The 137074-nt window shown below is 38.6% G+C and overlaps 2 protein-coding genes and 2 pseudogenes across 8 annotated transcripts in view; 2 read left to right on the top strand and 2 right to left on the bottom strand.

The window, feature by feature from the left end:
• Positions 1-6926, top strand: part of PLEKHB1 (pleckstrin homology domain containing B1) — a 15421-nt gene extending 8495 nt beyond the window's left edge. For 4 of the 5 annotated variants that reach the window (XM_006073331.4, XM_044929385.2, XM_006073329.4 and 1 more), the window contains exons 6-7: positions 5038-5137; positions 5675-6926. In XM_006073331.4, coding sequence (XP_006073393.1) covers positions 5038-5137; positions 5675-5811 — 237 coding nt within the window. In that variant the 3' untranslated portion in view covers positions 5812-6926. Of the gene's footprint in view, positions 1-1036; positions 1142-5037; positions 5138-5674 lie in introns of all 5 variants that reach the window. The other variant, XM_006073328.4, reaches the window with a different exon arrangement.
• Positions 6927-21080: 14154 nt separating this feature from the next.
• On the bottom strand, positions 21081-113107 carry RAB6A (RAB6A, member RAS oncogene family). Of its 3 annotated transcripts, none has more exons than XM_025266438.2 (8): positions 112436-113083; positions 70349-70407; positions 57015-57068; positions 55519-55624; positions 53455-53566; positions 44321-44414; positions 24360-24426; positions 21081-23357 (listed from the first exon to the last, which is right to left on the bottom strand). In XM_025266438.2, the coding sequence occupies exons 1-8, from the start codon at positions 112503-112505 to the stop codon at positions 23293-23295; spliced, it is 627 nt and encodes a 208-aa protein (XP_025122223.1). In that variant the 5' UTR covers positions 112506-113083; the 3' UTR covers positions 21081-23292. The 3 variants fall into 3 exon arrangements, with proteins under 3 accessions (XP_025122223.1, XP_006073387.1, XP_044785319.1); XM_006073325.4 differs by lacking the exon at positions 55519-55624 and adding an exon at positions 55347-55452 and having other exon boundaries at positions 112436-113082; XM_044929384.1 differs by lacking the exons at positions 21081-23357; positions 24360-24426; positions 55519-55624 and adding exons at positions 31939-32004; positions 55347-55452 and having other exon boundaries at positions 112436-113107.
• Positions 88311-90903, bottom strand: LOC102402659 (annotated as a pseudogene).
• A 16459-nt stretch (positions 113108-129566) lies between the features above and the next one.
• Positions 129567-129875, top strand: LOC123329749 (annotated as a pseudogene).
• The last annotated feature ends 7199 nt before the right edge of the window (positions 129876-137074 follow it).

Here is a 137074-nt window from a genome sequence, read left to right as displayed (position 1 = left end):
AGGCCAGGAGTCTGGCCTGGCTGGAGGATAAAGCGTGGAGGGAAAGAAATAGGAGACGTGACCTCTGAGGAGCCACATCACAAACGCCTTGAAGTCCAGGAAGGAAGTGAACTTTATCCCGAGGGCTGTGGGGAACTATAAAGGGCATTAAGCAGGGGGGCTGTGGTCAGGCTTTGGGGAGCAGACTCAGGCTCTGGGTAGAGGCTGAATAAGAGGAGGCTGGGGTGGTGGTCAGCTGGGTAGAGTTACCTGGCTCTGAGCTCCAAATCTGGCTGAGGCAGGGCAGACCCGTCGTCCCACCCAAGAGGGTCAGAAAGAAGGAGTTGAGGGCTGGCCGTCTGCACTCTGTGACTCTATGAAGCTGCCTGTCCCTTCTCTGCGCCCACCTTCCTGCTGCTCTGCTTCCTCCATCTCTCTGCTCCGACCTCCACTCCACCTCCCACCGCTCTACACGCACGTACACGCACACCTCCCTCTGGTCCCTAGGCTTGCTCGAACTGGGTGTATTTGTGCCTCTGTGTCTTTGTACCAGCGTCTGCCCACCTCTGAGTGTTCACGCCTGTGTCTGTCTGTCCTGTACCTACATAGGAGTGACCTCTGCTTCGTCCCTCTACATCCTGCAGGTTTATACCCTACACAGGGTGGAGGTTCCTGGAGGAGCCCCTGACTCTGGCTGTTCCAGGGAACACAGGGGTGGGGGGCACAGTCATGGGTGATGGGTGCAGGTGGATGGGTCAGTGATCGGAGCTATCTGTACTCCCTGGAGACTGGGAGCCTCAGCGGCCTGGAACAGGTGAAGGTGGGCCAGTTCTGGAAAGACACTACTGATCCTTCTCTGTGTAACTTTGGCAATTTCACCACCTCTTCTGAGCCCCCCACCATCACCATGGGCTGAAGAAGAAGAGGATAGCCGTTCCCTTGCCCAGCTGGCAGAGGGCTTTGCTAGGGCCTATGAGGAGCTTTGAGTCTCTCCAGATGTAGAGGGCCTCTGACACCCCCCCTTCCTCCCCTTCTTGGGTTTCTGTGGCTTGAGCAGGCCCCAGCTGGAGCCACCGTCCCTCCCAGGAGCCGCCGGGTTTGCCCCAAGGTCAGGTGTGTGACCCGCTCGTGGAGCCCCTGTAAGGTTGAGAGGCGGATCTGGGTAAGTGCTGGTTCAGCCCTCCCTACCACCATTCTGGCCACCAGGATGTGCCTCCCGAAGTGGCCCAGCCACATCCCCTCCCTGCTCACAAACATTCCATGGCTCCCAACCATTCGTAGGACAACCAACCCTGCTTTCAAGGCCCCTGGGATCTAGCTTGGGCCAGACTCGCTCACCTCGTCCCACTCGTCCCCTGTGCTCCAACTGCTCTGCTCTATCCTCTGCTCCCAGCTGTGCCAGACCTTTTTCCTCTCTCCAGCCTTGGTATATGATGCCCTCTCTGCTGCAAAGACCTTTACTTTCCTTACTCACCTGACAAAATCCTCCAAGACACCCCGCAAAGACCGCCAGCTCCTCAGGGAGGACTTCCCAAACCTCCAGGCATTGTCACCTGCTCCCACCGCACTTGTGCTTGGTACTGTCTTCATTCCGCCTGATTTCTAGTTCCTTCACTTCTGTCTCTAGTCTCCCACGAGACCTGGAACTCCCTTCAAGGCAAGAATCGGGTTAGGTCAGCTCTGCCCCTTGGGAGCCTGGCACAGTGCTGGGTATACAGCAGGTGTGCAATGAGTGCTCAGTGATGGGGGCAGTCTATTTTGACTCTCCTACTCCTGGTGCATGAAGGTGGGGCACAAGAAGGCCTCAGGCAGTGTTCGCTTAATGGACAAATGAATGAATGAAGAAAGGGAGAAAGGAAGGAGGAAAAAAAAACCTGTTATGGCCTCACTACTGCATATTATAATTTAGTCCGTGTCTGTTTCCCTGCCACACACCCCAGCCAGTGTTTCCAGAAAGCAGGATTTGGGGACGAATCCTCTCTCTGTCCCCAGTGCTCAGCCTGGCATGAGGTGGGTGCAGCGAGGGGGCTTGGGTTAGAGTACCTGTGGCCAACTGTGAACTTTTCTGACACAGTGACGCTCAATGTAGCTGTGCGTTAGAATCGCTTAAGGACTTAATGCAAATGTTCAGATCCTACCTCTGGATGCTCTGATTTGTGTAGTTCTGGGGTGGCGCCTTGGAAATCTGTGGTTTCAGAAATTTCTCCAGACAATTCTGATGTGCAAAACCACTGAGCCCCGCAGAGCTAGCATCACCTGGCTGCACAGGCGTGGCTCTGCTGGATTCCCACTGTGCCTTGGGAGTGGGCAGTGTAGGAAGGACTGCCCTCATTCATAGACGAGAAGACTGAGGCTCTGAGAGGTTGTCTAACATGACTGGGAGCACTTAATTCATCAGTGATTCCCAGCCCAGAATTCTAAGGCATCTATGGGTACGACATCCTCATACCCAAACTAGGATACAAATTGTTTACAGTGGAGATGCCTAAAAATAGAATTTTAAAAGCTATAAACCTACGTATACACAACAGCTTTTCCTTTTTTCCCCTTTTGTGTGTCCTTTTTCCTAGTCTTCTTGAGCTATAATTGACATATAACATTGTCTTAGTTTCGGGTGTACACCATGATTTGATATATTTGTATACTGTAAAATGATTATTAATGTACAACAGCTTTTCTGAGGGGAGGGGTCTGTTTGTCTGTGACCTGACTGACCCTGTCCCCACCTACAAAAGGGGCTGGACCTGCGGAGAGGGAGAGGATCTGGGGTCAAACCCTTAGGGTCTGTCTGGGAGGTCTCTGGGGAGTCCCCTGCCCTGTTGCCAGGTGACTCACATGAGTTTACCTCTGGGCCTCTTAGGCGTGGAGGATGGAAACAAATGCCCCACAGAGACATGAAGTGGTGTTTTCCACTTTCTTCAGTGCCTGGGAGGCTCACTGGCTCACAGTGCAACTTCAGGGCAGGTGTGGGCTCTGGACCTCAACTTCCCAACCAGTAAAATTGGGGATCTGAGAGCTTAGATCGCTTTAGTCCCTTCTAGGCTTAGAGCTCAGATCCTGGTCACCCCCAGCAGAAACCCCTATTGGGTCACCCTTGGGGAAGGAGCACAGCAGGGAAGTCATTTGAGACTGAGCCTTGTTTGTCTGAGCCTTCTGCATTGCTCTGGGTCTGGTCATTGTCCCTAACTTGAAATTGGACTTAAGAATTGGGTAACTATAGTTCCAATCTGACTCTGTATTTGACTCGAGATAAATTCAATATATTAGACACCTGCCATATTCTAGTCAGGCCTATTTTTAGACCCAGGTGGTGGTGAGAGTGTTTTCCTCAAGTATGATGGGAGAAACACCTCACAGGGATACCAACAATAAAACCACAGAGTGGTTGGTGCTGTGATGAGGGAAGTCTAAGGGCTGTGGGTGCCCCAGATGGGGCCCTAACAAAACCTGAGGTTCAGAGAGAGTGATATGTTGAGTTGAGTATGAAAGACAAGTTAGGTAGTTGAATAGAAAAAGATGAGAAAGTCATCCTTATCAAAGAGAAATGGCATAGATATTTGAAATCACAAGGTGTACTTGGAGGACTCCTCCTTACAACCAAACTTCTTGAAAGAGATGTCATGATATGTTGACTCCATCCCTCACCTCTCAACCATTCTTCAATCCTCCATAGTCTGGCTTCTTCCTCCAACAACTCCTCTGAAAAGTGTTTTCAAGGTCACCCACAATTTCCAAGATGCCAAAACCAATGGCTTATTCTCTTGGTACTGGACAAGAGAATGGACAGAAGAGCATATTTAGAAGATAAAATTTTGAGATCTGGTGATAATGTGATGTGGGAGATGTGTGTGAAGACAAAAGTGCCAACCTGCTGTCTTGGTTTAAGTGTACAGTGGTGGCGTTTACAGAAAAGCATTTACACAAGAGCAGGTTTGGGGGGGATAGAAGGATGATGGAATCACTTTGAGATGCATTAAAGTTTGGAGACCTGAGCTTCCAAGGGACCACCTGGACCATTTAGGTGTAAAGATCAGAAATACAAGATGCAGAGGGGCTAAGAAGAGGGAGCCAGAAGAGACGGGGATGCTGCCCCCTCTTCAGGTCTGTTCCCTTTGGGTAAAATGAGGGTCTTTAGGAACTTAGGAACTTTAGGTCTTTTAGGAAATTAGGAACTTCTGTTTAATTCAGCTTATATTCATTACTCCATGCTATTCACTAGGCCCTGATGGCAATACAAATGAATTAAAGTCCTTGCCTATAGCTCACGTCAGGGGTGCAGGCAGGAGACATCAGGAGGAAGGCCAGGAACACGAGGCACAAGCGTAGGTCACAGAGAACTCAGGAAGAAAGGATTTTTTCTGAGACCAGAAGGTCTTCCTGGAGTGGGTGACCTTTGAGTCAGGCTTTGAGGAATTGATAAAAATCTAATGAGGGAGGGAAGGTGGACTTCTATTTCTCCCTCCCAGAGAGAATGCTGACTGTTCTCTGAGCCTACATCCCTGGCTGTATGGTAGAGTGGAGAACAATGCCTGCTGTAAGGAGGAGAGGAAATAACATATTATTTCCTCCCTCAGGGCCTGGAACGTGATGGATGCTTAATTATACTTTAGTTACTTCTCATCTCTATCCTTCCTTTCCTTTCCTTCCTCCACAACCCTCTTTTATTTCCTCGGCCTTGTCCAGGCCCCCTCTCCATGACTAGGAGAGTAGAGAAATCCATTGGCTTTCTCCAAGTGTGACCACTGGAAAGCTGCTATTTGCTAGCAAATAATAGCAAATCTATCAAAGGAAGTAGGGAGCCAAGGAGAATTTTTGATCAGGGGAGGGCTAGGTAGGAAAACGGGGGCAGGAAAATGGCATCACTGGGAGCTGAAGTTTTAGATAACAGTCTTGTGGGGAGGTGGGGCTTTTCTTCAGGAGATTGCTGGTATCTGGAGATCCATTTCTAAATTTGGCGAGGTGGCGCTGTGGGCCTTGAAGGGTGTGAACCAGGTGTGAGGGGTAGGGGACCAAAGCCTGGCCCAGATCTCTGGCAGCTGACCAGGCAGGGCTTCCCAGGTGCGTGTCTACAGCCCGTACCAGGACTACTATGAGGTGGTGCCCCCCAACGCGCACGAGACCACGTATGTCCGCAGCTACTATGGACCGCCCTACGTGGGTAAGTCTCTGGCCCGCCCTTGCCCCTGCTTATATCCCCACCCACGTCTGTCAGTCGGAACCAGGCCTCACCCTTCCCAACGGGAGCCTCTGCAAGGCCCTCCCCATCCCATAAATCAGCCCTGGGATCAGAGCCCCTCCCCACTCTGGAGCAGACCTCTTCCCTAGGCCGGCCCCTATTCGCTGGCTGCCCAGTAATACCCGTTCCTGAGTTGGTAGCGACCCCTGGTGGCTGATGCTGGAGACGCGGCCTCCCCTCACTCCAGGGTCTAGCGGTTGGGAAGGCCCATCCTCCGGGTGTGGTCCAGAGATTCTTAAGAGACCCCGCGGTTTCTTCGCCGGTCCACCCTAACCCCATGGTCCCAGAACGCCCGTAGCAGATCCAGGGACTAGAAGCCGTGGGAACAGAGCGCGCATCCTTCCTGTTTGAAGGCCTCAGTTTCTCCGACTGGAGAGTGGGCTGGGGACCTAGTGGAAGGAGGCGGATGATCTCTCTGCTCTCTCAAGTCCGCAGCCCTCACAGGTTTTCTCTCCGCAGGGCCTGGAGTGACACACGTAGTGGTGCGGGAGGATCCCTGCTACAGCGCGGGCGCCCCCCTGGCCATGGGCATGCTTGCGGGAGCCGCCACAGGTGCCGCACTTGGCTCGCTCATGTGGTCGCCCTGCTGGTTCTGAGCCCTGGACCCTGCGCATAGACCAAAAAGACCCCCTGTCTCTTTGGTCCCACCTTTCACTAGCCAAGCCCTCTCCCACTTTGGAAGCTATTATCCCAGGCACAAACATAGCTCAAAATCCTTCTATCTACTGCTAGACATTCCAGAAATCCATTATAGACATTTGAATATGTTTCTCCCAAATACACCAGGACACAGAAAACGCAACTCATGGGGCTTCAAGTTCCTCAGTCACTGGAGACACAAGAATCAGGTTCTTTCCTCTGGCAGCTCCAGGCTTGGTGGGGGCAAACAGGAGTAAAGAAACACTTGAGAAAGTGGAATTATCAGTCTTTTGACAGTATGAGGGCAAAGAGTGAGGAAGGTAGGCTAGGACTGCAGTTGTTGGCACGAGTCCAGAGCTGTAAACATAATGGCATGTCCAAAGAATTGGAAGGGAGTCATTTGGGCTAGGGTGTGGGCAGGGGCCAGATCATGATGGTCCTCCAGGCTAAGAAGGTGCTGAGTAAGGGGGAGATGTGAGCCTTTTGGAGGGAAGTTTCATGATTGCACTTATAATGAACATATTGCCTGTTTTAATACCCCAGCACTCCCTGAATTTAGCCCCATTCTTCCCACTACTAGATTTCTGGGTCCCTTGTTCCTTCAATGCTCAGAAAGCCCCTTCCATGTCAGGGTACTTGGGGCAGCAATTGAGCTGAACCTGAGGTCCCCTTGCTAGGGGCCAGGTGAGCTCTATTTGTGACTTGCCCCTAGGTTGGTGCCTCCATCAATGAATGATTTTCTACTCCCCAGGAGGTTGGCCCTCTATCCATAGCTGTGGCTATCACCATCTCAGGCTCTGTCCCTTGCTTCACTCTGGGAGAGATGGCAGTGTTCACCTCTGGGACCTGATCCATCTTTGTCTCAGTCCAGGAGGCCCCACATGTGCCTCCCGGAAGGTGGCCCAGCAGTCTCATTTGGTCCCCTTCTAGTCTCCTCTCCCATCCTGTCCCAGTCACTAGCAGAAATGCTAACATTCCTGCCCAGTAGCCAGAGTAGCGTGCTAAAATTCCCTTTTAGATAGGGGCTCCGGTTGCCCTGCTGTAGAAACTAATAAAGGTGTGGTTGGCTCTAGCCCTGACTCTGGCTTTGTTTGTTCCCCCAAGGTGCCCTGTCTCCCTGGGACATTTCCATGACTCAGCACTGACTAGTGCCTTCTCTGGTATAGTGAGAAGAGTGTGGATTCTGAGGTCAGGTAGAACTGGTGGCAGCATGTTAGCTGCCATGAGGAATTTTGGGGGCAAGTCACTTGACTGTTCTGGACCTTGCTTTCCTACTATAAGCTGGCAGGTTGAAGTTGGCCATCCTTGAGGGCTTGACAGGAGAGGTTGCCTGAGAATCTCTGTCATCTGAGCTGATGCATGATCCAGGCCATGCCCTGCCTATCTGAGCATCCTGTGGTATTGGGTAGGGTCTTTTCCAGTAGGTTCCCATCCTTCTAGAACTGAGACAATGAGTTGTACTCATAGAGACAAGGTGCCTACGGAAGGAAACAACCATCTTAAATCAGGTCTTTTGAGGCTGTTACGTAACAGAAATCCCCTTTCTCAAACTGATTTAAGCCAGAGAAGGGAAAATATAGGGGGCTTCCGTGGTGGCTCAGATGGTAAAGAATCTGCCTGCAATTCAGGAGATCTGGATTCAAAAGATCCCCTGGAGAAGGAAATAGCAACCCACTCCTGTATTCCTGCCTGGAGAATTTCATGGACAGAGGAGCCTGGCAGGTTACAGTCCATGGGGTCGCCAAGAGTTGGACATGACTGAGTGAGTAACATACACACACACAAGGGAAAATACTGGGCCTCAAATCTGAGGACCCAGAAACTGTGTGGTCCAGGGACATGAATATTATCACTTAAACTTTGCTTCGTTTCCATCTTTACAGCAACTGAATCTACTGTGATCTGGAAAAGATGGTCTAAAACAACAGAGCTTAGAGAACAGGTCTGGGGTAGTCTCCCACAGGAAATTTAGGGCACTGTTTCCAGAAGTAGATGAATAAGCGAGAGCTGGGAGGCAAAAATATCAGTTGTCCAACTCAGTTATGTTTCCAGACATGAACTTAAGAGGGATACATAAACAAATAGCAATCATTCCATGAAGTAAGATAGGAACATGGAACAGTGGAAGCTCTGAGGAAGAGGTGTCCAGCTGGGCTGAGGAGACTGGGGAAAGCTTTGGGATAGGAAGTGAAAATTTAAGGTGAGCCTTGAAAGGTGAGTGGCAGTTTGCAAACAGAGAAAGGAAAAACAACATATAGAAGAAACGGCATGCAAAGGCCTAAAATCATTTTTGATTTGAGAGTACTGAGAAATTCAGGCAATGGTCGGATGTCACAGCAAGTTGTGATGAGAAGGGGTAGTAGGTAGGCCAGGTTACTGAGGACTGCCCCCAGACAGGGTGAGAAGATGCAGATGGATGTTCCAGGTGCAGTGGATTCTTCACCATCTGAGCCACTAGGGCTTCCCTTACTTCAAAATCTCCCCATTAATGATTGCAGCATGACTTAATATTCCAGTTGTTCACTAGACAATTATTAAATTATTCACACACATATTAAGACAAACATTCATCCTCACAGCCAACCCAGTTTGATCTGAAGGTGGCTGGCCTAAGGATCACATCTGGCCCACATATTGTTTTATCTGGTCACCACAGTGGTTTTTTAAAGTTTCAAATTAAAGTGTGATATCACTACATACCCAACTAAATGACTAAAGGTGAAAAAGACAACATTAAATACTAACTTGGAACACCCCTGGGAATCTTATATAAGTGTAAACTGGTACAGCTGCTTTGGAAACTGATCAGGTAAGCCAAACATATGCAAATCCCTAAACCCATCAATTCTACTCCTAGGTACTCTCAAACAAATGTATTTATGTATTCACCTAAAAATAGTAGGTACAAACGTGTCATAGAAACACTGGAAGAAAACTCAAATTCTAGAATAGGTGGATTCATTGGTATATTCCACTCACAGAATGGAATACTAGTCAATAAGAATTAATTATCCAAAAGTATACACAAAATCATGAGTGAATCAAAAAAATCAGAGAGGAAAAGGGGGAATGGGGGTAGGAGTGGGAAAACAGTTACACTGTGACAAATTTCCTCTTCCTTATTGAAGTAGTGTAATATCAACTTTAGTATATGTTGATAAATCAAAGATGCACACTAGAATCCCTAGAGCAGCCAGTGAAAATATAATATGAAGAGGTTAAGCTAAAAAAGCCAATAGAGGAGTGTAAAGAGTAGATGCAGCAAAGAAAGTGAAGTGAAATTGCTCAGTTGTGTCTGACTCTGCGACCCCATGGACTGTAGCCTATCAGGCTCCTCCGTCCATGGGATTTTCCAGGCAAGAGTGCTGGAGTGGATTGCCATTTCCTTCTCCAGGGGGTCTTCCTGACTCAGGAATTGAACCCGGGTCTCCTGCATTGTGGGCAGATGGTTTACCGTCTAAGCCACCAGGGAAGCCAAGTGAAGTTGCTCAGTCATGTCCGACTCTTTGCGACCCCATGGACAGTAGCCTATCAGGCAAAGAAAACAAACACCAACACAGCAGACTCATATTCAAACATACTATAATTACATTAATTTTAAGTGGACAAAAAGCATAAATTAAGAGGAAGAGATTATCAGAATAAACAAGCAAGACACAACTATGTAACTTTGTACAAAAGGTACACTTTAAAATACACAAATAGGCTGAAGGTGAAAGGGCAGAAAAAGATACGCCAGGGAATTCCCTCGTGGTCCAGTGGTAAGGACTCAGCGCTTTCACTGCTGGGGCCTGAGTTCAGTCCCTGGTCAGGGAACTGAGATCCCTGAGCTGCGCAGCAAGGCTGCAAAAAAAGATATACCATGCAAAGAGTAGGTAGCAGAAAGTTGGAGTAGCTATTGCAATATTAGACAAAACAGACCATAAGACTAAAATTATCAGAAATAAAGAGGGGCATTTCATAAAGAGTCAATATATCAGGAGGATGATAGCAGTTCTACGAGACAGATTTACACCTATAAATGCATACATTAAAAAAGAAGGAAGACCTCAGTAACCTAACTAGACACCTTAAGGAATCAGAAAAAGAGCAAACTAAACCCAAAACTGGGAGAAGGAAGAAAATAATAAAAATTAAAGCAGAGATAAAAGAAATAGAGAAATTCAGTGAAACCAAAAGTTAGTTCTTTGAAAAGATCAACAAAATTGATAAGCTTTAGCTAAGGGGGAAAAAAGAGAGAAGACTAAAATTACTAAAATCAGAAAATAAGAGTGGAGACATCACTACTGGTTATATAGAAACAGAAGGGACTATAAGAGAATAATATGAACAATATGTATGCCAACCAATTGGATGACAAAGAGGAAATGGAAAAATTCCACACAACCTACCCAAATTGAGTCATAAAGAAATAAGAAATCTGAATAGATCTATAGTAAGGAGATTGAATCAGTAATCAAAAACCTCCCAATAAAGAAAAGTCCAGGACTAGATGACTTCGGTGATGAATGCTACCAAATATTTAAAGAAGAATTAACACTAGCACTTCTTAAACTCTTCCCTGTAAAATGAAGAAGAAACACTTCCTAACATTCCATGAGGGCGGTATTACATGATATCAAAGCCTGAAAAAGACAGTACAAGAAACCTTCAGACCAATATTCCTTATGAATGTTCATGTAAAAATCCTCAGAAAATTACTAGCAAACTGAATTCAGCAGTGTATTAAAAGGACTGTATACAATGATCAAGTGGGATTTATTCCTATAGTGCCAGGAACTTTCAACATATGAAAGTTCATCCATTTAATACACTACATTAATAAAATAAGGGCTTCCCCAGTGGCTCAGTGGGTAAAGAATCTGCCTGCAATGCAGGAAACACAGGAGATGCAGGTTCGATCCCTGGCTTGGGAAGATCCTGTGGAGAAGGAAATGGCAACCCACTCCACTATTCTTGCCTGAAAAATCCCATGGACAGAGGAGCGAGCAGGGCTACAGTCGATGGGGTCACAAAGAGACATGACTGAGCAACTAAGCAGCAACAGCATTATTAATAAAATAAAGGGGGAAAAAACCCATGATCATCTCAACTGAAGCTTAAAAAGCATAAAATTCAATACCTTTTCATGATAAAAACACCCAAGAAACTAGGACTAGGACTTCTTCAACATGATAAATACTATATATACTACCCACAGCAAATATTATATTTGGTGGTGAAAGACTGAAAGGCTTTCCCCTAAGATCAGAAATGAGAGCATGCCTACTTTTGTCACTTCTACTGGGAGTTTTAGCCAGAGCAATTAGGCAAGAAAAAGAAATAAAAGGCATCCAAATTGGAAAGAAAGTAAAATCATCTTGTTCACAGATGACATGTAGAAAATGCTATAATATTCCACAAAATATTGTTCAGTCAGTTCAGTTCAGTCACTCAGTCGTGTCCGACTCTTTGCAACCCCATGAATCGTAGCACGCCAGGCCTCCCTGTCTATCACCAACTCCCGGAGTTCACTCAGACTCACATCCATCAAGTCAGTGATGCCATCCAGCCATCTCATCCTCTGTCGTCCTCTTCTCCTCCTGACCCCAATCCCTCCCAGCATCAGAGTCTTTTCTAATGAGTCAATTCTTCGCATGAGGTGGCCAAAGTACTAGAGTTTCAGCTTTAGCATCATTCCTTCCAAAGAAATCCCAGGGCCGATCTCCTTCAGAATGGACTGGTTGGATCTCCTTGCAGTCCAAGGGACTCTCAAGAGTCTTCTCCAACACCACAGTTCAAAAGCATCAATTCTTCGGCGCTCAGCCTTCACAGTCCAACTCTCACATCCATACATGACCACTGGAAAAACCATAGCCTTGACTAGACAGACCTTTGTTGGCAAAGTAATGTCTCTGCTTTTGAATATGCTATCTAGGTTGGTCATAACTTTTCTTCCAAGGAGTAAGCGTCTTTTAATTTCATGGCTGCAGTCACCATCTGCAGTGATTTTAGAAAAGGCAGAGGAACCAGAGACCAAATTGCCAACATCCGCTGGATCATCGAAAAAGCAAGAGAGTTCCAGAAAAACATCTATTTCTGCTTTATTGACTATGCCAAAGCCTTTGACTGTGTGGATCACAATCAACTGTGGAAAATTCTGAAAGAGATGGGAATACCAGACCACCTCATCTGCCTCTTGAGAAATTTGTATGCAGATCAGGAAGCAACAGTTAGAACTGGACATGGAACAACAGATTGGTTCCAAATAGGAAAAGGAGTACGTCAAGGCTGTATATTGTCACTCTGCTTATTTAACTTATATGCAGAGTACATCATGAGAAACGCTGGGCTGGAGGAAGCACAAGCTGGAATCAAGATTGCAGGGAGAAATATCAATAACCTCAGATATGCAGATGACCCCACCCTTATGGCAGAAAGTGAAGAAGAACTAAAAAGCCTCTTGATGAAGGTGAAAGAGGAGAGTGAAAAAGTTGGCTTAAAGCTCAACATTCAGAAAAATATTGTTAATAAACCAATTTAGCAAAGTTTCAGGATACAAAGTCAACACAAAAATCAGTTGGATTTTATTCACTAGTACGAAACAATCTGAAAAAGACAAGTAAGGCAAAAAATTCCACTTACATTAGTATCAAAAAGAACACAACACTGGACTTCCCTGGCGGTCCAGTGGTTAAAAATCCACATGCCAATGCAGGGGACATGGGTTCGATCCCTGGTTCAGGAAGACTGCACATGCCATAGGGTAACTAAGCCTACTGAGAAGCCTGCACTCTAGAGCCTATGTGCTGCAGCTACTGATGCCCACACACCCTAAGGCCCATGCTCTGCAGTAAGAGAAGTCACCACAGTGAGACGCCTATGCATCACAGTGAAGAGTAGCTCTCACTTGCTGCAACTGGAGAAAGCCTGTGCACAGCAACACAGACGCAATAAAGCAAAACACATTTTTAATTAATTAAAAGAATAAAATATTTAGGAGTAAACCTAACCCAGGAGGTGAAAGACTTGTATGCTGAAAGGTAGAACACTGCTGAAAAGAATTAAGACATAAACAAATGCAAAGTTCTATGGTCTGAATGTTTCTGTACCCCAAAATTCATATATTAAAATCCCACCAGAAACTAATACAACATTGTAAATCAACTATATGTCAATTTTTTAAAAAAAACTATAAATTTTTTTAATTAAAAAAATCCTTACTCTAAAGGTTATGGTATTAGCAGATGGGGCTTTGGGAAGTGCTTTAATCATGAGGGCAGAACCCTTATATTAATGGCATTAGTGCCTTTATAAAAGATGCTCCAGAGAGATCTCTGGCCCCTTTTGCCCTGTGAGGATACTACAAGAAGTCAGTGACACAAAAGAGGGCCCTAATCCAACCAACTATGCTGGCACCCTGATCTTGTCAGATTTTTAGTCTCCAGAACTGTGAACAATAAATTCCTGCTGTTTATAAGCTACCCAATCTGTAGTATCTTTTTATAGTGGCCTTAATGAACTAAGAGAGTAAAAATAATACCAAAGTGTGGAAGTGCTGCTATAACAAATACCTAGAAATACAGAAAAGAGCTTTGGAAGTGGGTATAAGCAGAGGTTGGAAGAATTTGGAAGTATGTGCTAGAAAAAAAGCCTATACTGTTAAGAATGGAAAGAAAGCCTCTCTTTTTCAAGAATACTTAAGTGGTAGCGACCAGAATATTGGTAGAAATACAGATGGAAAAAACCATTGTAATGAAGTCTCAGATGGAAATAAAGAATGTGTTACTGGAAACAGGAGAAAAGGCAATTCTTATTATAAAGTGGCAAATATGGGTTTGATCCCTGGTCTGGGAAGATTCCATATGCCTCGGGGCTGACCCCTCACTCTAGAGGTCAGAGCTGCAACTTCTAGAGCCCTCACTAGGAGGGCCAGAACTAGAACCCAAGAACTGGGCTGCAATTACTGAGCCTTCACCCTAGAACCTGAGAGCTGCAACTCCTGAGCCCAAGCACCACAACTACTAAGCCCTTGCACCCTAGAGCCTGTGCTCTGCAATGAGAAAATGAGAAGCCCATGCACCGCAACTAGAGAGTAGCCCCTGCTCACAGCAACTAGAGAAAGTCTGCGTGCAGCAGTAAAGATCCAGTGCAGTCAAAAATTTAAAATAAATAATAAAAGGCATGTGCAAGGACAAACTGAGAGATTGGGACTGACATATATACACTGCTATATATAAAACAGATGATTAGTAAGAACCTACCATATAGCACAGGGAACTCTACTCTGTAATTACCTCTATGGGAAGCCCTACCTCTATGGAAATAGAATCTAAAAAAAAGAGTGGATAGGGACCTCCTGGTGGTCCAGTGGCTAGCACTCCATGCTCCCAATGCAAGAGGTGGGGGTTTGAACCCTGGTCAGGGAACTAGATCCCACTTGCTGCAATAAGAGCTTGCATACTGCAACTAAAAGATCACACATGCTGCAATGAAGATTGAAGGTCCTGTGTGTTGCAAGCAAGACCCAGTGCAGCCAAAATAAACTTTAAAAATAAATATTAAAAAAAACAAAAACATTAAAAAATAAAAATGCAAAAGAGTGAATATAACTGATACACTGTGCTGTACAGCAGAAACACAACATTGTAAATCAGTTATATGTCAATAAAAATTAATTTAAAAAGAAAAGATGTGCAGCTGAGATGGGAATTGCGTGATGTTTTACAGTGTATTTTTGCATGGAAATTTTCTTCAGGTTGGCAGGTGACCTGTTGTCAACGTAACCTGTTACGTGACCAGCTTATCCTAACAAAGGAGTCTTTGCGTTGGTGGCAAGTGCTCTATCAGCTTTTAAATGCTTAACCCATGCCCAACAATTTTATGGCTGCTCCCAAGATTTCCATTAGCAACAGCCTTTACCTACACAAAACACAATGGACCCAGTCTGGTTTTTAAGTCCGACCCAGTTGAACTGTGGTCAGTAACCACCAATAGTCCCTGATGTGGAATCTGGGGATAGAACCAAATGATGGGGTTTTCCACTCAAAATAGGGAATGGTGGAAAGCCAATTAGATTGGGCGCTCCATGCAAAGAGAGCAGAGCTCAGAAATGAGAACTTGCCCACCATCTTTGGAAATGGTGAGAAAGACAGAGAACTCAAAAGGGTTCATGGGTTTGCCTGTGTTTCTCATCATCCCCAAAGCCATCAGAAGTATCCTTCAGTTCAGCTGCTGCCAGCAAATCTGTTTAAAAAACAAAATTCAGCTGAGTAAATTTGAAGCTCTAATTGGCTTTATTCAATGATCCATTAATAATAACCCATCTACTGGATAGAAAGGAACTCTGAGGACCTGTACAAAACAGAAGGCTTTTATAGGCAACAGAGGGTGGGAAAAAAAAAGTTTCTAGTAAAGAACGGATTGACCTTCCTAGAGGGGACAAATGGGATCTGTTGGGTGGGTTATCTCTCTAGTGCTGACCACGTAATTCCAGGTCAAGTGGTTAAAGGTCACATTCCAAGAAGAAGCTGAATTAGGTTAGGTATTAAGTCCTGTTGACATGTGGCTTAGTGCAAGTGACTCCATTTTGGGTTTGTTTCTTTTTTAACATGTGAGGAGAGAGAAATGATTTAAAAGGTGGAATTCTTAGGACTTCTCTGGCAGTCCCGTGGTTAAGATTCTGTGTTTCCACTGCAGGGAGTGCAGATTTGATCCCTGTGAGTGGAACTAAGACACCTGATGCCATGTGGTGCACTGAAATGAAATGAAAATGAAAATAATAAAAAGGTGAAATTCTTAATCAAAGGGGAAACAGGAACTTGAAATTTGAAAAATTCTCAGCCTATTCATATTGAATAAGAGTTCATTTAAGAGAGAATACAAAGGGTGTGGCAGGATTTGGTAAGATTTATATGGAGCTACCATTTCAACAGAAGCTAGGAGCTATTCTAGACAATGGGGAGATTGGTTGATCATCTAAAGACAGGACCTACTTACTGTCCAAGGCAATAGAAGAATGACCCCAAAGGCATTGCCATCAGAGTCCCAAACTGAAAGGGCATATAAGGACAGATAGGAGAGGCTTCTGCTGCCTGGTACCCTTTCACATTGCAGGCTCTGATCCCCCAAATTCTGGCATCTAGCCCCTCAGCTGCCCTCGGTGTAGTGCAGGCCATGGTGGCAGTTCTTTCAGAGGGCACAGGTGGTAAATCTTGGCAATGTCCACAGTACTAGGTGTAGCTATGTACACCCAGATTCCAAAGAATGGACCCTTCTGGGCCTCTGGTGTGCAACCCCGTCAGAGAACCACTTTAGGGTACAGCAGAGAGCTCCTGTGATAGCAAAGCCCAGCAGAGTTGTGGGGGTGGGACTGCTCTCAAACCCCCAAACTGGTAGAGCCAGTTTAAGAGTGTGAGATTCCACTTCCAGAGCCACAAGCACAAGATTCCAACCCATGAGAGCTGGGGTGTGGCCACTCCAGTTAGTCCGAAGTGCAGGTCCCTGCCCCAGTGTACCTTATGGTTTTGGACTTGCTTAGGACTTGTTACCCTTTCTTCTTTTGTTTAGCCATGCCACGTGGCTTGTGGGATCTGTTTCCTGACCAGGAATTGACCTGGGGCCCTTGGCAGTGAAAGCATGAAGTCCTACCCACTGGACGGCAAGGGAATTCCTTTATTTCTCCTTTTTGAAGTAAGAATGTCTATCCTATGCCTGTCCCACCATTGTATTCTGGAAGCACATAACTTGTTTGACTTAATGGGTTCATAAGTTGAATCAACACTGAATCTCACTCATATAAAAAAAATTAATAAAAGACACGTCAGAGTCAGGAGACCAGAAGAGGGAGCTCTCAGACCCTGCAATGATAGTCTTTCCAAGCAAGGAATCGGCCAATGAAAAGCCATGAACTTTCTTATAGTCCTAACTTCTTTTCCCCACTAAAATAGCATTCTCCTTCCCTTGCCATGCAGTGACTTGCCACAGTTGCAGATCCCAAACTGCAATTCTCTGCTGATTCTGAATAAAGCCTTTTTTTCTCCCCCGGAGAAGTAACTCGCAGTCTGTTTTAGGTCAATACCCATTTCTAATTTGGATGAGATTGGTGGCTTAGACGGTGAAGAATCTGCCTGCAATGCAGGAGACCTGGGTTCAATCCCTGGATCAGGAAGATCCCCTGGAGAAGGGAGTGGGTACCCACTACAGTATTCTTGCCTGGAGAATTCCATGGACAGAGGAGCCTGGCAGGCTACAGTCCGTGGGGTTGCAAAGAGTCAGACACGACTGAGTGACTAACAATTTCACAGATTTAGGCTTTAGAGTCAGTACTTGAACAGGTAGATTTTGGGGTTACTGGGATGGAATGAATGTATTTTTCATGTGAGAAGGATATGAACTTTGGGTGGCCAGGGGCAGAATGCTATGGTCTGAAAGTTTGTGTCCCTCCAAAATTTTATACATTAAATCCTCCAAAAGATAATGGTATTAGTAAGTAGGGCTTTGGCACATGCTTAAGCCATGAGGGTGGAACCTTCATGAGCAGGACTACTTATTAAAAGGGATTCCAGAGAGATCCCTCACGCCTTTCATCCTGTGAGTTCATTGAAAAAAAGATGCTGGCAATGAACTAGCACCTTGCCAGGTGATCACACTGGTGCTTTAATTTTGGACTTCTCAGTCTCCAGAACCATAAGCAGTCAATTTTCTGTTGTTTCTAAACTGCCTAGTCTGTGGTATTTTGTTATAGCAGCCTGAATAGACTAATACAGAAGACATCCTGTGTTCATGGACTGGAAGACTTAAGATGACAAATTACCCAAAGTGATGAGAACAAAGAAGTAAGACTCACACTTTCAGACTTCCAAGTATACCACAAAGCTACAGTAATGAAAACAGTGTGGTAATGCCTAAGGACAGACACACAACAGATAATACAGAAATAACCATCACATATATGGTCACTTTTCAACAAGAGTGTGAAGACCATTTAATGAGGAAAGGACAGTCGTCAACAAATGTTGCTATGCAAACAGTATTTATATGCTAAAAAGAATGAAGTTGGACCCTTATGTTATGCCATTTACAAAAGTAACTCAAATTGATCAAAGATCTAAGCTTTAAGAGCTAAACTATAAAACTGTTAGAATAAAACATAGGAAATAATCTTCATGATATTGGATTTGGCAAGGACATAAGCAAAAAAGGAAAAAAGATAATTGGACTTGATGAAAATTTTAAAACTTGTGCATCAGAGACACTATTTGAGAATGAAAAGGAAACCCATAGAATGGGAGGAAATACTTGTAAATCCATATATCAAATTAATATCTAGACTATATAAAGAATTCCTAACTCAATGGCAACAAAAAATATTAATAAACCACCTAATTTGAAAATGGTTAAAGGACTTCAATAGACATACCTCCAAAATCTGTCAGTAAAATAGCCTGCAAGGAACTTAGAATGTATACAAATGGCAAGTAAGCAACATGTTGAACATCATTAGTCATTAAAGAAAGGTAAATCAAAACCACAATGAGAAAGATACCAATACATGCCTATTAGGATGGCTATCATTTAAAAAATCAGAACATAAAGCTGAGGATGTGGAGAAATTGGAACCCTCATACACTGCTTGAAAATATAAAATTGTGTTGACGTTGTGAAAAGTAGTTTAGCATTTCTTCAAAAAGTTAAATATAGAATTATCACATGATCCAGCAATTCCATTCCTAGGTTATATTCTAGGACAATGTTGTGATTCCACTTACATATGGTACCCAGAATAGGCAAATACACAGATAGCAGAATAGAGGTTACTAGGGACTGAGGAAAGGGAGAAACGGATTGTTATTTAGAATAGTTTGCATTTACTAGAATTTTATATAAATGAAAACATACATATTTTTCTTTTTGAATAATTTTTTCTCACTAAGGATAAGTTTCAGAGATTCATTTATGTTGCGGGTATCAATAGTTCCTTCTGCTTTATTGTATATGATTCCATAGTATGTGCCATGATTTGTTTACATAGCCACTTTTTGATGGACATTTGGGTTATTGCTAGTTCTTGCCTAATACAAGCAAAACTGCTATGAACATTTGTGTTCAAGTCTTTGCATAGAAACAAGCTTTCATTTCTTTTAGGTAAGTACTTAGGTGTGGAATGGCCACTTTATATAAATGTTTATTTAACTTTTAAAGAAATTTCCAAACTGTTTTTCCAAAATCTCAGATAGCTGAGTATGAGAATTCCAGTTGCCCATCTTCACCTACACCTAGTATGACCAATCTTCTTAATTTTAGCCTTTCTGATATGTATGTATTTCACTGTGGTTTTAATTTGCATTTCTCAAATGACTAATGATGTCAAACATTTTTCATGGTTTTTTCCCTATCAACTTATGAGAGTTCTTCATGTATTTTGAATACTGGTCCTTTATCAAGCATGCAATCTACAAATATTTTCTCAATCTGTAGCTTACTTTTTGTTCAGTTCATTTCAGGCTGCCTAATTAAGAACCTCAGTTCCTTATTGACTGAAGAATGCCCTCAACTCATTGCTGGGCCTCTCCACAGGCAGCTCAAATGTGGCAGATTGCTGCACTGAAGCAAATGAGGAGTCAGATTGTGTGGACAAGACAAATGCCACAATCTTTCATAATCTAACCTTCAAAGTGATGAAGCAACCCTTGCTGTATTCTATTCCTTAGATGCAAGTCACCAGGTGCAGACTATATTCTAGGGGAAAGGATAATGAAATGTATGAATATGAATACTAGAGGTAGATATATCATTTCAGAAACTGCTTTCAGAAGATACACAGATGCCTATACAAATATTATCTTCAAAATTCTTTCAGTACTTTATAATTCTTCTTGGTTTTTATCTTCCTGGAATTTCTGAATGTTGCTATGTATACTATTCTATTCCTAATCTTTACTTTTCTATTTATTTGCTGTCTAATGAAATAGTTCCTCAATTTAATTTGCTAATTCAATCAATGCAATCCAGTCTACTACTTACCTGTATTTTTTATTTCAGCTATTATATTTTTCATTTAATAGTTGTACTTTTCACTCTTGCTCCACATATTACCATTATCTTATTTCTTTAATATTTATCATGCCATATTTAAATTATTGGTTGTCTTTTCAAGTATTTCTGCTTCAAATGGTATTCACTTTTTCTTTTGAGGGAGTTTCCAGATATCCAACTACTCTAGCTTATGAGTCCAAATTCTCAGAGGGTTTGGGCTATAACTCTGGGAAGGTACACTGGGCAAGAGCCAAAGACCAGAATGTCAAGTATTAAGGCAGGGAAGGGACAAACCTTGGCACAGCTTTCTAGGAACCACAAGACCACATGTAACTGTTTCCATTCAGTTTAATCCCACCAAACCAAACCTTTAAATCCAGTCTAGGAAGAAGCAACTTTGCAGGAGGCAGTCTCCCTAGATTACAGACCACTAACTGATGTTTTCAAAGGACAGAGTGAGTGAAAGGCCTAAGGTAGATAAGTTATTTGCCACCTAGTTTCATTCTCACTACTCAAGGATTTTTTTTTTTTTTTTTTTTTTTTTGCCATGCCGCACAGCTCGCAGGATTCTCAGTTTCCTGATCAGGGATTAACCTGGGCCATAGCAGGGAAAGCCCAGAATCTTAACCACTAGATCACCAGGGAACTCCCTTTCACAGATTCTGTTCTGCCCTGACTTCACCCCTGTGGATATCTGCACCTGTAATGTACATTGTGGCCTCCATTTCTATAGTAATAGGGCTAGTTGTGGTTTGCCCTAAGGCAGGGATCAGCCCTTTTTTCTGTAAAAGACAATAAATATTTTTGGCTTTGGAGGCCATAAAGTCGGTTACAACTTCTCAACCCAGTTTTTGTAAGTGAGTATGGCTGAGGTCTAACAAAATTTAATTTAAAAACAGGTTGCAGGCTAGATTTGGTGGAAGGGTAGTTTGTCACTCCTGTCTCAAGGCAAAGGTGGAGTTAAGAGTGAGCTGACATAAGCGGTACTTAAACTGCTCTCCTTAAGACATCTTACCATTGCCTCCACCGGTGACCCTATCTTTCAAGTTGCAGCCGCTTTCCCTCACCCTCAACAGTTGAAAAGAGTCTTCTGATTCCCCTGAGGTTTCTCAGTTTTGTTGTTCCTTATTTGGATTCCATGTTCCCTTTACAGTCCTCGGGAGGAAGTAAGTAGCACATGTTTGGCAGGAATGGGCAACCAAGTCAATAATTGTTTTCTTTTGTGTTTATTTATACATTTTTTTGGCAGCAAAACTTTATTAAACAGAAAATCTGCACTATGAACACACTTCACTGCTTCTGTTGAAGAACCCCAAGCCAAATAAAAAGACCAATATTAAAAGCAGCGTAACTGGTTACTGCCTTAAAGATACATCAAATGCTACAGTGTAGGAAGACAATCATCTCCATATCAGAAATCACAACTTCTTCCAAATAAAGAATATGACCGACCCATCTGCCATATTGAATTGATATTTATTTCAGGACATGCCATGTCAAAATAAAACAAAAGAGTCAATCCTTGCCTTTAACAATAATATTGTATTATAAAAGCACTTTACAATTCCATCCCATCTTTGAGTACAAGTTACTGGGGTATGTGGGCTAATGATTATCTGAAAGCATTTCTCTATTCAGACCCATAATCCAAGTGCTCTCTGAATATTATAAGGTGATATAGTAAGTGGGAAGTGGAGGAGGAAGAGGAAAGAGAGGGGAATAAGGTTCTCCCAGTTAAGGGCTTTGTTGCAATGAGGGGATGAGGAAGTATGAAGATATTTTTGCTGTCTTTTCATCCTTATACTGTGTTAAGTAATGTTTACAACATAAATTCAGCAGGCTTTTCCTGAGCTGTAACTCAGAAATTTACTTCCTGCAAACAATGTATTTACAAATGTGTTTATTAACTTACACAGCAATCTCACAATAACTAGTAAAGATTAAAATGGTGCACTCCTAGTATATTTCTTTGCAGTGTTTTAAGGGAAATACATATTGCCATTGTGATGAAGCTCTAAAGACTGAATAAAACATCTAAAAATTCAAAGTAGTTAAAAAAGGCAAAGAAATAAATATCAAAAGAAAAAAGATTAATTGTAGCTTAAATATAAAACCAACTCACTAATTAACCAAACTATACAGATCTAATAAAAAGCAAAACCAGGTTGAGAGAACCAACATAAAAAAAAAATGCTGAAAAATAAGGCATAAATCTGCATAATGTTAAGTTTTATTTTCATTCTCTCTTTTCCCTCTTCTATGTATGCTTGTTCAGATCTGCCTCTAAGGGCTTATGAGAAAACTTTCCATCTTCAATTTGATCTCAAATGTCCTGGGCAAAGTATTTGCTATTCTGCTGAAGAGTCTATAGTTGGTAAGCTTTAGATATCATTGTTTCCACTTGTTACAGTAGTTTTGATCAAGATGCCAAATTTAAATTCTTGCACTGGTTCTTCTTAAAGGAATTTGATTTCTACAGTGACTTGCCTGCATAGCATTTTTTTAAAAAGAAAGAAAGGAAGAAATAAAGAAACTCAAGAGTAATCTATTGCTTAAAAAAGTCTTCTTTTTCAATCTGAACTCTATTTTGACAATTTTAAAATCTTGGGAGAATTAGCTCTTAGAAGAATTAAATATTTAAAACTTGTTCTGAAGCGCTTTTACTTTTCTCTCCTAACATGTGAAAGGATCATTTGTTTTGGTCAGAAATATATTTTATGTTCATTTACTTATAAGTACTTAGTATGGTCATTAGGACTCATTCTGAAGACACATCAGAAACCCTTTCCTTATTCCAGCACTGCCTTCCATGATAGCTGAGTTTTGACCTCAATTAAGGTCTAAGTAATTTATATCAGTGCTCAAGAATAATTTTGGATATCTTGGCTCAAGACCTAGAGCAAGTGGTATCGCTAAAATACAAGGTAATTCCAGTGGGCTTGGTCTGACTTTGCCTCCTCTTGTTAGTTTTGAGGGAGGGTGGGGAGGAATAAGAGATGGGGTAAAGGAGAAGTTGAGTACAGCAGGGAGAGATCAAGTAAGTCGGCATAGGCAAGTACTCCTATGAATAACTGTTCTGTAACCAAGCCACATACTATTGAGAGTTCCATCATTTTGAAGTACATTCTCGTAACATTAAAAATGAAAAACAATGTTAAGAAAATGTATCTAATTTTTAAAGTTATCACTGGAATATGCTGGAATCATTTGGCTTTTCGTAAAATATAAATAATGAAGACACTGACTTTTTTGTGCTTGTGAAGCTAATAGATCATCTCCACGATACAGGCAGCAATGATGAATTGCAATACGTTATTACTGAAGGGAAAAGGTTCAAGCCAATATTCACACTGCAGTCAATGAAAGAGTAAGGGGGCCAAAGCAGTGAGCTTCTGGAGGCAAGTTGAAGATGCCATGGGGGATTAGCAGGAACAGCCTCCTTCGCTGACTGGCTGCTCCTGAGGCTTTTCCAGTTTTATGTCAATCACTGAAACAAAAGTTAAGGAACCATAAACAGAGAAGTACAAATCCAATTCTCCTGGACACCAACGATTCTCCCATTCCTATCTGGCTTCAGAGCCTACTCATCCATTATTTCCTATATAGCTAGCCCACCACATGAGGTACTCATATGAAATAAATGTGCTTTTATCTCCTATATGCCGCAAGTTTCCGAACAAGGTTAATTCCTATTCATCAGAATCTAGCCTAAGGTAATTATTCTACAGGAATAAGAAACCATACAAAGATGATGTTCCTTGAGGAATTATCTGTAACAAAAATCTGAAAATAGCCTACGAGAGTTCCAACAATAGGGATAGAATTTAACAAACAACTGGGCTTCAACTCGATAGAACACATCATACTACTAATAAAGGCTTAGAAAACACATAACATTAAGAAGTGGGACGAGCTGACTATAAAGTGCTATGAATTCCATGGCTTTTAATAAAAATGTCTGCATATAGAAAAACACTAGAAGATAAAATATGTGACAAATAAGGAAAATATAAAAACTTTTAAATAATAATTTACATGTGCTTTGTTCTATCCCCATTTCTGAAAGCAGAGGCCGTGATAAAGCTTCAGACTGAGTTATCTCCTGCCTATTCCAAGTAGAAAGCTCAAATGTTAGAAAACACAGGGGAAGAAAGTAAGATATATACTGTGGTGAAAAAGCCCAGAGTCAAGAAGAGTCAAAATTAAGCAGCAGCAGGGTGGGATGCTAAGAGTTTCATGCTCATTAAAAACCAAGCAGGCAAAACAAACACAAACCCTGTCACTGATTAACTGTAGTGAGCAGCAGGCTCTAAAGAGTGCACTTGGATAACCAGATTGCATTTACTATAGAAAAACTCAGAGCTTTTTTGCTCCCAAACCATCAATTCTTAGCTCTAAAAGGCAATGGCATAATATTCCTAAGTCAACCAAGTTGGGTTTTAAAGGCCTATGTTAACAACAAAATTTTCTTATGAAACAAAAAGGATACTGTCTTCTCTGCTTCTGTCCTGTGTGCTTTCCATTCCAGGTAGAGCTGCTGCAACACGTCGGAAGAGCTATGGGGAAAAAAAAGACATGATAATTGGGAGGGGAAATTTAGCAAACGACATCAAGTAAAGACCACTGGATGGCTGAGTTAAAGGATATGGCTTCTGGGTTATTCCTTAGACCTTAGCACAATTAAAACATATTAAAATGTCTATTTATTCTATAAACGAATGCTATATGAAAACTAATATGCCAAACACAAAGAGGAATAAAGATATGATCCTTGCTTTCCAACAAGTGAGATTAGACATGAACAAACAGCTAAGAACTAAGTAGTAAAAATATAATTTGAGTCATATAAACAAAGTACTATAGGAATTCAGATTAAGGACAGAATATTAATTTAGTTAAACTGTATAGTGGCATTCCTATCTTATTTATAATGAGTTAGGTTCTAAAGTTAGTGTACAGAACTATGGAATGAGGTTTGTGACCTTATACAGGAGACAGGGATCAAGACCATTCCCATAGAAAAGAAATGCAGAAAAGCAAAATGGCTGTCTGGGGAGGCCATACAAACAGCTGTGAAAAGAAGAGAAGTGAAAAGCAAAGGAGAAAAGGAAAGATATAAACATCTGAATGCAGAGTTCCAAAGAATAGCAAGAAGAGGTAAGAAAGCCTTCTTCAGCAATCAATGCAAAGAAATAGAGGAAAACAACAGAATGGGAAAGACTAGGGATCTCTTCAAGAAAATCAGAGATACCAAAGGAACATTTCATGCAAAGATGAGCTCGATAAAGGACAGAAATGGTATGGACCTAACAGAAGCAGAAGATATTAAGAAGAGATGGCAAGAATACACAGAAGAACTGTACAAAAAAGATCTTCACGACCCAGATAATCATGATGGTGTAATCACTGACCTAGAGCCAGACATCCTGGAATGTGAAGTCAAGTGGGCCTTAGAAAGCATCACTACGAACAAAGCTAGTGGAGGTGATGGAATTCCAGTTGAGCTATTCCAAATCCTGAAAGATGATGCTGTGAAAGTGCTGCACTCAATATGCCAGCAAATTTGGAAAACTCAGCAGTGGCCACAGGACTGGAAAAGGTCAGTTTGCATTCCAATCCCAAAGAAAGGCAATGCCAAAGAATGCGCAAACTACCGCACAATTGCACTCATCTCACACACTAGTAAAGTAATGCTCAAAATTTTCCAAGCAAGGCTTCAGCAATATGTGAACCTTGAACTTCCTGATGTTCAAGCTGGTTTTAGAAAAGGCAGAGGAACCAGAGATCAAATTGCCAACATCCGCTGGATCATCGAAAAAGCAAGAGAGTTCCAGAAAAACATCTATTTCTGCTTTATTGACTATGCCAAAGCCTTTGACTGTGTAGATCACAATAAACTGTGGAAAATTCTGAAAGAGATGGGAATACCAGACCACCTCATCTGCCTCTTGAGAAATTTGTATGCAGGTCAGGAAGCAACAGTTAGAACTGGACATGAAACAACAGACGGGTTCCAAATAGGAAAAGGAGTTCGTCAAGGCTGTATATTGTCACCCTGTTTATTTAACTTCTATGCAGAGTACATCATGAGAAACGCTAGACTGGAAGAAACACAAACTGGAATCAAGATTGCCGGGAGAAATATCAATAACCTCAGATATGCAGATGACACCACCGTTATGGCAGAAAGTGAAGAGGAACTCAAAAGCCTCTTGAAAGTCAAAGTGGAGAGTGAAAAAGTTGGCTTAAAGCTCAACATTCAGAAAACGAAGATCATGGCATCCGGTCCCATCACTTCATGGGAAATAGATGGGGAAACAGTGGAAACAGTGTCAGACTTTATTTTTCTGGGCTCCAAAATCACTACAGATGGTGACTGCAGCCATGAAATTAAAAGACGCTTACTCCTTGGAAGGAAAGTTATGACCAACCTAGATAGCATATTCAAAAGCAGAGACATAACTTTGCCAACAAAGGTTTGTCTAGTCAAGGCTATGGTTTTTCCAGTAGTCATGTATGGATGTGAGAGTTGGACTGTGAAGAAGGCTGAGCGCCGAAGAGTTGATGCTTTTGAACTGTGGTGTTGGAGAAGACTCTTGAGAGTCCCTTGGACTGCAAGGAGATCCAACCAGTCCCTTCTGAAGGAGATCAGCCCTGGGATTTCTTTGGAAGGAATGATGCTAAAGCTGAAACTCCAGTACTCTGGCCACCTCATGCGAAGAGTTGACTCATTGGAAAAGATTCTGATGCTGGGAGGGATTGGGGGCAGCAGGAGAAGGGGATGACAGAGGATGAGATGGCTGGATGGCATCACTGACTTGATGGACGTAAGTCTGAGTGAACTCTGGGAGTTGGTGATGGACAGGGAGGCCTGGCATGCTGCGATTCATGGGGTCGCGAAGAGTCGGACACGACTGAGCGACTGATGTGATCTGATGAGAAGGTCAGTCTAGTCGGAAATCACTATCTTAGAAAGCACCACACCACACTCAAGTTGGGTGAGATGTTCACTTTGAGAGGCATGTGGGAACAGAAACTGACTGAAGGAACAAAAGACTTACACCTTTTACTTTGTGCCCAGACCTATCTATCCACTTACTGGGTAGAATGGCAGGTGAAACTGCCACATTATTTCCATCATTTCTCTTTTTTGTTAGGCATTCAGTGCAAAATTCCTATAAAATGCACATATGATGTAATTATCTTGTACTAAATAAATAAGTACTTGCTTAACTTGAGGCACTGTCTAAAGCTCTCCAGAGACACAGAAATGAACAACATGTGGTTTTTAGATGTAAGGAGCTCAAAATTTGGCAAAGGATATAGACTCAAACCATTCCTTGTGATACAATGTTATGAGTGCTATAAATTAAGGAAGTAGAAAATGACAGGTGAACACAGCTGTAAGAAGGCCCTGTTCAAGCAGATGAGAAAAATTCTTAGGCAATGACATTTGAGTTGGGATTTAAAGATTTCACTCAGTTGAAAACCATACCATGGAAAGCACTTTAAGAGTTTAAAAGCACTTTAAAAGCATGGAAAGAGTTTAAGTGTTCAATAAATGTTGCTGTATTAAAATGAGAAGTTAACAGAAAGAAGGCCAGAGATGAAAGAATGGAACTATAAATAATCTGTTTAGGGAAAGAAGTATAGAAAAGGAGCAAATCTTTATCTGTAGGCAATAGCTTGATGGGGTAGGATTAAGGAAGATATGAATAAAAGTATAACTGTCTTGGTTCTATAACATTTAATAGCATTTTAAAGATGTGCCAAAGTTAGGCATTAGCCTCAATATTCAACCAAAATCAGTTATTAGACTTAAAACTGCAGAATGCTTACCTTAACATCATTTCTGCTACTCAAGAAATTGTGCATGACCAAAGATCATGCATAATTGTATAAATTACTATCAATCAAATCAACGCAACATTAATTGTATAGTGAAGTGAAAGTGAAAGTCACTCAGTCGTGTCCGACTCTGCAACCCCGTGGACTGTCCATGGAATTCTCTAGGCCAGAATACTGGAGTGGGTAGCCTTTCTCTTCTCCAGGGGATCTTCCCAACCCAGGGATCAAACCCAGGTCTCCTGCATTGCAGGCGGACTTTTTACCAGCTGAGCCACAAGGGAAGCCTAAGAATATTGGAGTGGGTAGCCTCTCCCTTCTCCAGAGGATCTTCCCAACCCAGGAATCGAACTGGGGTCTCCTGCATTGCAGGCAGATTCTTTACCAACTGAGCTATCAGGAAAGCCCATTCATTATTAATTAATTATATAATTAATTAAGCCAGTAGTTAACTATGTAAGGTGGGTCCATATGGATTAATATATGAATACTCAGTTTCAAATAAAGATCAGCATTCTCTAGATCTAGATACAAGAATAAATATTGCAACAATTAATGTCTGTGAAAGCTGTTATATGTTATGAACAAAAATAACAAAATTTACAAAAGCAAATGAACAGAGAAATACACTGATATAGTACTTTAGATAAATGTAGGAAAAGTATTATGCCCTTTCAAAACTAGCAAGTGTTTATAATTAATGCATGCAAAGTTGGACAATAATTCTTATCTTTTTGAAGTTTTTACATATTAGTATTAGATAAAACATTAAAAGCAGAACGCCAACTTTGTCAGCTCAAAATTTTATGCATCAGGAAAGTCTGACACCCATTAAAAATCACTTTTCATCCAGAGGTGAAGAATATAGAGTATGAAGGAAAACATTTTATAGACAATAAGAAAGACTGAAAAAAAAAAAAAAAAAAAAAAGTGTTCCCCTGCCAAAATCAACGGAAAATGATCATCTATTTAGGGCTGCAAACCAGTATACTGTATAGTGATTACTGGAATGATCTAGCAGCTGACAACATGGCACTAAATCTTGTATCCCAGAAATTCATTCTATAATGATGATACTCAGTTTTGGCTGCAATGATTTTCAAGAATGGATAGGTAGTCCAGACTAGCTGGAACACACAATATGTAAAAGAATTAGAATGAAGCTATATATATTGAAGGGCAGACTAAGAAAGACCTGCAAAGAATGTGGACTTCATCCTAGCAAAGGAAGGTGCTAAAAAAAAAGCATGCATTAAGACTTCTTTCTATAATTCCAGCATCTTACTATAACTATAAAGTCATATAAATCACATATTGAAAATAAAAGATACTAAGGTAGATGGCTAAAAACTAAAAGGTGAAGTTTTTACATTCTGGGTAGGTCACTTGACAGGCCATCTTTCTGTTCCTCAATTTTCTTATCTGTAAAATGGACTTAAGATAATAGTACACATAACCAACTAGATTACTATGAAAATTAAGTGAAATCATCATGTAAACTGCTTAAAGATGATCTGTTATATAGTAAGTCTTTCATATACAGTAGCTCTATTTCTATTAGAATAGAATATCATTCACAACCATCCATGGACTACGGAAACAGAATGTTTTTCCAAATGTTATGAAATTCTGCAAGAATTCGAGGACTACAGCAAAACACCAACAGATACAAAATTCTGCTTTAGGAAACAATATAAAACTGACAGGAAAAGTGTGGGGGCTGGGAGAAACCATCTGAAAATATTTAAGTGGAACTGAAATGTCCTTACTTAGGGAAATCTAGAAATTACCCCCAAGATCTCATAGCTTGGTTGAACATGAAATGTTTATTTAATTAACTGCCTACCTGTTTATAATCTACATAATCTTTTTGGCTCCAAAGGATATTTTATTACGTTCTAGCTTAGAAATTGAATTTTTTTTTTATGGTGGAGGCACAGAGGTCTGTTTACCTTCCATGAAAATGGAATGAAGTTTACAAGTTTTGAGACTTAAAAAAAAAATTAAAATAAGTTCTAATTAGTGAAAAGCAGATAACTAATGAGGTCTTTCAAGGAGGATATTGTTAGAATTACAGTCAACTACCTATTCTCATAATACACCATACCACAGTGTTTAATGTGTTTACAGTCTTTAATGTGTTTATAGAAAGACACAGAATTTGAGCCAAGAAACTCTGGTACTAACTACCCCATTATTACAAGTTTTGTGACCTCAAGGATATGAATTCCTCTAATCCTTAGATTCCTTCTAATAAAAAGGGGGACGTAGTTGTGCAGTTCAAAGGTCATAATGATGCTGCTTTTCCTTGGAACATCCTCCCCTACTCTCAGCCCAATCAGTCTAGTTGACAGATCCTTGAGGATCCATTTCCTGATAATTCCTGAGAAAAACGTTCCTAACCCACTACCAGAATTCTTCAATCCCACCATCTTGCAATCAATTAAATACTTCTATATATGCTGATCGGAGAAGGCAATGGCACCTCACTCCAGTACTTTTGCCTAGAAAATCCCATAGACGGAGGAGCCTGGTAGGCTGCAGTCCATGGGGTCGCTAAGAGTCGGACACGACTGAGCAACTTCACTTTCACTTTTCACTTTCATGCATTGGAGAAAGAAATGGCAACCCACTCCAGTGTTCTTGCCTGGAGAATCCCAGGGACGGGAAGCCTGGTGGGCTGCCGTCTATGGGGTCGCACAGAGTCGGACACGACTGAAGCGACTTAGCAGCAGCAGCAGCATATATTCCGATAGCACCCTGTATTTCTTCTTTCAGAACTTTTAATACACTGATTGCAATGGCCTATTTACCTGTCTATCCCTCTAGACTTTAACCACTGGAGGACAAGGCTCATATTTCATTTCTGCTATCCTAGTACATGACATGCAATAGATTTTTTTTTTAAATGTTAACTCAAAGAATGGTTAATACATGTGAAAACACATTAGAAAACATAGAGTACAGTACAAATGGTTGTTAGTGCCTTTAACCACTGACTTTTTTGAGTTCACTTGCATCTGAATTCTCAGCTAATTCTTTAGGCATGACTATCCATAATACTATTTAGCACATGACCACAGATCTGATAAAGCCTCTTTTTTCAATCAAGTGAAATAAAAATTAGCAATACTTATGCCCATCAAATTCTCCCAACTCCCAAAAAAGGCAACAACAAAAAAATTAATGTATTCAGTTTCTTGTAGAAAAAGGAAATATAAAAGGAATATGCAGAGTGACAGTGAAGGAAAACACTGATAAACTTCAACTTGATGAAAAACAAACACCTGTAAGTATCTCCAATCAAATATGAAAAAGAATTTTTTTTTAAAAGTTAGGATTGGACTAACACAAGAAAATGTAATGGGAGAAAATGACAAGAGGAACCAGAATAACAACTGGTAGATCAGAGAAATATGGGCTTCCCCATTGGCTCAATGGTAAAGAAGCCTCCTACCATGAAGGAGACATGGGTTTGATCCCTAGGTCGGGATGATCTCATGGAGGAGGAAATGGCAACCCACTCTAGTATTCTTGCCTAGAAAATCCCATGGACAGAGGAACCTGGTGGGTTACAGTCCATAGGGTCGCAAAGAGTTGGACATGACTGAGTGAGCACACACGCACACAGATAAATATACACTTAAAAAAGGCAACAACCCTCCATTATCTATAAAATTAAATATATTACACACAGAAGGGTAAATAGGTTAACATGATCCCATAGGTTCTTCCCACTGTTTTATTTAACTTTGAGAGTAATTAGAACTAAATACTTCAGGAAAGCTTTATTGAAAGGTTATGTGTGAAGTCCTTTGCTCTAGAGCAGTAGTTCTCAACACCTATAGTGCATCTGAATTACCCAGGAAACTTAAAAACAAACAAAACACCAGAAGCTTGGGTTCCATCCCCAAAGACAGAGTAAGCTAGTCTGGGGTGGGGCTGGATATTCAGTGTTTCATTCAAAAATCTCCAGATGATTCGAATGTACTGCGAAAGTTAAAGGCCAATGCTATAAAAATAACCTGTAAGGACTGTGAAGTAATCAAATCAAGTAAGGCAAGAAAGAAGCTAATACTGAGTGTTTAACTTCACATATTTTCTCATTTTTATCCTTGCAGTAATTTGTAAGGAAGGTATTAATATCCCCATTTTACAGAAATCTAAGGCTAAAGAGAGTATCTGCCATTCACCAAATGAATAGCAGAGCCAAGATTCTGAAGTTCATATTTTTCCTATTATCTTATGTTGCCTAGTATAAATAGAAGTTGTTTCTTCTGTGGGAAGAGCTGTGTTAAGAAATAGCTAACAATCGATTCTGGGTATAGGAATTTGCTTTGTGAAACACTGATTATATACAAATTACAGACATAAAAATTTAATCCATTTTCTGTAACTTAAAACTTTTGCCTATAGCTTTAATCAATGTATTTGAAAAATTCAGTTCTCCTCCAAAATACTTCAGTTAAAAGGGTCAATTAAAAAGGTCAAGCATCACTAACTTATACTAAAGACATCCGAAAATGGGCTAAGAAAATGCTTTACAAAAAAACAAGTTCAACCCTTACATAAATATATGTAAGAGACAAGAAGGAGAAAATTCCGGAGGTTTAAGCTGTTTTAAATTATTAAAGGAAAATCTATTTCTTAAATGCCAACAATATGCTAACAGAGGCTTCTGCTAAATTAGAAATGACAGTTGACTAAATATGGGGTCGGTACTGTTGGTAATATTTTTAAAAAATCCTCTCACTTGTATTTACTGAGTATCCACTTTCTTTCTTTCTTTAAGTTTTTTTTCTTTCTTTTTTTTTTTTGGCTGCACCATGTGGCATGTTGGGCCTTAGTTCCTCGACCAGAGATCGAACCCACACCCCCTGCATTAGAAGCATGGCGTCTTAACCACTGCACCACCAGGTAAGTTCCAAGAATCCACTTTCTACAGACATTTTGGGGCATCCTTGCCAGGACGCTTATTAGGACATTTTCTTTTCCTGGAAAAATGGTATCAATTCCACTTGGACCTCCAGGTGTATGGTATTTTACTTGTAATTTCTAGGGGGAAATAGACATTTTAAATTGCAGTGACAGCTACAGGAATTAGCTTTGGGGATGATGACAAGCTGAGTATTGGCTCTCCACAGAAACTTTATTTATTTTTTTTCCACAGAAACTTTAAAGTTGAATACTTTGGGCTATAATTTAAGATATTTCATTTAAAGGGGTAAATTGGAGATCTCAAAGTAAAATCACTGTTGCTACCAGTTCTTACCTTTATTATAAAAGTAACTAAGTATTTTATAAGCAAGAAGAAATTCCATTCCACAAGCCATCCTAATCAGCTCCGTTAACATACAAAAATTTTTCCATTATGAATATAATCTTTGTAAGAGCACAGAGTGTATTATACATCGCTATAATTTGTACACGAGTGCTCAGTATTTGTTAACTTTGATTTTTTTTTTGCTAGATTTCTATTTTAATTTTAGTAGCCAAGCATTTCTTAAACAAAGTATTACCTGGGTTTTTGGTTGTTTTTTTTTTCAATAACTCTGAATAATCTTTTTGCTTCTACCCTTACCTTTCTACAGTCTACTTTTACAGAGTAGCCAGTGACTTCTTTTAAATCCTAAACCACAGCATGTCAAATCTCTGATTAAAACTTTCCAACAGCTTCCTATACTACTCAGATTTTTCAGCCAGCCAGGCTCCTCCATCCATGGAGATTCACCAGGCAAGAATACTGAAATGGGTTGCCATTTCCTCCTCCAGGGGATCTTCCACACCCAGGGACTGAATCTGTGTCTCCTGCACTGGCAGGTGGATTTTTTTTTTAACCACTGAGCCACCTAGGAATCCCATATTACTCAGAATAAAAGCCTAAATCCTTGTTACAGCCTGCACGGACATGGACCTCTGTCCCCTAGTACTATCCCTCTGTAAGTTTATTTCCTATCACTTGCCTCCTCCTTCACTTCACTCTAACTGAAGCAGCCTTACTATTCCTTAAACATGTCAACGACCTTTGAACTTCTCATTGCACTTAATGCTTAGAATGTTCTTCCCCAAATACATAAACAACATACTCCCTTAATTCCTTTAGATATCTGTTCAAATATCCTTATCAGAAAGGCTTTTCTTGATTATCTTTCATAAAACATCAATATCCTAACACTTTAACTACTACTCTTTATTTCCCTGACCTTACTTTTACTTTTTTCCACGGCACTTATAGCCTCATGAAGTACTGTATTCTCATTTATTGCCTAACTTTTCATACTAGAATGCAAACTTCATAATGGTATGGAATTATGATATTTTGCTAACTATTGTATCTCCAGTGCCTGTAACACAACAGAACTAAGCATGTAGGAGGGGATCAATAAATATCTGCTGAGTGAATTAATAAGAACATGGTCAATATAATAATTTCTCATTTAACCAGTTCATATCCACTTGTATATGGATTCCTGACCATTCAATGATATTAAAGTCCTACTGTGTTAGGGATATAAAGCACAAAAGGATAAATTAGGGGTAAGGTTAAATATGAAAGAAGCAGAATGGTGTAGGGTTAAGAGCACAGATAATAGACCTGGGTTCAAATTCTAGCTTCAGCTATAATCTTAAGCAAGTCACTTACCCGCTAAAACTTTGGTTTCCTCTCAGTGAGATGGATATACCTATCTACTTCACAGGTATACTGTGAGAATAAGTAAGATCAACACTTGGTATATTAAGTGGTTCTAACACATAGTAGCTGGGTAATTTGGATAAAACTGTATAAGTTCTGTGTCTCAGATCTTCTAAAATCAGGACAACAATAGCAGCAGACTTAGAGGACTGTTACGTGGATTCATTCTTGTATTCAACAAAAATCTAAGCATTTATATACTGTATGTAAAGTACTTGGTAAGAAGACAACAAAGAAATGTTTTAAACTTAATATTTATGATTTATGACAAGTATTTATACAATGTGTACTAGGCAGTCTTGTACTGTATGTTAATTGCTCTTCTTTATTGGAGTATCATCTGTCTTTTATGTATCTAAATCAAATATACTCCTTTTTTTTTTGGGGGCTGAGCCATACAGCATGTGGGATCTTAGTTCCCTGACCAGGGACTGAACCCATGCCCCCTGCACTGCAAGTGCAGAGTCTTAATCACTGGACCATCAGGAAGTTCTCAAATATACTTCTCAAGGATTTAACTTTTTTCACAGCATTAAAATAAGTATTTATTTATTTGGCTGCACCAGGTCTTAGTTGTGGCACACGGGATCTAGTCCCCAGACAGGGATCGAACTTGGGACCCCTGTGTTGGGAGCATGGAGTCTTAGCTACTGGACCACCAAGGAAGTCCCTTTTGCGGCATTTATAAACAAAGTCTTCCTTGATCATCCTATCTGAACATGATCTCATTCATTTCTGCAACATATATATGTCCTTGTGTCACTATTCATTTTACATCTCAATAATATCTTACTATCATGTAGCATTTGCATCTTTTATCATATACTACCTACCTTTCACTACACCGATTTCATGAGAAAGTGATTCTTTTCCTCAGCTATAAATGTTTTGAAGTCGAGAACCGTATTTTATAACACTTTATATTCTCTGAAGAACCAACAGTGGTAATACACTGTAGGCACTTGATGCTTGTGGAGTAAGGTATGTGATAACTTACAAGATTAAGATCTGCTATGAGTCAAGAACTATGGTTGACATGGGATATGGTGGTGTGGCAGAGACACCATCCCTACCAATGCTTAAAGTAAGTATGTCTTCTCAGCACATATAAAACAATTTTTTTCATATACACATGCAACTCCACTATGAACAGCACACAAGTTTTCACTGAGTTGTTAGTGCTGATGCCCATCCGTTATCATTAATTTCCCAAAAAGTCCTCCTCTCTCTTTCAAACAAATCTTTTTCTTCTGATAAGTATTGATGATTTTAGAAGAGAAAGATCAAGGAGTGTTTCAGTTCTATTTTATTTTCCAGTAATGCAAAATCACATAATATAGCAAGAAGGGTAACACCCACACACTGAATACTTTACTAAAATAACGAATTAATTATCAGATGAAAAATGAGGTAGAACCTTAAATATTACCTTATCATTACCATTTCCTTCAGCAATTTAAATATGAGACCACTTTCACAAAGAAAACAATATTACTGTTTTTTAAGAACAAATTTAGAAAAATAAAGGATAAATTTTTCTTACGTTGTGTTTCCATGACGATTTTAGAGTTAAGTGCTTAAACCAGACTAAAGAGTAAAAGGTTTTAAGCCAAGATCATTTTTAAATAAGAAGAATAAGTAGCAATAATGAGTAGGAATAAATTTATTTTATTTTAAGCCAAAGCTCTCAGGCACTAAGATCCAATTACTTGAACCATGGTTAGACATTAAATGATGCATTAGTGAAATCTCTCCTAGAATGGTTTAAAAAGGAAAACAAGCAATAGAGAAAGCCCATTTTAAGCTTTTATTATATGTATTATAAGCCAGTACATGAGGGAGTGGGGAGGAGGAATCCAATTAGCAGAAAAAACTAAAAAGACATCTCTGTATATGTAAAGTACAACTAGATGGTACCTTTAGTACTGATAAACATTTCTTATATACAGAATGACTTCTGTCTACCTTCGGTGAAAAGGCATGATTTTGTCAAATAAAATGAGTACAATGCACAATCATCAAAAGGAACTCTGTTTTGCAAACACATGGCTGAATAAAACACACACAATGGTTACTGAACAGCTCACAAGAGTGTGATTCCCAATGTGTTCCATGGTAGTGACTGGACTGTAAAATTTACCTAGTAAATTTTTGAATACCAGCACCATTTCTAAATTGTTACTGACCTACAACAAAAACTCCGAAGGAATTTGACCTTATTTCTTCAAAATCACTTCTTTTAATATGTTACTCACTGACCAAATAATTTACTTCAAAGATCTACTGATATTGATCTTAGATAAGCAACAACATACAGAATCCAGGAGTAAACTAACCTTCAATATTAAATAAAACTAAGTACGTACATGCTAAATAGTCTCAGCTATTTCATTTATCAGATATTTTAATTTTTACCCCAGTTCAAGATAGACTCCACTTTTGGTAACAGCACAGCAGCTTGTATAGGACTAATACTCTTGCAGATAGCAATTATTAACTCTGAACAACTATTTGAAGACTTTCAAGAGTAACAAGAGGACAAGAGGACATACAAACTAGGAGTAATTCAATCCTGGGAAAAACGGAACCCACACTCAATGGGTGAGAGTCATGCTTATTAACAGGTTTTCCCAAGAGCCAATCCTAGCTTGTACAATAAAGGGTGGTTAGAACTCAAGCAAAAACTAGAGTTTTACATGTTTGAGGTGTCAACTGACTACCAGGATGGCCATACTGATGAAGGAAATAACAAAAAGGAGGGAGCCAAGAGGAGGGGCCCTAAAATCAACACATAAAATTCCTACAAACCCTCAGTTAACTCCTTAATGGTACATATGTAGGAAAAGCTCTAAGGAGTCACCATGTGGGTGACTTCAAGGAACTACTTGAAAGCAAAAGCTAGAAAGAATGCTGAAAGAAATGAGCAGAGATTTCAGCTACCACCTGCATCAGGGATATAGTTTAGAGTTTGAATCTCACCAAAATAGAAAAGCTTGCTAAACATCTCAGGCTTTCTACAGGTCCACCCAAACAATGCATAATATCAAACTATACAAATTCATGATCATCAGCCAGCAATATAACAACCTGCCATAATACAATCCCAAATTTTAGAGAAAAATAACAGAATACTATGCCAAGCATACAATAAAAAATTACTACATACATGAAACAGAAAAGAAAAATCTACCTAGAGTCAAGAGAAAAAATAAACAGCCAACAGAAATAGGCTCTTAGCTGACCCAAACGTTGGAATTTGTTGCTGTTTAGTCACTTAGTCGTGTCCAACTCTTTTGAGACGCCACAGACTGCAGCCCGCCAGAATCTTCTGTCCACAGGATTTCCCAGGCAAGAATACTGGAGTGGGTTGCCATTTCCTTCTCCAGGGGATCTTTCTGACCCATGGATTGAACTTGCATCTCCTGCACTGCAGGTAGATGCTTTACTGCTGAGCCATCAGATACTTCCCATGGTGGAATTAGCAGACAAGAATTTCAAAGCAATTACTCAAATATGTTTAAGAACTTGAAGGTAACAATGGCCATAATGATTGAACAGATGGGGAATTCTGACAAAGAAATGGGAATTTTAAGAAATAAAAAAAATTTAGGACTGAATTAAAATATCTGAAATAATAAATTCACTGGATGGATTTCCTAACAGTTTAGATATGGCAGAAAAAGGATCAGTAAACTTGAAGACACATCAATAATAATATATAATCTGAAAAGAAAGGAAAATAAGATAATAAAAACAATGAGCAGAAGCCTTAATGACTAGCAGGCATGGGATAATATCAAGTGATTTAATAGATGTGCCACTGGAGAAAATAAGAAAATAGGACAGGAAAAATACTTTAAAACAACACATTACAAACAGAGAATGATATAAATTAGAGTTCCCTTCTCATTAAAAACAATGGAAGCCAGAAGACAATAGAAAGGCAACTTTGAAGTAATGGAAGAGAAAAATCTCTTTCCAAAACAAAATTTAAAAACTCGCAAAAACATTCTTCAAAATCATTCTTCAAATGGCCTTTTGGCATATGTGAAAGCAGCGAGAATTTATCACTAGGAGACCCCTGAAACAAACAGTAAAGAAAGTTATTTAGGCTAAAGAAAAATATCAGGTGAAACAGATCTATAAGAAGGAATGAAGAGCACTGGAAATGGTAAATATATAGGTAAATAGGATTATCTTTTTTCTTCTTTTAATTACTGTTTAAAGCAAAAATTAAAATATTTATTTGGCTTCCCGGGTGATCTAGTAGTTAGGAATCTGCCTTGCAATGCAAGGGACACTAGTTAGATCCCTGTGCTGGAAGATCCACAAGCTGCAGAGCAACTAAGCCTGTATGCCACAACTACTGAGCCTGCGCTCTATAGCCCATGAGCCGCAACTACTGAGCCCATGCACCTAGAGCCAGTTCTTCACAAGAGAAGCCACTGCGATGAGAAGCCCACGCACCACAACTAGAGAGTAGCCCCCCATGAGCTGCAACTAAAGAAAGCCCACATGCAGTAGTAAAGATCCACCACAGTCAAAAAATAAAAGTAAATCTAAAAACAAAACAAAACAAAAAAAAACCTTTAATATGGAGGTTTATAATATATGTAAATACAAAATATGTGACAACAAGAATACAAAGGACAGGGTGCATAATCTCATACGAAATGGCATAATACTAACTCTAATTTAACCCCTAGAGCAACCACTAAAAAGGTTATGAACAAAAGCTAAGGATCAAAAGAGGAATTAAAACACAACATAAAAATATTTGATTAAAACAAAAATGACAGAGGGACAGATAGAAAGCAAAGAGCAAATGGTAGAAATAAACCTAACTACAATTAAATCTAAATAAACCAAACACTCAAATTAAAAGACTGTCACACCAGAGGGAAAAAAAAAGATCCAACTGTATAACATCTACAAGAGACCCACTTTACAAAGAAAAAGAGATACCAAGTAAACAATAAGTAGAGAGCTGCTGTGGCCATATTAAGATCAGATAATGGAAAGGAGTATTATTAGAGCTAAAGAGCAATATTTCTCATTATTTAAAAAAGTAACACATTAGGAGGATAACAATGTTAACATGTATGCATCTAATAACAAAACTTCAACACACATGAAGTAAAAGCTGACAGAAGGAATTCCCTGGTGCTCCAGTAGTTAGGACTCCATGCTTTCACTGCTGAGGGCTCAGGTTCAATCCCTGGTTGGGGAACTAAGTTCCCATGAATACAAATATTGTTATAGAAAAATTTAATACCCCATTCTCAGTAATTGACTGAACTACCTACCTCCCAAAATTACTAAGGCTAAGATTTGAACAATACTATCAATTGTTTTGAGCTAATTGATATTATTTATAGAACACTGTACCTGACAACTACAGACAAGTTTTTCTTTTCCAGGGCACATGGAACATTCATCAACATAGGCCACGTGCCAGGCCATAAAACAAGTTTCAGTGAATTATAAACAACTAAAATGTTATAGAGGATATTCTCTGATCACAGCAGAATTAAATTAGAAGCCATAACAATATCCAGAAATGCCTCAAATATTTGGAAATCAAACAACCTATTTCTGTATCTTCCTTAATGTGGTCATTGTGAAAAGTGAACCCGATCAGTCATTACATTTATCAAAATTCATCTAATTATAAACTCAAGATGTGTACATATCACTATAAATACTTATCTTAATAAACGAATGGAAAAAAGTTCAATATAAGTTTAGCTAAATTAAAACAAATTCAAGAGAAGGCAATGGCAACCCACTCCAGTCCTCTTGCCTGGAAAATCCCATGGATGGAGGCGCTTGAGATGATGCGCACTAAAGCACTATTAGAGTAGTGCCTCACACATAATAAGGATGATTGTATTAACCATTGTTGGCATAATCTGATCTTTTGAAATTGTGATAGATGATACTTTATCATTCTGCCAAAGGCTAAGCTATGTCTAGAATAGATTTTTGCTACTTGTAATACAAAGCAGTTCTTTTAAACTTAAAAAAAAAAAAAAAAAAAAACAAATTCAATGTATCTTTATCTAAGTTGCAGTCAAGGTACTGAATGAAGGAAAATTCCCCATGTAACCTAGATTTTTTTAAGCTTAAGACACAGTCAAGCACAGTCAATAAATTATTAATCAAGCTCAGTATATTATTCTTTCATTCAATGAACATTTATTGAGTTCAGTCTAATGGGAGGCAGAGCTGACAAAAAACTTCAATATTAAAAGTGCTACTACAACAAACAGGAAAGGCACTTAATCTACATTTGATTATGTTTAAACTGGGCTTTTAATTACAGATAGCAAATAGGGAGGAAGGAGTGTGTTAGAAAGGACAATCACATACAATGAAAATGTGAGAACACAATAAACTTCAGGCACTTTAAGATGTATTGTATTGGGATGACCTGGAGGGATGGTACAGGGAGGGAAGTAGGAGGGGGGTTCAGGATGGGGAACACACGAACGAAGGATTCATGTTGATGTGTGGCAGAACCAATACAATACTGTAAAGTAAAAAAAAAAAAAAAAAAAAAGATGTATTGTATGGGTATGTGGTGGCCAAAGATTAGAATTGTGATATACGGAGGGGCCAGATCACATATTCTGAACAGGAGAGCATAGCATACTAAGGAGTTTGCTTAAAATTCAGGATAAAATTCACAGATGTAACCTGAGCAGATCTGTATTGTAAAACAATCACTCTGGCAGCAGAATGGAGAGTAAACTAAAGCTGGGCAACGTTGGAGCACCTATCAGTTAATAAGTTATGGGAGCAAACAAGGCAATAAATAGACAAGTACCTTAATACACAAACAGAAAGAGGAGAATCAACAAGATTCGGTATCTAAATGATGGTCCTAAAGTGTGGACACAACCAAATCAAGAGAGCTTCTGGGTTTCACTACATTTGTCCTCTTACTTTATGAAGACACATTTGACACTTGGGACACATGACATTAATTCCTCATTTTGAATTTGGCTTCTACAAAAGATTGAGGGGTTTGAGTGTAGGAGGCCTGTCTTCTGTATCTAAGAGGGATTAGGGAATTAATACTTGTTCAAACAATTATCACACTGAATATATTTGATATAATTGACAAACCATCTCTATGGCTTTCTGTGTCTTTTTACAAAGTATGGTTTGCATGAGAAATCCCTTGGTATTCTTATTAAAAATGTAGATTTTAGGATATTAACCTAGACTTACTGAATCAATATCTGTAAGTCATGCCTCAGAAACTAGTAGTTTATATAAACTTTCAGGTAACTGATGCACATTAAGATTGAGACCCATTAATCTCTAATCCTAGGAAAATAAGCACTGAACTCCAACCACAGAAGGTGCACTGTCCAGTCAAGAATTGGGCAATGGTTACTGGGCAGATTTGATAAAGATTTTACTTAGGAAAATTTGAATTTTTCTATACAGCGAACTAGTATCAAAGACTATTTTGTAAAAAAAAACATTGGGGTGACTTGTGCAACTAAAAAGATAAACACTTCCATTTAAAAACCACTGGTCATTTAAAAAATTAAGTTTTTAAAAGTGATACTCTAGCTGATTAGTTTTAAGTTCCTTTATAAAACCTAACTCAAGCAACAGATAATCCATAAAAAATAATTAAAAAAAATGGATTATGATTTATTTCTTATCTAAAAGTTAAAATCAGTCAGTAATTTCCACACATGGCAGAAATGCATTCTATATGATGAACTATCTACAGTTGGGGGGAAGATTTTAAACCTATTATTGAAATGTGCTTATTAACATAAGATTTTAGTTGTTTTTTCATTTTTCATTATTTCATGGGCATGTGAGAACCCCAGGATTTCTTTCTTCCGCAACTTAATTATATAAGCTAACAAGGCATAGGTCTTTAAATATTGAAATAAAATTCTAACACACCAGGGTACTCTCTATAAAATAAAACGTAATGGTTTTTATGAGTTAAGAAGCTACAAAAACATTAAAAGGCAGTTCTGTTCCAAAGTTTGAAAATGGAAATTTTAGTCACATTTATATTTAAAAAAACAACAAAATCAGGTCCTAAAAGAATAGGGACTTTAGCAAAACCACACATTCAGACATATCATCTAAATAAGGAGAAATAATAAAGTAGCAAATGGGTTTCAAATTCAGGATAAGATTGTTCTGTAAAAAGTCTCTCTTCATTATCAATGGCTACCAATATCTGTCTGTACGGGTCAGGCTTCTAGAAAAAATTGCATGGCAAGTGATGAAAATGTTCTAAAGCTGAATTATGGTGATGGTTGCACAATGATGTAAATTCACTGAAAATAACTGAATCCTACACTTAAAACAAGTGAATTTTGTGGTACATAAATTATACCTCAAGAAAGCTGTTACTAAACCTATGGGATTACTTAAGGTTGGGACTAGGGGACCACAGCAACCCCTTCTTTAGACATTAACCCAGATCCAAAAATGTCTTGGAGAAGTCCATATTCTAACATATAAGCAACTATTTCACATCCTTATCAAAACATCATAATAGAGAAAGGTAGATGAGCTACCCACTTCTTTGTCTTAATACAGTAACATATGATAATATTACAGCAACTTTTATTACTCAAACTGTTTAATAAATTCCTTATATACTTGCAGGCTCTGAGAATATATAATTTTGATGGGAAAGCAATTTCAATACAATGTGGTAAGTTCTATTACAGGGGTTTCACAGGGGTCAAGGATCTGTGAAAGCACACAAGAGAGTCATTTATCATTAAGTGATAATACCTGGAGGTATGGTGGATAATGGGCTTCCTGGTGGCTCAGATGGTAAAGAATCCACCTGAAAAGGGGGACCTGGGTTCGATCCCTGGGTTGGGAAGATCCCCTGGAGGAGGAGATGGCACCCACTCCAGGATTCTTGCCTGGAGAATCCCCATAGACAGAGGAACCTGGTAAGCTACAGTCCATTGGGTCACATAGAGTCAGACACAATCAAGCAACTAAGCACAGAACAGCACGGTGGAGAATGTATGAGAAAATACCTCTAAATAGCTGACATCTAAATTGAAACTTAAAAGTATGGGTAGGTATCAGTCAGGAAAGAAGAAAATGAGTATTCTACATAAAGAGAACACAGCATGAATGCAGATATGGAGCCATGAAACAGTATACTATGAGGACAAAATTAGTGACAATTCAGTATGACTTACAATGAGAATTTTTCATAAAGCTCTACTTACTCAGTTTCAAGGATTTAATTTTACCCCTTTACTGATAACATACAATTTAAAAAATAATTTATTGAGAGGTAAAGCCTATAAATCTGGGACCAGTACTCTATATGATATGTAGATGTGAAGAATTAAGCAGGTAAGTTTTTGGTTACCCCATCTTTAAGGTAACAACTTGATAAAGTGAGGTCTCCCTAAATTTTCCTGTTCTCCAAAACAGGAATAAACACTGTTATAAACACTGATTAATACCAGCAGTTATTAAGGATAAAATAATCAGAATGTATTTTTATAACAAGCAAAATACCAACCCTAAAAGCAAATGCTTGTTTTATCATAATCTTCTCATCAAACACTAAAATGAAGAAAATTCACCCTAAAAGTAGGGATGCAGTTAGAGTATGGCAGGTTTACAACCCAGCAATCATTTTCTAATCATAATGAAATACTCATTCTATGAACAATCCAAAAAGTTTGACAAGTCTCTTCTCTCTTTTTCCCAAACTACACCACATTTAGATTTTTCACTGTTCACTGTAGTATGTTGCTAATTCATGAGGCCTGCTACTGTCAACTGGAAGAAAATCTTACACTAGAGAATAGAAAACCAATACAATTATTTTAAAATATATTTTTTCAATTTGATAACTTTAACCCACCCATTCTCAAATAACTTACCTGCTTTACATTGTATCCTGCTTTTGCACTAGTTTCAATAAACATAACATTCAGCTCTTTGGCTTTCCTCTCTCCTTCCTCGATTGACACTTGTCTGTAGAAAAAAAAAAAAAAAACAAATTCACCTTTTTGAAAGATGATGATATGAAGATTATAAACAAGGTTCTGAACTTTTCTTAATACGGTGCTGGTTATACAGGTAAGACTAGTTTGATTAAAAAAACTGCAATATACTTAAAATTTGTGCACTTAAGTCAGAAAGACAAATACCATATGATATCACTTATATATAGGATCTAAAATATGATATAAATGAAACAGACTCACAAACATAAAGAACAAACCTGTGGCTGCTGAGGAAGGGAGGGATGGAGTGAAGTTTGGGGTTAGCAGATTCAAAGTACACAGAGTGGATAAACAACAAGAACCAGAGGTGTATAGCATAGGGACTTATATTTAATATTTTATGATAAACCATAATGGAAAAGAATATATAAAAAAGAATGCATACATAACTGAATCACTTTGTTATACAGCAGAAATTAGTACATTATAAATCAACTACACTTAAAATCTGTGCACTTCTGTATTTTCACCCAACTGAACATTTTTTAAGGGCATTTTTTTAAATGATTTGCTTTTACCTGCTGAGCTCACTTTTATTTTTAAAATTTTAAAAATTTTAATAGCTTAATGGGTTGGCCAAAAAGTTCATTTGGGTCTCCTGTAACAGTCTACAGAAAAACCCAAACAAACTTTTTGGCCAACCCAATATTTTAATATCAGATTATAAAAATTTAGTTTTGTGATTAAAATTTTTTAATGTAAAACAATTTTTAATGGCTAGACATTTATCTATTTTAACCAGTCTCAAAGTATTAAAAATGTATGTTGCTTTCAAATTTTACACTACTGTGAAAAATGTTGCTATGGACATCTTTGTGCTTTGAGCACTTTGGATCATTTCTTTAGGTTGGATTTTGTGGATTTCTGTAACTGGAACAAGTGAGTTAAAGTCACATATGTTAAAGTTTCTTGATACACAGTATTAATGCTTCTTTTACAGGGAACCTTCTCAAGATGTCAGCTCTTCAAGAGCAGTATTCTCTCATTTATCTTGGTGTTCCTTGTGCCCAGCAATCATATAGGTGTTTAATGAATAAGCAACTATTCTAATTAAATGGATCTAAGATGACACCACCCTTATGGCAGAAAGTGAAGAGGAACTAAAAAGCCTCTTGATGAAAGTAAAAGAGGAGAGTGAAAAAGTTGGCTTAAAGCTCAACATTCAGAAAACGAAGATCATGGCATCCGGTAGCACCACTTCATAGGAAATAGATGGGGAAACAGTGGAAACAGTGTCATACTATTTTTTGGGGCTTCAAAATCACTGCAGATGGTGATTGCAGCCATGAAATTAAAAGATGCTTACTCCTTGGAAGGAAAGTTATGACCAACCTAGATAGCATATTCAAAAGCAGAGCTATTACTTTGCCAACAAAGGTTCGTCTAGTCAAGGCTATGGTTTTTCCAGAGGTCATATATGGATGTGAGAGTTGGACCTTGAAGAAAGCTGAGCACCGAAGAATTGATGCTTTTGAACTGTGGTGTTGGAGAAGACTCTGGAGAGTCCCTTGGACTGCAAGGAGATCTAACCAGTCCATTCTAAAGGAGATCAGTCCTGGGTGTTCATTGGAAGGACTGATGCTAAAGCTGAAACTCCAATACTTTGGCCACCTCATGCAAAATGCTGACTCATTGGAAAAGACCGTGATGCTGGGAGGGATTGGGGGCAGGAGCAGGAGGGGACGACAGAGGATGAGATGGCTGGATGGCATCACCGACTCAACAGATATGAGTTTGAGTGAACTCCGGGAGGTGGTGATGGATAGGGAGGCCTGGTGCGCTGTGACTCATGGGGTGGCAAAGAGTCAGACACGACTGAGCGACTGAACTGAACTGAACTGAAACTATCAGCTGATAAATCTTACTTCTTACAAAAAAGAAAACCAAAGCAATGTAAGAGAATTTCTACAAGTTTGCACCACATCTATCCTACAATCTACTTGTGTGTGTGCCTCATAGTCTACCTCTAGACCCACGACTGTGGAAGAACTGTCCTTATTCCTCAAACTTATACCAATGTACTAGATTCCGCTCTCTTCTTGTCTACAAGAAGATATTATTCTACAATTTCTCCACCTTCTAAGAGCAAAATCATTCTTTATATATAATACTTCAACTACTAATACTTTATTCTATCTGCTTGTTATATCCACTCATTCTCTATGTATTCAAGTATAAATTTTTTAAAATATGTTTTTTTAACCATTTGAAAGTAAGCTGACAGACAATCAGCAGCAGAACTTTAAACACTTCAGCAGTATGGATTTCTGAAAAACAATGATTTCAGATGCCCTAAAACTTACTCATTGGACCTTTTCTCTATCTACAATTACTGCCTTGGAGATCCTATGCAGTCTCATGGCTTTAAATATCATCTATATGCTGATGACTCTCAACTTATATATCTAGCATGGACTGCTGCTATGAACTGCATGCTCATAGCCAACTGCCTACCTGAACTCTAATTATTAGGATAGCTAATAGCCTTTCTACACTTAAAATGACCAAAAGCTGAAGTCATGATATTCCCTCCGAAACTGTTTCTTTATGCAGTTTCTCCTGTCTCAGTTAATGACGGTTTCTCATGCCAAAAATCTAGGGGTCATTCTTGACGACTCCTTCCCCAACATCATATATTCCATCCATCAGTATATATTCTATCGCATCAGTATATCCTGTCAGTTCTATCTTCAAATATCTAAATTTGACCACTGATCACCACACAAGTTACCACTATCCTGGGCCAAGTCATCATTATTTCTTGCTTGGAATAAAGTCTAGTTTATCCTCCTCTCTTCTCCCCTTACGCATTTTCAACAGAGCAAACAGTGACCTATGAGAAGCTACTCCTCTGCTTAAACCCTCCAATCTCATCCAGAAAGTTTTTACTTTGTGCTACATGATCTGGCCTTCTTTATCTTTCATTTTATTTTAATTTCATTTCATTTCCATATTGCTCTTTCCATCATTCTCTTTATCAGTTATATAGGATTCCTTGCTGTCTCTCAAATAAGTGTATTCCCGACTCAGTAATTTTGTATTTTCTGAGTCATCTGCCTAGGACCTTTTCTTCCTCAACATACTTGTATAGTTAACTCCCTCACTTCCTTAGCTTCTTTACTCAAAAGTCACCAGTCATCTTCTCAGGGAGGTTTTCCACTGCTATCCCATCTAATACTACAAACTTGTCCTTAACATTTCATATTCCTTTTCCCTGCTTTATTTTCAACCTTAGCATATATCACTATAAAACATGCTGTTTTTTTATTTACTTATTGCCTGGTTTATTCACTGGAATAAAATCTCCTTGAAGATTTTAGTTCACTATCCTAAGAGTAGCATCCTCTGAAATATACATGATACTCAATAAACATCTCCTGAATCAATGATTATTTGTCCATAAACCCTACATGTGAAGGATTCCAGGTAGCAATTCTAACTAGTTGTAGAACTATAAGTCACCTCAATAAAATGGTTCAAAGTTAGCTATACCAAGGTTCACAACAGTGGTTTGGATTTGTCAGAAGCACCTAGAAAGACTGGGACTTCCTAGGTTGCATGAGTGGTAAAGAACCTGCCTGCTAATGCAGGAGACACAAGAGACACAGGTTTGATCCCTGGGTGAGGAAGATCCCCTGCAGGAGGCCATCCATGGCAACCCACTCCAGTGTTCTTGCCTCGAGAATCCCCATGGACAGAGGAGCCTGGCAGGTTACAGTCCATTGGGTCCCACAGAGTCAGACATGACTGAAACAACTTAGCATGCACATACCTAGAAAGATTAATTAAAACATAGATTCAAGGGACCTACTCTGGATTAACTGAATCTGGAAGGAGGCTCAAAAACATCAAAAAATTTAAAGTTGACCACAATCCTCTATAGCCAGAATCTTAAAAGAGGGTCTAATATACCATGTTTACCAAGTGATTCTCAGGTTTGAAACATTTGTGAAGCACTGGGCTACACAGGACAAAAAGAATACTGAGCATCTAGGTGCTAAGACACTATAACAGATATATTCTGGTCTTTCCTCTAAGTTTTCATGAAAAAACTAATTGTCAAAGAAAGTGGAAAAGCATTTAACTTTAAATTGCTGTTATTAAAACTTTTTTATCTGATTACAACAGTAATTTTTAAAAGACCAATACAATAAACTCCTATATAATCCCACTCTCTTCCCAAAAATACTAGTTAAATTTCATTTATTCTTATACAGATTTGTTCCAGGCCACAGAACCATCTTATTTATTTACTTTTTAAAGACAAAGGATTCAGGTATATGCAATGATCAAGGGTTTTTAAGCTTCATGTGTAAGCCAGCAATAAATTCCTCTTTTTTTTTCTTTTTTACTGACTAGAAGAATTTCACTTATATTAATAAAATACTACTACTACTACCAGTCATTTAGACTGATTTTAATTCTTTAATATTACAAATAATGGTGCAATAATAACTCCTCTATGTTCATCTTTTCACATTTCTGTGGGTATATGGAATAAGTTATTGGAGGTAGATTTCAGTCAAAAAGTATTTTAAATACTGATGTTAAACTGTTTCTGATACAAGCAACTCCTACAGCTCAACTCCAGAAAAATAAATGACCCAATCAAAAAATGGGCCAAAGAACTAAATAGACATTTCTCCAAAGAAGACATACAGATGGCTAACAAATACATGAAAAGATGCTCAACATCACTCATTATCAGAGAAATGCAAATCAAAACCACTATGAGGTACCGTTTCACACCAGTCAGAATGGCTGTGATCCAAAAGTCTACAAGTAATAAATGCTGGAGAGGGTGTGGAGAAAAGGGAACCCTCTTACACTGTTGGTGGGAATGCAAACTAGTACAGCCACTATGGAGAACAGTGTGGAGATTCCTTAAAAAACTGGAAATAGACCTGCCTTATGATCCAGCAATCCCACTGCTGGGCATACACACTGAGGAAACCAGAAGGGAAAGAGACACGTGTACCCCAATGTTCATCGCAGCACTGTTTATAATAGCCAGGACATGGAAGCAACCTAGATGTCCATCAGCAGATGAATGGATAAGAAAGCTGTGGTACATATACACAATGGAGTATTACTCAGCCATTAAAAAGAATACATTTGAATCAGTTCTAATGAGGTGGATGAAACAGGAGCCTATTATACAGAGTGAAGTAAGCCAGAAAGAAAAACACCGATACAGTATACTAACGCATATATATGGAATTTAGAAAGATGGTAACAATAACCCTGTGTACGAGACAGCAAAAGAGACACTGATGTATAGAACAGTCTTATGGACTCTGTGAGAGAGGGAGAGGGTGGGAAGATTTGGGAGAATGGCATTGAAACATGTAAAATATCATGTATGAAACGAGTTGCCAGTCCAGGTTCGATGCACGATACTGGATGCTTGGGGCTGGTGCACTGGGACGACCCAGAGGGATGGAATGGGGAGGGAGGAGGGAGGAGGGTTCAGGATGGGGAACACATGTATACCTGTGGCAGATTCATTTTGATATTTGGCAAAACTAATACAATCATGTAAAGTTTAAAAATAAAATAAAATTAAAAAAAAAGAAAAAAAAATAAACTGTTTCTGCTAAAAATTGTATTAGTTACATTTTCAGTGTATGAGAGTTCTTATCTATTCAGACGATTGATGATACAGTGCATTATCAATCTTTTGAATAATGGCCAATCTAAAAGCATCACTACGAACAAAGCTAGTGGAGGTGATGGAATTCCAGCTGAGCTATTTCAAATCCTGAAAGATGATCCTGTGAAAGTGCTGCACTCAATATGCCAGCAAATTTGGAAAACTCAGCAGTGGCCACAGGACTGGAAAAGGTCCGTTTTCATTCCAATCCCAAAGAAAGGCAATGCCAAAGAATGCTCAAACTACTGCACAATTGCACTCATCTCACATGCTAGTAAAGTCATGCTCAAAATTCTCCAAGCCAGGCTTCAGTAATACGTGAACCGTGAACATTCAGATGTCCAAGCTGGTTTTAGAAAAGGCAGAGGAACCAGAGATCAAATTGCCAACATCTGCTGGATCATGGAAAAAGCAAGAGAGTTCCAGAAAAACATCTATTTCTGCTTTATTGACTATGCCAAAGCCTTTGACTGTGTGGATCACAATAAACTGTGGAAAATTCTGAAAGAAATGGGAATACCAGACCACCTGACCTGCCTCCTGAGAAACCTTTATGCAGGTCAGGAAGCAACAGTTAGAACTGGACATGGAACAACAGACTGGTTCCAAATAGGAAAAGGAGTATGTCAAGGCTGTATATTGTCACCCTGCTTATTAACCTATATGCAGGGTACATCGTAAGAAACGCTTATGGCAGAAAGTGAAGAGGAACTAAAGAGCCTCTTGATGAAAGTGAAAGTGGAGAGTGAAAAAGTTGGCTTAAAGCTCAACATTCAGAAAACGAAGATCATGGCATCTGGTCCCATCACTCCATGGGAAATAGATGGGGAAACAGTGGAAACAGTGTCAGATTTTATTTTCTGGGGCTCCAAAATCACTGCAGATGGTGACTGCAGCCATGAAATTAAAAGACGCTTACTCCTTGGAAGGAAAGTTATGACCAACCTAGATAGCATATTGAAAAGCAGAGACATTCTTTGCCAGCAAAGGTCTGTCTAGTCAAGACTATGGTTTTTCCAGAGGTCAGGTATGGATGTGAGAGCTGGACTGTGAAGAAAGCTGAACGCCGAAGAATTGATGCTTTTGAACTGTGGTGTTGGAAAAGACTCTTGAGAGTCCCTTGGACTGCAAGGAGATCCAACCAGTCCATCCTAAAGGAGATCAGTCCTGGGTGTTCATTGGAAGGACTGATGCTGAAGCTGAAACTCCAGTACTTTGGCCGCCTCATGCGAAGAGTTGACTCGTTGGAAAAGACTCTAATGCTGGGAGGGATTGGGGGCAGGAGAAGGGGATGACAGAGGATGAGATGGCTGGATGGTATCACTGACTCGATGGACGTGAGTCTGAGTGAACTCTGGGAGTTGGTGATGGACAGGGAGGCCTGGCATGCTGCGATTCATGGGGTCGCAAAGAGTCAGACACAACTGAGCGACTGAACTGAGCTGACTGAATAGGTGAATACAATTTTTATATTTATGTATTCAAACTTATCAATCTTTCCCTTTAAGGCATTAGGATTCCATGTTATGCTTATGAAAAGCCACCTACTACCAAAGATTTTCTTTTAATGCTGTAAAAAAATTTTTTTAATTTTTTCCTCATTTAAAAATTATTTTATTGGGAATTTCAGATTAACAGATACACACTGTATGTAAAACAGATAAACACCAAGGACCTACTGTATGGCACAGGGAACTATATTCAGTATCTTATAATAACCTATAATGGAAAAGAATCTAAAAAAGGATAAATACATATATATGTATTAATATAACTGAACCATTTTTTTTCCTGAATCATTTTGCTATATACTTGAAACACTATAAATCAACTATACTTCAATTAGAAAAACAAGGCAACTGTTACATTAATAAAATAAAACAGATGAAGTAATAAATAATAAAAATAGATGAAAAAACAAAATTATTTTAATGGAATGAATAAGACTCCGATTCTTTTGTTTTTTTTTAATTAAATTTTTTTTAAGACTCTAATTCTTTTAAATGTGAAAGCTAATAGGCAATAGTCTGGCAAAAATTACTGAGAAAGAAGTTCTAAAGCAATGGACAAATATTATCTTAAAGAAAAGTTACTATAAACATAATTTAGATAACTTTCTATATCTGTATACTCAACTATTATGCAGTAAAAGAACAGACTCTTGTATGCATCCTTTTAGATAACTCTAGCTATAAAGAGAAACAAATATATATATTATCTTTCTTTTAATAGTGAAGGTATCCTGGGACTCTCCACTACAAGAATATATATATATAAGATCTTCAAATTCTCATAGTGAAGATAAATAACGAAAATTTATATAATAGCATCGAAGTCCAAAAAAATGATTTTCATAAAGAAAAGATGAAGTCATATGCTGAATTTACTTTTAAATAAAGAAAGACTTTCTTGCCAATTCCAAATGAGGTACTGTGAGCAGAAAGAGGCTTTACATTTCGTAAGTCTTTGAACATACTGTATTTCTTAATAACTTTTAAATTAACAGCAAAAGTTCATTACTGGAATTTCAATATTCAACTAATGAATAAACAGTAAAAACCTCAAATATTAAATTGTGAAGATTACTTAAAGCAGAAAGACTATCTAGTAGATCACTGAGGAATGCTAAAGGCAGATATTCAAGCCATGGGTTCTACAGTGAATGTTAATACATTTTGCATCCTGTGACTTGAATATGTCTTTGCTCATTTGACTAAGGTATCACAATCAAGCTATTCAGTTCAACCTCACAGTTTGGCTCAATCATACAATTAAAAAAAGAAAAGAAAAAAACTACACTACTGAATTATAATGAATATTTATAAGGCTAGCAAAAGAGTGTGCATTTAATCATTATGAATACTTTTTTAAAGATAGGATTTTGATTTTAAAAATATTTTGTTCTCTAACAGAATACTGCTTTTATTTATTAATATGAGGCCTAAAAAATACAAAATAGCTATCAGCTTCATGTGTAAACAATCTTGCACGAGTTATTTATATATGGGCTTACACACAAAAATAATTATTTTAAGGACTGAGTTTAATGTGTGTGGTTTTTTTTTGGCCACACTGCGGGGGGTTTGTGGGATCTTAATTTCCCAATGAGAGATTGAACCCATGTCCCTTGGCAGTGAAAGCGCAGAATTCTAATCACTGGACTATTAGGAAGTTTCCAGGACTGAGTTTACCTATTTCAGGTTCTTACATTAAAGAAAAGGGATGGGGGCATAAGATTAAGGATTAAACAAGTCTCCTTTTAAACTAACAAAAATAATAGGATTCACTAACAAAAATAATAGGCTGCTTAACTAAGAAATCAAACATTCCATATACATATGAAATCATTCCATACCTCTTGTCAGCAAGATCTGTTTTATTTCCTACTAGCATGATGATAACATCACTTCCTCTTTCTGTTCTGACATCATCAATCCATTTTGTAGTTTGCTGGAAGGAGTTAACATCTGGTATATAGGAAGGTGGACAGAGATTAGTGTTATTGCAAGTAACTTCCCAAGTGAAGGACCAAAAAAGGAAAAAAAAAAAAAAAAAAAAAGCACTGGAAGTTGGAAGGAGGTTGGCACATTAGAACCCACCTTTAATGTGCCTGCAACATAACTCCATTTTATCTGAGTACAAGTATCAGTGATCTAAACAAATCACAAGAATAAAATCCACAAGGTAACTTTTATAATAGTTTAAAATTTTTGTACATGACCAGATGAGTATACTATATGTAACTGAAAAAAAATATTTAAATGATGAAAGGATAGCTATGGCAGATAATATGGTGTCATGTTGCCACAATGCTCTTTTGATTACTTACACATACCAAACGTGACAAAGAAAGCATCTCCAAAAGTTCGTCAGCCAGTAAGTCCCAACACATCCACAAAATTTGTAAAGCCTTTCAATAGCTTTCAACACCACTCTGTTTGCATTGCTTATTCAGTTTGTGATCACTTTAACTTGGAGTTTATTAGTTTAATGTACCAGAATCACTTAAAACAAAACCCATCTTTTCCAGCCTTGGATTCTGAGTACTTCAAAAATTCTTACAGCAGCTAAAGAAAACAATTTGCTAATATTTTAACCACATGTGTACAAATTTCAAAGAATACACCTGGTTTTACTTGATTTGGTTAAAGTAAGCACAAACATTTTAAAGCTGCAAAACTTGTGACAGAACAATAATGAACATACATTTTTAAAACAGGTAGCAACCCAAAGAAAAGCTTCAAGAAAAGAAGGACTGCATTTGGCACCTAACCAAAATAAAAAGTTTCTGAATGCAAACCTCTAACTTATAGTTCTGCCACTGTAATTATTCTTAAGTAAATATGATTTCTGTTTGAGCAAATTTGTAAAAATGTATGCTAATATTATAGTTTATGTTTTTAAAGAAGTCCAAGATGTGCTACTATCCTGGTTTTCCTATAAATTATGGAGCACTATATGGAATGATACTTAATATTGCCTAATATATCATAAACCAATTTACAAAGACAATTTTCATCAGATAGCATTTCCCTGGCAGTCATCAAGGCTCTATTCAAAATTTACAGTCACTTAAAATGCCAAAGGCATTATTATTCAGTCTTGAGGGAAAAGAAAAAGGAAGACCATCACTTGTTTTAGTCTCCCATTTAAATGTTTTTCTTGGAGAGAAATGAAAAGTGTCACTTGTTAGCAACAAAGTAAATGAACTAGTCAGAGAATCCAGATTTCACTCAAATGAAAATGATTAACAAAAATTAAGTTTTCTCTTCTCTTCCTCTATATAGAGGATGGCTAGAAGGTAAAAGCAGAAAAAAGCTGGTTATCAGAAGCTTTTAACAGCCTCAGTAGAAGCCTTGAAGGATTTGGAAAACTTGGCAAGAGACATATATGCAGATTATTTTAAAGAAATCTGAAATCAAATTAAATAAAAAAGGAAATACTCTTCCAACCATAATTATGGTGTAGCTTAGGGATAACAGGATACTAAGAAAGCCTTGGAGAGGGTTCATAATTAAACCCAAATGAAAATTTCTGGGGCAAAAAACCCTGGCATAGTAGAAATAAGATATATTGGTACAAACAATGAAGCAAATACTCTGACCTAGATGGTGTGTGATAAGGTTTGGTATGATAAAACTCAATTTTACATGCCGGTATAGAAAACAAGCACAAAACAAGAACATGCATGCAACTAAGCTAAAGGTTGAAAGAAGATTAGAAATGCATAATTCCCCCCCCACTCACTTGTGATATCATAAACAACAACTGCCACAGTGGAGTCACGAATGTAGCTAGGAATCAAGCTCCTGAACCGCTCTTGACCTGCTGTGTCCCATAATTGCAATCGTACCTAACAATAAAATCAGTCAAACAAGCAAGAAAAATAAGAAAGGTCAACCCGTTGCAAAATACCTACTTGTGATATCGTAAACTACTACAGCTGCAGCAGAATCACGGATGTAACTGGGAATGAGGCTACGGAAACGTTCCTGACCCGCAGTATCCCACAGCTGCAGCCTGATCTGTGGGATGGGAAAAAATAAATAAAAAAAAAAAAAAACAAAAAAAAAAACAAACTCATACTAAAAAGAAAAAAGAAATAGTTTTTAAAGGGAGGAGGGTGGCAAGGAGGTAAAAAGGAAACTCATGCAAAAGGTGGCAGGGATGTGAGGAATGAAAACAACATAAAATTCCTTTCCTTTTTCAAAAGGGAATAATATTTAAAATTTGCTTGCTCTGAAGGTACATAACTCAAAAAAATACAAAAATAAAAAACAGCAATAGCAAAGATTTCACAGGATGAGAAGTACAGCTTCCTTTTTATCCGCCCTCTCTACAACCTCTCTTTGAATCCTATACCTTCCGGACAGCACAAGCAGACTGCTCATGTTCAAATAGTGAAAATAAAAGAGAAAAACAAAGGTAAATGTCAATGATTAGCCCCTCTGAAATGAAAATAAAATGTCTCTTTTCTCTATTGGATACAGAACACTTTGAAATTGGATCTCTGACAATTGTGCTTGTTCTCCCACACATTTATTTCTAGAACATTATATATTATCTAGCAAAAAGGAGAAATATCTTTTTACAACCCTACTTAAACGTGTCTTTACTTTCTTATTCACATCTACATTCCAGGAAGAAAAGCCTGAAAACAAGCATTAAGTTCTTTTACCATCATAAAGCAGTTTCTGTTTTCAAATTTTAAGAAATGGAATGCTATATATTAAAACATAAAGGAGAACATCCAAAAGAAAAAGACTTACAAACTTAAAGAAATGTCATTAGAGATAATGCTTTTTGGGTACAGGTCCCAAAATAATGCATTTAAGAGAGTTACTGTTTAGGTGACAAGAATCTCTTCAAAGGACAGCAGGCTAGAATACAGAATTTATATCGCACTTAAAGGGAGCAGTCCAAAAGATGGAAGACAAAAATCTAACAAGGAGATACACATTACTTTTGTCTATTCACAGTCATTTTTGTATATACCATATTCCAACAAAGCCTGGAAGTTCACAAACTGTGTGATATTCAAATGAAATGTTTGAATGGTTCAGAGTGGTACACAAAAGGTCTTTAGCAGCTCTAATTTCTTCATGAAAATATTCTTATCTCAATGCTATTTGTTATAATATTCCAAGTCAAGACAACATACTTTGTTTAACAAGCCTAGGGCTATCAGAGTATTACAAATAATGACTTTCTCTCCCCTTTGGAGTCTACTTGAGGATAAAAAATTCAAATTGCTAAGCACTATTCATTCTATAATAACAGTTTTTCTCAAGGCCTGTACACCAACTTTGGCAACTTTGCTAAGTACTCTTATGGCAACAATCACTGATTATATTTTAAGCATAATATTCTGTCCTGCAGTGTTGCAGAAAATTGCACACTGAAAACATTACTCACTGTTCGATCCTCCAAGTACATCGTTTTTGATAAAAAGTCAATACCAATTGTTGCCTATAAAACAAAACAAAGAAGTTAAAAATAGTAATAATTTAATGACAGCAGTTTAGAGTTCAAGTGGGCATTATGATTGTAGAAAAAATAATGAATATATAAATTATCATAGCCAAATAATAAATGAACAAAATTTTCAGTGATAATGGCTTTTACCTATTGAGCACTTGCTGTACATTAGAGATTCTTTTAGGCCCTTTACATGATCATCTGTAATCCTAATACATCCCTACAAAGTAGCTACCAGCATCATTATTTTTCTCTTTTTATACAAAACAATATTAGGGTTTGGAGAAGTTATGTAACTTGTCTAAGAACACACAACTTCTGCTGTGGAGTTGGGAGTAAAATTGTATCTCTAATACATAATTCTATATTCACTTGATATATATATACTTTAAAAAATCTATCTTTATATACATAATTTATAATTTCATGTATCATATATAGTTCATGTTATACATTTTATATACACTTTATACATATACTTGTGGTAAAATACACAACTGCTCTTTTAAAAAGTCTTTCAAAAAATGGTTAAGAGGGTTAAACAGTGGTTTTTGGTTCACAGCAAAACTGAGCGAAGGTTCAGAGATTCCCTTTTGTCCCTGCCCTCACATACGCAGAGCATCCCTATTATCAACATCCCCCAGCAGAGTGGTACTACATTTGTTACGAATGATGAACTTAACACTGACAGCGATGTAATTCTTTAAAGACAAGCTTTGTTTTCAAACTGTGGTAAAACAAATACAGGCTTGCCTGGAGGATCAGCAGTAAAGAATCTGCCTACCAATGCAGGAGATGAGGGTTTGATTCCTGGGTCAGAACCTGGGTCAGCAAGGTTCCCTGGAGAAGGAAAACTCACTCCAATATTTCCCAGTATGGGACTGGGAAATCCCATAGACAGGGGGGATCTTGTGGCCTATCGTCCATGGGTTTGCAAAGAGTTGGACACTATTTAGCAACTAAGCAACAATAAAAATATACACACCATAAAATATGATATTTTAACTATTTTAAGTATATAAGCAATGGCATTAATTACATTCACAACTGTATAACTGTAATATTTACAAAACTGTAATATTTACAAAAGTTTTTCACCCAAACAGAAATTTTGTACCCATTCAGTTCAGTTCAGTCGCTCAGTTGTGTCCGACTCTTTGCGACCCCATGAATCACAGCAGGCCAGGACTCCCTGTCCATCACCATCTCCTGGAGTTCACTCAAACTCATGTCCATCGAGTTGGTGATGCCATCCAGCCATCTCATCCTCTGTCATCCCCTTTTCCTCCTGCTTCCAATCCCTCCCAGCATCAGAATCTTTTCCAACAAGTCAACTCTTCTCATGAGGTGGCCAAAGTATTGGAGTTTCAGCTTTAGCATCATTCCTTCCAAAGAACACCCAGGAATGATCTCCTTTAGAATGGACTGGTTGGATCTCCTTGTAGTCCAAGAGACTCTCAAGAGTCTTCTCCAACACCACAGTTCAAAAGCATCAATTCTTCGGCACTCAGCTTTCTTCACAGTCCAACTCTCGCATCCATACATGACCACTGGAAAAACCACAGCCCTGACTAAACGGACCTTTGTTGGCAAAGTAATGTCTCTGCTTTTCAATATGCTATCTAGGTTGGTCATAACTTTCCTTCCAAGGAGTAAGCGTCTTTTAATTTCATGGCTGCAGTCACCATCTGCAGTGATTTTGGAGCCCAAAAAGATAAAGTCTAACACTGTTTCCATTGTTTCCCCATCTATTGTAAGCAATACCAAATTACAGTGTATGGATATACCATTTCATTCATCCACTGATGGACATTTTGGCTATTAAGAGTTCCTGTTTTCAACTCTTTTTGGTATAAAATTAGGAATAAAACTGCTGGGCCATACGGTAATTCTTTTTAACCTTGTGAGAAAAATTTCTACAGCAGTGGCACTATTTTATTTTAATTAATTAATTAATCAGTTAATTTTTCTTTATGGTCATGCTGCATGGCATGTGGGATCTTAGTTCTTAGACCAGGGTTTGAACCCGCATCTCCTGCAATGAAAGTGCAGAGTCTTAACCACTAGATCATCAAGGAAGTTCCCAGCTGCACTATTTTAAATTCTCACTAGCGATATATGGAACAACAGACTGGTTCCAAATCGGAAAAGGAGTACGTCAAGGCTGTATATTGTCACCCTGCTTATTTAACTTATATGCAGAGTACATCATGAGAAACGCTGGGCTGGAAGAAGCACAAGCTGGAATCAAGATTGCCAGGAGAAATATCAATAACCTCAGATATGCATATGACACCACCCTTATGGCAGAAAGTGAAGAGGAACTAAAAAGCCTCTTGATGAAAGTGAAAGAGGAGAGTGAAAAAGTTGGCTTAAAGCTCAACATTCAGAAAACTAAGATCATGGCATCCAGTACCATCACTTTATGGCAAATAGATGGGGAAACAGTGGAAATGGTGGCTGACTTTATTTTTGGGGGCTCCAAAATCACCACAGATGGTGACTGCAGCCATGAAATTAAAAGACGCTTACTCCTTGGAAGGAAAGTTATGACCAACCTAGATAGCATATTCAAAAGCAGAGACATTACTTTGCCAACAAAGGTCTGTCTAGTCAAGGCTATGGTTTTTCCTGTGGTCATGTATGGATGTGAGAGTTGGACTGTGAATAAAGCTGAGCACCGAAGGATTGATGCTTTTGAACTGTGGTGTTGGGGAAGACGCTTCGGAGTCCCCTGGACTGCAAGGAGGTCCAACCAGTCCATCCTAAAGGAGATCAGTCCTGGGTGTTCATTGGAAGGACTGATGTTGAAGCTGAAACTCCAATATTATGGCCACCTGATGCAAAGAGCTGACTCACTGGAAAAGATCCTGATGTTGGGAAAGATTGAAGGCAGGAGGAAAAGGGGATGACAGAGGATGAGATGGTTAGATGGCATCACCGTCTCAATGGACATGAGTTTGGGTAAACTCCGGGAGTTGGTGATGGACAGGGAGGCCTGGCATGCTGTGGTTCATAGGGTCGCAAAGAGTCGGACACGACTGAACGACTGAACTGAACTGGGTTAGATCCTGGGTCCAGGAAGATTTCACATGTTGCAGAGCAGCTAAGCCTGTGCACCACAACTACTGAGCCTGTGTGCCACAACTACTGAAGCCTGTGTGTCCTAGAGCCTGCACTCCACAAGAGAAGCCACTGTGTTGAGAAGTCTGTGCACAACACCTCAATGAAGAGCAGCCCCCTTTCTCCGCAACTAGAGAAGGCCTGCGCAAAGCAATGAAGACCCAGTGCAGCCAAAAATTTTTTTTTGTCATTTTGTTATTGGTTTGTACAAGTTTCTACATATTCTTGGTATTAAACCCTTATCAGATATATAACTTTCAAATATTTCTCCCTATTCTGTAGGTTGGGCCTGGTGTCTCTGCTGAAAATCAATTGTGTGTGTGCTTACATACATACATACATACATATATGGATATATATATATGGATATATATATATATGTGGATTCTGTATCCTATTCCATGGGGCTTTCCAGGTGATGCTAGTAGTAAAGACTCTGCCTACCAATGCAGGATACATAAGAGACACAGGTTTGATCCCTGGGTCAGGAACATCCCCTGGAGAAGGAAATGGCAAGCCACTCCAGTATGCTTGCCAGGAGAATCCCATGGACAGAGGAGCCTGGTGGGCTACAGTCCATGGGGTTGCAAAGAATCAGACATGACTGATCCTACTCCATTGTGTCTATATGCCATTACCACCTTGTTTTAACTACTGTAGCTTTGTAGGAAATTCCCAAATTGGGAACTGTGAGTCCTCCAACTTTTTCATATTTTTCAGTAATGTCTTGGCTATTGCAAATTATGATTAATCTCTTCATGTCTACAAAAAAAGGCATGGGGATTTTGAAAAGGATTGCAATGAATTTGCAGCTTGCTTTGAGTAGTTAGTATTGACATCTTTTTTTCCAAAGAGATTCATTTTATTTTATATTTATTTATTTTTTGGCTGTGCTGGGTCTTCACTGCTGCACAGTCTTTTCTCTAGTTGCAGACAGTGGGGGCTACTCTCTGTTGTGGTGCATGGGCTTCTCATTTTGTGGTAGCTTCTCTTGTTGAGGAGCTCAAGCTCTAGGTCATTCGGGCTTCAGTAGTTGCGGTGTGTGGGCTCAGCACTTGTGGTTCCTGGGCTCTAGAGCACAGGCTCAACAGTTGTGGCTCACCTCCATGGCACGAGGGATCTTCCCAGACCAGGAATCAAACCCGTGTCTCCTATATTGGCAGGTGGATTCTTAACCACCTGGGATGTCTCTTCATTTAATTAGGTCTTCTTTTATTTTTTTGAGTAGTTTTGTAGGTTTCAATTTCCCACAGACTTATATTTTAAACAACAAAAGCAGCTTCCTCCTTTATCCCAAACTATGTGACTAACATATAACCTAGTACTAATTCTACCTTATGACATTCAACTTGAGAATTATATCCCACTCTTTCATATGGGGATGGGCTTATAAACTTGAATTACTATGCAAGAGAATCTAATTGACAAACCCCAGGAAAGTACAGGAGTGGCATGGCTGCATTTAAGAAATCTGACTAGTAGAACCTCATTTACTCAGACAGTGTGGCAGAGGTAGTTAACTACCTACACAAATATCCATCTACTCCTTCTTCCTTACTAACACAATCAAACATTTATTTAAATCCATACTTTTCCCATTTGAAAAACTACATTTTCCAGCCTTCTTTGAACTTTAAATAAATGGGGTTAACTCAGTTGGGAGATAGATTCTTATTTTTTCCCCCTTTCATCCTTCTTCCTTCTTGAAGTAGATACCAAGGTTGGAATCCAGGAATCATTCAGTAACCATGAGGCAAAATTCAATATGGAAATCATAAATTAGATTAGGCTAGACAGAAAATAGAAGTTTTGGTCCTGGATGACCATGGAGTTGCCGCACTAGCTCTGAAACACACTACCTTTACACATCTTTTACATGAAAAGAAAAAAATTTCTCATGTCACTTATCAATGTTATTTTGTGTTTGTTATAAACAGCTGAAAGTAATTTTTTTTGAAAGTAATTTTTAATGGCTATAAATAGAAACAAGTATTTTCACATCTCACAGTCAAGATATAAATGTTTTTACAATTAGTACAAAGTCAGACTTTACAACAGTCCCCCCCTTCCACTATACTATCCAAGTTTTGGGGCATCATTTATACCACTGAACTCATAAAGATCAAAACTAATTTGAAAAATAGCCTGCTGTTGCTCTTTTTTTTTAGTTAATTTTATTTCAAGCTGAGCTACTACAGAAAAGAAGTTGATCAGTTATGAGAATTAAGCCAACAGTAGGAAGAACAGAAATGAGATGGCTGGGAAACTAAGCATTATCAACTATTTCAGCATCTTCAATGCTACTGATGTGGAACTAATTCAAACTTTCATAAAGCACAGATGAGACCTTAGTGCAGTCTTTTGCTCACCTCTTTAGAGAAATGCAAAAAGCAATCATTACAGAAGAAATTAGAAGAGAGAATTCTTTCATGTACCTTAATTTACATTTACATATTATTTTAAATGTTAACTAATTCATGGATATTGGGGGAGTGTCTACTCTGCAAAAAAAAAAAAGAGAGAAAAAAATTAAACTACTTTTATAGGAGCTTACAAATCAAGACCGAACAACAGCTTATCCAAATATATCGGTGTCAAGGTGATAACTTCCATTTGTTTATTTTATTTGGATGCTCTTCACTCAGAAAGGTGCTTATTTATCCCAACAGCTAATTTATGAAACATTGCGGATATAAGTTACAATTCTGTCTGACTTTGTATATAGTGGTTTGTCCCCTGTCCGATGCCAGAGAAGCTAGAAACCCATAAACATGATTTTCAAACGGGGAATGTATTTTACCCAGTTACAAAAGTAACTTGGTGAAGAAAACAAGTTTTGTTCTGTACAAAGCAATGATAATCAGCTTCCTTCTGTGGTTCAAACACACATAAAGTTCTGTTGCCTGGTTGCTGCCTTCTCAAGCAAGAGAAAATAGAGAAGGAGTTGAAAGATGCAATGACTAAAGAAAGAAAAGAGTAGATAAGTTAAAGAATCTAAAATTAACAGAAATAATTTTAAAAATGAAGAAAGGACCCCAGAAAGAAGACAGTGATACATAATCTGATTTAGAAAAGAATCCCATTTAAAAATATCCTTACATATATGTACATATATGGGGGGAAAATATATATATATATATATATATATACACACACACACACACACACACATTTTTCCCCTCAATATCTTTCTGCCATATTACATTTCTGTCCATTAGGACAGAAACTAGGTAGAGTCTGTGGATTTTAAAAATGAGTCATTATAATGAGCATAAGATTTTACTTATAAGGTGAACAAGTTCAAGAAATCTGCTGCAGAACATTGAATATACATGTAGATAACAATACTATATTGTATACACTTTAAAGTATAATAAAAAGTTAGAATCTCATATAAGTATTCTTACCACAATAAAAAAAAAGAACCCCACCCCAAATAAAATGACAACACCTCTGGAAAAGGCAAAAGTCCCGAAAAAAGTCATTAAAAAATTAAATGAAAATAAAAAGACAAATCAAACACTGAGTCAGAAAAACAGTCCACTGGGACTTCGCTGGCAGTCCAATGATTAAGACTCTGTGATTTCACTGCAAAGAGGCACGGGTCCTATCCCCGTTGGGAAACAAAGATCCTGCATACTTCGAGGGCAAAAACTAAAAATAACAATGATAATTTAAAAAAGAAAAACAGTCCATCTAGTTAAGGATTTTGGTTCTATTGATAACTAGAATTTTGAATAGAACAACCTAGAGCTTCAACTTATACAGGTTAAGGATATACTTAATCACCACCATCATCTTTCTGGACAAGTTCATTAGTGTCTAAAACCCACTGTTTTAATCTATGCTATCTTGAACTTAATTGTTGATTTGTAACAGTCCTTGGAATAAGAAATCCTTTAAATTCAAAGAAATCTCAAAGGTTACCCTGAGTAATGTAATATTCCTCAAAAGAATCTACTCCGATTGTGGGAATCTTTCTTGAGCTTATTTATATTAAGTTGAACCATATAATATAAAACTGCCAATATTCTATTATTTTTGAATGATAAAGGTAGCAATTATGTAATATGGTTCAAACTGATACATTTAAAACTACTGGAAAAATTTACAACTGGAAAAAGAAAACAAAACCAAAAACCTGGTGAAAAACTAGAGCAACTTACGAGAATCACTTACAGCCTCTAGCTACAAATGTTTACCAGATTTCTCAGGTTTTTTGGCTTTACTTGGAAATAACTGACTAAATATGGTCAATAGAGCATTCTTCTGGCCAACCAGTTTAGTCTTTTTCAAATAAAATTAATTCAGTGCAAAGGAATCATAAATAGCATGAATCATGAATTATATATAAAGTTTATCTTTTTTGTGAAATAAAATTTCATTTAAACTAAGTTTCAGATATACATTACATATAGCTCAATAATAAATTTCTAGCTGTGAGACTAGCTCTTCAATTATTTCAGAAGTCTTTCTGTTGTGTGTATGGTCAGGGCATAAGATAGGGAATCTTAAAAAATAATCCACTGAAGAATTCTTCACCTGATAACTAAGTTGGCAGCTAACTACATATGGTCAATTCTTCATATTCCAAAGTAATACTTAATACACTGTCAAGATAATTTCCCTAGTTAAGGATGTGGGGTTAAGTATGTAGGGTACATTATCCTAATTCCCCTGTTAAAGTAAGATAATATCTAGGACTGTGCCTAACTCTTATAAAAACTTGTAGCTTACAGGGTTAATCAGTGTCTCCTATTAATGACCAAGTACAGTGGTATTTTGGCTTCAACAACTTTTTAGAATCAAAATCTTTGCTTATCTGTCAAATGTAACCTCACCCCATCAACATTACCTCCCTTAAAAAATGTCTGCATGAACAAGAGCAATAGTCTTAATGAATAAGTAGCAAAAGCACTTTAGACACCTAAAGATCTCTTTAATTTCAGAGAACTTGGGTATAATGAAATACTTCAGAAAGTGAAAGTACCTGGTTTGAACATTACTGATTTATTCTTTTTAACTTATTCTTTGGTTTTTGTTTTACAATTAAGCTGTTTAAAAGATACATATATATAACTTAGACATACACACACACACACATATATATATATGGTTATATTTATATACATATATATGGTTATATACACAGGGTTAGGGTTATATATATTGGAGAAGGCAATGGCACCCCACTCCAGTACTCTTGCCTGGAGAATCCCATGGATGGAGGAGCCTGGTGGCCTACAGTCCTTGGGGTCGCTGAGGGTTGAACATGGCTGAGCAACTTCACTTTCACTTTTCACTTTCATGCATTGGAGAAGAAAATGGCAACCCAATCCAGTGTTCTTGCCTGGGGAACCCCATGGACGGGGGAGCCTGGTGGGCTGCCGTCTATGGGGTCGCACAGAGTCGGACACGACTGAAGTGACTTAGCAGTAGCAGCAGTAGGGTTATATATATATATCAGATCAGATCAGTCGCTCAGTCGTGTCCAACTGTTTGCGACCCCATGAATCGCCAGGCCTCCCTGTCCATCACCAACTCCCAAAGTTCACTCAGATTCACGTCCATTGAGTCGGTGATGCCATCCAGCCATCTCATCCTCTGTTGTCTCCTTCTCCTCCTGCCCCCAATCCCTCCCAGCATCAGAGTCTTTTCCAATGAGTCAACTCTTCGCATCAGGTGGACAAAGTACTGGAGTTTCAGCTTCAGCATCATTCCTTCCAAAGAAATCCCAGGGCTGATCTCCTTTAGAATGGACCCGTTGGACCTCCTTGCAATCCAAGGGACTCTCAAGAGTCTTCTCCAACACCACAGTTCAAAAGCATCAATTCTTCGGCGCTCAGCCTTCTTCACAGTCCAACTCTCACATCCATACATGACCACAGGAAAAACCATAGCCTTGACTAGACAAACCTTTGTTGGCAAAGTAATGTCTCTGCTTTTGAATATGCTATCTAGGTTGGTCATAACTTTCCTTCCAAGGAATAAGCGTTTTTTAATTTCATGGCTGCAGTCACCATCTGTGGTGATTTTGGAGCCCCCAAAAATAAAGTCTGACACTGTTTCCCCATCTATTTCCCATGAAGTGGTGGGACTGGATGCCATGATCTTAGTTTTCTGAATGTTGAGCTTTAAGCCAACTTTTTCACTCTCCTCTTTCACTTTCATCAAGAGGCTTTTTAGTTCCTCTTCACTTTCTGCCATAAGGGTGGTGTCATCTGCATATCTGAGGTTATTGAGATTTCTCCCAGCAATCTTGATTCCAGCTTGTGTTTCTTCCAGTCCAGTGTTTCTCATGATGTACTCTGCATAGAAGTTAAATAAACAGGGTGACAATATACAGCCTTGACGAACTCCTTTTCCTGTTTGGAACCAGTCTGTTGTTTCATGTCCAGTTCTAACTGTTGCTTCCTGACCTGCATACAAATTTCTCAAGAGGCAGGTCAGGTGGTCTGGTATGCCCATCTCTTTCAGAATTTTCCACAGTTTATTGTGATCCACACAGTCAAAGGCTTTGGCATAGTCAATAAAGCAGAAATAGATGTTTTTCTGGAACTCTCTTGCTTTTTCCATGATCCAGCGGATGTTGGCAATTTGATCTCTGGTTCCTCTGCCTTTTCTAAAACCAGCTTCACATCTGGAAGTTCACGGTTCACATATTGCTGAAGCCTGGCTTGGAGAATTTTGAGCATGACTTTACTAGCATGTGAGATGAGTGCAATTGTGCGGTAGTTTGAGCATTCTTTGGCATTGCCTTTCTTTGGAATTGGAATGAAAACTGCCCTTTTCCAGTCCTGTGGACACTGCTGTTTTCCAAATTTGCTGGCATATTGAGTGCAGCACTTTCACAGCATCATCTTTCAGGATTTGGAATAGCTCAGCTGGAATTCCATCACCTCCACTAGCTTTGCTCATAGTGATGCTTCCTAAGGCCCACTTGACTTCACATTCCAGGATGTCTGGCTCTAGGTGAGTGATCACACCATCGTGATTATCTGGGTCATGAAGATCTTTTTTGTACAGTTATATCTTGTTCCTGATCTTAGAGAATACATTCAGCCTTCAAACATTAAGTCTGATATTAGCTGTGTGTTTTTCATAGAGATGTTCTTTATCATGTTTGGACCCTTCCCTTGTATTTGTAGCTTGCTGAGTGTTTATTACTGAGAAGGTAACAGGCAGGAAGGCCAGGGGTCTCCAAACGGAGGAAATAGGCTGCAAGTGTCAGACATTTTTTATATCTCCCTTAAGCGGCAGGAGGAAACAAACTACAAGTGTCAGATTTTTTTTCTTTCTCCATACAAAATTAAAAGCAGGTTTCTCTATGGAAATGTTTTTCTTAAGCTATGTTAATGAAACTATGTATTTGCTTTGGAATTTGCCTTTCTTCAAAATGGTTCCACCTAAGATTAACATTTTTTCTTTTCTCAAACCTTGGACTGATAATAGCTCAACAAACCAGGAGTCCTATCAATTGTTTTATGGCTGGGGGATGACACACCTCATGCCATTGATCTCAAAAATGCATTTTGTGGGAGAGGGGCCTGGTGAAACTCCATCAGCCTTGAGGTGTCTCTCTTACCTGATTAATAGCTTTCTAATAGACATAAAACACCTTGCTAAAGACTAGCAGGGGGCACTCTCCGTCCTCCTTCTGATGTCTATGTCAGAAGCTTTTCTCAAAAGCTCTTGAGTGATCAAGCCTGGTCTCTGGTTCCGAAGCTAAATCTTCTTCTTCAGAGATCACGAATCCGACATAGTTCACCATAAGCTATCATGATCATCAAAGGCTACTGGATTGTGTCAAATGCTTTTTCTGTGTCCACTGAAATGATCATGTGATTTGTGTCCTTTTTTTTTTTTTGGCAACAACGCACGGTTTGTGGCGTGTTAGTTCCTCAATCAGAGATCAAACCTGGGCCCTCAGGAGTGAGTGTGCAGAGTCCTAACCACTGAACCACCGGAGGATTTCCCTGATTGTGTCCTTTAGACTTTTCATATAGCATATTTCATTACTTTTTGTATGTTAAATCAACCTTGCAACTTGGTACTAATCTACCAATCCCACCCGGTAAATGGCATAGATCCTTTTTACAAGTCAGCAAATTCAGTTTGGTAGTTTTGCTAAGGTCTGTTGTGTTTATATTCATAAAAGATATACCCTGTAGTTTTATTTTTGATGTCTTTGCCTGGTTTGGGTATCCTCATAGGATAAGTTGGAAAATGTTTCTTCCTCTTCTATTTTTGAAAATTTATGAAGTATTAGTGTTGTTCTTCATGTATTTCACGGAAGTGATCAGTGAAGGCATCTAGTCCTACAATTTTCTTTGCGAGTTTAAAAAAGAAAAAAATTATTTATGGCCATCCTGGGTCTTTGTTGCTACACATGGGGCTTTCTCTAGTTGCAATGAGCAGGGGCTACTCTCCAGTTGCAGTGCATGGGCTTCTCATTGCAGTGGTTTCTCTTGCTGTGGAGCACAGACTCTAGAGCACAGGATTAGTAGTTGTGGCGCACAGGCTTAACTGCCCTGTGGCATGTGGAATCTCCCCGGAGCAGGGATCAAATCTGTGGCCCCTGCATTGGCAGGCAAATTCTTAACTACTGGACCACAAGTTAAGTCCTGTGACAAGTTTTTTGATTGCTAATTTTATCTACTTATTCACAGGTATGTTCAAATTTTCTATTTCTTCTTGTGTTAGTTTTGGTAGTGTATCTTTCTTTGACTTTGTCCATTTCATCTAGGTTATCTCATATGTTGGCATATAACCATTTTACGCTATTCTCTTATAATATTCTCTCATAGTAATCTCTATTTCCATATGGTTGGTTATAAGATTTTCTCCTACACTCCTGACTTTAATAATTTGAGTCTCTCTCTCTCTTTTTTTTATTAGTTAGCTAAAGTCTTGTCAATTTTGTGGATCTTTCCTAAGAACCACTTTTGGTTTCATTGAATTTCTTATTTTTCTGTTCTCTCGTCCATATATTTTTGTTCTAACCTTTATTAGTTTCTGAATTAAGCATGTCTTTATTTTCTGTATTTTTGTTGTCCTGGTATCTGGGAGCTTCCTAACACTAGAGGGACTGGCCCTCCCAGAGTTTGCCAGTTCCTAGAGATGTAAACTTCCCCATGAGAGGGACTTTCATATGAAAACCAACAAATCCAGACCCATACCCCAACCATCTCCTCGATCACACTCAGAGCCACTATGCCCCTGCCCTAATCACCCCAAGGCCAAGTACCAGAAAACCAAGAACAGCCCCCACAGCCCAGGGAGCACTGAAATTATTAAAACTAGGCTGGTCTTACCCATCCTTCTCACAAAAATCACAATTAAAAAAAAAAAAACCACAATAAAGGCTAGCACCCTAGTACCTACATTTCCTGTCCCCTACCCCATCTCCTGATCAATATCAGTACTTCTTTCATCTGCCCTCCTACTATGGCCTGGAGTGTCCCTCCCTTTTGGAATCTGTGAGTATAACAGCCTTTTCAGTAGCAATCATCTCCTGATCTGTTAGCTTCATCATACCTGAATAATAACAATAAAACCTACATTTTAAAGCAGTTTCTTACTTCTGCTTAAGTTTACTTTTCTTTTTCTAGTTTCTTAGGATAGAAGATTAAATTACTGAGTTAATATACCTCTTGTTTTCCTTACAGAACTGCTTTAAGCTGTATCCCATTAGTTTCGAATGTTGTGTTTTCTTTTTCATTTTTCAAAATACTTCCTAATTTCCCTTGTGACTGTCTTTGACCCATCCCCAAATCTCCTTTTATTAATGATTTCTAATTACAGTACTTATTCTTGACTTCAAGTATAGACCAAAATGTCATAGAACCCTAGACTTGGAAGAAATCTCTCCAAAAGAATATCTATTGATATAATCACTCTACTTCTATTCTAGATGTTATTACCAATAACTTTTCAATAGATTCTACAAGAGAAGCTAAAGAAATCAAATGAAAAAGTTGAGGACTATGAGCATAATCAGTTATACTTTGTATTTATACAGCATTTTACAGGTTACAGAAAGTGCTTTTATATCCATGACAATGTAAAAAAGTGAATTTTTAAAAGCACCTTGAACATTACTTGCAAACAAAATAAAGACAACTAGTAGGTTGGAAAAAACAAAATACCTGGTAGGTATTGTCGAAACTGTCATACATGAATCTGGTAATCAGTGATGTCTTTCCAACTGAAATGAAAAGAAAAAAAAAAGATTCACTCAGTTAGCACATTAAATTGGGTTCTCAAGTAATTTTTCTACAGAGAACTGCAATTCAATTCACTGAGAAATATCTGAAATGGTTCTACTAATGATAATTTAAAAACACAGAGCCCTGAGTTTTTTGAAATGTCTTTCTTTAATAACAGATAATATCTCAAATTGAGAGCACAAATAAAGTATATTCTTTTAGTTAAAAGTTGAGGAAAATAAAGAGAAAACATGAAGGAAAACAATTATGTTGACATCTCTAATTCACAAAAGGCAAGCAAATATTTACATGGGTCCTAACAAAAAGAACTAGGATTATACTAGGAAGAAATTATAGTAACTTCCTGGACAGTAACCTGGGGAAAACAAAGGTCAGATCCACTTCATTCAGTGAATCAAAGCTTAATCTCTGGAAGTATGAAGACTAAAGATGAAGAGTTCCAGGAAGGGTATGAGGGCTGTAAAAACTAGACTGCATAATGAAGTGACCTGGAAAATTGTTTTGAAATTCATCTCAGGATTAGAGCTGTATACTTCTTTGACAGGGTAGTCCCAAAGATTCATAACACTATCTTGTATTTGTATTTTTAGGTTAATCCACAAGGAAGTGCCACTAGGAAAAAATAGTGGTATACTGCCAATATCCTTATCCACAGGCACACTGTTCAAGGGCAAGAACCATACCTAATTTTCCTATTTCTCCAGTAGCTTGGCCAACACTCAATAAATACTAAATAAATACAATAAATTTTATCAATTAGAAAACAACTGGGCAAATAAAATATTTCAAATGCTCCCCAAAATGTAAATACTTTGGGAAGAAGAAACAATACCTGATCATTCATATTTTTGTATGGATTTAAGTAACTTTTGATTTCAACTTCTGATTTTTAAGAGCCCTGATTTGGGCCTCTTTATTGCATCCTCCATCCATGTTTCATATGAAAACATGAGGAAAAAACTGAGCCAAAGAGATAAGAATCTCATAAAATCACCTACTCCCAAATGTCTTATTTCAAAGAATCTAAAGTAGTAGGTAGAAGAGCTAAAGCTACTTTCCCTAGATCATAGTCAAAAACAAATTAATATTTGAGAAGAAGTCTCTATCTGGAGCAATGAGTAGACCAATGCACTTCTTCATTAACAGATCAGTTCACTTCAGTCACTCAGTTGTGTCCGATTCTTTGCAACCCCACAGACTGCAGCACGCCAGGCCTCCCTATCCATCACCAATAGTAGATAGTATAGTTTTTATTTTGTTTTGAAAAATGTCCCTCCTTCTTTATAAAAAGAGCAAAATGCATGCTACAAAGCAGGCAATACAGAAAAGACCAAGAATAAAGTGAAAATTACATATATCCTACCACCTATATGTAACTAATGTTAAAACTTTAGAATATATTTTTCTAAAATGCTTTTATATATAAAAATATATATGTACTTAAAGGCAAAACCCACCATTCATAGTAAAGTCAGGAACAATACATATACTACTATTAATATTATTTAACACCAATCAGAATCTATAAGAAGTAAATCTAAAAATCTGAAGAGATAAAAGGCAAAATAGTGATGGGGGAAAGAAAAGTAGAGAAAAGCCAAGGAACATATAAAATATACAGTGAAGAAATACAAAGTACGTTGTTAAAACAGTTTTTATTCAAAAGATTAAAATTTCATTACTAAGCATTTTAAATATGATTCTTCAATATAGGATCTTTGTAAATAAATTATTCTTGTTCACCCTAAAACCTTCTGTAAAATGGTATGTAAACTTATAATGATTTGCTTAATGTTTGCTTTCCTTGATAAAATGTAAGGCCCATATTTGTCTTATTTAGTCCACATCATCAGAGTCTGACACACCTTTGCTGAACTGATAATAATTTTCCAGAAGGTAAACAATACATATCTAGGGTTCTTCTAAATAAATATTATTTTTAATTAAACAATTTATTTTATTATAAATACTTCTACTACAAAACACAACAAAGTGATAATATACTTTATATTTTTAAAGATGCCTAATGAGAATAATTTTTGTTCAGTACAAGGACTACATATTACATATTATAGCACTACAATAAAGTGAGTATTGCAATAAAGCCAGTTATATGAAAAAAACAACAACAACAAACCCTATAGTTTGTAAATCCAAGGCAATGGGTTTGCTTCTATGTATAATAATGACAAAAAAATTTAAACAACCAGCTTCCCCCACTACCTGAAAGTAGAGTGTTTGTATGAAACCTTTCCTAAGCCAAAATGGCATAAAGCAAAGCAGCAATTACCTTAGGACACATCTTGCTAAGTGGATGCACAAAATAAAATCAAGTTAAAGCACAGATGCTCACCCACACAGTTCAAAGCTATAACGGCTTGATGCTAAGTATAGTTCCCAGGGAAGGAGCTTGGAGGTTCCACTCCTGCTGCCTGGGGTACATGTTGCCTCAACAATACCTCTCTACGTAAAAAACACTGAATGCTATTTTCACTTTTTGGTAAAAGCAAAATTCCTCTTCAGATTTCTTTTGGGTAGTGAAAACAAGTAGTGATGGGTCTTACACAAAGGGAAAGTGGCATAAAGCAGACTTGTGAAAAGTAGGGAATACTGTATCTTTTTCTCCCTCAGATCTTATACTGGGTATTTTATAGGACAGTGCTAACCTTGACATTAATTTGCAAGAAGTGAAATTTTATTTCCATCTTTCAAGAAATGGTAACATGCTCAGGAGTTTAGAAAATTGCCCAAGGTAATACAACATGATGCCATTCCATTTCTAACCAAAGGTCATGTTCTTCTCAATATACTACTTCCTTTTGCTATTTAAAACAAGCCCCCTCCCCCCTCCCCCCAAAAAACCCATGGTCACCACAGCAGAAAAGCTACTGTTACTACCTACCTAGCCTCCAGGTTTTAAAGAACCTGAACTTAGACCATAAGAAATAGAAAATGAAAGGGAGTATATCCTTGAAAGAAAAAACAGCAAAGAATGAGATTTTTCAGGCAGTAACTTTTTTCCTGAAGCACTAGGAAACATAAGGGCTTCCACAGTGGCTCAGTGGTAAAGGACCTGCCTACCAATGCAGGAGACACAGGTTCAGTCCCCAGATTGGGACAATACCCTGGAGAAGAAAATGGCAACTCACTCCAGCACTCTAGTATTCTCACCTGGGAAATCCATTATACAGAGAGGAGCCCAGCAGGCAACAGTCCAAAGGGTCACAAAAGAGCTGGGCATGACTTAGTGACTAAACAACAAACGATGAAACACAACCCAGTGGGCATGTTTCTGGTAGCAGACCCAATTCCTAAAAGGTTTGAGGAGTCACAGGACAAAGTTCAGGGCTCAAAGAACACTTAGAAAGACTGGGAAAGTAGACTTCTGCAAGAAAGAGAGCTGCAAATAGAGAGATTTGTATTTAAAACGTGTCCAAATTCTTGGCTGATGTCCTCAATGATCTATGAGGACTTGATGGGGAGACCTCAGGGTTCCCAGCAGCAGATGGATGTTAAGAGTTCAGAATTTGAATCCAGCCAAAGTAACTGCCTTCTAGGACAAAACAACTCTTTGGAGCAACAATAAAATCTAGAGTCTGTATATATGTATTCTTCATCGTCCTGTATCCAATTAAAAAAGTGATAAAAAGAAATAAAAATGTATAATTCATACCCAAGAAAAATAGTAGTAAAAAAACAGACCCCAACCTGGATGGAGGGGAGTTTGGGGGGATAATGGATACATGTATATGTACGGCTGCATTCCTTCTGCTATTCATCTGATACTATCACAACATTGTTAATCGGCTATACCCCAATACAAAATAAAAAGTAAAAAAAAAAAAAGAAAAAAAAAACGAAACCAAAAGACTCCAAGATGAGTCAGATTTTGTAGTCAGCAGACAAGGATTTAAAGCAGCTATCAGAGACATATTCTAGACCTTGGAAGAAGATATGTACAAGAAATAAATAAAAGGAAAATTTCCACAGAGAAACAAAAATGAGAAAAAAGAATCAAATGTAAATTGCAAGTACTTACAATAAGTAATCAGAAAAGTAATTGTATGGATTTAACAGCTGATAGAAATGGCAGAAGAAAGAAGTGAAGCTGACTATAGATCAAACAGTTTAACATATATATAAAAGAAGTTCCCACTGGATAAGATAGAAGAAATTAGGGGAAAATATTTGTAGAAATAATAGCTGAAAACTTTTCAAATATAGTGAAAGGTTAAGAACTTACAGATCCAAGAAATTCAATGAACAGGACAAATACAAAGAAAATCATACTTTGACAAACTATTAAAATCCAAGGATAAAGGAAGAAAACCCTTGAAAACATCCAGAGAAAATGTACTACACATAGGAGGTGGACAGGGGAAGAGGCAGGAGGAGAGTGAACATACATTTTTATGAACTCCTCCACAGAGAAAGTGAGAACACAAGACAATGGAATTACATCTTTAAATTTCTTAACAAAAATATATTTTTTTCAACACTTAAATACTATATCTCATAAAACTACCTTTCAAAAATGAAGATTAAGTGAAGATTATAAAGTAAGGTCATAAAGTGAAGTCGCTCAGTCGTATTCGACTCTTTGCAACCCCATGAACTGTAGCCTATCACGCTCCTCCGTCCATTGGATTTTCCAGGCAAGAGTACTGGAGTGGTTTGCCATTTCCTTCTCCAGAAGATCTTCCCGACCAAGGGATGGAACCTGGGTCTCCTGCATTGTAGGCAGATGTAATTAGTGTCTGAGCCACCAGAGAAGTCCACAGACAAGTTAAGATTACAGACAAACAAAAGTGAGAGAATTCCTTGTCAGATCTGTAATACAAAAAAGCTTCGGAATTACCTGGTGGTCCATCAGTTAAGAATCTGTCTGCCAATACAGGGAACACACATTCAATCCCTGGTCCAGGAAGATCCCACACACCACGGAACAACAAAGGCTGTGTACCACAACTACCGAGCCCACGCTTGGCAAGAAGAGAAGCCACTGCAATGAGAAGCCCGAGCACCACAACAAAGTGTAGCCCCCACTCACCGCAACTAGAGAAAGCTCGTGCAGAGCAACAAAGACCCAGCAAAGCCAGAAACAAATAAATAAATAATTTTAAAAAGAGAGAGACAGACAATTAAGAGAGTGAAAAGGAAAACCCAGATTGTGAGATATGTGAAAGGGAAACCAGTTTCAGCATGACACTGTAAGGAGCTGCATACACCAACTTCCCAGTGGAACTGGTAAGAATTTTAACAAAACAAAAAGCATTTAAAATCTCTGGAAACAGTCCTAAAGGCATAAAGCAAATGAACATTTACTCAAGAAAATATACTAAAATTCAGTAATAAAAGAATGTCTGTGGTATTTGAATAACAACAAAAAAGCCATGTACAAGTATGTTAAAAACAGCTTTATTCATAATAGCCAACAACCAGAAGTAATCTAAATCTTTATCAATAAGGGAATGGATTAAGAATTCCCTGGACGTCCAGTGGTTAGTGCTCTGTGCTTCCATTCTGGGGGATACGGATTTAATTTTAGACTGGGAACTAAAACTGCACACGCCCTGGGACTAAAAAGAAGGGGGGGGGGGGATGGATAAATTATGGCATAGTAATAACAAAATATTACACAAGCAAAAGTAACATCTTATATACACAACATGGACAAATTTCACAGACAATACATGGGGTGAAAGGGGTCAGATATAAAAAATACATATGTTGTATGATTCCACTTATATATAGTTCAAAACTGGCACAATTAATCAGTGGAGATAGAAGTCAAAATAGTAGTAACTTCTGGCGTTTCTACCTGGAATACAGAGTCAGGGAAACGTCTGACTGCTAGAAAGACCTATATTTTTATCTGAGGAGTAGTTACAAGAATGTATTAATATGCAAAATTTTCAACAAGCCATACATTTAAAATTTGTCTACTTTATGGACTTCCTTGGTGGCCCAGACGGTAAAGCGTCTGCCTACAATGTGGGAGACCCGGGTTTGATCCCTGGGTCAGGAAGATCCTCTGGAGAAGGAAATGGCAACCCACTCCAGTACTCTTGCCTGGAAAATCCCATGGACGGAGGAGCGTGATAGGCTACAGTTCATGGGGTTGCAAAGAGTCAGATACGACTGAACGACTTCACTTTATGACCTTACCAGATATTACACTTTAACAAAAAGAATTTTTTTTAAAAAAGTAAAATACTTAATTATATATATGTGATTCCCAATAAAAACTGCATATATTTATGTGGATATCATGTAATCCTGATCTATTGCATGAAGAAGGGTCTTTACTTCTGTTGCGGTCTACCCTACACCTGAGAAAAACAACAGATAAACCCAAACTGGGGGCACTCTAAAGCAGGGGTCCCCAACCTCTAGGATCTAATGCCTGATGATCTGAGGTGGAGGTGATATAGTAATAAGAGAAATAAAGTGCATAATAAATGTAATGCTCTTGAATCATCCTGAAACACTCCACTCCACTCCACTCCTGTCTGTGGAAAAAGTATCTTCCATGAAACTCGTCCCTGATGCCAACAACGTTGGGGACTGCTGCTTTAAAGGATACCTTGCCTCAAGATGGATCATGAAAAACAAACAAAGGCTGAATGAGACACTGTAACAAACCAAAGGAATCTATGGAGACATGAAAACTAAATGCAATGTGGCACTCTGGACTGCATCCTGGAACAGAAAAAAGGTATTAGTGAAAAAAAAAAAACTAGTAACATTCAAATAAATGTCTGGAGAGTTTGGTTATATATAGTAATATACTAATGCCAGTTTCTTAGACAAATGTACCATAGTAATTTTAGATGTTAACATGAGGTAAACTGCTGCTGCTGCTAAGTCATTTCAGTCATGTCCGACTGTGTGTGACCCCACAGATGGCAGCCCACCAGGCTCCCCCATCCCTGGGACTCTCCAGGCAAGAACACTGGAGTGAGTTGCCATTTCCTTCTCCAGTGCATGAAAGTGAAAAGTGAAAAGGAAGGCGCTCAGTCGTGTCCGACTCTTCGCGACCCCATGGATTGCAGCCCACCAGGCTCCTCCGTCCATGGGATTCTCCAGGCAAGAGTACTGGAGTTGGATGCCACTGCCTTCTCCTAGGAGAGGGTTAAATGGGAATTCAGTACTGTTTTTAATATTTCTACATATTTAAAATTATTTTAAAATAAAAAGTTCATTAACAAAGGTAAAACATACACACAAAATCCCTGAATTCAAAGTTTAAAAGACTTGTACGCTTTACTGTATATATATTATGTCTAATCTAAAAAAAAAAAAGAAATCTAACAAGCCTCAGAGCCTGTACATGCTTGATCCCTAAAAAGGGGGATCAGAGGAGACCTATAATGGGTCAGAGGATTCTGGTTAACTGGCACTAAACAGTAAAAGTAACAGTATCCTGGAACTGAGTATACTATATCCACTTGAGTAAACCTTTCATTTAAGTTGGATGGAATCATCAAAAAGATCAGAAAACAGGGCCACTTCATCAAGTTTACATAGACTGTATGAAGAATTCTATGTCTGCCTGCTAGTAAATGGTTAATAAAAATCTACAGGTTTGACAGAAAGAGGGACAAAGACAGAAAGGACCACAGGGAGGGAAGCTTGATTGCTACTCTTTCAGGGTAGCAGAGAAGGAGCATAGGAGAGAAATAAAACAAGAAATGGCAAAACATTAGTAACATAAGCTCTTTGATGGTACTTGGGGACTGAAAATCAAAAACAATTACAATCACACAGCTTACTATCTACATAAACATCACTTACCATTCTAGTGTTATCAACCTGACTTTACTGCCCTGCATGTGTGCAGGCAGGTCACTTCAGTCATGTCCGACTCTTTGTGACCGTATGCACTGTAACTAGCCAGGTTCCTCTGTCCATGGGATTTTCCAGGCAAGAACTGGAGTCGGTTGCCATGCCCTACTCCAGAGGATTTTCCCAACCCAGGGATTGTACCCATGACTCCCATGTCTCCTGCACTTGGAGGTGGGTTCTTCATTACTAGCGCCACCTGGAAATTCTTATCTAGGGAAACAGAGTTGCAAATAACTACTGTTCCTTCAGGAAATTCCCCAAAGTCCATCAAATTAACATAAAATTGTCCATCTAGTCATAAGATAGCATAAAATGATTGTTTACTCTCACAGATTTTTTAAAAAATGTTTGCTTGTTTGTCTGTGCCAGGTCTTAGTTGTGGCGTGCAAGATCTTTAGTTGCAGCATGTGAACTCTTAGTTGCAGCATATATGGGATCTAATTCCCTGACCAGAGATTGAACCTAGGGCCCCCTGCAATGGGAGTTTGGAGTCTTAGCCATTAGACCACCAGGGAAGTCTCTCACAGATTCTTTGAACTTTGTCTCAAAATGCTCACACTTTGTCATGTCTACAAATTTTAAATGATTGCAACAGTCTTTACCCAATTCTAATCAAGCCTTCATATTAACACAGCCTTCTTAAATCAAATCTCCCAAACCATAAACATCCCAACTTTGCTCTCCTCCTTCCCAAAAGGCTACAGTGTTGGTTTGAATGGTGTACCCCCAAAGCTCCTGTTCACTGGCAAACTGACAAGTGACCTTCTTTGGAAATAGGGCTCTTCACAGATACAATCAAGTTAAATTCTAGTCATGCTGGATTAGAATGGGTTCTAGCAATAATCAGAAGCTAAGAGAAACAGATACGATGGTTTCTATTACAGAGCCTTCAGAAGGAGAATGACCTCCCTGACAACTTGATGTGGGACTTCTAGCCTCCAAGAACTGTGAGATAATAAACTTCTGTAGTTTAAAGCCACTAATTTGTGGTACTTGCTATGGCAGTCCTAAGAAATTAATAAAGCTCCTAAAACTAAGCATTATCTTCCTTAAAGTGGTAAGCAATAAACTCAGATTTACCTTAACAACAGGTTGTGTTAGTGCTATTTTCAGGGAGTAAGCACTGAACAGAGTTCATTAAACTATCTGAACTATATGACATACATTTGAAAAAGTCCATAATAAAAAGTATTTGAAAATATTTTCATAATCTAACATATCATGGCCCCAATGTGAAAATCAGCATGTTACAATTAAATTATTATAAAGATCAAAGGATGCTCTGTCATTAGTTCAAATATCATTTCACATGAAGTCTTTATCCAAGTCTTTACAGCTTCATCCTCTATGCTCTCCTGACACATAAATACAGCCTTAATGACAACCCTTTTCCTTAGGTAAATTGGATCCTTCTATGGAAAGACAAATAAACGAATGGTCCTGACAGTAACATTACAAAGGCTATAAATCCTAAATAGTATGGGGTAGTGAACCAAGAACTTCTAGATGTACAAGTTAGTTTAGATAAAGCAGAGGAACCAGAGATCAAATTGCCAACATTCACTGGTTCATAAAGAATGCAAAGGAATTCCAGAAAAACATCTCCTTCTGCATCACTGAGTACGCTAAAGCCTTTGACTATGTGGATCACAACAAACTGTGGAAAATTCTTAAAAGAGATGGGAGTACCAGATCACCTTATGATGTTTCCTGAGAAACCTGTATGCGAATCAAAAAGCAACAATTAGAACCAGACATGGCAAATGACTGATTCAAAATTGGGAAAGGAGTGCAATAGGGCTATATACTGTCACCTTGCTTATTTAACTTATATGCAGAGTACACCATGCAAAATGTCAAGCTGAATTACAAGCTGGAATCAAGATTTCTGGGAGAAATATCAACAACCTCAGATATGCAGATGATCCCACTCTTAGGGTTAGGGTTAGGTTACAGCATAGAGCAAAGAGAAACTGAAAAGCCCTGTGATGAGTGTGAAAGAGGAGAGTGAAAAAGCTGACTTGAAACTCAACAGTCAAAAAACTAAGATCATGGCATCCAGTTCCATCACTTTATGGCAAATAGAGAAAAAGTGGAAGTAGTGACAGATTTTCTTTTCTTAGGCTCCAAAATCATTGAGAATGGTGACTGCAGCCATGAAATTAAGACACTCTGTCCCTGGAAGGCAAGCTATGACAAAGCTAGACAGTATTAAAAAGCAGAGACATCACTTTGTTGACAAAGCTCTGTATAATCAAAACTATAGTTTTTCCAGTGGTCATGTATGGATGTGAGAGTTGGACCATAAAGAAGGCTGAGCACCAAAGAATTGATGCTTTTGAATTGTGGAGCTGGAGAAAGACACTTGAGAGTCCCTTGGACAGCAAAGAGATCAAACCAGCCAATCCTAAAGGAAATCAATCCTGAATATTCATTGGAAAGACTGATGCTGAAGTTCCCATACTCTGGCCACCTGATATCAACAGCCAACTCATTGGAAAAGACCTTGATGCTGGGAAAGACTGAAGGCAAAAGGAGAAGGGGGCAGCAGAGGATGAGATGGTTAGATAGCATCACTGACTCAATGGACATGAATCTGAACAAACTCCTGGCGATAGTGGAGAACAGAGGAGTCTGGTGTGTTGCAGTCCATGGGGTCACAAAGAGTTGGACACGACTGAGTAACTGAACAACAGTGTTAGGTCACCTAAGTACATTCATTTAAAATGGGAGAAGCATCTGGGGTATTTTATTTCAAATTCCAGTATTAGCAAAGCTAACAAAATGTTGCACAGTTGGGAATATAAGGACAACCTTTCCTATAGAGCCACTTTGCTGTATTTATCAAATATGCAGCTCAGACTTCCCTGGTGGTCCAGTGGTTAAGAATCCTACTGCCAATGAAGGGGACACGAATTTGATCCCTGTTCCAGGAAGATTCCACATGTTGCAGGGCAACTAAGCTCCTGAGCCACTACTGAAGCCCTCACACTCTTTAAAGCATATGCTCTGCAACAAGAGAAGCCACTGAAATGAGAAGCCCACCCACCACAACTAGAAAGAAGCTTCTGCTCACCTCAACAAGAGAAAGCCTGAGCGCAGTAATGAAGATCCAGCACAGCCAAATATTTTAATTAAAAAACAAAACGTGTAGTTCAATCCAGCATGCAGTTTGATCTAAACAAGTAAGAAAATAACCAGACATATACAAAAAGATTTAGGTATAAGACTGTGCCTAAAATAGTATAGGTACCACTATTTTTAAGAGTAAAGTTTAGAAAGAGCCTGCTATTACAACAGGGCTATCCATGGTTATATCAATTATAACATCTTCCTAAGGTCCACAGTGCTATGTATCTAATTCAAATTTCTGCTATAGAAATCTTAGTGACAGAGGAAATGGGTAAAATAAAGTTGTAAAAGAAAAATCTGTATAATTTTATTACCCTAATTTTGGTAAAGCAAACATATGTATTAATTATTCACAAACAAAAAAGATTACATCTACAATAATTAAAACTTATAAAAGCAAAACAATTTCTAATAGTAAAAATCTAAGTTAGAGGAGAATAAACAACTAAAGGAGAGAAGCCCTCTCAGAGTAAAATTAAATGGCAATAAGACAACTATAAAATACTGGAGGTCAAGGTAGTTAAATACACTAATTTTTTCTCAAGTAGCAAATATCAGCGTTTTAAGAAACTAAAATTGGTACTGTTATGCAATTAAGACTGAAATGCAATCAGAGACCCCCAGGAAGAAACAAAAACTTTTTTTCTAACCATGGGACAACTGCACTCATCTCCCATGCTAGTAAGGTCATGCCTAAAATCTTGCATGCTAGGCTTCAGTATTATGCGAACCAAGAACTTCCAGATGTCCAAGCTCAGTTTAGAAAAGGAAGAGGAACCAGAGATCAAATTGCAACATTCGTTGGATCACAGAGAAAGCTAGAGAATTCCAGAAAAACACCTACCTCTGTTTCACTGACTACATCAAACCCTTTGACTGTGTGGATCATAATAAACTGTGGAAAGCTCTTAAAGAGATGGGAATACCAGACCATCTTACCTGTCTCCTAAGAAACCTGTAGGCGGGTCAAGAAGCAACAGTTAGAACCCTGTATGGAACAACTGACTGGTTCAAGATCAAAAAAGGAGTACAACAGGGCTGACTGCTGTCACCCTGTTTGTTTAATCTACATGCTGAGGACATTATGAGAAATGCCAGGCTGGGTGAGATACAAGCTGGAATCAAGATAGGTGGGAGAAACATGAACAACCTCAGATATGTGGATGATACCACTCTTATGGCAGAAAGTGAAGAGGAACTAAACAGCCTCTTGTCGAGGGTGAAGGAGGAAGAGTGAAAGAGCCAGCTTAAAACTAAATATGAAAAAAAACACGGTCCCATTACTTCATGGCAAATAGAGGGGAAAAGGTGGAAGTAGTGACAGATTTCCTCTTCTTGGGCTCTAAAATCACTGCAGATGGTGACTGCAGCCATTAAATTGGAAGACGTTTGTTTCTTGGCAGGAAAGCTATGACAAACCTAGATAGTGTGTTGAAAAGCAGAGACATTACTCTGCCGATAAAGGTCCGTATGGTCAAGGCTATGGTCTTCCCAGTGGTCACATATAGTTGTGAGAGCTGGACCGTAGAGAAGGCCAAGCACTGAAGAACTGATGCCTTTGAACTGCGGTGATGGAGAAGACTTCTGAAAGTCCCTTGGACGGCAAGACCAAACCTGTCAATCTTAAGGGAAATCAACCCTGCATACTCGATGAAAGGATTAATGCTGAAGCTGAAACTCCCAGTATTTTGGTCATCTGATGCAAACACCTGACTAAATGGAAAAGTCCCTGATGCTGGCAAAGATTGAGGGCAGAAGAAGAGGTCGTCAGAGGATGAGATGGCTGGATGCCATCACCGATGCAATGGACATGAACTTGGCAAACTTTGGGAGATGGTGAGGGATACAGAGAGACCTGGCATGCTGCAGTCCATGGGGTTGCAAAGAGTCAGAAATGACCGGGAGACTGAACAACAAAAAATGTAATATTCAAATGTCCCATTCTGATACATGTATTTTCAAGTAATCTCTAAAAAGACTACAATGGCATTCAAAATGCTGCCTCAATGCCACCTCCAGAAACAGAAATTCTAGCCCAATTCCAACATTTATAACAATGTGTCTGAAATCAAACCATTGGCAAAGCATTATTTATACTCTCTTGTAGTTCACCAAAGACTAGGCATTGATAAGTTCTTACTGGGATTCCTATTTTATTTTACTGTAACAATCACTGAAGAACAATTTAGGTATGAAATCTAATTCAAATGGTGTCCCTGTTCAAATTAAGTAGGGAAGACAGAAAAAACTATTGCAGTGTGATTAAAAAGTAGAAGTATGTACAGAATGTTGTGGGTGGGAGTAGTCTTACACAATGAGGCTGAAAGACCAGGAAAAACCTCTGAGAGAAAACCTTTAAAGCCAAGGTGGAAAACAGATTAGCTAGGAGAGAGAGAAGATGGCATCTCATGACCTTAACAAGCATTATGAACTACCCTATACTAGAGAGCTTACTTGTGGAGCTTCATTTAATTTTCCAATCTTATCTGGAATGCATCTAAAAAGAATTAAATATGCAACTCCATTTCTATAGAAGTACCTGAATTCTTCAAAAACAAATCAGAAAAGAGCATTTGCAATAAGCCATATATAGGATATAACTCTTAAATTACAGGCTGATGAGATTTTACTTCTAATATTGAACCTATGGCAACCTCAAAAGTCTGAGTGAGTGAATAAGCAGTTTAGGGGAAATAATTTCTGAGTTGGAATTCCAGTTCTGTCTTTTTAAAAGAAATTGAAATACAATTCACATATCATAAAATTCACCCCTCTAAAGTACAAACTTCAATAGTTTTTAATATATTCGCAAAGTTGTACAACCATCACCACTAATTCCAGAACATTTTCATCACTCCAAAAGAGAAATTCCATACCCATTAGCAGTCACTCCACAAAACCCTAGTCCTAGCAACCGTTAATCTACTTTCTATCTCTATGGATTTGCCTATTCTCTAGCCCACTTTTTTACCAGCTACGTAACCTACACAGTTTACTTAATCTTTCTGTGCCCCAGTTTCATTTGTAAAATAAGTATAATAACAACTCCTATATCACAGGGTGGTTATTAATATGGACAAAAAGTATGCTCAGTGAGTATAAACAATTATTAGGAAGCATTTTAGAAGACAGTTTTCTTCATAATGATTTAAGATTTCAACACAAGGATGAGGATAATTCTAGATGAATCCAGAATCCAGTTATCCTCTAACTGAAAATAAATACTGGTCTATCAGGCCTCTAACTGAAAATAAATACTGGTCTATCAGGCAACCCTGAACAAATGTCAGTGATTTGAAACACAAAATATATTTTCTACCCTCAGTGAAGCTGAAAAAGAGATTTATAAACAAGATATCTAGAAAGACACAAAATGTTTGGAAATAAACTAATACACTAATAACTAATTTCCATGAAGAAATCACAAGGGAATTTTAAAATAATCTCAACTAAATGATAATGAAAATGCTATATGTTATGCACGATTCATAAAAGTCAAATGTTTATAACCTCATGAATGAATAAACAAAGTGTGATATATCCATATAATAGAGTATTATTCAATCATAAAAAGGAAAGAAGTCCTCATACATGCCACAAAGAAGATCAATCTACAAAGCACTATGCTAAGTGAAAGAAGCCAGTCACAAAAGACCACATATGACTCCATTTATATCAACAAGAATAGGCAAATACATAGAGACAGGAAGTGGTTGCTTAAGGATTGGAGAAGGTAGGGGAATTGGGTGATGATAGTCAATGGATGCAAAGATTCTTCTGGAGGTGATGGAAATGTTCTAAAACTGTTTATGGTGGGACTTCCCTGGTGGTCCAGTGGTCAAGAATCTTCGTGCCAATGAAGGGGATATGGGTTTGATCCCTGATTGGAGAATTAAGATTCCACATGCCATGGCGTAAGTAAGCCCATGTGCCACAGCTACTGAGGCCACAGTGCAACTACTGAAGCCCTAAAGCCCATACAACTGCAACTAGAGGAGCTACTGCAACGAAATGCTCTCACATCGCAACTAGAGAGTAGCCCCACTCGTCAAAACAGAAACCCCACATGCAGCAAGGAAGATCCTGTGGGCCACAATGAAAACCCACCATAGCCAATATAAATTTTAAAAAGTGCTTATGGTGATGGCTGCACAACTTTGTGAATATACTAAAAACTATACAAACTGTACACTTCAAATGCATGAATTCTGCTTTCATAAATTTCCAGTAGAATTTATTGCAGAATTTATTTCCAGTAGAATTTATTATCATGTTTTCCTTTTAATTTTATATTGGACTGCAGCCATGAAATTAAAAGACGCTTACTCCTTGGAAGGAAAGTTATGACCAACCTAGATAGCATATTCAAAAGCAGAGACATTACTTTGCCAACAAAGGTCCGTCTAGTCAAGGCTATGGTTTTTCCTGTGGTCATGTATGGATGTGAGAGTTGGACTGTGAAGAAGGCTGAGCTCCGAAGAATTGATGCTTTTGAACTGTGGTGTTGGAGAAGACTCTTGAGAGTCCCTTGGACTGCAAGGAGATCCAACCAGTCCATTCTGAAGGAGATCAGCCCTGGGATTTCTTTGGAAGGAATGATGCTAAAGCTGAAACTCCAGTACTTTGGCCACCTCATGGGAAGAGTTGACTCATTGGAAAAGACTCATGCTGGGAGGGATTGGGGGCAAGAGGAGAAGGAGACGACAGAGGATGAGATGGCTGGATGGCATCACTGACTCGATGGACGTGAGTCTGAGTGAACTCCAGGAGTTGGTGATGGACAGGGAGGCCTGGCATGCTGCGATTCATGGGGTCGCAAAGAGTTGGACACGACTAAGTGACTGATCTGATCTGATCTGATAGTTAATTGACACTGTTGAGTTAGTTTCAGGTGTACAGCAGAGTGATTCAGTTATACATATACTTGTACCTATTCTTTTTCAAATTCTTTTCCCATTTAGGTTATTACAGACTATTGAGCAGAGTTCCTTGTGCTATACATAGTACATCCTTGTTATTGGTGGTGGTTGTTCAGTCACTAAGTCATGTCCAATTTTTTTGACCCCGTGAACTTCAGCACACCAGGCTTCTCTGTTCTTAGCTATCTCCCAGAGTTGGCTCAAACTCATGTCCATTGAGTTGGTGATGCCATCCAACCATCTCATCCTCTCCTCCTGCCTTCAATCATTCCCAGCATCAGGGTCCTTTCCAATGTGTTGGCTCTTTGGATCAGATGGCCAAAGTATTGGAGCTTCAGCATCAGTCCCTCCAATGAATTTTCAGGGTTGATTTCCTTTAGGATTGACTGGTTTGATCTCCTTGCAGTTTAAGGGACTGTCAAGAGTCTTCTCCAGCACCACAGTTCGAAAGCATCAGTTCTTCGGTGTTCAGTCTTCTTCATGGTCCAACTCTCATATCAGTACATAACGACTGGAAAAGCCATAGTTTTGACTGTATGGACCTTTGTCCGCAAAGTGGTGTCTCTTTTGTAAAACGCTGTCAAGCTTTGTCATAGCTTTCCTTCCAAGGAACAAGTGTCTTTTAATTTGATGGCCATAGTCACCATCCTCAATGATTTTGGAGCCCAAGAAAATAAAATCTGCCACTGTGTCTGTCTTTCCCATCTATTTGCCATGAAGTGACAGGACCAGATGCCATGATCTTAGTTTTTTGGATGTTGAGTTTTAAGTCAGCTTTTTTACTCTCCTCTTTTACCTTCATCAAGAGGTTCTTTAGTTCCTTTAGAGATTCTTTAGTTCCTCTTCACTTTCTGCCATTAGGGTGATAACATCTGCATATCTGAGGTTGGTTATCTATTTTAAATACAGTAGTATGTACATGTCCATTCTAAACTCCTAATTTATCCACTCACCCACCCTTCCCTCCTCCCCCCTTCACCGCCCCCCCAACCCTGTAACCTTAAGTTCCTTCTCAAGTCTGTGAGTCTCTTTCTGTTTTGATTAAGTTGACTTGTATCATTATGGAGACTAATTCCTTGTTGGTCACATCATTTGCAAATATTTTCTTCCATTCTGTGGGTTGTCTTTTCGTTTTATGTTCTCTTTTTCTGTGCAAAAGTTTTTGAGTTTAATTAGATCCTTTTTGTTTATTTTTATTTCAATTACTCTAGGAGAAAAACTGAAAAAGATATTTCTGCAATTTAAGGAGTGTTGTGCATATATTTTCTTCAAGGGTTTTATAGTATCTGGTTTTACACTTAGGCCTTTACTCCACTTTATTTTTGCTTATGGTATTAAAGAATGTCTTTTTTTTTTTGTTTTTAAACATGTAGCAGTACAGAGTGTTTCTTCAATTTGTCCTTCTGATCTTTTATTGTTAGTGTATAGAAATCCAATGGAGGTCTTCCCCGGTAGCCAATGTAGGAGACAGGGGTGCCCTGGTCTGGGAAGATTCCACATGCTGCAGAGCAACTAAGCCCATGTGCCACAACTACTGAAGCCCATGTGTCCTAGAGCCAGTGCTCTGCAATGAGAAGCCATCACAATGAGAAGACCAAGCACAACTAGAGAGTAACCCCTGCTCCATCGAAACTAGAGAAATCTGTCCCACACGCAGCAACAAAGACCCAGCACAGCTGAAAATAAATTAGTTTAAAAAAATGCAACAGATTTCTGTGTGTTTATTCACTTCACCAAATTCACTGATGAGCTCTTGCAGTTTTCTGTAGCATCTTTAGGATCTTCTGTGTATAGTATTTCATCTGCAAACAGTGACAGTTTCACTTCTTTTCCAAATTGGATTCCCTTTCTTTTTCTTCTCTGATTGCCGAAGCTAGGACTTCCAAACCTATGTTGAATAGAAGAGATGAGAGTGGACATCCTTGTCTTGTTTCTGATCTTAGAGGAACCGTTTTTCAGCTTTTCACTGTTGACTATAATGTTAGCTGTGGGTTTGTCATATATGGCCTTTATTATATGAGATATGTTCCCTCTATACCCCACCCTGTAGAGTTGTTATCATAAATGGGTGTTGAATTTGTCAAAAGCTTTTTCTGTAACTACTGAGATAACCATATGGTTTTTTCTTCAATTTGTTGATGTGGTATATTACACTGGTTGATTTGCTGATACTGAAAAGGCCTTGCATCCCTGAGAGAAATCCCACTTGATCACGATGTATGATCCTTTCAATGTATTGCTGGATTTGGTTTGCTAGTATTTTGTTGAAGTTTTGCATCTATGTTCATTAGTGATATTGGTGATGGTTGCAAAACTCTCGAATATACTAAAAACTATGGAATTGTACACTTTAAATGAGTGAACTGTATGGTATATGATTTAAAAAAATTTTTTTAATTTCCTCTAGAATTTATTACAGCTACCATGTTATGAAAACAAAAGCAGATCATTCTCAATGTGCCGAATTCATTAATGAAGTAAAAGTATTTAATCCCAATCACATAAAAAGATAATTCTAACTCTACCTTTAAATTGAATCAATGAATAATTATCTCTTTGGAAACTACATACCTAGTATCATATTATACCAAAGATAAGGCTGCTGTCCTCACAGAATATACGGATCATTGGTAATCAACCATTAAACTAGTGAATGTCACAATGTATTGGGAAATATTGGAAAATTAACAAATTTATCTGGATACTGTTTATCTTGCCCTTCTGACAGACTTATAGATCTAGATGAGATTAGTTTCGAAAGGGGGTCTTGTTTAGTCCAAAAAATTCATCAGAGACTAAGGGCTTCCCAGGTGGCTCAGTGATAAAGAATCTGCCTGCCAATGCAGGAGACAGGGATTCTATCCCCTGGGTTGGGAAGATTCCCTGGAGGAGGGAACAGCAACTCACTCCAGTATTCCTGCCTGAAAAATTCCATGGACAGAGGAACCTGGTGGGCTGCAGTTCATGGGGTCACAAAGAGTCAGACACAACTGAGTGACTGAACATGCATGCAGAGGCTAAAGAACCTTAATCCGAAGAAGTAGGCTTGGAAATCGAGCAGTCCTATTTTGATGTTTTAGTCGAAATTATGGAATTACTGATCAAGTATCAAGAATTTCCTACTATGATGGTACTTTGATGAGAGACAGAGAGCATAAAGAATACTGCCAGTATTAAATAAACTGCACTCCAATGCCTATAATCTCTAAAGATAAATCTTTTTAACATTAGAAAACTCACTGAGTCAAATGAATGATAATTAAAGAAAATGTAGTGTACATAAAACTGAAGTAAGAAACCTCTAATTACATAGGAAATCTATGAAAGGATCAATCATTTTAAGAGAATTATTTTTCCACTAGCCCCACTGCTATGAATATCATCTTCATGAGGCTAGGCCACTTTTTCCAATGGATACTGAGGACCCATTACTGATCTTAACTAATCAGTTTCCATTTTGGCTTGAAGGACTGCTGCAAAATGCTGAAATTCCTCCTTGGTAGATGAATACAGAGCAACTCCTATTACGCTAGATTCCTTTGCCATGATGTCCCATGGGTTTACTTCAAAGGACCTCTGCTGCCAACAACTATTACTTGTCTTCCATGTGACAAAAGATTCAAATCATTGCTAAGATTTACATTAGCTAACATTTCAATAATCACATCAACTTCTTTTCAGATTTCCTAATTTTATCAACTTAATTAGCTTTTTTGTGATTAAATACTTCATGGGGTCCATTTTGCTAAACAATGTTTTGTCCTTCAGAATCAGCTGTGCACAAAACCTTTAAGCCATAAGCTCTAGCAATGTGGTACACTGCCTACCCAACTTCTCCACCAGCCCCATAACCTGAATACTTCCTCCAGCTTTCACATGGGTACTGTGGAGCAGAGCTCAGTAAGCAGTAAAATACAGGAGCTCCTTGTTTAAAGTCTAGTTTTTCTGGCAGTGTGTAAACAAGTTTGACTGCCTGCCAGACCATACTTTGCCTAGCCCCCCGAAATGTGCTGGTAGTGAAAACTCTTGTCAGCTTTCTTGAAAGCAAATACATGTCCTCCAACAGCTTCTATTATCCCAACTAAAACTAAACCAGGAGTATAAGATAGAAGTGGTTTTCTACTTTAAGCACCAAAGTAAATGTGTTCACCAGGTTTACATCACATGCTTGGACTTTGATTAGAACCTGATGGTCTTGCAGAATGATCTTGCTGAATCTGACTGGAGTTACAGCACTTTTGATCCACCAAATTTAAAAACTAACAGCTCTCATCAACCTCTCTCCAGTCAACATGATGACCTAACCTAGGTATCAGTTCTAGAGGGGGAAAATCTGAGAGAGTTCCTTCAGATTCCACGGGAAAGCAGGGCTGTGTGGTATACAATTTTATCTCAATAAAGCTGTGCTTAAAAATCTATGATGGTGATTACTGTACAAGGTGAATATACTGGATGTGAGAGTTGGACCACAAAGAAGTCTGAGCACCGAAGAATTGATGCTTTTGAACTGTGGTGTTGGAGAAGTGAGAGTCCCTTGGATTGCAAGGAGATCCAATCAGTCAATCCTAAAGAAAATCAGCCCTCAATACTCCTTGGAAAGACTGTTGCAGAAGTTAAAGTTCCAATACTTTGGCCACCTGATCCGAAGAGCTGACAGGCTGGAAAAGATCCTGATACTGGGCAAGACTGAAGGCAAAAAGAGAAGGGGGTGGCAGAGGATGAGATCATTATATAGTAGCACCAACTCAATGGACATGAATCTGAGCAACCTCTGGGGGATAGTAACAGTCAAGGACAACTTGTATAAATAGAAATAAGTTAAAATGGTAAATTTTGCTATGTATAATAATTTTAATATTGGAACACCAAAGATAACTAAAAAAAAGGCACTGATTAGTTATCAGTGCTAAAGATTACTAAAGATTAGAGAACTAATTATTGGGCCTCCAGAAAACCAAAGGATACTAACTTAAGAGAGAACTTCTGTAAGTTAACTTCTATAAAGTAATTCTTTACATAATACATTCTTCGAGAATACTTAGGATTCAAAGAATATAAGACTAATGTTTGCATAAAAAGAGAAGTCTCAGTTATTCTACAACATATATAAATGAACATTTATCAACTGCTTCAAACCTTGTCAGTTATATTGGCCGGTAACACTGAAAGAGACAAGATATTTAAATTTTCTAACTTTTCCCCACAAAAATAAACCACTATAAAAGATTAATGTGCTATGATAATACAAGTTTAAATCAGATGCTATGATTTTAGTAACAGAGTTAAGCATAAAAATACAACAAACCACAACACTATCTGTAGTCCATCATGGTAACAAAGACACCTGAAAAAGGTACCTAGGGACCACAGCAAAAAAGCTCAGCTGAAAGCAAAACTCACTGCAATATCATACCCAGGATGTCTCACCTAGGTGATGCAATTTTACAGCAAAACAGAAAATCAATTAAACCAAGCCAATACTACACCCATGTAGCAAACCTAATCAACAACACTGAAGTTCAATAAAGCTAGTAACCTTTCTCTAAGGACCAAAATTGAATAAAGATATTGTTTCCCCTAAAGTTTTTAAAAGAAGAAAACTACAACTACACTTGTACAATCACATTAAAAAAAACAGGGAGAATGAATTTAGTAGTATAAATTAATTGCTAAAATAAGTAATTTCACAATATGGCTCAAAAGTTGTTTTTAATAAAGATTTTTTATTTCTTTACAATAATATTTATGTTAAAGGCATTATATCTATGATATGAATTTCCAGGCTGATGAAATGGAGATATCCTAAGTAAAAACAAAAAATAGTTAATTACACAAGAAGACGGAAAAGATATTCATATACAGGTAAAGACTCACTGATGAATAAAACATAAACAAATATATTAATTCTTGGATGGCTACTATTTCTCACTTCATTCCAAAACTACCAACTGCTAGGAAACAAGGAGGCTGGAGAATGAGATTGAAAACCAAATAAGAGTAAGGCCTTGAAGACATGAGAAGTTTACGATGCACTGAGACACACATATGCACCCATACAAGAGTCAACAAGAAAGCACTGTGCAAAGTAAGTGTCCATTCTCTACGCTGCCAGAGTTTGTTGTTATGTTGTGCTCAGTCACTCAATCATGTCCGACTCTCTGTGACCCCATGGACTGTAGCCCACCAGGCTCCTGTGTCCATGGAATTTTCCATGCAAGAATACTGGATTAAGTTTGCTTTTCCCCCTCCAGGGGATCTTCCTGACGCAGGGATAAAACCCACGTCTCCTGCACTGGCAAGTGGATTCTTTACCACTGCGCCACCTTGGAGGCCCACTGCCAGAGGTATCATTCATCAATTTATAAACATTCTAATGCTCCCCAGTATCCATAAGCTAAAGATCCTTAGCAGGCACTCAAACTGGAGATTAGCCTTTCTACTGTCATCTCCTACCCCTGCCAAACATAAAAAACACCTGACAGTGATGGAAGGCTATTAGTTAGTCTTCTTGCATAACATGTTCCTTTGAGCCTCTGAGATTTTGCTCATGTAACCTAATTTTGTGGAACTTTTCTTTCTGGTTACATTATGAACTTATGAATTCAATATCAGATACAGTTCTGCCTGGAGGAGAGAAAAACTAAATTACCTCTCAAGATTACTCTCAGCTGAATCCGGTGGCCAAATGGCTAGGATTTTGGGCTTTCACTGCTGTGGTCCAGGTTCAATCCCTGGTCACGGAACTGAGACTGTGCAAGTTGCGTGGTGCAGTGGAAAAAAAAAAAATTACTTTCAGCCTAAGATTGTATTTCAAAAAGTATTTTAGATGGCAGCAAGGCTTTTAACTTATTCTCACAACAGAGTCAACATCCATCTATGAATGTATCTTAAGGATAAAATGAGCTGAATTAATTTTAAAAGATACATGCATCCCAATGTTCATACCAGACTATTTACAACAGTCAAGACATGGAAGCAAGCTAAATGTCCATCAACAGAGGAATAGATAAAGAAGATGCGGTGTATATATACAATGAAATACTACTCAGTCATCAAAAAGAATGAAAAATGCCATTTGTAGCAACATGGAAGGACCTAGAGATTATCATTCTAAGTGAAATAAGTCACAAAGAGGAAGACAAATACCAAATGATATCACCTATACATAGAATCTAAAATATGATACAAATGAACCTATTTACAAAACAGAGACTTACAGACTTAGAAAACAAACATGGCTATCAAAGGGAAAAGAAGGTGGGGGAGGGATAAATTAGGAGTCTGAGATTAGCAGATACAAACTACTATATAGAAAATAAAGAGGCTCTATTTATAGCACAGGGAACTATATTCAATATCCTATAATAAATTATAGTGGAAAAGAATATGAAAAAGAATATATGTATATATACACACTTACATATACATATATATCTAAAACTGATTCACTTTGCTGTATACCAGAAACTAACACAAATCAATTATACTTCAATAAAAAAAATTATTTTAAAAAGATGAGCTAGAAAAAAATCTGCATCCTCAAAGAACAGTTGAGTGGAAAGTTCAAAATTCTAGCGTAAGTTTTACATTAGCTTTACTTGAGAACTTTTAAAGTCTAATTGTAGAAATTTAAGGTAGTTCAGACGGTAAAGCGTCTGCCTACAATGCGGGAGACCTGGGTTCAATCCCTGGGTCGGGAAGATCCCCTGGAGAAGGAAATGACAACCCACTCCAGTATTTTTGCCTGGAAAATCCCGTGGATTGAGGAGCCTGGTAGTATACAGTCCATGGAGTTGCAAACAGTTGGACACGACTGAGCAACTTCACTAAAGGTAAGCAAGGGCTTCCCTGGTGACTCAGACTGTAAAGAATCCACCTGCAACGCGGGAGACCTGGGTTCGATCCCTGAGTTGTGAAGATCCCCTGGGAGGAGGGCATGGCAACCCACACTAGTATTCTTGCCTGGAGAATACCCATGGACAGAGGAGCCTGGAGGCTCCAGTCCACGGGGTCACAAACAGTCGGGACACAACTGAGTGACCACGCACCCACACACAAGGTAAGGAAAAGCAAGATCCACTTTTTATAGTGGGAGAAAACTAGAAAAAATGGCAATATAAGAAACATCTCAAATTACCTTATTTATGCATTGTTTACCATTTTACTTTTCCCAATTTATAAATGATAAGCTGCAGAATAGGGACCTTGTCTATCTTGATCACAGCTACACTCATAGTTTTGGTACCTGCCTGTATGAAATGAAATAATGAAAGAAACCACCAAGTAGGCAGCATTCACTAAGGTTGTCAAGAGTCTGCATTTTTGGCAAGTTAAAATAGATATAGCTCACAGGGACACACATCATAAAACTGAATAAACAGGTTTTAGAACCAGAAGGCCAAATTTACTAATCAATGTAATAAACAGCTTTCATAAGGATGGGAATATTCAGGTCAATATGACTAGCAAATTTTCTCATTCAAGCTGACACTTATGATTTATATGCTTTTCTACATGTTGCACTTCAATAAAAAGGTTTCCTTGTAAAATAAAAATCTAATCGTTGCCTGAAATGGTAACATGGGGTTTTATACACACACACACTTAAAGTACACATTGTAAGTCAAGTCAGAAGGAAGAATGGTAAGTAGAGTTAGAGTGCCAAGGTCCTTGAATTGTCCAGAAGGGTAAAGGAATCACTTACCTGTAGACTTGCAAGTCATGGCTGTGTGCCACAACTTCTAGGGTAATCACTTAATAGCAAGAAAAAAAAAAAAAAAAAAACGTATAACATCCCAACTAATAAAGAATATGGAACAATTTTTTTAAAGACTAAAAATCCAAATAATACAAGAGAAAACAGAAAAACTCAGGACAAAAAAAAGCACATTAAAATGATGGTAGATTTATTTTTAATCCAAATATATAATTATATTAAATGTAAATGTACTAGATTTCCCTGGTGGCTCAATGGTAAAGAATCTGCCTGCCAGTGCAGGAGACACAGGTTCGATCCCTGATCCAGGGAAGATCCCACATGCTGCAGAGCAACTAAGCCCATGTACCACAACTATTGGGTCTGTGCTCTAGAGGTCAGGAACCTCAACTACTGATCCCATGTGCCACAAACACTGAAGCCCAAGCTCCTTGTAGCCTGTGCTCTGCAACAAGAGAAACCACTGCAATGAGAAACCCCCACCCTGCAACTAGAGATTAATCCCCGCTTGCATCAACTACAGAAAAGCCCATGCAGCAATGAAGACCTAGCACAGCCAAAAATACATAAATAAATATTTTTTAAAAATGTAAATGTACTAATGTTCCAATTTTAAAAACAATTACCAGACTAGACAAACACAAAACCTAACTAGATGACTACTAAGACACATCTGAAACATAAGAATACAAAAATGATGAATGTAAAAAGACAGAGGGACATTCCTGACAGTCCCACAGTTAAGACTCTGCATCCACATATGGATGGCTAACAGACACATGAAAAGATGCTCAATGTTAGGAAAATGCAAATCAAAGCTACAATGAGGCATCATCTCACACCAGTCAGAATGGGCATCATCAAAAAGTCTACAAACGGTAAATGCTAGACAGGGTGTGGAGAAAAGGGAACCCTCCTGCACTGTTGGTGGGAATGCAACAGCCATTATAGGGAACAGTATGGAGATTCTTTAAAAAACTAGGGGAAAAAAAAAAAAAAAAAAAAAAACTACCATATGACCCAGCAATTGCACTGCTGGGTATATACCCTCAGGAAACCATAACTGAAAAGACACATGTACTCCAATGTTCACTGCAGCACTATTTACAATAGCTAGGACACAGAAGCAACCTAGATGTCCACTGGCAGATGAATGGATAAAGAAGTTGTGGTACATATACAAAGGACTATTAGTCAGCTATAAAAAGGAATGCATTTGAGTCTGTTTTAATAAAGTGGATGAACCTAGAGTCTGTTACACAGAATGAGTAAGTCAGAAAGAAACAAGCATCATGTATTAACATATATACATGGAATCCAGAAAGGTGGAACTGATGATCCTATTTGCAGGGCAGCTTCCCAGGTGATGCTGCTGGTAAAGAACCCACCTGCCAATGCAGGAAATATGAGGCAGGTTCGATCCTGGTTGGTGAAGATCCCCTGGAGTAGGAAATGGCAACCACTCCAGTATTCCTGCCTGGAGAATCCCATGGACAGAGGTGCCTTGTGGGCTATAGTCCATAGGGTAGCAAAGAGTAGCACATGACTGAAGCGACTTAGCACACAAAGGAGATGCAGATATGAAGAACAGACTTTTGTAAGAATGGGGGAGGGAGAGGGCAGGATGACTTGAGTAGTATTAAAACATATACATTGTTGTTGTTCAGTTGCTAGGTCATCTCCCGTTCCGACTCTTTGTGATCCCATGGACTATAGCGTGTCAGGCTTCCCTGTTCTTCACTATCTCCTGGAGTTGGCTCAAACTCCTGTCCACTGAATCACTGACGCTATCCAACCATCTCATCCTCGGCTGCCCCCTTCTCCTCCTACTCTCAATTTTTCCCAGCATCAGGGTCTTTCCCAATGAGTTGACTCTTCACATCAGGTGGCCAAAGTATTGGAGCTTCAGTTTCAGCATCAGTCCTTCCAATGAATCAGGGTTGATTTCCTTTAGGACTGACTAGTTTGAGCTCCTTGCTGTCCAAGGGACTCAAGAGTCTTCTCCAGCACCATGGTTAGAAAGCATCAATTTCACACTCAGCCTTCTTGATGGTCCAACTCTCACATCCACAAATGACCACTGGAGAAACCATAGCTTTGACTACACGGACCTCTGTCGGCAAAGTGGTGTCTCTGCTTTTGAATAGGCTGTCTAGCTTTGTCATAGCTTTCCTTCCAAGGAGCAAGCACCTTTTCATTTCATGGCTGCAGACACTGTCCGTAGTGATTTTGGAGCCCAAGAAAATAAAATCTGCCTCAGTTTCCACTTTTTCTCCTTCTGTTTGCCATGAAGTGATGGGACCAGATGCCATGATCTTAGTTTTTGAATGCTGAGTTTTAAGCCAGCTTTTTCACTCTCCTCTTTCACCATCAAGAGGCTCTTTAGTTCCTCTTCACTTTCTGCCATAAGGGTGGTATCATCTGCATATCTAAAGTTGCTAATATTTCTCCACGCAATCTTTGATTACAGCTTGTGACACATATATATTACCATATGTAAAACAGCCAGTGGGAATTTGCTGTATGATGCAGGGAACCCAAAGCCAGTGTTATGTTACAACCTAGAGGGGTGGAATGGGGAGGGAGGTGGGAGAGAGATTTAAGAGGGAGTGTGTGTGCTAAGCCACTTCAATTGTGTTCAACTCTTTGCAACTCTATGGACATAGATCACCAGGCTCCTCTTCCACGGAATTCTCTAGTCAAGAATAGTGGAGTGGGTTGTCATGCTCGTCTCCAGAAATCTTCCCAATGCAGGGATTGAACCCATATCTTTTGCATCTCCTATACTGGCAGGCAGGTTCTTCACCACTAGTGCCACCTGGGGAAGCCCTTAAGAGGGAGGGAACATGGGTACACCCATGGCTGATTCATGCTGATGTATGGCAAAAAGCATCACAATATTGTAAAGTAATTATCCTCCAATCAAACCTATACTAACATCAGAGTTAAGTATATTAGTATGTGCTCATTCACTCAGTCATGTCCGACTTTTGCAACACCATGGACTGTACCCCACTAGGCTCCTATGTCCATGGGATGTCCCAGGAAGAATACTGGAGTGGGTTGCAATTTCCTCCTCCAGGGGATATTCCCAATACAGGGATCAAACCCACATCTCCTGCAATGGCAGGTGGATAACATCAAAGTAAACTTAAGGGCAAAAAGCATTACTAGAAATAGTGGAACACCTGATGATGATAAAAGGTTCAAGTCACCAAGACTATAACAACAATTCCAAATTTGTGCACACCTAATATCAAAGGCTCAAAAACACAAGTTAAAAATGGAAAAACTACAAGGATAAATATAGAGAGACACAATCATGAGAAATTTTAACATATCTCTCTCAATAACAGAACAGACAAAAACTGAATAAAGACACAGAATATTTGAACCACTTGATTAACAAAACTGATCCAGTGATCATATATTGAATTCTGCACCTAATATATACACATTCTCTTCAATCACACAGGGAATACTTATTAAAACTGACATAACATATGGACCATAAATAAAGTCTCAAGAAAATTAAAAACACTGAAAATATATCTCTGACCACAGTACAATTAGATATCAAAAATATAAAGAAAATTATAAAAAATAATTCCCCAAGTGTTTGAAAATAGCAACCTCTAAATAACCAATGAGTCAAAAGAGAAATCAGAAATTAGAAAGCATTTTGTACTGAATAACAAAAATGCTGCATAACAAATCTCCAAAACAGTACTACAATAGTATCTAAAGGGAATTTTATACAATTATACACACACACTTATATACAGCATATATTAGGAAAACAATGACAACAAAAAAAACCCAGAGCTATATATTTCTCTCTTAGGAAGATGGAAAACATCAGCAAATAAACCAAAGAAACCATAAGAAAGGAAATAAAAAGCAGAAATAAGACAGAAAACACATGACTAAGAATCAGCAAGGCTGGTCAATAGTTTTCTGGAGAAAAAAAAAACAACATTAAATTTATATGTGCTCAGTTGCATCCAACTCTGTGACCCCATGAACTGTAGCCCGCTGGGCTCCTCTGTCCATGGGATTTTTCCCAAGCAAGAATTCTGGAGTGAGTTGCCATTTCCTTCTCCAGAATTAAACTTATAAACCTTTAGTAAACCTTACCAAGGAATGAAAGGTACAGATAGTGAGTATTAGAAATAATGAAGCATGACTACAGACAGATCCTGCAGACATTAGAACATGAATAACTTGTGCTAATAAGTTTGAAACATTAGATGAAATGTACACAGTCCTAGAAAAATAAGAAAAAATAAGAAAGAAAAGAAAATCTTAAATCTTACTAAAAAATTGAAGCTCTACTTAAAAAAATTTTCCCATGGTTGCAAAAGTCCAGAATTGCCAAGCCACTCTTAAGTAAAAAGAATAAGGTGGGAGGATTTGCTCTCTGGTAAATCAATAATTTTTATATTAAGTTATGAGTAGGTTTTGTATTATTGCAATGTAGACAAAGCAATGATCAGAACAGAAATTCCAGAAACAGACTGTTTGTAAAATGAATTTACAGACAGACATTCATTAAAAAATTGACATGGCAGAGCACTGAGGAAATGTTTTAAAATATATGATGTTGGGATAATTACACATCCATATTGAAAAAAATTAAACCTGACATCTATGTGATAGTACACATAAATATCAATTTCAAGTGGATTATAAACCTAAATGTGAAAGGCAAAACAAAACACAAAAAGCAAAGCAAAATTTATAAAGTATTATATGGGAAGCTATCTCCATTACTCACACTACGGAAAAACTACTTAAAATGGGACACAAAACTCATATTTTTATAGACTGATACATCTATCTAATTAAAGCTAACATTTTCTATGAAAAAGTTGTCATTAAGAGTGAAAAACGCAAGCAAGCGTAAGTTGGTCTATTTAGAAGAAAAAATTACACGTTTTGTTTTTCTTTATGGAGAATAAAGGACACATGTTTTGAAGGAGAATGAAGCAACAGTTTAAGACTATCACAGTGTCTCTGTCACTGACTTAAAGTTTTTCTTTAAACTGTGAGTATAGTCTCTTTGATGTACACCTTAACTTTTCTGTCCATGGCAGAATTTAACCAAATAGTTTTGATTTGGAAAAATACTTCTGATAATACAATAAAGTAATCAAAACTAAAAACCCAAAGAAAAAAGCAAAGCTCAAAACTACCCTCCTTACAACTCTATTAAAACACATTTCCAGCATACTAATTTTTTTTTAAGTTACAAGAAATAAGAAAACTAAAGGCTCTGCTCTCATGGGGTTTAAAACTGCCAATAAACATACCTTACAATATAGGTATATATTATTTAGGTGTGGAGGATAAATTCTTTAGTATTTTAGTTCAACTAGTTTTTGTTTTGTTTTAAAGACAGAATCTCCAAATAGTAGATCAGGATCTGGTCAAGCACTGAAGTTGTTATGTCTTCCTCATACAGACAGCACCCCAAAATTTCAGAGAAAGAGTATAGTCTACTTAGGTGGCTCTTTTACATTGTCTAAAGACATATTTTAGTCCTCTTTGAAATATTCCTACCCACTAATGATCACAAGATTTCCAGAAACTAGAATAGCTCCTTTAAAAAAAAAAATAGCTCCTTTTCACATAAGTATTAAACATATCTAATTTTAAAACAGCATTTCTTCTGTATTTGCATTTCTTCTGTATTCATTCAGAGCTCTTCGGCTAAGCTTACTTCTCCAAAACAGTTTTCAAAATCCCTACTGGTACATTTATTACATGCCTTCCCTGGTGGCTCAGCAGTAAAGAAACCGCCTGCAATGCAGGAGATGTGGGTTTGATCCCTGGGTCAGGAAGATCCTCTGGAGAAGGAAATGGCGACTGCTCCAGTAGTCTTGCCTGGGAAATCCCATGGACAGAGGAGCCTGGAGGGCTACAGTCCATGCGGTCGAAACAGAGTCGGACACAACTTAGTGACTACACAACATTCATTATATCCTCCCATATAAAAACAATTTAAATGATCATTTCAAACACTAACCAATCTCATACTGAACACTGTGGCTATTCATTTTTTGTTCAACAGTATTTTTAGCATTTGTACCTAACACTCCTGTGCAACCATACATACAAAACTTCATATAGCATTATACTCTAATACCTTTTTTTCTATCCCACTCCCAACCCATGTCATGTAATTTATTTTATATTATATAAATAAATTTATCCAGTCCATCACCAGAAGGTCTGATAAAATGAAGCTTATATTGAGGTAAGACCAACTAAAACTAACAAATAAGAACATTTAATTATCAACAAATATGGTTCTGCAGAACACAAAATAGAATGTTAAGCATTGTAGTTATACTTCTGGTTCTGTCTGAGCACGCCTAACTCTCCCAAGAAATCATTTCTCTGTTCAAAAAAGCAAGTATCTTCAGGTGATTTCATAACCCACTCTTCATGCTTCTACAACCTTTTCAGTCAGGAAATTCTTCCATATATATGACTTAAATTCACATGTTTTAGCTTAAGCCTTTCTCCTATTGTTCAGATCTTAGAACTGAAAATTAATAAGCCATTATCTTTTCTGTAAGATATTACAAATTCAAAGACTTTTTTTCAGTTGTACTTTTGCTTCTTGAGGTGACTAAACAATTCTCATTTGAATATCACATTTTAACTCCATGATTAAATAAACCTATAATGTTCCTTGAGTATAAGCAACATTTTGAAGTGATTTTGATAATTCAGTATTAGCCAGTAACAATCAACAAAGCAAATTTTATCAAAGCCACTGAATTTTAAAACTAATTTGTTTATCTTACTATCTACTTAACAGTTTAAGTGACATGTATTAAAAATTGTCATATAAATTACAAAATTCCAGTACAGCAAAATACCTGAGAAACACTTAAATTTATGTAACAGACTTAGTTCATATAGTTCAGCTTTCCACAGATGATTACAGTTTTTTCACTCTTATTGTTTCCGGAACACCAAAGTATCCTGTACTTTCTGCACAAATTTCACCTACACAAAATTTATCAAGGAAGGGTAGTACAGATTTGTGTTTCAGTACTAGTAGAGCTCCAGAACCAGACTGCTGAGCGGAAACCCAAGTGTGGCCAGTTACTAAATTGTATACATTTGTATATATTGGGGTTAGCCAAGTAAAAGGTTCATTCTTTTTTCCCCATTAAGATGGCTCTAGTAGCACTCAGATATCTTTAACTTCATTCAAAACAAAATTAGATTCTATTGTGACAGATGTCATATCAGTGTACATTTTTTTAAAAAAATTATCAAAATTCATGAATTCTTGTGTAGTCATTTTGAAGATGGAAGAAAAAAGGATCATTTTCAGCATATTAAGCTTTATTATTTCAATCAAGGTAGAAACCAACTAAAACGCAAAAAAGACGCACAGTATATGAAGAAGGTACTGTGACTGATGGAACATGTCAAAAGTGGTCTGCAAAGCTTCATGCTGGAGATTTCTCAATAGATGATGCTCCACAGTTGGGTAGACCAATTGAAGTTGATAGCAATCAAAGCAAAGACATTAAATGAGAACAATCAATGTTATGCCATGTGGAATATAGCTGATATACTCAAAATATCTAAATCAAGCACTGAAAACCATGGGCTGAAAATCAGCTTGGTTTTGTTAATCACTTTGATGTTTGGGTTCCATATAAGTTCACTGTATTTCTGCATGCAAATCTCTATGAAAATGTTCTGTTTTTAAAACAAACTGTGACAGGCAATGAAAACTAGATACTGCGCAATCATGTGGAATGGAAGAGGTCGTGGAACAAGCAAAATGAACCACCACCAACCACACCAAAGGCTGGTCTTCATTCAAAGATGATGATGTTGTATGCTGCTGCTGCTGCTGCTAAGTCGCTTCAGTCGTGTCTGACTGCGCGACCCCATAGACGGCAGCCCACCAAGCTCCCGTCCCTGGGATTCTTCAGGCAAGAACACTGGAGTGGGTTGCCATTTCCTTCTCCAATGCGTGAAAGTGAAGTCGCTCAGTCGTGTCTGACTCTTAGCGACCCCATGGACTGCAGCCTGCTAGGTTCCTCTGTCCATGGGATTTTTCAGGCAAGAGTACTGGAGTGGGTTGCCAGTGCCTTCTCCGGATGATGTTGTATACACGGTGGTATTAGAAGGGAGTCCTCTATTACGAACTCCTGGAAAACCAAATGATTAATTCCAAGAACTGCTCCCAATTAGACCAAGTGAAAGCAGTACTTAAGGAAAAGCATCCAGAACTGGTCAACAGAAAACACACAATCTTCCATCAGGATAATGCAAGACTGCATGTTTCTCTGATGATACATGCTACAGCTTGGCTGGGAAGTTCTGATTCATCTGCCATATTCACCAGACACTGTACCTTCAGATGTCCATTTATTTCAGTCTTTATAAAGTTCTCTTAATGGAAAAACTCTCAACTCCCTGGAAGACTGTAAAAGGCACCTGGAACAGTTCTTTGCTCAAAAAAATAAAAAGTTTTGGGAAGATGGAATTATGAAGTTACCTTAAAAATGGTAGAAGGTAGTGGAACAAAACAGCAAATAGGCTGTTCAATAAAGTTCTTGGTGAAAATAAAAAATGTGTCTTTTATTTTTTAACTTAAAAGAAGGAAAGCAACTTCTTGGCCAACTCAACACTACTGAGAAAAGTTATTTGAACCTATCTGTGCCTCAATTTCCTCATGGTAAAATGAGAATAAATAGTGGTTAAGAATCCGCCTTGCAGTGCAGAGGAGGCAAGTTCAATCCCTCATGGGGGAACTAAGATCCCACATGCTGCAGAGCAACTAAGCCCAAGCACTCCAGAGGCCATGCCTTGCAACTAGAGGGCCCGCATGCTGCAACGATGGAACCTGCACGTCACAACTAGAGAGTCCACGCGCCACAACAAAAGATCCTGCATGATGCAACTAAGACCCGACACAGTCAAATAAACAAACATATAGAGAAAGAATATCAATCAGACTGAGACTGAAATAACCACTTAGATTGTTTTTACATAAAAGACTAAATACTACAGTAAATACATTGAAAACAAATGTACAATATTTTGGAGAGGAAAGTTTTAAGAATTTTGGAAGTACAAAAAGAATCCTCTATTTAAAACTAAACATACTCAGTCTTTCTGTGGAGAGGAACAAATTATTTTCAATTTCTGGAGGCTTTGTGAGGATTAAATCGGTAGGAATACGAAAGGGTGCTGACAGTAAATCCCTGCATGGAGCCTACAGAGAATCATCTATGCAGTCCACATTATATGGGTAGATTCTTTTCATTTTACATAGAGATTAAAATAAACTCTAAGAGCACATAATATATAAGGTGGTAGAGCAAAGATCATAGTTCAGTATCCCTAACTCTTGCCCTTCAACTTTTCCCCCACATCACATTAACTATAAAAATTTCATGGACCAAAGGAAATAAACATTCCATATTAAACAACTTGATAAACAAACATAAGAGGTTTGCAAATTAATAACTGCAATAGCCATCCAGTTTTGTTCTATTTACTTAATGTCAATATGCTGGTGCTTATGTCATCTTCTTAAAGAAAGAAAGACCTATTTACTCAGTTTCCTAATGACTGGCCAGATTCAATATTTTATGGTTGCCTATATGAAGGACATTATGCTAGACACCAAGTACAGAAATTTAAAAGATCTAAGATGGATTTTGTGCAGCCTTAAGAACTATCAGATTTAGAATGAAGTAACCATTTAGATTGTGTTTACATAAAAGACAGAATATTACAGTAAAAACTTTGAAAACAAATGCACAATATTCTAGAGAGGAAAGTTTTAAGAATTTTGGAAGTACAAAAGGAATGCTTTATCTAAAACTAAACGAACTCAGTCTTTTTGTGAAATGGAACTATAGATCAAAATATCTTTAGTCCAGAGGTGGCCTAAAATCTGTCTAAATCACATTCTCTATTTCCCTATTATAAACAACTTAACTCACCTTCTAATTTAAAGTACACATCTCCATTCAGCTCCAAGAAAGCTGGCAACCAAACTTATCCTCTCCAGCAGAACACTGGACAACTCTTCTTTAAGAAATGGGACTGGCAAAAAGACTTAAAAGAGCTAACATCAGAGACTTTCCCCCAAAAGATCAGGCAAACTGTCCTACAGAGATGCCCAATAAACCCACATAAGAGCTTAAAAGCAAATTTTGTGCTCAACTCTTAAAAATAGGCAGACAGTTAAGAATTACTAGTTCTCTGAGGACCACATCAAACAAGAAATTAAAAAACTAGAATAAAAAGTAAAAAGCAATTTACAAAAAACTGAGTAATGAGAAAGTCATATCCTTTTAATGTTCTCAAAATGACGAGATACAGCAGAAATTAACAAATGCTGAAAATCAATTACACTTCAATAAAAAAAAATTTAGTGACAAGAGAAGATGCTAGACTCAAAGATTCTACAGACAGAAACAATCAGAAAACAAAGAGCTCTTTGAAATTAAAATGATAGCACAAATAAAATGTAATAGAAGTTGAGAAAATCTTTTGAGAACTAAAACAGAAACAAATGAAAAAGGGACAAGATAAGATACAATTAGAGGATCAATCCACAAGGTCTAATAAGAATTCCAGAGTAAAAATGGAGAACAGAATATCACATTAGATAAGTCAAGAAATTTTCCTGAAACTAAACTTCTGTTTCCAATTTGAAAGGATTTATACCTATTACTCAGCACATAAAATGAAAACAAACACATTATCATGAACGATCAAAAGACTAAGAGTTATAATGGCAACACTAGACACTACAAGACAATATATTAATGTCTTCAAATTTCTGAAGAAAAAACACATCCAACCTAAAATTCTAACACCACCAAACTTCAGTGTAAGGGCTGTACAAACACATTTTCAGATACACAAGGTCTAAAAAAACTTTCTCCCATGTTCCTTTTTGGGATTTTCTCCAAGATGGCAGAGTAGAAGGACGTGTGCTCATCTTCTCCTGAGAGAACTTCTAAGAATCTGTATGCAGGTCAAGAAGCAACAATTAGAACTGGACATGGAACAACAGACTGGTGCCAAATTGGGAAAGGAGTACGTCAAAGTTGTATATTGTCACCCTGCTTATTTAACTTATATGCAGAGTACATCATGAGAAACACTGGGCTGGATGAAGCACAAGCTGGAATCAAGACTGCCGGGAGAAATATCAATAACCTCAGATATGCAGATGACACCACCCTTATGGCAGAAAGTGAAGAACTAAAGAGCCTCTTGATGAAAGTGAAAGTGGAGAGTGAAAAAGCTGGCCAAAGTATTGGAGTTTCAGCTTCAGCATCAGTCCTTCCAAAGAACACCCAGGACCGATCTCCTTTAGAATGGACTGGTTGGATCTCCTTGCAGTCCCAGGGACTCTCAAGAGTTCCATCTTCACCATTACCATTATTCAGTTCAGTTTAGTTCAGTCACTCAGTTGTGTCCGACTCTTTGCAACCCCATGGACTGGTTGGATTTCCTTGCAGTCCAAGGGACTCTCAAGAGTCTTCTCCAACACCACAGTTCAAAAGCATCAATTCTTCAGCCCTCAGCTTTCTTCACAGTCCAACTCTCACATCCATACATGACCACTGGAAAAACCATAGCCTTGACTAGACGGACCTTTGTTGGCAAAGTAATGTCTCTGCTTTTGAATATGCTATCTAGGTTGGTCATAACTTTCCTTCCAAGGAGTAAGCATCTTTTAATTTCATGGCTGCAGTCACCATCTGCAGTGATTTTGGAGCCCAGAAAAATAAAGTCTGACACTGTTTCCCCATCTATTTCCCATGAAGTGATGGGACCGGATGCCATGATCTTCGTTTTCTGAATTTTGAGCTTTAAGCCAACTTTTTCACTCTCCACTTTCACTTTCATCAAGAGGCTTTTGAGTTCCTCTTCACTTTCCGCCATAAGGGTGGTGTCATCTGCATATCTGAGGTTATTGCTGGTCCCATCAGTTCATGGCAAATAGATGGGAAAACAGTAACAGTGACAGTCATATTTACAACGTACCTTTCCCGAAACACCATACTCCTCTGTCACTTCTCTGTACCTTTTACTTATACCTTTCAAAGTAACTGCACTCATCACACTATACTGTGTGTGCATGTGTGTGTACTCAGTCATGTCTGACTCTTTGCGACCCCAAGAACTGTAGCCCACCACACTTCTCTATCCATGGGATTTTCCCAGCAAGAATACTAGAGCTGGTTACCGTTTCCTCCTCCAGGGGATCTTCCTGACCTAGGGAATCAAACCTGAATCTCCTGTGTCTCCTGCATGGCAAGTGGATTCTTTACCACTGAGCCATCTGGGAATCCCATTATATATTTCTTCCATGATGAAACGTTTATTTCTTAAGCGTAGGCTCATATTAAACTATTTGACCGCATAGCAGTTTTCAGTGCCAGGCACTCTTCTAAATACTTTACCTTTTATTAACTAACTTAATCTCCACAATAATTGTGTATGATAGGTCCTATTATTTTTATTTTATAAAGAAGTCAATAATTTGCCCAACATCAGTGATTAGAGTTAAAATATGAAACCCAGACACTGTGCTCATAATTACTAGCTCTACTGATTAGCTTTACCATTTCAAAACAAGATATGGAAAAAATTCCTTCCGTTCTAAATACAATATGAAGCTATAAGATACAACTGGTTTAATATTATCTAGAACCTAGTAGTTCTCAAAATATGGTCCACCAACTCCCAGGATCTCTAGGTCCCTTTGGCTGGGCCCACTACTCTCTTGAGAGTCAAAACCATTTTCATAAAATCAAGATGTTATTTGGCTTTTTATCACTTTCGTTCTCTCATGAGTGTATAGTGGCGTTTCTCAGAGCCTATATGATGTGTGATGTTATAAGAGACTGAATGCAGAAGTAGTTATTAGAACCAGATGATGTTTAATACATCAGACATTACAGAGATTTGCAAATATGCAAAACGATGCCACTCTTTCACTAAATTTTTGTTTGGAAAATAGTTCTCTTTCATTAAAATGATTATGTCAACATGTAACAGATTTAATACTATTATTTTTAGATGAAATAAATATTTTAAAATTTTCTCAATTAACTTTTGATGCAGTAAACAGGGATATAAAAAGCTCTTTAGAAGCCTCAACAATTTGTGAAACCGTAACAGGATTTTGAGAAGAAACAAAGAGCACTGACCTAGCCAGTCAAAACTGTTCAGTATTTCTTGTCTCTGATATTAAGAATTTTTTTTCCAACACTGCATACTACAATTCAAAAGAACTAATGTAAAAAAGGTAATAAAAAGTAAAAAAATAAGCAGTACTAAGCCAGGTATGTGCTTCTTTTTGAGATTACATTTCATAATTTGTAACTGATAACATTTGTTTGTATTATTTTCTACTCTAAACTATCATGACATTCTTAGAAGTGCCTCTGCATTTCAAGACAATGATTGAAAGTAGTAACAAAAGAGGTTCCTCAAATAAAATTTAAATACACAGATTTAAGATGTGTATTTCAACATTTCTTTATTAAATCATCTATACTACTGTAATACAAAGAAACCATAAAAGTTTACTACAGTAAGATTACCAAGACTGATGTCATTAATTCAATATGAGACTTCGTAATACTGAACAATTCATCTTCACTATACAGCACAGATCCTTAATTTTTTGAAAAGCTAAATAAAACAGTCTGCTGTGGCTGCTGCTGCTAAGTCGTTTCAGTCGTGTCTGACTCTTTGCGACCCCATGGACTGCAGCCTACCAGGCTTCTCCATTCATGGGATTTTCCAGGCAAGAGAACTGCAGTGGGCCCTAACTTCAAATCTGTTCAATGAATCTGTCTTTAAATAATCATTTGACACATTTTAGGTACTATAATTGGAGAAGGCAATGGCACCCCACTCCAGTACTCTTGCCTGGAAAATCCCATGGATGGAGGAGCCTGGTGGGCTGCATGCAGTCCATGGGGTCGCTAAGAGTCGGACATGACTGAGCGACTTCACTTTCACTTTTCACTTTCATGCATTGGAGAAGGAAATGGCAACCCACTCCAGTATTCTTGCCTGGAGAATCCCAGGGACGGGGGAGCCTGGTAGGCTGCCGTCTATGGGGTCACACAGAGTCGGACACAACTGAAGCGACTTAGCAGCAGCAGCAGCAGGCACTATAATAAAAAAAAATAATTTAAAATAACTTTAACATTACAAAACTAATTTTGTTCAACTAAAAAAAAAAAGGTATAAAATTATAGTCACTTTTTTTATGCGCCATGATTAAGGCTGTATGTAAATTATTGGAATCCATGCCCCCTGAGCATATGGACTATCCCTATATACAATCAAATAATGTAAGTACAAAATGTTATTGTTGGGAATTCACTGGCAGTCCAGTGGTTAGGACTCTGCACTTTCACTGGCTGGCCTGGGTTCAACCCCGGGTTGGGTCCAGAAACCATGCAGTGCAGCCTCCCCCTCCCAAGAGAGTTACTGTTACTATTAATTGCATAAGGAAAAAATGTAGACCACCATAATAAAGATGACTCTGGCTTTGGTTACTATTAGATTCAATCATCATTCATTCTGAGTACCTGCTATAAGCCTGGCACTCTTCTGGGCACTGGGGATACAATGAACAAAAAAAATAATTTTTAATCTTCATGGGACTTGCATTTTGTTGTGGGAAATAGATGAAAATAAACACAAGTAAGAATTAGAAATATGGTAAATGCTATTAAGGAGACAAGGCTTTGCTACAGATTAGTCTTTGAAAGATGAATTGTGGAATTCTAAAACCTAAAAGTAAAAAATTCATGAGTTAAATCAAGATGACATGGACTCTAGACTTCTGCTAATGCATAAGAAAACTACAGACAATGCTTGTGAAAACAGAGATCAACCTTTCCAAAGCCAATGGATGGTATTACTGAGCAATACAGTGGCCTCAAAAGATAATTAATCTCACAGTTCTACAGAGTTAAAAAGCATGTAAACACAATGCTAAAAGAAAAAAATCTAAGATGAGCCTAAGGAGACAGGACAACCAAATGTAATGTGGCATCCTGAATTGAATGTTTAAAGACAAAGAGATAAAAATTAAGAAGACCTGAATAAACTATATATTTTAGTTAATAATGCATCAAAATTGGTTCATTAACAGTAACAAATGCACCATAGAGATATAAGATGTTAATAATAGACGAAACCGGGTGGGGTTAGATGGGATCTCTGCACGATCTTAATTTTTCTGTAAATATAAAACTGTTCTAAAAAATCAAGTCTAGTTACAAAAAATTTAAGACGGTGGAAGGAAGCGTAGTTAAGACTTAAGAAATTAAATGAGAAGCCATAAAACTCTGCAATGTGAATCAGAATATAAATATTCAAGAAATTCAAAGGAAACTCGCAGATTCTTAAATTATGGTCTCTATTCACACTAAAATCTTCTTAAGACAGAGATTAATGTATTTTTCATGCAAACTAAATAGCTGTGCATCACAATGTAAGGCAGGCAATAAAATCCCTAGAGTGCACCATAAGCACTTTGTGGGTGTATGTGTGTCCTATTTATCAATAATGACCAATAGTTGTATTTTATGTATGGTACTGTCTTGAAACTGTCATAAAATACATAGACAGGGATCAATCTCAGAGGTTTCACTAAGTTACTTAAAGGAACAAGTTTATATTTACTTCAGGAAAAATATGCAAAGAGGAGACTTGGTAAGAGGTCAGGGAGAAAAGATTATTTATGAAAGGAGAAAAACGACTCCTCAAGTCCAACTGGAAGCAATTTTGCAACTATTATTAACCTACTTTAATGCCATTCCAATTAGTATAAATAGTTCAAAGTAGTAATAAGAGTTACGAATTTATTTGCTGTCTATCAGTTATCTTCTTTCCCATCAAAAGAAATAAATGTTTTCTATAGCCTAACCTAAAATATCTAGCAGGTAACTCAATTGATGACTCGGGAGAAACTAATTAATCTCTCAATGACTCGATTTTAAAGACAAGAAAAATGTGAGAAAAACAACAGAGCATGATAATCGCTAAACTACAGAGTTTGAAGTTTGCATAATATAGCATAAAATTGGAATTACCATAAGAAGTAATTTTAGAGGTGGTCATCACAAAATTAGAACCTTATATCTAATACAAAGTACAATGACAGCACAAGTTTCACCAGGTAAATGACATAACAATTTCACTCACCAGATACTAAATAATATTAACTATACAAGAATCATTTAGTCAAAATGATATTACATATTCAAATCTAATTTAGATAACAAGTGGATGAATCGACTCCTTCTCTACTCCCAAAGCCCAAATGAAATCCTACATAACAAAGATGTTCGTTATTCTAAACCCGTCTCTCAAAGGAATCCTAAATACTGATATATATTTGGAAAATACTAACGAAAATGGAATAATTAACACCTCCCCAGTAATTCCTGTCTGCACCACCGTGAGGAGAATCAGATACTGCTTCCTTCGCCTTGAAGCAAAAAAAGGAGAGGTGAGATGTGAAAAATTCCAAGTAAAACGATCATGACATAGCATCTGGCAGAGATTGGAAAGGCATGAACACTGCCGAAAGGATCGTCAGGGATGAAAGTCAAGAGAAGAAAACGAGGTTTTCCAACGGGCCACAGCCTAACCCGAGGGGCAAAAATCGCCACTGCCGCCGCCACTCCTTCACTCACCAACCACTCCATCCTCAAGTCCCCTCCAATTCAGATATATATCCTCCAAAACCCCGGCCAATTCCCCACCCAGGTGAAAACAATCCAATAATTTCCTAGGACCCCCCCCCCCTACTTCCCACCTTCGGTAAGACCCGCACGTCTCGCGGCTAAATCCCTGGGGAAAACAACGCCCAGATCCCACCCTCCTAGCGCAAGGCTGAGAGGGCCGGTTACCCACCATGGGGCTTCCCGGGTGGGCCTCACAGTGCAGACCAACTGGGATAAGAGCAAGGAACAAGGGTGGGGCTCAAGGGAGGGAGCTGGGGTAGGCGAGACAACGGAGAACGGAGGAAGAAAGGGATGGACAGGAGGCTGGGGCTGGGCGGGGTGAGGAGTGGGGAGGGCAGATCGACCGGAGAGGGCCGGGCTGCGGGGAACGGAGCCAGTGGAGTCGGGGACTGAAGGGTCAAAATCCGAGCGACGGATCATGGGAAGAGGAACGGGTGGCGAAGAGGGGTCGACGAACCGAATACGGGCAGGGGCTGCGGGGGGTAGAACCGAGCGCGAACGCGAGGCCCGCAGGGAGCCTTCACGGACTGAAGGGCCGCATTGGGGGGCGGTGCGGGGAAGCCACGGCCAGCCGCCAGGAGTGGGGGAGCCGCGCACTCACCGCTCTGCTCCCCCAGGAACACCAGCTTGAATTTCCTCAGCGGATTCCCGAAGTCTCCGCCCGCGGACATGATGGAGCCGGAGAAGCTGCCGCCGCCTCAGCCCAGAGACCTCCCGGACCGACGCTGCTCCAACCGGTTGACGAAGAGTGTAGAGGAAGGGCCGGCGCCGAGCTCTCTCGGCCCCTGCAGGGCCCGGCGGCGGAGCAAGGCTGGAGAGCAGGGCTCCTCTACACAGACAGGCAGCCGTCGCCGTCGCCTCCCCTCGGAGTCGCCTAGCACCTAGCGAGGCCCGCAGCTAGAAAGGGAATGAAGGCGGTGTCGGAAGCAGCCAGGGGCGTGCTAGGGGTGGGGGGATCCCAAGGCTAGAGCCTTTCCCCTTTCAGCACCCGGCACCGAAACTGAGGTGTGGGTGGCGGAGTGGGAGCCGCAGAAGCGTTTGGGACCTCTCACACGCAGCGCTTCAGCTCCACAGCTGCCGCCGCCGCAGCCCAACCTGCTGAGTGCGCGAGCCTGTGGCGCGGCGCGGGGCGAGCCCGGGCGCGAGCCTGCCGCCCCGCCAGCCCCGGCGTGCATGCGTGCGCGTGCGCGCCACAGACTGCGCCTTCCTGGTTCAGCCTGCTTTCCCGGCTCCGCCCGCTCAGCGGAGATCAGGGGTGGTTAGGTTTCCACTGGCTTGGGGAGATGCAGGGAGGTGCTGGGGCGGAGGCTGGAGGAACTGTTGGAGGTGGAATAGGGAGCACTTACGTCAGTTACTGGATGAACCAATCGAAAGAGGTCAAGGGCAGGCAGAGATAGGAGTGAGGTGGCGGCCCCAGAGCGAGCGCGCTACCTTCGCGTGGTGGAAAGCGGCTGAGCGTGGCGGCCATGCGAAGTGTGGCCAGTCGCAGCCTTAGGGGAGGGGAGGGAATTGGGGTGGAGTCGGGGCCGGAAAGGAGATGGAATTGACCCAGACAAGTGTAGGTGAAGTCGGAAGGCCTTAGGTGTGCAGATGGTTCCACTTTCCTGAGCCCTCAACCTTGCTTCTCATTCCTCACATCCGCCTTTCACCCACTTTCTCCATTTTCTCTTATAATTCCTCGCATGATACCCTTCTTGGTACATTCTCCGCTATTGCTCCAAGGAGTTTCATAACTACCAGAAGCATGGCTTTCATATTTTTTGCAGATGAAGAAACAGAAGCTCATGGGAAGGAAATGACTTACAAAATCCACAGTCATAAAGTGGAACCCAGGTTTTGTCTTTTCCCCCATTGAACCTCCACAACTCCTTGTTGATAGGCCTATTCACTTTCTTTGCGTGACCTGTTATGGTCTTCTGTTACCAATCTTTGTTGCTCAGATGTGGACAGCTCTAGGTGACCCCACCTTCTACTGTGATAGAAAAGGATTTAGATATCAGGTAAACCAAATCCCCCATTTCACAGCTGGTGTAACTGAGGCTCATGTAGGAAATGGGTTTGCAGAAAGGTCACACAGCAAATTGCAGGTAGAGCATGGCCCTGATGTGGGGAAGTGGATATTCTAAGGATCGTCCGTTTCTTCTAAAGCAGGGTTTCCGAATCTGCTGTGGGTAGACCTCCCTTAAATTAGCCATCTACAGCTTGCTTATTTTTCTGTGAAAAGAGTCCATAACTTTCAACCCAGTTCATGACCCCCAAAATGAAGATGACCCCCCAAAACTAATGTCACACTCAAGAGGAGCTCAAGAAGATGTGACAACTAAGTGTAATGTGCATACAACTAACATTATAACTAAACTGTTAAGGCTGAATGGGATCCTGGAACAGAGAAAGGACATTGGGCAAAAACTAAGGAAATCTGAATATATATGGATTTTAGTTAATTACAGTGTAACAATATTCATGTGTTAATTATAACAAACATACTAATGCAGGGTAATAGAGGAAACTGGGGGTGAGGAGAGGCATATGGGGATTTCCTGTACTTTCTACTCAATTTTTCTGTAAACCTAAAACTTTAAAAAAATAAAATCTATTAATAAAAGATAAATGTTAAGAATTATCAAATAAACGACTTGTCAAATTAGAGAATTTGGCATCAACCCCTTACCATACTTCAGTCACAACTCACCATACTATAGGACAGCATATTAAAAAGTAATCCTTGCCCTTGAAAGAGACACTTGAAAACTGGTATCAAAAATACTTCCAAGTTAATAATAAAAAATAAGTTATTAAATTTGTGTATAGAGCCATACCATTCACAAAACACATTTATGTACATTTTCTCATTATTTGAGGGTTATTTACTTAGCTATAGAAATGACAGGATCAAACAATTGCCTTCTCAAACCCAGGGATGAATTGCTGAATGAACTAGGATAAATTGAGGGGAGGAAAAGAGATTCTTACGTCTTCATCTATTCTGGCCTATCAAGACAACAGATATATCCTCGAATCTCCTTCTCCATCAAAATTTACTTCTGTCTAGTTCCTGTCAACCAAGCAGCAGAAAGATTTTAGAACACACATCTAAAATGAAATGGTAAAAACCTCAGTTGTGACATGGATATAACTTTGATTTTTCTTTTTTAATATTTGATTTTAAAAGTAATTTGTCAGGTCTGCTAAGGCCCTCCCCACCAGTAACCCAGAACTTTAGTACACAAAAAGAGTAGCTAATACCAAGTAGAAAAACTCTGCAAACAAAAATGAGTGGCAATTTTTTCTTTCTGATGTGTACCAGGTCTTCATTATGTTTCCTAAAATAACCTTTAAAGGAACATCTGAGGATTGGAACTGTAATTATTTTGTGCTTCCTCCAGAACTTTATGAATCAATTCTTCCCTGCTACTTTGATCTCTGTAATCACCTGGGTGGGTGTGACTATTCCTACCATTCTAAAGAGCGATATTACATAGGCATCTCTTACCTCAAATGTTTTTAATGTTTTAACTTGGCATTTTGCATTGACACGTATACAGCCTCAATCTCTTCTGAAGCTAAATTCATATATATCAAGTGCTCTGTGTAAGTAATATGTTTTATCTTTAGAGATCTTATGGCCTAAAAGTTGTGTATTGTGTACTATGCAACTCCATTCATCAAATGGAGAAATTACTTGGGAGAAGAAGGAATTAAAGGGGCCTTTTTCAAGGGTGCTTTCCCCAACACTTTCACCTCTATGATTTCTCTTTATCTTGAATACCTTCCTTTCTCTTCCCAATTCTTCTCATTCTTTAAAATTACCTTTAAAAAGTTCTAAAAAACCTTCTCAGTCTGCCCCCGTTCCCACCAAGAATAAATATCCTTCCTGAACTCCCACTGTATCCTGCGTGCATGCTAAGTTGCTTCAGTTGGGTCTGACTCTTTGCCACCCTATACACTGTAGCCTGCCAGGCTCCTCTGTCCATGGGGGTTCTCCAGGTGAGAATACTGGAGTGGGTTGCTTTTACCTCCTGCAGGGGATCTTCCCAACCCAGGGATCAACCCCTGGTTTCTTACATCTCCTTCATTGGCAGGTGGGTTCTTTACCACTAGCTCCACCTGGGAAGCCCTCCGTTGTATCCTATTCTTCCCCATCACTTAATTGTATTTGTTAATTGTCAGTCTTCCCCACCTGACTACAAGCTTAATGAGATAAAAGCTCATGTTTTGTATTCCCAACACTTGCAGAGTGCTTGCTCTACGGTAAGCATGTAACAAATTTTTGTGAAATAAATGAGAGATTATTTTTAGTTTTCTTCAAAAGGTGAATGTGATTTGGGCATATGGAGATAGAAGGGCAAGAGCATCTTGGAGAAAGAGAACATCACTTAAAATCATGTGATGTAAATGGATACTGCATTCCTTTAACACACTTATGGCAAAGATGCCCAGATCAGAATTTCATAACTAAAAATTGGGGACAGTGGGAGAGGACAGCCTTGGCAGCTCCATTGGGAAAGTACCAGAGCAGCGTTCTTTCATTAGTTCAAAAAGGATTGCTAATTTAAAGCCCATGAGTGTGACCAGGAATCTAACACACAGAAATCGTAGTACAATTGCAGCTTGTCTTTCTGCCCCCAGAGAAAAAACCTCCTGAGGGAGGACCATTTCCTGTGACAGACACTATTTGTTGCCTATCCAAACCAACACACACACACACTTCCACAATATATACTGGAAATGATGAATACTTTTCCAGCTTCCCTTCAGCTAAGCTATATGGGCACCTGACTTTATCTGAGCCGATGGGATAAAAAGGAAATGTGCCAGAGACTTCTAAGATAAATTTTCTTCCTTGATGAGGAGAGATAGATGAGGAAAAACTGCCATCTTTCTGCCACTGAGTATGGTTATATAAGGACGTGATATCTAGAGCAAACACATTATGTGAACATTAATATATAATCCTGAAGAAAAAGGTCAACTCACTGATGATGGCTAAGCAAAAAGCTGAAAGGCATCATCGTATCACTGAACTTCCTCTGGGTTTCTTTTTAGCAAAATAATAAATGTCTTTATATGTATTAATGTCTTCACAATATGTCTTTGTCATTGTTACTTGTGGCTGAAAGCATCTGATAGTCTCATCTTTAGATCCCTTAAAATACCTCATACAACTCCTTAAATATTAGGCACTCAATACTGTGTGCGTGGGTATGTATATATAATACAGTAATAGTTACCAGACTGGAATGCCTTTTTCTGCTTACTACTCCCTAAAAAGAATTTATTACTCTTGGAGAGGCAGGAAATCAATAAAAGGAGAAAAACTACCCAGGTAAAAGAACTGTACTCATATTGCTCATATTTGAAACAAATAATAACTCTGGCAGGAATTCAAATTCCATCAAATGTGAAGCCCTTCTAACCTATTCTGAAAGTTATTAAAACCATTGCTACTAAAAATAATAGTGGATCAATATTACAAAGCCTAAAAAATGACAAATGCCCAATAATTCAAGGTGACCAATTAAATGACCACAATTAACACAAGATACATTTAAGCAAGTCCTATTTCAGAAGGAGTACAATTAAAAAAAAAAAAAGAAGTGGGAGGCCTCATATCAAAACCTGTTTTCCAAATAACTTATGTGCTGTGGGAGTAGTATAAAGGTTATTCAGTCAAGGTGGAGGAGAAGGCAGGTAGACCCTCAATGGAATGGTTCTTCCTATGATTATGGCCAATTCATAAGCTGAGTCAGAAGATATTTTTGCTACAGAATGATCTACACAATCTATTTTTGATAGTTCCATTTTGTTCTGTTCATGTGAATCATGGTCCCTGTTATGAATAATGAGGTTTCTCAGAGCCTTAGATGTAAGATGTTACTTCTAGGCTTTGAAATGCAGTGGGGGAAGAGGTTGCTTCTTTTAAAACTAGTCCAGAATGTGTAATACCTGACACATGGCTGGAGCTCTTGACTCTCCACACTCTATCCCCCACAAATAATAGTCTCCTCTAAGATGTGCAGGAGAATGAATCATCCCACCTGCTACTAAGAGATTATCACTCTCACAGAAGAAGAGAACAACTGCTTCTATTGCTGTTTATGTAAAGAACAGAGTATCTTAGGACAGAAAAATGAGACCAATACTGTTTGCACTTAAATGCCAACAGACTGTACAGCCAAATTTTAACTTGCCTAAAACGCCAAGAGAAACCATCTTTTGGGGGACATTTTTCTGGATTTTTGAATTTATACAAAAATCAAAAGGTATAAAAATCTTTATTTTGTAGCTGAAAGTATCCAGTGAGATGATAAGCTACAATATCATTTGGAAAAACTGAACAAACTTTCAGTTTTAGCATAGTAGATTAAAGTTGTTTCTGCTTTCTTCCTTCTCTGAAACTGTTCCAAAACAAGAACAACAAAAATAAAATGCAAATTCTGGCTTTAACATCTCTAACCCAGTTCCATAATATTTTAAGTTAGGAGACAAAGAACAATGGTAGCTGACTGAACAGAGGATAGAAACTGCTTACTGAAGGGGAAAGTAACAAGAAGCAAGTCAATCAGCCAAGCAGAATACTAGAAAGGCTCAGGAATGTGAAGTTCTAGGTACCACGTAAGTTAGGGAGGAGAAAAGGGACACAAGGGAACTGTATCAAAGATCATATAAACAGTAGTTAAAAACCTATCCCTAGAAATGGAAGAATTGAACATAAGAGGCTCTAGGCATAGTATCTCTAGGCATATACGTATCAGGCATAGTAGAGTACTAGGGTGAGGTGCTGTCAGAAGATATGGGGCTTGATAGCCAATGGTCTCTCTCCAAGCACCTTTCATAACACGGGCAGCAACTTATAAGTCTGAAAAAGAGATGGGAAGATCCTTCTTTATATAAGCTGAAACATCTCAGAGAAAGGGCCAGTGAATTCTGAATATAGAGGTAAGTTCAGCCAGTTCACCATCAAATCATCCTATATTGAACCCTTCTAATCACTAAATACTGGGAGAAGGCAATGGCACCCCACTCCAGTACTCTTGCCTGGAAAATCCCATGGACAGAGGAGCCTGGTAGCCTGCAGTCCACGGGGTCGCTAAGAGTCGGACACGACTGAGTGACTTCACTTTCACTTTTCACTTTCATGCATTGAAGAAAGAAATGGCAACCCACTCCAGTGTTCTTGCCTGGAGAATCCCAGGGACGAGGGAGCCTGCTGGGCTGCCGTCTATGGGGTCACACAGAGTCGGACACGACTGAAGCGACTTAGCAGCAGCAGCAATCAGTAAATGCAACCCCCTCACACTGAGTTTCCGATTATTTTGATGCTTCTCTTAAATCTGAACAAGCTGTAAAGGTTTGCTATATATTTGATAACATCTCCAATATTAAATAGAGAATATAAATAAACCAGGAAAAAAAGGAAAATGTATGACAAAAGCTATTGCATTTTTGAAGGAATAGCAAGATCCTATTTTTTAAAAAGGGACACTTTGAAAACAGGCTTTCTTGGAAATTAAAATTATGATAGCCAAAGTTTAAAAATAGAATATTTGGAAAACAACATTAAGGAAATGTTCCAGAAAGCATAGCAAAAAGCTAAGAAATGGACACTAGATAATTTGAGGAGTATCTAGGACAGAAGACGCAGCATACAAATAATAGAAATTCTATAGAGAGAGAATAAAGAAAACTTTAATGCAGAGATTATTATAAAATAAATCATATAAAATAAGTTCTCACATCTGGGAAACATGAGTTTCCAAATTGGAAGGGTATGTCAGACATCCAGCAAAAAGAAAAGAAGAATATTTCAGGTTACATCATTTTGAAATTCCATATCAAAGACAAAAGAAGATCTTAAAAGTTTCCAGAAATTTTTCCTGTGGTCATGTATGGATGTGAGAGTTGGACTGTGAAGAAGGCTGAGCGCCAAAGAGTTGATGCTTTTGAACTGTGGTGTTGGAGAAGACTCTTGAGAGTCCCTTGGACTGCAAGGAGATCCAACCAGTCCATTCTGAAGGAGATCAGCCCTGGGATTTCTTTGGAAGGAATGATGCTAAAGCTGAAACTCCAGTACTTTGGCCACCTCATGTGAAGAGTTGACTCATTGGAAAAGACTCTGATGCTGGGAGGGATTGGGGGCAGGAGGAGAAGGGGACGACAGAGGATGAGATGGCTGGATGGCATCACTGACTCAATGGATGTGAGTCTGAGTGAACTCCGGGAGTTGGTGATGGACAGGGAGGCCTGGCGTGCTGTGATTCATGGAGTTGCAAAGAGTCGGACACGACTGAGCAACTGATCTGATCTGATCTGATGTTGAAGAGATTAAAAACCAGAATGGCATCAATATTCTCAATAATAACATTGGAAATTGGGGGGGGAGGTGTAGGGAGAATGAAGGAACTTCTAAGTGAAAAGATTTTCAACCTAGAATTCTATTCCCAACCAAACTATCATTTAAATGTGCAGGTAGAGTAAAATACTTCCAGATATACAAAGTCTCAAAAATTCATTCTTTTCAAAAAGCCATTGAAGAAGCTAAATAACGAGTTAAACCAAAGAAAAGGAAGTTATAGATCTAGATATAGTAGATCTTCATACGAAAGATTCCCTGGTGGTTCAGACAGTAAAGTGTCTGCCTGCAATGTGGGAGATCTGGGTTCGATCCCTGGATTAGGAAGATCCCCTGGAGAAGGAAATGGCAACCCACTCCAGTATTCTCGCCTAGAAAATTCCATGGATGGAGGAGCCTGGTGGGCTGCAGTCCATGGGGTCACAAAGAGTCAGACACGACTGAGTGACTTCACGACGACACATGAAAGAAGTAAAAGGTATTCCTAGGAAAAGCCAAAAAAATAAAATCTAGAGAGTAATCAACCCAGACAGAAAAGAGTGAAGTTAATTTTATTTTTATTTTTTGGCTGCACCACACAGCCTGTGAGATTTTAGTTTCCTTACTAGGGATCGAACTTGCATCCCCTGCATTGGAAGTGCAGAGTCTTAACCACTGGACTGCTAGAGAAGTCCTGAGAATGATAAAATTAAATTTGACCATATGGAAAATGGAGTTGAAGGAAAACTTACCAATAAGTGCAAAAAAAAAAAAAAAAAACTAGACAAATGAGAGAATTATAGCACCATTAGACTTTTTAAAACTATACATATACACATTTTGATTAAATGTAATTGAATTCTATAAATGGTGCTGGAAAAACTGGACAGTCACATGCAAAAAAATGAAACTAGACCACTATCTCACACCATATACAAAAATCAACTCAAAACAAATTAAAGAATTGAATGTAAGACTTGAAACAATAAAACTCCTAGAAGAAAACATAGACAGTGCTTTCTTTGACATTTATCTTAGTAATATCTTTCTAGGTGTGTCTACTCAGGCAAGAGAAACAAAACCAAAAATAAACAAATGGGACAACATCAAACTAAAAAGCTTCCAAACAGCAAAAAAAACTATCAACAACAACAACAAAAAACAACCTATTAAGTGCAAATGAAACATTCAATAAGGGGTTTATATCCAAAATAATAAAGAACTCATACAACTCAACAACAAAAAGCAAACAACTCAATTGAAAAATGGGCAGAGGAGTTGAATACACATTTTTCCAAAGAAGACCTACAGATAGCCAACTGGCACAGAAAAAGATGCTCAACAGCACTAAATATTAGGGAAATGCAAAGGAAAACTATAATGAGATACCACCTCACAACTGTTGTTTGTTGCTGTTTTAGTTTCTAAGTCATGTCTGACTCTTTTGCAGCCCCGTGGACTAGTCTGCCATACTCCTCTGTCCATGGGATTTCCCAGGCAAGAACACTGGAGTTGTCATTTCCTTCTCCAGGGGATCAAACCTGCATCTCCTGCATTGGCAGGCAGATCCTTCATCACTAAGCCACCAGGGAAGCCAATCATAACTGTTAAAATGGCTATTACTAAAAAGGCAGGATATAGCACATGCTGGTAAGGATATGGAAAAATGGAAACGTTTGTGCTGCATAATTGTTAGTAAAATGGTGCAACTACTATGGAAAACAGTATGGAGATTCCTCAAAAAAGTAAAATTAGAACTAAGGTGATCCAACCATCCCATTCTGGGTATTTATCCAAATAAGAAACAATTAACATGAAGATACTAATTCAAAAAGATATATGCACCCCTATATTCACTGTATCATTATCTATAATAGCCAAGATATATAATCAAACTAAGTGCCCATCAATGGATGAATGGATAAAGAAGATGTGAGATATATATATATATAATCAAATACTATTCAGCCATAAAAAGATGAAACCTTGCCATTTGTGACAACATGGATGGACCTTGAGGGTAATATTCTAAGTGAAATAACTCAGATGGAGAAAGACAAAAACTGTATGATTACACTCATTTGTAGAATGTAAAAAAACAAGACTAAATAAATGAGCAAACTAAATCAGACAAAAATAAAGCCATAGATACAGAAAATAGAGTAGTGGTTACCAAGAAGGAAGTGGCAGAGGGGAGAGAGAAATGGATAAAGGGAATCACCTTCTATGGTGACAGAAGGAAGTGATGTAAGGTATATAGAAATAGAATGTTTTACACATGAAATTTATATAATGTTATAAACCAGTGCTCCCTCAATAAAAAAATAAATCAAAATTTTAAAATGTAAGTGATTCTTTTAAAGTACTGAGATGGTTTATGCCAGGCCACACTGATCTTTTCTACTCCACATCCATTTTCATTCTTAAAATTTGTGCCAGTCCTTCATTAAGCATTAACCATATGTTACCATCTATTGTTATTAAATTTCTTTCAGAAAACTAAATATTTGAGTGTCTATTAAGCACCCTAATTTAGTTGTTGTACTTTACAATAATGCTATGCTGCTGCTGCTAAGTCGCTTCAGTCGTGTCAGACCCTGTGCGACCCCATAGACGGCAGCCCACCAGGCTTCCCTGTCCCTGGGATTCCCCAGGCAAGAACACTGGAGTGGGTTGCCATTTCCTTCTCCAATGCATGAAAGTGAAAAGTGAAAGTGAAGTCGCTCAGTCGTGTCTGACTCTAGCGACCCCATGGACTGCAGCCTACGAGGCTCCTCCGTCCATGGGATTTTCCAGGCAAAAGTACTGGAGTGGGGTGCCATTGCCTTCTCCAAATAATGCTATGAGGTAGATATTATCTTCATTTAAAGATGAGGAAATAAGAGAATCAGTCATAGAGCTAACAAGAGTTGGGAATTACTTAAATCAGATATTTACTGTCATCCTTGACCTTTTCTTCTTCCTTATCATTTATATTTAATTAGTCACCAAACCCTGTGATAGCTATCTCTTCAACATCCCTCTGTTACAATTAGTTCCATCTTCACCATTACCATTATTCAGTTCAGTTTAGTTCAGTCGCTCAGTCATGTCCAAGTCTTTGCGACCCCATGGACTGCAGCATGCCAAGCCTCCCTGTCCATCACCAACTCCCGGAGTTTACTCAAACTCATGTCCATCGAGTTGGTGATGCCATCCAACCATCTCATCCTCTGTCATCCCCTTCTCCTGCCTTCAATCTTTCCCAGCATCAGAGTCTTTTCCAATGAGTCAGCTCTTCGCATCAGGTGGCCGAAGTATTGGAGTTTCAGTTTCAGCATCAGTCCTTCCAATGAATATTCAGTACTGATTTCCTTTAGGATGGACTGGTTGGATTTCCTTGCAGTCCAAGGAACTCTCAAGAATCTTCTCCAACACCACAGTTCAAAAGCATCAATTCTTCAGCACCCAGCTTTCTTCATAGTCCAACTCTCACATCCATACATGACTACTGGAAAAACCATAGCTTTGACTAGACGGACCTTTTTTGGCAAAGTAATGTCTCTGCTTTTTAATATGCTGTCTATGTTGGTCATCGGAGAAGGCAATGGCACCCCATTCCAGTACTCTTGCCTGGAAAATCCCACGGATGGAGGAGCCTGGTAGGCTGTAGTCCATGGGGTCGCTAAGAGTTGGACACAACTGAGCGACTTCCCTTTCACTTTTCACTTTCATGCATTGGAGAAGGAAATGGCAACCCACTCCAGTGTTCTTGCCTGGAGAATCCCAGGGACGGGGGAGCCTGGTGGGCTTCCGTCAATGGGGTCACACAAAGTTGGACACGACTGAATCGACTTAGCAGCAGCATGTTGGTCATAGCTTTTCTTCCAAGGAGCAAGTGTCTTTTAATTTCATGGCTACAGTCACCATCTGCAGTGAGTTTGGAGCCCCAAAAAATAAAGTCTGACACTGTTGCCACTGTTTCCCCATTTATTTACCATGATGGGACTGGATGCCATGTTACCACTATTAAGATAATATGAATGAATCTAGGCCTTTATAATTATACTCCTACCACAGGCCCATTTCAGCATGGTACCACAGTCCAAAGAAACAAAAAATATCACTCTCTCACTCCACTGTGTTCTCAAATAGAAAGTCTCATTACACCTACAATCAAAATCAGTCTAAGGAATCTCAAAAATAAAGATTAGGGAGCCCCAAGCTGAAACTAGTGACTCAAAAGTCTCTAAAGGTATGGCCTAGAAAATCCATTTTTAACAGGTTTATTAAATGGATTTTTATGCACCCTAAGTTTGAGAATCAATATGCTATTCCATACTTTCTTTGTGTCCTAGTTTTCCAATTAGATCATAAGTTATTCAAGGTAGGGTTGTACCTTGTGTATATAATGTACTTATAGTGTCTTACAGTGTTTGGTGTTCAGAAATACAGGTATTTTGGTGCATTAGAGTTAACATCATGAGTCACTGCATTTCTGACAAGGGTGAAATCTCAGTTGCATTTTGGCATACTGGCAGAATTTGAATAGATGAAAAGGGAGGAGAAAAAAGTAAAAGTACTGAAATTTGTATAAATAATATTGTAATAACTGCAAAGAACTGGTGTCAATATTTATCTTTAAGTCTCCTGAATATAATTACCATTAGAATTCTGCCCGTAGGTTAGAAAATTCCAGCACTGAGTGGTAGAATAAGGCTGAATATCCTCATTATTTTCATCAGTAAAAGCAAGAAGTCTCCATATCACTAATCCTAAAATACATCTTCCTAGCTTCACTTGACGGAGAAGGCAATGGCACCCAACTCCAGTACTCTTGCCTGGAAAATCACATGGACAGAGGACCCTGGTAGGCTGCAGTCCATAGGGTCGCCAAGAGTTGGACACGACTGAGCGACTTCACTTCCACTTTTCACTTTCATGCATTGGAGAAGGAAATGGCAACCCACTCCAGTGTTCTTGCCTGGAGAATCCCAGGGACGGGAGATCCTGGTGGGCTGCCGTCTATGGGGTCGCACAGAGTTGGACACGACTGAAGCGACTTAGCAGCAGCAGCAGCAGCTTCACTTGACATGTAAATTATTGTTTTTGTTGTCTAGATCTGAGACTGTCAAGGTTAATATGCAAACAGTCTTTTCAGAGGAGGTTTGCAAGAACATCTACATTACAGCTTGAGTCCAACACAGACCACAGAGTCAACGTGTGCTCTTTGTCCAGAGTCTACGTAGTCTAACGAGGAAAAGAAAAGGCATAGGTTATTTACTATGTTATCCTTTTACTAAAATTATCAGTTAGGAGTCGTTCAGCTGGAAGAAATAGAAAATTCAACTCTAAATAGTTTAAACAGTGGGGCAATTCACATAAAGAAGTCCCAAGTTAGGGCAGCTTCAGACTTGGTTAATTTCTATCCAACAATGTCTGTAAAAACTACTTTCTTCTGTCTTTCTGTTCTGCCTTCCTCAGTATATTGACTTTGCCCCTAGATACTAGCTTACCAAATAATCATAACATGGCTGTGGTAGTTCTAGATAGTATAAAGTCCCAAGAAGGAAGATACTTCCGTGTATCTTCTTTTTTTTTTTTTTTTGGCTCCACATGTGATTTGTGGGATCTTAGTTTCCCAACGAAGGATTGAACTTGGACTCTGGGCCGTGAGAGTATGGAGTCCTAACCACTGGGCAGCCAGGGAATTCCCCAATGTATCTCTTTATAAGTGAGAAACTTTCCCCAGAATCTCCCCAGCAGACACCTCATTACATCTCACTGGCCAGAATTTCTTTATATACCCATCCTAAATCAGTCCCCAGCAAGAGAAAGAAATAGGATTACTCTGATATATACATGTGTATGGCTGTGTGGAGGGAGATGGGTTATTATAATAAAATTACAATTTTCTAATATGGAAGAAAAGATGGAAAATGACATTTGGCAGTCCACCACCAATGTGCACTACATTAACACACCATTTCAGTGTCAAGTATGTTCTGCCCTGACATATTCATTTATTCATTCTACAAATACTTTTACCTACTTTATACCAAGCACTGTGCTTTCTTACTGGAAAGATAAAGCAGAAATAGATTTGGTCCCTGCTCTTGAGTTTATATCAATCGACTGGTGAGACACATATGTAAAAGTGTTAACTAGAATGAAATACTAGAGTTGCAGGTACATTAAAATTCTATTTAAAATACACAATCAGCTAAGAAGAGTATATTATGGTCTTACATATAGTCTTAGAGACTTCAGAGATCATACATATATTCCATATTTCATCCACCACTTTGAAACTTAACACAGTATGGGTGAATCTTAATTTCCTTTCCCAAGAGCAACAGTATTTATCTGCTAATTTGATGAGTTTTCTGTTGCATTTTATTACAGACAGAGAAGAGCCACCGTTAATGATAAGCAATTTTACTACTATACTCTACCAGACTGGCGCTCATGGCACAAGTCTGAACTGGAAATAGAAATTCTGAAGTCATAAGTTTACAGATGGCAGTTGTGGCCATAAAGATGAATGTAATCATTTAAGTAAAGAGTAATCTGAAAGGTGAGGACAGAACTGGATGGAATAGCAATATTTGAAGTCAGGCAGAGAAAACAATCTGTGAAGAACTAGCAAAAAGTTTGGAGGGAAACCAGGAGAAAGTGATGGCCAAAAAGAAGGGAAGAGAAAGTTTCAAAAGGAAAGGTGTGGTCAGTAGGGCCAAATGTATTCAGAGCAGTTAAGTAACCTGTGGGCTGAAAATCATTCATTGAATCTGTTCTCAAAAGGTAAGTAACTGCAAATGGGCACAGGCTCTTTTCTAAGCACTAGAAATGTTCTAAAATTTTATTGTGATAATTGTACAATGCTGTAAATTTACTAAAAATCACTGGATTATAATTAAGTCACTTAAAATGAATGATTTTTATCATAGGTAAATTATATCTTAATAAAGTTTTCTTTTCTTCAAAGGGTCACTGGCTTGAGTTAGAAGTTTCAATGGAGAGAGGAGGACAAAAGCCATATTTGGGTTTAGGGGGAAATGGGAGATTAAGAAATGGAGGCAACATCAACAAAAAGAATAAGAGAAGAAATGGAGGCAAATGGAGGCTCTTTCATCTAAAGAATTTGGTTCAGAAGAGAAGGAAAGAAACAAAAAGGTAGCAAATAAAGAGGTGAGACATACAAGGTCAAGGAAGGGGGGAAGATAGCGAGTTTAGTTTTACACATATTGCATTTGAAGTAAAAATCCAAATAGCTGCTGCTGCTGCTGCTGCTGCTGCTAAGTCGCTTCAGTCGAGTCCGACTCTTCGCGACCCCATGGACTGCAGCCCACCAGACTCCTCCGCCTATGGGATTTTCCAGGCAAGAGTACTGGAGTGGGTTGCCATTGCCTTCTCCTCCAAATAGCTAGAGGTAGATAATTATTAGTTTTTGTTTAGAAGTAGGAATTGTAGTACAAAGTTCCACAATAGGTGGACATAGGATTGAAGCTGGAAAGGGAGCAACCACATAAAATTCCCCTCTCTGATCTCCAGGCAAACTCCCTTTCCCATAATTACTGAGCTCAGAGAATATCTGTAGGATTTAATCATCTCTATCAGTTTCTAGGCCTATAAACCCCTAGTAAAGCCCCTAGTAAAGAAAATCTCTCCAACCTCCCCATTCCAGTTCTTCATTATCAGGAAGTTTTTACTTGTATTGAACTCAGCTCTCTCTTTTCAAAATTAAGTGCTTTCAAACTTTTCATTTAAGAAAAACGTTGTGTGCTGTTGTGTTTTCTGTTGTTAGTGTTTAAAAGGCTGCCAAATAGCCTACAAAAATATTGGATCACATCTCTCTCTGTAGCCTTGATTTCTCCATCAGGATTAAATTTAATATCTGTAAAGCATTTAGTATACCAGCACAGAGAAAGAACTCAATAAATAGTTACCATTTGGAGGGAAAGATAAAAAAGTGTTTATGTAGAGATGTTGCTCTCTTCCCCATGGGATAACATCCTTTTGGTATTGATAGAAAAGTTAACATTTTACGAGCTACTAACCCATTTTACTTATAAACTCATCAATTGGACAGTGAAATTATTCATATTGCAAAACAATTCATCCATTGCAAAGGGGTCACAGACTTCCTTTTCGTACCATCTTCTTCAGTGTTTGTTTATTTATTTTTATTTTATTTATTTATTTTTTTGCCACACGGAGTGTGGGATCTTCGTTCCTCAATAAGGGATTGAACCCATGCCCTTGCAGTGGAAGCATGGAGTCTTAACCACTGGACTGCCAGAGAAGTCCCTTTAAGTGTTTGTTTAGAGATCATTAAACTCCATTAAGTTCTTAACAGAAGGCAAACCAAAAGCTCAAGTATAACAAACCACTATTGATTAAATATCAATCACAAATGAAGATAAAGCAAGTTTGAAATTATAATGAAAAAAGAGCATCTAAGTGTATAGCTTTCTAATTTTTCACTTTACTGTAGAGAGAATTAAAATATTGGACAGCCCTGTTCAATACCAATATTTATGCTTTGGTAGCAATGAACAGGGAAAAGCCATGCTAATTTCAAGATAGAACTTCACTACAGAGGAAGGACTCTGTTGTTCTTACAAACACCTGAGAAGTACCAATACTCTACATTCAAAGAAACAAACTACAGAGACATTGACAGTCAGTTCTATATATTAATTTTACTATACATGTAATTTTCATTTGTTTATATATAATTTCAGTGTCTGCCTGGTATCTTCCAATATTATAAAATCTTTGAGGACACACATTTTACCTTCAGTTTGACCTACAAAGCCCAGCCCAACATTTCACTATAGTGGTGTTCAATAAAACATATTAAGTTGAAATAATAAATGCAAAATATTGGTATATTAATTGGATTGTGTTGCCAGATAAAACGCTTGATACCAGACTAAATTAGAATTTAAAATTCTATATTCAAATTTAACTGGGCATCCTTATTTTCATTTGCTAATCTTGCAACTCTATGAGTAACCTTTAGTAAGAAATCAAATCTTGCACTCCCACAGATTGGCTAAGGGTTTTTTTCTGCCTTAATCTGAAAGCCTTAGAACCAAGCAATCTCACATGCTCAACAGAGAGACTGAAATAGAAAACATGTACTATAATGGTCAGATTTTATAGAAGATAGATTACAATACTCACTATAATTCTTATTTGCAGAAAAATTGGGAAGGAGATAATTATTATGCCTTTTTATATTCCTGAGAAGACATATGCTCTGCAGGTACAAAAATCATATTTAGACAAACTTGTCTTTCAGGTCTGTTATTTTTAAAGGCAGTTCTGATAGAAGATGGGCTGAGGGGTGGGAAGGTTTGTGGAAAGGTTTGAAAGAGACAGTATTATAGTTGGCAATTTCTTCACTTTTTAAATTAATTGCTTAGTGAATGCAACATTTATTTTGGACAATTTTTTAAATTTTTTTAAAAGTAAAAACTTCCATATTTTTTTAAAGCACAAAATAATATGGACAGATGGAATTGGAACCTCTGACTTCGGGGTGGTCATGTTTTTCAAGTATTACCTCAAGGATCAAGAAGACTGGGTCTATACAGTGAAGAAGCTTGACCCTATGGGACAACAGAGTTGCTCAGCCCATTCTGGTCTGTTAACCCCAGACCACAAATACTCTTGACACCCAACTACCATCAGGGAATGCCTCAAGGTACTCATGACTCAGTAGCCATTCCCCCATCCTCTGAGAATCTCTTAAAATTTCATGTTCCCTTCTGCTACCTACTAGCTCTCAAGAGACTTTCTGAAACCAAGCTCTTCAATCTGTGAGCCCTGAAGCCTTCCTATAACTCTTGCTGTTCAGAATCTGGTCTCATTATTGCCTTTGATCATGCTTGTTGTAAGGCAAAGTAGCATCCCCATACTTTGAATCACTGCCAGAGTATTAAAATGATTTGAAGAAAAAAGAACATAATATGACCCCACCAACCTTACCACCTACTTCAATTAGGACAGGGTCTAAGATCCCTCCTATTCCTGTGATTTCTAATTGATCTCTATTCCAAACCTTATAGTTTGAAGGGAAAATAATAATGCTGGATTATGCTAAGATGTCCAGAAACGACCGTGAAGGGGAAGCACTAGCACTACAGATACACCACATTTCTTCTTGACTTGTATACATGCTAGAAGGAGTAGCCTTGTTCAAGCCCTAATAGAGAGCACCATATAAATTTCAGAGAAAGAGAAATTCATAATACTTACAAATTAATGAACAAAATAGGAATAAAGACCCTAACAGACCTAAAGTTCTCTATAGGTATTTGTTGAATAAAATGATTTTAAACTTCAGACATATGTGCTCAATTTTTAAGGCAATTTTGCAAGGCATTTCTATTCATGTACACTGGTAAAAAAATTTAAGTGAAATTGACATTTTGGCTCTTGGGAGCCCCCTTAAGTCACTCAACCAGTAAAGATTTAGATTACTAAATTCCTGGTATACAAGGCCATGAATTAAAGGGTCATTCTACAAATTTTATATCCTTAAGTAAGCCAGGTTCTTGCTTGTTTCTTTCTCAAAGAGATCAATTTTTATTTGTTTGTTTAATACCAACTCCAAAAAATGATTCAATCAGAGTTGTCTACTGTCACAATAATTTGAACTATATATGCAATCTTCTCTGTTTATTCTAGGAGCAAAGTTATTCTGAAGGTTCTACTCTATTATACTGTTTTATTATTGAAGGTAAAATTCCCCTCAATAATTTCTAAGCATTTTAAAAAATTGATGGTTTTGAATGAACTCTGGATTTAGTCCCAACTGTCATTAATTGATGGCAACATTGAGCCCTCAGGCTTTTCCCCATGTAGTCTTCAATTTCTTCATATCTAAAATGAGATGGGCCATGTGACCTTAGATTTGGCAATGATTTCTTAAGTATGATACCAAAAGCACAGGCAACAACAAAATAGATAAATTGGACTTTACTAAAATTAAAAACTTTTGTGTACCAACAAATCCATCAAGAGAAAGAAAAGACAATTCACAGAATGGGAGAAAATATTTGCTAATCCTATAGCTGATAAGGAGTAATATTCAGAATATATAAAGAACTCCAACAACTCAACAGCTCAAAAATAATGGGCAAAGGACTTGAATAGAAATTTGTCCAGAGAAGACACACAAATGACCAGTAAGCATGTGAAAAGATGCTCAATATCATTTGTCATTAGGGAAATGCAAACCAAAATTACAGTGAACTACCATTTCACACCTACAAGATGACTATAAAAAGTAAAAACAAAAATTGGAAAATAACAAGTGTTGGTGAGGATGTGGAGAAATTAGAATCCTTATCCATTGTTGATGGGAATGTAAAATGGTACAGTTGCTGCAGAAAACAGTAGGACAGCTCCTCAAAAGGTTAACACATAGAATTACCATATGAACCAGCAATCGCACACCAAAGTATATACTCAAAATAATTGAAAACATGTAATCAAACAAAAACTGCATATGGGAGTGTTCATAGCAACATTATTCACAATAGCCAAAAGGTAGAAACAACTGAAGCATCCATCAGCTAGCTAATAAATGGATAAACAAATGGTGGTATAACCAATGGAGGGCTCCCCTGGCTGCTCAGTGGTAAAGAATCTGCCTGCCAATGCAGGAGACATAGGTTCAGTCTCTGGGTCAGGAAGATTGCCTGGAGAAGGAAACGGCAACCTACTCCAGTATTCTTGCCTGGGAAATCCTGTGGACAGAGGAGCCTGGTGGGCTACAGTCCACGACTACAAAAGAGTGGAACACAACTTAATGACTCAATAACAACAACAAATAACCAATGTAAGGTTATTATTTCATTATATGGAATGAAGTACTCATACATGCTACACTATGGGTGAAAATATGCTGAGGAAATAAGTCAGACCTGAAAGGACAAACATTGCATGATTCCACTTACGTGAAATATCTAGTACAGGCAAATTCAAAGAGACTATCTGGGACTAGTTCAGTTGGGGCTGAGGGAGTGGGGAGTTATTGCCCAATGGGCAGAGTTTCTGCTTGAGGTGATAAAAAGTTTTTGGAAACAGATAATGGTGATAGTTGCACTATACTGTGAATGTAACTACTACTACTTGCTGCTGCTGCTGCTAAGTCGCTTCAGTCGTGTCCAACTCTGTGCAACCCCATAGACGGCAGCCCACCAGGCTCCCCCATCCCTGGGATTCTCCAGGCAAGAACACTGGAGTGGGTTGCCATTTCCTTCTCCAAAGCATGAAAGTGAAAAGTGAAAGAGAAGTCGCTCAGTCCTGTCTGACTCTTAGTGACCCCTTGGACTGTAGCCCACCAGGTTCCTCTGTCCATGGGATTCTCCAGGCAAGAGTGGGTTGCCATTGCCTTCTCCATAATACTACTTAAAAATGGTTAAAAAGAATTTGCAACACCATGGCTGGAGCTGGAGGGTATTATGTTACGTCAATAAATCACAGACAAATCCTGTATGTTCTCACTTATACGTGGAATCTAAAAAATAAACAAATGAATATAACAAAAATATATATACATTATATATATATATATATATATAACACAAAACAGAAACACTCACAGATACGGAGAACAAACTAGTGGTTACCACTGTGAAGCAGCGTGGGGAATGGGCAAGATAGGTTAAGGGGATTAAGATGCATGAAGTAGTAGGTATAAAATAAATGATACAAATATGTAATGTACAGTTGATATAACTTTAAATGGAGTAAAAGCTATAAAAATATAGAATTAGTATGTTATAAACCTGAAACCAATGTAACATTGTAAATCAACTATACTAAAATTAGAAAAAAAAATGAAAAAAAGAAAAGTTAAAATGGAAGTGTTTGTTACATACATTTCAACACACACACACACACACAAACCACAAACAAAAGAACCGGGCCTAGGATTTGATGATCTGGAGTAGGGTGGCTCCAAATTCCCAAACAGTTCACATTTATGACTGTTGTGTCAATGCTAATTATCAAGTATCCCCTTAGGCTTTCAAAGCTGTCGCAGTTCGAACAATAAACTCTTCGGTCACCCTGTCTCTAATGATCTAAGGTTGTGAGACCCTAACCATGGGGCATTAGGACCTTGGAAAGGTTTTGCGATGACATCACCTCTGGAAAACTAAAAGTCCCACTGGACTCCCGGGAACTGGAGGCAGGGCAGGAGACCTCTGCACATTACACGAACGCCCCGCTACCAACTGGGCAAACTACCCTTTCTTCTGGGTCCTGATAACCCGAGACTATAGAGAAACACAGGGAGGGGGTAAAAGCCAAAGAGCGAACCACACCCGCTTCCATGTCCCGCCACACTCAGTATGGCTACTCCTGTCGGAAGTGGGGGAGGGACTCACCACCTTTCGTAGGCCCAGGGGGGCGGGCTCTAGAAGCCAAATAAGTTTCAGTGGACCAATGGGGAGAAGCAAAGGGCGGGAGCTCGCCGAGGGCGTGGGCCAGAAGGCCTTCTGGGACCACTCGGGCGAGGCTGGCGCAGCTGGCGTTTTGCGGCTGCCACGTTATTCCCAGGCTTTGCCGCTGGATTTTGCCCGGTAGGGTGCCACCGTCAGCGCTTCCGGCTTGGACTCAAATTTAGCTGATCAGTCCCCACCCTATCCAGTGCTTGTCCCTCCCCTTCAAAGCCAGCCCTTGTCCTTGCCCGGCTGGCCCCTCCTTCGCCTTTGAGGTGACTCATCTCTATATCCCGACAATACAGTGGCTGCGCCAGGTGTGGCCTAACATATTTGAACTTAAAAGGTTTTTTTCCGATTGTGAAAACATATACATAATTTAGAAAACTGGGAACGTGGGAAAAGAATAATGAAAAGAAAAATCCACCGACCAGAAATAATCATGACTGATTTTTGTCGTTCTTCCTTTTATTTTCTTCTGTGTACCCAATCGGGGCAATGCAGTATAAAGTTATGTATCGTTTGTTACAAAGTAAATATTTCTTTTACTATTTTAATTGAATACATAGTATCAAGTACTCTGTGGATGACTGTGCCATAATTTTTGTATTCCACAAATAGGCTTTTAACTGTTTGTTTATTTGGCTGCCTTAGGTCTTAGTTGTGGCTTAGTTGCCAGGTTGAATGGCAAGGAAGGCAGGCTCTAACCCTGTCCTAACCTGCTTCCTTTGGATTGGAAGGCAGATTCTTAACCATTGGACCACAATAAACACCTGAGACTTTAAGTGAAAAGCAAATTGGAGGTGGGGCAGGTAGAGAAGGAGAGATAGCTAAGAACTGGCTAGTCCACAAATTGATTTTCCTTTGGAAAGTTCTTCCATAAGAATTACAAAATTGTAGAGCCTTCAGAGACTTTACAGTCTTAGGATTCTAGAGTGTTAACAATCTTGAGAAACTCAGAATCATAGTATCTTGGGGTGTAAGGATCTTTGAAGAAACAAATCCAAACTTCACCAAATGGTGAATATCTAACAATCAGAGTCTTCTCGAAAGTTGGGTCCTTTACATTTAAAATGTCACCTCTGGATTTCCTTGGTGGGTCAGTGATTTGGACTCAGAGCTTCCACTGCAGGGGCCTCTGGTTGGATCCCTGGTCTGTTGTGCATGCCTTAGGATAGGGCCAAAATACCGCGCCCCCCCCCAAAAAAAAAGACACCTCTTGCTAGATATACTCAGTGTTTCTCCTGTGTTAAAATGGCTCTAACAACTCTTCACAGCCTGGTCAAGAATTGTCAGGTGGTGTAGCCCCAACTTCTTCCTACCTATAAGCTTTTCTAGGTATCTGTCTCACAGCAGTTTCTAATTAGGCAGATAAGCAGGATAGGAAGGGGGAGTTTTTCATGATTTTATTCACTTATTTATTTGATAGGCGAGTAATAAGTTTTGATCCCTTCCATGGAACCTTCCATAGGAGTAGAGAGACTGACTGCTCAGGGATCCTGTAGTAAAGATAAACTGGCCTGAATGTGAGTCTTCAAGTAACAATTATCAAATGATACAGTGACAGTGGCATGGTGGTAAAGAATCCACCTACCAATGCAGGAAAGGAAAGAGATCCAGATTGGGAATTCCAGGTTGGGAATTCCCTGGGTTGGGAATATCCTCTGGAGTAAGAAATGGTAACCTACTTCAGTATTCTTGCCTGGTAAATCCCATGGACAGAGGAGCCTGGTGGGCTATACAGTCCAAGGGGTCATTGTTAAGAGTCAGAACAGCTGAATGACTGAGCACACATATAATGTTGAGTAGTGGAGGTTGGATGAAAAGATCATTGGGCTAGGAGATTAAAACCTGAGTCCACTTTCTAGCTGTGTAATATTGAACAAGTCACTTCAATTCTCTGAGTCTTATTTTAAAAAAATATTTATTTAATTGGCTGTACCAGATCTTAGTTGTGGCACACAGGATCTTTGATCTACGCTGAGGCATGTAGGATCTAGTTCCCTGAACAAGGACTGAACCTGGGCCTCCTGCACTGGGAGCAGGGAGTCTTGGCCACTGGATCACAAGGGAAGTCCCCTATTTGAGACTTAATTTCCTCATCTTGTGATGAAGTTGTAAGCTTCCTTATTAATTGTGTATAAGGAAGATTGTATATAGAAGAAGAATTTAGAGAATGTCTGTGAAGGTGTTTTATCAATAGAAAAAAGAAGGCATTGTATTGTTGTTATTATTAGATGGCATAAACACTTTTTTAAAGAAAGTTTTGAAACTTTTAAAGAATCATAATCCAGAAAAATTGGAGGAGGAGATGTGGCAAAAGTAAGGTGGCATAGTAACTCCCCTAGGCCCATATGGCTGTGCATGTAGGGGAGTCCTTCCTGAGGTCAGTGCCCACTTCCTATGTCATGACAGCATTATCAGCAAGGGGTGACTTCTGTTTTACTTTGAAGAATTTGCTTCCTTGACTTGGAAGGGACAGAGTTACTTAAAGTGATTTAGGGTAGAGATTTGTTGAGCATTTCATGGTAAGGATTCATGTGCTGGAGAACCCTGAAATGCTGAGCAGTTCAGTTTCAGGGAGAGTTGGAATGCAGGAAGAAAGAGTGGTTCTGGATTCAAGAAGGGGCTGTTGCTGCTAAGTCGTGTCAGTGTGTCTGACTCTGTGCGACCCCATAGACGGCAGCCCACCAGGCTCCCCTGTCCCTGGGATTCTCCAGGCAAGAAGATTGGAGTGGGTTGCCATTTCCTTCTCCAATGCATGAAAGTGAAAAGTGAAAGTGAAGTCGCTCAGTCGTGTCCGAGAAGGGTCTAGGGACCACAATACAATTGGAAGGTCTGGCTTCCTCTTAGCCAAACTTGAAGAATAATCTGTCCATTTGGGTTTAGTTTGCTCATCTATGAAATGGAAAAAACAACAAATTGCCTATGTATGGCAGAATAATGGAATCCAAGACCTTTAGAGATGAAAGGGCCTTAGGAATTGTATGTAAATGAGGGCCTGGGTTCAATCCCTGAGTTGGGACGATCCCTTAGAGAAGGGAAAGGCTACTCACTCCAGTATTCTGTCCTGGAGAATTCCATGGACTGTGTAGTCCATGGGGTTGCAAAGAGTTGGACACGACTGAGTGACTTTCACTTCACTACATAATAGATTAAAAGAGAGTTGTCCTAGTTGAAGAAGAAGGCAAGAGTTTTGGACAGTAGCCACTTGGCCTTTCCCTTTATCTTACAGCTCCTAGTGTATCACCCTTATTGCATAGTTTGGAATATTGAGGTCTAGAGAACAGTGACTTCCTCTGGGTCATGTAATGGTAGTGCTGGGGCTTGAAATCAGATTTTTTGAAGCTCAGTGTGGTTTTCTTTCCCTGACTATAAGCTGCTTCCTAAAACATGATAAGAGTATGTATAAAAGGCTGAACTTGGCAGAAATAAGAGTATTAAGAATCCAAAGGATAAATAGGTA

Source organism: Bubalus bubalis, chromosome 16 (assembly GCF_019923935.1).
Source record: "Bubalus bubalis isolate 160015118507 breed Murrah chromosome 16, NDDB_SH_1, whole genome shotgun sequence".
Classification (NCBI taxonomy): domain Eukaryota; kingdom Metazoa; phylum Chordata; class Mammalia; order Artiodactyla; family Bovidae; genus Bubalus; species Bubalus bubalis.
The sequence above is the reverse complement of the archived record's forward strand: the minus strand, read 5'-3'. Positions and strand labels throughout refer to the sequence as shown.

Bases quoted from the DNA above. Each gene is read 5' to 3' on its own strand.
- RAB6A (XM_025266438.2), bottom strand. From the start codon at position 112,505: ATGTCCGCGGGCGGAGACTTCGGGAATCCGCTGAGGAAATTCAAGCTG. The intron at 55,625-57,014 runs GTGAGTAATGTT...CCCATCCCACAG, and splicing joins TGTACTTGGAGGATCGAACA to ATCAGGCTGCAGCTGTGGGA. The intron at 23,358-24,359 runs GTATCCTTTTTG...CTTTTGTTTCAG, and splicing joins GGACAGAAGCAGAGAAGACA to TGATTGACATAAAACTGGAA.